This window comes from Solea senegalensis, linkage group LG12 (assembly GCF_019176455.1).
Source record: "Solea senegalensis isolate Sse05_10M linkage group LG12, IFAPA_SoseM_1, whole genome shotgun sequence".
NCBI lineage: Eukaryota > Metazoa > Chordata > Actinopteri > Pleuronectiformes > Soleidae > Solea > Solea senegalensis.
The window spans coordinates 10,870,896-11,015,074 of NC_058032.1; the positions used below are offsets into that span (position 1 = coordinate 10,870,896).

The following is a 144,179-nucleotide window of genomic DNA, read 5'->3' on the forward strand; positions in this document are numbered from 1 at the left end:
CACACGGCTGCACTCCACACCACACCAAGCTGCTCCCCTCCTCATTGTCTGGTTTGGTCTGAGGAGGACCTGCCAGTGACCCCAGAGCCTGCAACACACACACACACACACACACATTCTTGTGCTTTTATATATGCACACTCACACACATGCATATGAACTTGAGCGAAGAGCAGACATATTTCTGTTCGTGCACACAAACACACACAAGTGAGTTGAGAAAACACAGACAGATATGGAGACAGAACACACACACAGAGACAACATGTGGAACAGGCCGTCTAATACCACTAATACTCAAAAATCTGGGGAGACGGACCGGTATGACACTGCAGCCACAACAAACATTGCACACATGCTACTGCACGGTTAAGCTTAAAGTGAGGTTTCACTCTAACACGGTAAGCACCCATATACACGGTCACACAAACGCATGCCCAAAACACCTGATAACCTGGTACATGTCTGCAGTAAAGCCCTCACACACACACACACACGTTTGCACAGAATCTTAACCATTACGATCCTAACCCTAAACCAGGTCTTAACCCTGAAAAAGCCCTTATATGATGTGATGAACTGCCAAAATGTCCTCACAATGCAACAAATACAAGAACCCCACACATGCAGTACACATACACAGACACAGAGAGATGCATGACCGCCACATTTGAACTTACACCTGAACAGAAATATGCATGCAAAGACACAACGGCCCACAGTAGATACAAGTGTGTGCACACAAACACACACCTGTGGTTTCAGGCCAGCACACAGAGAACTCTTTAGTCTCTGAGCTGTCTGTCCCAATTAAATTGAGCACTGCTTGTGAAGAGGAACAGACAGATAGAGAAAACACACACATGCACACATACTGTACTGTGATGCATACACTGCTGGAGCAGAAGAACTGACTAAGCTGAATTCCCCCGGCTCCCCTTTCCTATTTTCCATGTGCCTCAGCTTAGGAGAACCTGCATGGGGAAAAATAATGCCCACCATACACACACCACACTTAACTTTCTCCTGACACTCCTTTGAACACAGACGCCCACATATACACACTGCTAATCCGCTCTGTCAATCGATACTGCTGCCCTCTGCTTTTTATTTACCGGTTGTCTTCTTTCCATGCAGCCTTTCGCTATTGTGGATCCACATGCTTTCCTCAACTTCAGCCTTATCTCTTCTTCACACCCAATGTCATTTAGCTCTCCTCCAGCTTCTCTCCATCCAGTTGTTTTTTATGTGGTGCTGTGTGGTTGACCAACAGCCAGGGAGAGACAAGTGCAGGAGCGTAGGCCAAACATGCCTGCCTCTCCGCCCAAATTACATGGGACAGTCCCAATTACCCTGTGGCCTACCAAAGCATTTCCTGGGTTAGCGCAAGTGACGCGTGCTCCCCCCTTTGCTGTGGTTACAGGGGGTGTCATTAGACGCTTGTTTTACTGCAACCCCAAGAACGTGCCCGCCGGCCGCATCCACGCCACGGGAAGTGCTGCTGCAACATTCCAATAACTTCTCCAGGCCTGATGGATGACAAATGAGAGAAGGTTAGGGGGTAACTGTGGAGCATGTAGTAAATTTCTGCTGGCCAAGTGGGAGATGAAATGGGAACATTGCAGGGAAATTAAGAAATTCTAGACAAGCTGCTGTGTCTTCTGGGAAGTGAATCAGGGTGGACTATAATGTTTTGTGGAATTCAAAGAGACATTCTTGGTTATCCAGTACTATAAGAGGTGTATCATATAGATGTAGGCAATACAATTTACATTTTGTGAGAGGTCTGACCCTGACAGCAATGCTGAACCCTGAAAGATTGGTCTACATAGATTGCAATAAATAGTAATAATAATAATAATAGCCAGTATAAAACTGTAAGAGATACAAGTAATGAAACTGAGGACAGATGACTGTGGAAATGCAGAGGGTTGTGCAACTGGAAGGTCAGTAATTTGATCTCTGCCTCCTCAGGTCTATATGTCAATAGATGTTTTGTAAAGGTAATGTCTGGAGGTTTGGTTCTAAAATCCAATAGTTGCCCTGACATACAAACATTAGTTTACTTGCTCTTTGTCCCTCAATATGTACTTATGACTTGTGTTTATGAAGTGACAGTTACTTGCATGGTGAAAAACCCAAAATACTTAATGTTTAGAGTGAAGATTACTTTATTTAGAGTTAAGTGCACTTGCAATAATATGTTTTTACACAGTCTCACTCCCACTGCGCAGTCGAAGAAGTGCGCATGCGCAGTAACGACATTCATTCAGTCTCTCCCGCTCAGCAACACACAAGTCCACCAGCACACAGGCCGGGGCCACTGAGGCCTGCCTTCTAACTCGAGTCGACGTCTTTTGAAGAATAATAAGGTGAGTTATCGAGCAAGTTTGTCTCTGAATGTGTTTTAATTACTGTTAGCGTTCATCGCTAGCTAGCTAACGTTAGTCTTTGTCGCTAGCTCGCGAACGTTAGCGTTGTGCACTCCCCTTTTGAAGCATGAATATGAATCTATATATCTATAATATAATATACTATAATTGCAGTGCCTTGACTTTAGTGAGGTAAGTACACACAGTCCCAGGAATAACAACAAAATAAGAAACAAAAAACAATAGTACAGAATTGGCATAATAATTTATTTCAGTGTTTCCTGATTTTCCATTTCGGCCAACAATTTTCATTACGGTGCATCCCTAGTGTTTGGCCTTGAAAAACGTGGCTTCCTGATGGAAGTAAGGAGATACTGATATATCTGTCTGATGATCACAGCACAGGTGTCCAACTCGCCTCCACTGATGAACTCAGCTGGATTTGCCCAAGAAATATAAATACAACCCCTGTAGAACTTATGTTGCTACTCGCTGTTACAGCTGTGGATTGTTTCTTAAAAATGAATTCTGCAATCAGTAACTTCTTTCCTGCACTGTCAAATAATGCAGTGACACTTGTTTCGTATAGACTTTCACAGACATTGTTGTACTGTAACTTTTGAATGCTGCATTATCTATAGCTTAATTTGTTCATCATCCACTTCTAGAAAACAGATGAGACGCCAATGCGCACCATTGTACTCCGAGGCCTCCCTGTTCTACTTGGTGATGACCCCAGTGACTTCTACAACACCTTCTTCGTAAGTTCTCATAGGAGCATATTAAATGAGCACACACAGTTATGGGGAAATTTGATTTGTATTTACCAGTGTCTTAATGAGAGTGAAAAAAAATAAATTGTAATACTGAATATATCCATGAGTTCAGTACAAACATTGGAATGGGCTGCTTGCCAACTGACAGTTTGGTGTATGCCAGTAGGGTGAAGTTACCAGCCTAGCTCCTGTGAAGTGAGAGGAATTCATCTTTCATCTCCAAAACTGAGTTATTTAGTACAAGACCATGTGCATATTCTTCTTTGTGGTTTGGGCTTTATTTTGAAACATGCAGTGGAGAGAGACAGTAAATCCAGGGGGGGAGAGAGGGGATGATGACATGCAGCAAATGGTCCAGGACGCATTCAAACCCGGGGTTGTCGTGGTAAGGACACAGCCTCAATATGTGATACATGTCCAACTGGCTACCAGCTGTTAACATCGCAACTAAACCCAAATCATGGCAGTGAATATTTTGTTTACTTTTACAACTGCCACTGACTTCTCTCCATTGCCATTGCTCACACTGAGCTAAGCTGCAATGTTAAGAGCTGAAAGCCAGCTACTGGACGAACAGACACAAAAAAACAATTAAAGACAAAATAACTATTCATATGAGGTACTATGTGTAAATGAATGACGTTTTACACACACATACAGTGTTTCAGTGTCAGTTAATTAAAATATTTTAAATGCATCCTCCATGACCGTAGCACAGACTCCGTGTCTGATCACCCAGCCCTAGAGACAGGGTTAACTCCCAAATCGCCGGAGTATTCCTTTAATGCACAAGGCTGGAAGGCAGCCTCGGCAGGACAGATGAAATGGTGACATTTTCTAATTGACAATTTACAACATTTCTCTGTTGTAATGTAATGTTTTTGTTTGGTTTCATCACAGGATTGTGACACTGATGAGACCTGGGCAGAAGTATCCGTTGGGGTGATGACTGCGACTCACTCCAAATCAGCCCCATCTTCACCCAGTGTCTACTGCCATCATTGTTGAGGGAGGTATTGTAATGGATAATCTCCAGAACCTACCCGAGGCACTTTGCCTCTTGTTTGGACTGTCATATGCGTTACATCATGTTGTATGATCAATATCATAGCGTTAACTCCCTGATATTACAGTATTAAAGTGTTTTTATGTCATTAAAGGCAGTCTTTGAAAAAATAAAAAACAATTAATATAATTGAACATTTAACTGTGTGATGATCTTGGTTTATTATGTTTAATTGTTATTCAGATTATTTTAGGAGATTGGAACCTGTTTTTCATTCTTTTTAGATATTTGAGACACTTAGATTGCTGAAGTAACTTGTTTTTTAAGGGCAATCGGTTTGCATGGTTTTAGCAAGTATGTCAGATTGATATTCAAGTAAATATAACTTAAAAATGCTAAGTTAGTCCAACATGGATAAGTGTGTTATATGGACTAAACACGAGTTAATTTCACATGCAATGATTTAGTAGATTAAAATAGTAATTCTGAGCAGTCTTTACTAAGTCGAAAGTACATCTAAAATAAGTTATCAAGTGCACACTACTTGATTGTTTTAGTTGCTTAAACTCATTAATAAGGGTACTCTATGAAGAAAACGCTAGTTTAACTTAAAATACCTAGTTCTCTTCACTTGTTTTTGTAAGTGCAACCAGTTTGCATGCTTTTCTTAAGTAATGATAACTAATTGGATTTTACAGTGTGGAGTTTGATCTCTCTCTCTCTCTCTCTCTCTCCTCTCTCTCTCTCTCTCTCTCACTCTCTCTCTTGCTCTCTCTCTCTCTCTGAGTGAAAATGTGTTGAATGCAGCAGGATATTTACTGGATGGGCTGTAGTCACAAACAGCAGGAGAAGCTCCCCAGGGTCTAGGTGAGGGGGTGACATCTGGCTTCAGCATCCATTCACTTGCTGTATATCCTCCAGAATTCTCCTGCTGCATTCTCACATAAGCTCATTTGGATATTAACCAGACATGGGGAGCTGGCAAGAAACTCTCTGAAGGATCTGAGGAGCAACTTCTGTGGAGTTCAATGCATGTCAGAAAGCAGCTCTTGACACTGAACCCTAAACTGTGTGCAAGGGAAGGCTGCACACTCACTCAACACTCACTACACACAGGTACACCTGTTCGACTGCCTGTTCATGTGATTATTTAAGCAGCCAATCACCAGAAAACTTGCTGAAGTTGAAACCAAGCATTAGAATGGTAAGGAAAGGTGATTTAATTGATTTTGAATGTGGCGTGATTGTTGTTGCCAGAAGGGCTGGTCTAAATATTTCAGAAATTGCTGATCTACAGGGATTTAGGGTTTACAGAGAATGGTCAGGAAAAGAGAAAATATACAATGGCTTGTGGATGCCAGGGATCAGAGGAGAATGGCCAGACTGGATCAAAATTTCATAGACATAGGCAACAGTAACTCAAATAACCACTGGTTACATTAGAAACTGAAATTTAACAGTATGACTGATGTTAAGTTGTGTTCAAATTAGGGTTTTGCTTTGATACATGGCGTTCATTATTCTGAACATTCTTACATCCAACATATACAGTTCGTATATTTCTAAAAAAAAATGAATCATAAATCAAGACAAATCAATAAAGAAGGAGAGTTACAGGATATGCATGGGAGACAAGAAAGAAATACATCATATGGAGGAAAATAGGTAAGCAGAGGAGGGAAAGTATAAGCGCCTGATGCATGAGTGCAGGTTTTGGTGGTGGTGGTGAGATGGGAGGGGGGGGGCACTTGGCAAAAGGCAAATTACGTAATGGATGAGGGGAGAGAGGGATTCTCTCATGTCACCCGTCCTCGCTCTCATATCGCCCGTCATTCATCAGACACATCACAAGTCCCCAAAGTGTGTGACAGATGTGCACAAGTGTAGGTATTTGTAATCTATTTGTTTGCATAGTTTCAAAGTCTGTTTATGCACATGTGTGTATTGTATGTATTAATATTTCATCTGTCAGTATTAATGTGTAGCATGTGTTGCATATAACACCGTGTGTGTGTGTAGTGTGAATCTACATGCAATGTGTCTACTTCTGGTTGCCCATCTGGTGCTGCTATGCTGTGCTGCTCAGCCAGCTCTCTAATAGCTCCAATAAGCCTGTGGTTTGCTGCCTCATACACACACACACACACACACACACACATACACACATGCAAAAATATGTACACACTTGTGCATAATACACACACATACTAACACACTTAACACAAACCTTTGCACACATGCTCCTCTTGCTGTTATTCTTCTTCCAAGAGAAAGAGGCCGAAAAATTACCATTTATTTACTTTGAGCTCTGAGGCTGCGGTAACATAGTCTACCTGTACCAGAAAACAAAATAAGAGAGTCAGAGAGCAAAAGAAATGGGGGACAACACAGGGGATGGAGGTAAGAGTATCAGACAAGCAAGAGAAGATGAGGGAATGAGACAGAGGGTTTGCTGGTGGATGTCGAGTAGCGAGCTGTGGTTTGGTCCAGTGCAGTGTTTGGTTGTGCTAGAGTCTTGCTGTGGTCTGTGTGGGTTGTGCTGGAACGAGCAAGGAGACAAACCGGGTCTAGTAGCCGAATTCACTCACTGAATGCACTTCAAAACATACATTACAAGTGCTTCATAAACTGATCTCGCACATGACTTTTGTTCATGTAGAGGTTGTGGTAATTGTCTGATGAGATTAATTTAGTTTCACCTGATGCATTTCACATATTTTGGGCCACATTTATGTTTGTCCAGATCTGCTGGAGGGGGGAGCATTCTGCCCTGCCCAGCCTGCTCCTGGCAGGACTGTTGGAGCTCCATTCAGTAGCAGAGTGTCTTTCCAGTGAGCAGGGCCACACTGGGTCCATTTCCAACAAACTAAGAACTTATTAACATTTTTGGGGAAAATACACCTTTTCAAATATGCCTTACAAGTCCTTTCTAGCCAGAGACATATTTCAACACATGTAAACAGGACAAATTGTCAGGTCAACTTTGACGTGATTCCCCTGGATGCGGTGGATTACGCTCACTTTCAAAGCCGAGTTGTTCCAGTTTACACAACAAAACAGGTCTCTCTTCAACTAGATGTTTATTTAAATCCCCTTGGGAAAAGCAAGGTGTTGCCAGTGTACACAAGCCTAATGTGGTTTGGGGAGTTTACCTCTGAGTCCACACTACAGGTGCTTGTAGGAGTGTGCTGCGTTTCTCAGAAGATAAGATGATGAGAGGAGAGTATGTGTCCAATGACCCTCAGGCAATATGGTCCGAGTCAGATGCAGAGAACCAGATTGAATGACGAACCGACAGATGAACACACACACTCACGCACGCACGCACGTGCATGCAGGCGGCGTGTCTACTCTGAAGGCAGAGGTTGCCACAGTTACCTGCTCTCTCTTTCTGTTCCCTCTTCTGCTCTTTTTTATCCTTTTTTCTCCCTCCCTCGTCTTTTGTTAATCTGTTCCAGAGCATTGTGATCACATGGAAAAAAACATAGCAAGTGCACATATTTCCCCCTTAGCCAAGACTGAAAAAAAAAAAAAAACAGGGGTGGGGAAGGATGTGGGGGAGGGAGGGAGGGGGTGCGTGATGGGGAGAAAAAAAGCGAAATAAACTGTTTATTCAAAGGCAGCGCTGAGCCCTTTTGTTGTGGTGGGGACCTGTCTTTTATTAGCAGCCTGAAAAGCCTTCAAAGGCTGGAAAGACAGAGGACATGCCAACAGACGAGTGTATACAAGGCAGAGGAGAGAGGAGAGGAGGGGAGGGGAGTGGGGGGGGGGAGCAGAAGGGAGCTGAAAGGGACAAGGCAAAAAGGTTTAGAGAGTGGCAAAACGAATAAGGTCTGGGGACATGAATGGGTAGAAAGGTCTTGGGGGTGGTGGAGGAGGTGATGGAGGGTTGAGAACTTGAGACGGTGCCACTGGCCATGAGGACACACAGAAAAGGCCGGTGCAGAAGGAAAAGGGGGGTGCTGGGACAAATCCAGATGGACCATAATATGGGGAAACTGTTGAGGCCTGTTCTCATATGTTTGCAGCTTTTTACACTGGCAGGACTTTCACAGAACCTTGTAACTGATTTTGTCAGTGTGTGTGTGCGTGTGTGCATGTGTGTCTGCTGGGAAGGTTAAGAGGAGAATGATGTTTTATATCAGATCTTGATAGTTAAAAAAAAAAAAAGGTCTGGCTAACACAATTTGGTGTGTATGTGTGAGAGAGTGAGTGAGAGAGAGAGAGAGAGAGAGAGAGAGTGTGTTTTTGTCAGCACACTGTGTGGTAAGGGTTTATGCACATAAACTTACATGTGTGATTGTGATGGATGTATTTGGGCAAAGGAGACATTCCCCCATTGCGTAACTTCATCTTTGTTATCTCTGCTCTCAAAGCAAACTGTCAATGCAGTCTTTCTACCTCTCTCTTTCTTTTTCGTTCTCTTTCTCTCACTCTATCTGTATCAAGCCTTTAGTGGCGCAGCCAACTAACTTTCCTCCCCTCTCATCCTGCTTTCCATCTCATCTCCTGAGTATTCAATCTGTCTACTTTGGAAAAGTGCTGTGAAAGTGATGTGACCACTGTGATCCAACCTTATGGCACTTTGTGTGTCTGCCTGTGTGTGTCTGCCTGTGTGTGTGCGTGCATGCACTCAAAATATGCTGATGGTATGAACCATATGTGTGTGTATGTGCATAATGTGTGTAATCTATTTTAGTATGTGTGCGTTGTGTGTATGCCTGTGCACGTCTCCGCTCAGTGACCGTGCTTGAAGCCGAATCAAAGTGCTCTGCTTTCAATAAGAGTCACAATCAGCAAAGTGGCAGTAAGCAATGACATCACTGCAGCTGGGTCCCCAGCTGGAGCACAGAGAGGACTTTGGCAAGTGTGTGTGTGTGTGTGTGTGTGTGTGTGTGTGTGTGTGTGTGTGTGTGTGTAACAGAGTCATAGGCCAGTGTATGCATAGTTTATTTGTAATGTGCATATTTCAAGCAATTCGTTAACTGTGGCAGAACAAAATGCAAGCAGGTTCATGCCAATGTAAAACCTTGCCTCATGACATTAAAGTGTGTGTGTGTGCGCGCGCACGTGTGTGTATTCTTGTATTTGTTACCTCTTTAGGACCTTTTCTGGCATAAACACCGACCTTGTCAGGACCGGCCGTCCTCATGGGGACCAAAACCTGGTCCCTAAATGGCAGAACATAATTTATGAGGAACTGGTTAAGTTTAGGGCTGATTTGATTTGTGGTCATGTTAAGGTTAGGGTTAGGCATTACGTGGTTATGGTTAAGGTTAGGGATAATGCTTTGGTTATGCTATCCAAATAAATGGAAGTCAATAAGAGTCCTTAAAAAGATAGCTGCACAAACCTGTGTGTGTGTGTATGGTGGCTGAGGACGTAAGTGAGATTTCCAACCTCAGCCGTCCCCATCAGTCTCTCTGCACATTCTGTGCCTTGTTTCTATTGGAGCAGACAGTGCTGCGGTGAGAAAAACAACAAGAATTTCATCTGTCATTGATTAAGCCCATTAACGGTGGTGTCTGATGTCTTTTACACTCATTCCACACACACCGACATGCAGCTGCACTCACAAACACACAAAGTTATATACACACCCTGAGTCCCCACACACTGTACCATTACCAAGACTACCATACAGTAATAGACGCACCATGGAACATCATCCAGAGCCGCACCATTAGTGTGTGTGTGTGTGTGTGTGTGTGTGTGTGTGTGTTGGTTATGAATGGATTTTCACACACTAAGTCATGCAATTCGGAGAATAGTGATCATAAACTTCCAACCAGCAAAAGCAACCGACAACCCCACAGAGAGCCAACACACACACAGACAGTGTGCCACTGGATAGACAAGCTAACGACACAGTTTACACAGTTTCGACGCACGCATGCGTGCGCAACACAACCGTGGAGACCACACTGCTACTGAGCATTCCATGCAACCAGACACTCCAAACTCACTAAACAAATGTCTGATGTTGGCACTCTGGTATTTACCACTTCACCGCTGTCATTTCGTAAGCTAGCCTCACTATTTTGAACGTGTAAGCATTGTAAATTTGGCTGAAAGCGCAGCTCACGTAATGTGACAGCTATTGCTTAAAAACAGAGCTGCAATTCCACGTTGTCTACACTGTTTACGTCTCATTTCCACTGCAGAATAAAAAGATAATAATGATAATGTTGTTTTGGTTTTCCTTATGGAAGACACAATACTCCTGAAAATGTTTTTTTACGCAGACTCAAAAAGAAAAAGAAAAAAAACACCTCTACGGATTGTCTCATAGGCCAAACAAACATGTTTTTACCGATCATGATTCAATGGCTTGAATTTTTTTTCTCATGGGCATCTCAGTTTTCCTCCCAGTCTGTGTTTTTCACTCCTCAGAGTTTATTTTTATACTCAAAACTATTTCTAAGTGGAGGAATAAAATGACATGCTGAATCATAAATATTGTCACCTGTTCCTCTAGTTCAGCCTGAAATATGTTTTTTATTAGCTATTGCAAATGTACATTTCAACATTTGTTTGGCATTGTCTTTTTTGTTGTAAAATAGTTTTGTTTTTTTTTTGTTTTTTTTTAAGTTTTAAGATCTCTGGACCCAGAAGACTAACCAGAGACAAGGAAAACATTCACTGACCCAAGTAAACCCAGAAATAAGTCTCAGAGTCTCTGAGCTCTGTGAGCTTGGGTTTGATTATGGTAACACAATACTGAGTAATGTATCAAATCAAAATCCTCCTGCAGGTGTTCAGCTGGGCTGAGATCTGGCATGAAGTCTATAGTAATGCTATAACATCTGCATTTGCTATTTTTAAATGTCTCATTTATACATTTCGCACTGATTTGTTACCCATCTTCAAATAAAAACATGTCAAGAATTGCCTTTGCTGTGCAGCCTTGGATGTGAGTTTATCTGTCCTTTATCTGATAACAGATGCAGTTGTTTGAGTATTTATAGTTTCTAAAGTTCCCCTTCACGTCAGTTCTCACCAGACCATCAAAGTCCAATATAGTTTCTTCTTAATAAAACTCATTTTTCTCCAAGAGAGCAGAATGCAGCATACTGAGCTGAATGATGAAGATAATCTTTTAACCAAATGCTTGTCCACCAGCTGTCACTGCTTGATTCATTCATTTTGTTATAGCAGGAGCAGAGAGTAGTTATGAATCGTGCGGTATAAAAATAGAGCTTTCAAAGCTTGTAAATTTATTGAACGTGTGGAGTACTCGCCCAACAATGCGACTGTGAGTTTTAAACCAGTCAAGCCTAAAAATTATTATCCGTATCATAAAATATACTGCATGTACATTAGCAGATCCCTTTACAACTGCACCGGTTTATCATCCTTTCTACAATAGAAGAGAAAAGGAAAGAGAAAAAAACAAAGCATATAGCAGAACAGGAGAGTTGAAGCCAACAGCAGAGACCTGGGGGAACAGAGCAGTGATGAGGGACGGGTACCAGAGACACCCAGCAACACACATGGGCGTACACAGCAACCCACACATTGCACAAAGGCCATAAAAACACACATGATTACATGGGCCAAGAAAGGGCAAGCATGCAAATACAGCTACACAGGCTGTGCTCGCAAGTACCTACACACTAAGGTAAACACATGTATAACACACCTGTAGTGCACATGTATGCACATCACCGCTGCAGCACATTTACACAGACTGAACACATAAAGTCCTGCTTGTTATAGTGAGTCCTTTCTTATCTGCATGTTTCCTCTCATCTTTCACTCAGCGTGTCTCTCTGCCCTTCTTTGTCTATGAAATCCCAGCGATCCGTCACATTCCATATTTCCATCGCAGGAGACAGCCCCATGGCCCTGACACTCTCCACAAGACCACGGCTCTGTCCAACACAGCCGTCTGACTCCAGAGTCCTGTCATGTGCTATAATTTAGCTCTTTGCAGAATGCTTTACTTTCCCCCGTCTGTCACTTCCCATACATCACTGTCATTCAGCTCATCTGTTGGGGGTCTGGGCAAAAAGGGTTATGGGTGACTGAAGAGGGGTGTCATCGCCTGTTTGAATGTTTCTTGGTTGTTTCCTTTGCTTCTCTCTCTCTCTCTCTCTCTCTCCCTCCCTCTCTCACACACACACATACACACGCACATATTTCACCAAAGGGCAAGGGGTAAAGGCAGGTGGGTTTACACGAAGACAGAGGCTGAAGAGAGAAAGCGATAAAGTGACAGAAGCCAACAGAGCGAGTGGGGTGGGGGGGGGACTTGAGCGAAAGACTGAGAAGAAAAGCGAGAATAAAACAACAGGCAAAGTGGGAGAGGAAAGGAGAGGGAGAAAGCCTTTTACACTCTAGAGGGACAAAAGGTTACAGCATGACGGGGTAGGTGTCAGGTGATGTGTGACAAGTCCAAATTAAAGATGACATAATGGCGGGGGCCAGGATGGGGTCCAAACTGGGGGCTGACTGAGACTGAGGGTGGGGGCCAACCGTGGCAACTAAGTTGAGCTGGGCCATGCTGGGCTGGGCAGCAGGGGGCTACCCTGCAGGCTCCTCCATATGGAACGTGTTAGCCTAGCGATTCCTAATGAAATGCAGGCTGACGTCAGACAGACACCCACCCGTTGTTTGTCTGTTTAATTTGTTATAATATTTGCCTTACAAATGAGGATTTTGCCAGGACAGAGGAGGAGTGAGAGGCTTCATCCCCAGATGAAGCAAGTGTGGCCAAAGGTATTACAGGAAGAGCTGAGTGTGAAGGCAGCAAATGGGGTTTGAACGTTTGAAGTAAAGACAATGGGAAAGCTAAGGACTGTGGTGTAAGTGTTAATACAAGGAGGGTAAGGGGATCAGCTGTCTCAGTGGGAGGTATAGTGACCAGAGGACTAAAATGAGTGGGTGTGGCCAAATACACTGTACACTGTATGAGGCCGAATACAGTGGGGTCCAAAGTTTTGAGACCACACTGAAAAACTCAAATGTTTCATGTGAATGTGGAAATATCATAAAGTTTAAGGATTTAGCAATATTAAAAAAAAAAGTTGAACAAGTTATGTCATGCAAAGTGAAGACGAAAAACCCCCCCAGAGATTCTGCACGATTTAGTCAATGCTCAAATGTAAGAACATTTACAGCATTGACCTGCTTACAAAAGGTCAGATTTTCACAAGCCGTATTCCTTCCTCTGGAGCACGCATTCAAATGGCAAACAGGTGGAATGAATCTACTCATCATTGGATCGTTCAAGAAACTCAACTTTCAGTGCGCACCTGTTATAAATAATTCTGGGTCTCAAGTTTCCAGCACATCATACAATACAAATACAATTGCATCAGAACTGTGTGAATGCGTCACATTGTTGTTCTAAGCAACAAGGAGCTTTGCTCAGCTTTAAATGTACTTTATCTTATACAGTATCTGGCAGGCAGACCAAAAGTCAACACATCAAATCAATACATCAAACTGTGTTCCCTGTGAGATATAAAAGCAACTTTATCACACAGTTACTAAATAAAGAAAGCGAGTCTCCAATCTGCAAAAATACTGTCAGAGGAAAGCTTATATTTCTGAAGGATGTGTAACAGTTTTCGGGACGGGAAACCGCGCCAAAACACTTGGGGTGGGCTAAGAAATACCAGCATTTCACAGCAGATGACTGGAAATGGTCTTGTTTACTGCTGGTTCCAAGTTTGAGATTTATGGCAGTAACAGGAGGGTGTATGTAAGGAGACAAGCAGGAGATGGAATGATACTGCAGTGTATCAAACAAACTGACAGTGAAACATTGGCGGTGGGGTTATCCAAGTCTGGGGATGTTTTCACCCACTCTGGTGTTGGACACCTGCTCTGAATTGACTACACCCTGACCAAGGAGAATTATCGCTTTACTCTTCAGAGGCATGTTGTTATACACTCTGGTTTGCATCTTTGTGGAGAAGAAAAGATACTGCAGCGAGATAATGACCTGCAGTGCACATCAAAACTTTGCATGAATTAATTGAAGGCCAAAGAAGACCAAGAGGTCATTCGCATTTCTTCACTGTCACGTGCCTTCAAGCCCACTTGGAGATGGAACACACACACACCAAACTTTCAGTGATATAACAAAAAGCTCTTCAAACGTCCATATACCTGCCCAGGTTCATGCTAAATTGTTGTTAAATCAAAAAGGGGACCAAGACATAGCAGATACTCTCAAATATGTATGTTCATGTCACTCAATGTGTTATGCTAACATGCTCATTTGCAATTTTTTTTTTTTTAGGGTTCGAGCAACAAGGTTGCAAGAACCCTCTTGAAACTGGAAGGATTATTATTATTATTATTCTTATTATTCCCCCAAATGAATCGCCTTTTTGAGGCCTTTCCCATACCCCAAAACTCACCAATTTTTGTGACCGCATCAATCCTGGTGTAAATTTACGTCTGAAAAAGGTTCGGGGAATGTGCGTCGAAAATTGAATGTGGGAGGGGCCAATAAGTGCGGCGCCACCTGTCCAAATTCACCATGACCAACACAAATATCGCACATGCACGAAATTCGGTACACATGTGTAGTGGGTCAGGATGAAGAAAAAATTACATTATGACCATGATCCAAACCCAACAGGAATTCCGCCATCTTGGGTTGATTGGCGATTTTTTGGCGATTTTGGCGAATTCGCAGCAATGGTATTTGAACTAACTCCTCCTAGAGTTTTCGTGCGATCACCTTCAAACTTGGTGAGGTCCCTGTGGACCAGTTGAGGAGCTCACGGTATCAAAAGTTTTTTCAAATGTCGCACGGCGCGCGAGATAGGGGGCGGCAAAGTCCGTGATGATTCTGATGTTTCGCATCAGAAAAACAAAACTCTTATAACTTTGCGATGGAAGGTCCGATCCGAACCAAACTTGCTACCATTGATGATGGGCCATGGCTGAAGACGTCTATGAAAAAACGGTGAAGTTTGAAAACAGCACCTCCTTGTGGTGAAAGAAAATACACCAAAAAAAAGTTTTTTTACGATTTCGGGAATTACTTTTACACAGATGATCGTACCGCACTCAAAATTGGTGACAATAGTCACAACACATGGTAGATGATGCGTGACCAATATGACGACAAATCGTTTAACGGTGTTGCCATGGCAACGACGCAAAGTCGGATTTTTGGGACAAAAAATCAAACTGCTACAACTTTGCGAATCCTGGTCCGATCTGAACCAAACTTGCTAGGATTGATGACAGTCCGGCCCTAAAGACGTCTATATGAAAATATTCAATTTCGAAAACAGCGCCCCCTGGTGACAGCAGACAGTATGACAGCTTGTATTTCAATTATCTCCTCCTAGAGCTTTTGTGCGATCACCTTCAAACTTGGTGAGATCAATGTGGACGAGTTGAGCATCAAAAGTTATCAAAAGCTTTTTAAAATATTGTATGGCGTACGAGATAGGGGGCGCCAAAGTTGGAGATAATAATAATTTTTCACAACAGACAATGAAACTCTTATAACTTTGCGATGGAAGGTCTGATCCCAACCAAACTTGCTATAGTTGATGATGGTTAGTTCCTGAAGACGACTGTGTTGCTGAAACGGTACATTTTGAAAACAGCGCCTCCTGGTGGTGGTAGAAAATTCAAAAAAAACAAACTGTTACAACTTTGCCAATCCTGGTCCGATCTGAACCAAAGTTGCTGGGATTGATGATAGTCCGGCCCTGAACACGTTTATATGAAAATATTAATTTTCAAATACAGCGCCCCCTGGTGACAGCAGACAGAATTACATTTATAGTTTTTGATGCTGCTCCAACAAGGATTGTTGTATCCACTTGAAACTTAGTATGTGGGACCCCAGACCCTTCCTCAACATGTACGTAAAAGGTCACCTCCCTACAGGAAGTGGAACGCCCGAAACAGGAAGTAAAGTCTTACATTGTCCGATTGACACAAAACTAGATATGTGAGTTACGGGACCTTCCCTGAACATGTTTCCAGAGACGAACAGGAAGTTGGCCATTTTAAACAGGAAGTGCCCGCTAACTTTGCCGTACGTTGTCCAATTTGCACGAAACCTTATATGTCACACCAGGGACCTGTCCTGAGCATGTCTGCAAAAGATGACCTCCCAACAGTAAGTGGAATGCCCGAAACAGGAAGTAAACTCTAAGATTGTCGGATCTGCACAAAACTTGATATGTAAGACAAGGGAACTTCCCTGAACACGTTTACGGACGCGCATTTGACCGAACAGGAAGTCGGCCATTTTAAACAGGAAGTGCCTTATAACTTTGCCATACGTTGCCGATCCCCCCCGAAATTTGGATCGGCATGTGCGGGGACGCCGCTGAAAATAACTAGTACTGAAAATAACTAGTACCGCGCGCGGTGAATGAACGGGTGAGAGCGCGAGGCGCGCGGGGAGCCGTGGCACACGGCGACTCGCGCGGGTCGGCTCGAACCCGTTCAGAACCGCGCGCGGTACTAGTTATTTTCATTTTTTTTTATTATTACATTTACTAAAAAGTGCCAAATGTTCGGAGGATACATCGCACAACAGTTTGTTTTAGGGATGAACCAGTCTTGCCCCCCCATCTGCCCGTCTGTTTTCTGCATTTCTATCTTTATTCTCTCTCTCTCTCTGTTTCCTTCAAGCCCATTCACCTAGTTTCCAACATACAGAGAAGTCTTCCTAAAATAGACTCAGTGAAGCAAGTTTAAGAATGCATCTGTTATTCCAAAAAGAGTTGTGCTGTAATTGACCACCACCTGGGCATCTGGCAGAAGTCACAGAGAGCTGGAGAGAAGGGGATGACAGAGAGAGAAAGGGGCTGTTGATGGAAAGACTGAAAGAAACTACAAAACAGGGATGAATAAATGAAGACTGAGGAAAGACAAAAAGACAAGAAAGGGGGAGAGATTAATGGAGAGGGGGGGGGGGCTGAATGATGGAAACTTTGTGTTATGCCCCCCCACCACTCTCCCTCCCTCTCTCCCTCTCTCTTTCTGTCTTTCACTCTTCTACTCTGACATGTCAATTCAAAGGTGCTTTATTGGCATGAGTAATGATGGGAGTTGTTGCCAGGGTAATTACATAGCACATTAAAGGGTTTCATAAACATTACAGTTCCTCCTCTGCCTGGTGGCAAGGCTAAAGGGACAAGGAGAGGGGGGGAAAAAAACAGGATGAGAGAAAAGGACAGAGTGAGAGGGAACAGAAGCCATACAAAAAAGAGCAGAGAGGAGGATGTAAGTTTAAAGGGCACTTACCGGAGAGGAGGGGGAGGCAGAAGGAGGGGAGGAGTGTGGACGAGATGAACAGAGAAAATGACAGGAGTGAAGGTTACCATGCTCATGGATTCCATCGCTGAACGCCTGAACATGAAACAGGAATAAAAAATAAAAAAAACCAACATGCTGGATCAGTGTCCAACACAAACCACAGCTGCAATTCACATCACTATGCAAGAAGAGCACAGGATAATTCTCTCCATCCATCTCTCTCACACACACACACACATGCACACACACACACTTGTACAACCCTGTGCATATCCTTGTTGACACAATCTGTGCATGTACTTGTAACCATTCACACTAAAGCCACAAACCCCACACACTCAGCTGTGCACAGTCTGTCACTGAGGGTCACAACACTCTCACTCAACCAAAAACACAACCACAAGGAACCATAATTAAACAAACACCCACCCGGTTGCTCGGCACTGCATATTTATGTACAACCTCATAGGTCAAAAGCAATTAAGTTGTACATCTTAACGAAGGAACCCCTGCCAATCAGTGTCAGACAGCATGCGCTGCCACCCCTGTGGTAAATCTCAATCTCATAGAATGTTAATCCCATTGCCGCACTTTATTGAGGGTTTTGTGCATCTACATGTAAAATCAAATATTCATATTCCCCCTGTTGTTGCTGACAGTTATTTCCAGGGCTTAATTTTATTGAGATGGTCAGTTCTTAAATGTTTGGCCCCTGCACCAGGTTCTGTCAAGAGTTCCTGATCAAACTGATATATGATCCAGGTGCATAAATATGGCTCATTCCAAGTCTGATGTCTTTATGTTTTTTTACATACCACCTCATCAATGAAGAGCAGCCAAACTTCAACAAGCATTCTTGCCAGATGGCACAGAGGGGAAGATGAGACAGTCTCGCTGCTGGGTTGCATGTGTTGTTGGATTTAAGGTCAGCATTATGCACTTGGTTAATCTGGAAGATACAGATGTTTTCTATTAGTCGACATTTTAGAAATCTTTATCCACAACATTGACAATAAACTCCTGAAAGCCACTGAATCGGGTCCAAAAAAGGCAGGTGAAGCCTAAAGAATACAATTACCTGTGCAAACTCCCTCTCTGAAGCCAGACTCTGGTCTAACAGTGACGGGGACGATTGCATGAATAATTACCCTGACACGAATCCAAGGATCATCAAACCGTCCGACTTAAAAGTGTCAAAGTAAAGTTATCCCAGGGCTTCGCCTGGGCTATGTATAGGACAACAGCTGCAATGGATTCCAGGATGAGGAGAGCAAACCTTCATATTCACTGGATTAATTTTGCTAAGCGAAAGAAGGGAGCAGGCTGTGCACCACCAACACTGCTGCTAATAAAAACAATATTTTGCTTTTCTCTTCATCTCACTTTTCACTTCAGCGCACTGTTGCACAAATGGCTTCTCCGCTAATTAATTCCTGCACTCACTTAGTTGCAGCTGTTGATTCTCTCATCTTGCAGATGCAGACAAGTGGCAAACAGGTTCCCATTTCAAAGCCCAGCATACTGTACACATTCCTCGACTTTGCATGGGCCCCCCTGTCATCAAAGGGTCTTTATCAAGTGTCTCATACATTTACACATTGGGGAACAGTTTAAACTTGGCCCATGATTAACTGAGTGGGGATATCTATCCCAGAAACCAATGTTAGGCTGACATCTCAACATCTGATGTAAAGTTTAAGGTCCATGTCTGCAGGTATTAATCAAAGCCACAAGTCCTCCTTTCTCTCGCCCTCCAGAAATCCCACAGGCCTGCTTCCTCTCATCCAAACATATACAGCCCATACCTTATGGATGGAGCTAATTGAACACAATCCACTGCACTTGACACATCTGAAAACCCCAAATCTGCACAGTGTGTCACCAGGATGATGGATTGCATTTATACTGTTGAAAGTTTTCAAAGTCTTTTGCACTTTGCAGTGCACAGCATGGGGATGATATCGCCTGGCTGCCAACTTGTCTTATGACTATTAAACCAAAGCATATCTAAACTTGACTCTTCACCCACACCTCTACTCACACACACTATGCTTATAATGAGGCAACAACTGGCCCATGGCTCAGAAAGCACTGCATTAGGTTCCACTCCAGTCACCCATAACATAGAGTCCAGAACACCATGCCTCTCCTCCATGATGACCTTGGGGTCAGGCCAGAATGCCCTCATATAATGAGAGTGCTGTTTGGGGATTTGTTGGACTATGATAGAGAAAGGGCAAGCACGCGCAATGCACCCTGGGTCTTTGTCTGGGTGCTGACCATATTGACAAGCGCTGATCGATGTTAATTGCTAGACAGAATGGCCATATTGACCAGGCTGCCTGGATGAAGAAGCCTGCAGGCCCAGTCAAAGAGAGAAAGAGAGAGCGAGAGATGCACAGTGAAAGCTGCTGGGGCCTGGACCTACAGCAGCTTTAAGGCCCCAAGACACACAAACACACACATGCCTCTCATTCACTTTAATGACTCGAGAGAGGAACACAAAGGCATAACGTCCATCAATGCCAAGTCTATTCAACACAACAGAGGGTATATGCAAAAATATGTTTCCCGGTGTGTGCCTCTCTGTGTGTTTGTCCACGTGTTTTATTTATGAATCATATACGTGTGGCAGTGTTAGTCCACAATAAAGTAACACTGTTTCTAAGTGTGTGTGGAGGAAGGGGACACTCTGTGTGTGTGTGTGTGAAGGATAGAGAGAGAGAGAGAGAGAGAGAGAGAGAGCTCAGGATCAATAGGCAGGAGCTGCAGAGGCAAAGACATAGGCAATCAATATGCTGGCTGCAAACAGAATGAGGGACAGAGCAGATAAAAACAGAGAGATTAAAGAGCACAATAGGGAGGATAGAAAGTGTATGAGAGACAGTGATGTGACAGACAGAAAGGGATGGCATAGTTTTTCTCAACTTTATCTCCTTGTGAGTCAGGTGACATCTAGATGTTTCCGAGAGCACATGCCGGTCATTTCGTCCATTACCAACTCTTAAATAACAGCAAGTTGTTAGAACATTGTTAAAGTAGTGATTCTACTACTATCTGTTCATCTGTTACTGCTGTTTTTTTAAAATGTCAACGGAGTTGGGCTCTTCTCTGCATACTCAAGATGTGCTGTCGTCCCTGTTGTGAACCCTTCCATCTGGTCTTAAAAGTACCAGACAGACCCATACCTTATCACCAGAATGTGGTTCAAATCCCGCTTCACCACATTTACACCCGTTCCCTGGCAGCAGTGCAGTGAGCAGCGAGAGAGAAAAAAAAGCACCCAGACACAGGTGCAAAGAACGAGAGAGCCAGTAGTAGGAAAGGAGGCCAGAGGCTTTTCTATGGAGCATGACTGGAAAGGCATTCAACCACAGTACCCCTACCCAGCCCAGCTCAACCCTGTCCATTCGCAGAAATCTGTTTTAGCGTGCGCGGCGCGCGTGCTACGGCGCGCGGCTGTGCGCGTGCGTGCGGCTGATTTGAAAGTACAATGTTGAAAAGAATAAACCCACATTTGAAAAGCCAAGATAACTGTCCCTGATGTATGAGGCCAACCCCCTCCCACCCCGTTACGCGCGCGCGCGCGCGCACTCACACAAATTAACTCTCATTCCTTTTCGTGTGTGTGCGTGTGTGTGTGTGTGCGCGTGTGTGTGTGTGAATGAAAGGTATGGCAGGAGTGTTGTGTTGGCTTGGCTGACCGTCTGCGGTTGTGCGGCGGTGAGAGGCAGTTTTTGGGAGCGCAGAGCGGGCGTTGCAGCCGAAATCCCTGAGAAATGTTCGTTTTGGATTCGTGTCCGTGCTTACATACCGCCCTCTCGACTGTCTCTTATTCTCCGTTTCATTTTCCCTCTTAAGGTTTAACTCATAAGTTATGAAATGGAGAGTCAGAATACATGACTTGAAAGCGGGGCGACTCCGAAGGCTGCCCTCCACCCTTTGAGTGCGGAGCCATTAAGGCTGGGGTGAGGTTATCTTCAGGGGAGATAAAAGAGGGCAGAAGTTCGCTTGATTTGAGGACAGATGTTCACTTGACTGTGGCAGGTGTCTCATAGTTTTATGAAGAGTGACTTTTTTGCCACTTTCTCGACCAAGGACACTTTTAAAGGAGCTGATTCGTTTGCTGTAAAAAAAATGAAGCAGTTACAAATAGTTCTCTGTGGAAACAAATGAATTCCTCTTGACGACATTACATCACTGTGGCCGACTCCAGTGCATTTCACTTGTTTTAAGAATTTCCATATACAAATATTTGCTGAAACAAGACAGAACAATGCTGATGATAATCCAAAAGAAAACTGGCGGATTTGGAAGAAGAAAAAAAAAATGCTGGTTTGCACTATAAACAAGTGAAAGTCATTCATTACCAGATGTTTTTCACATAAAACGGAACACTTTTTAAATAGATTTTTTTTTAAAGTTTGGTCGGCATCGCATAGCGACTGACTAATCCCATTTTGATCCAATAAGTGTGCATGTGCGTGTGTATGAGTGAGAGAGAGAGAGGGAGGGAGAGAGAGAGAGAGAGAGGGGAGGGGGGTGAGGAGAGGAGGGAGGGAGGGAGGGAGGATTGATCCGCGTCTGTTAAAATCTTGTTCTGGTTTTTCTTGGAGTGAAGTCTGTGCCTGCCGACGCGCCTCTCCTGTGCAGCCCCCCTCAAGAAGAGCTTTTAATGGAAGGAAACCTTGGATTTTTTTTTTAAAACTGAGAAGGATCTGCATAACACAAGTGAAGTGAATAACAGTGTACGACTGGATTCTTCTTGCGTTTTCTCCTCTGGTGTCTAAATGAAACAGAGAGGCAGATATAAGGTGAAGAGAAACGGTGCAGGTTCTGGACTGGGAGTGGATCTGTCAGAGTGGTTTTGAGGTAAACACGTCTTCACAGAGCAGCTCATTTTAACTTTTTTTTTTTTGTATTTCTTCACAAAGTGGCGAGCTCGTCTCCTCTTCTTTTGCACAGCGGACTTCGCTTTTCTCGAAACGGGGAGAGTTTCATGTTCCCCCTTCAGAGAAACTGCCTAAACTTTCTACGTTAAAAAAAATAAATAAAAAGATCAGATTGCATTTCCCCCTTTCAAACATTTTGGAGGTGATGTCATCGTGCTGTGTTTTGGCTGGTATTGTGTCGAGAGGGCGCAGGGAGGACGACTGCAGCCAGGCGGTAACCAGCGGCTGAGGCGAGAGGGGAAGTCCGGAAAATCAGGTGCAAAGTGCGGCTGTCATTTCCTCGCTGTGTCGCGGGTGGCTGAGTCCGCCATCCAGTCACAGCTGTTCGCATCCTCTCCAGCCTCCCCTCCCTCCCTCTTCTTTCTTTCCACTTTATTATCCCCTCCCATTCTCATTCAGCACTCTCCATTTACCCATCTGAGCTGGACCGCTATCACCCTCTCTGCCGGACAGTGTTGGTCGGTGTCACCTGAGCCACAGACCCGTTGAGCCAGCGTGGGGGGAGCAGACATGAGAGAGGGCGCCTTGCATTACCCTGCGCCCGCAGAGCCCCCGTCTCCAGCTCGCCATTTACTCCATCAGTCAGCCAAGGTAGTCCACAACCAACAGCTAGTGAGCCTGTTGTTCTGGGACTAAACCTGTCTGCGTGTGCCGGGACACAACCGCCTTCACTTTTGAGTCATCCTTATGGAGATCGGAAGATTGCTTTTGCTCTGAAACATTACGCATTGGATTACGCAGGAGATTACACTCGCACCGCAGCTGTCCACAGGGCCCAGCGTCACGCTGAGGGTCAACAAGGTCGATTGGAGTTGGTTATCTGTGAGGCGTGAGCGCGCTTTCACCTGTTCCTCTCCTTGTCGGGAACGCGCAGCGTTTAAAGCCATAACCTTCCCCCTTTGCTCCCCCGCCCATCTGTCTTCACCGGTCTGGACAGCTGTTAGAGGTTGCCCGGCGGTCACAGTGGCACACTTACCCTGGCTTTACACCCCAGCTTGCCCGCGCCCGCACATTTACCCACGCCGGGGGAACCTGGGCACACCGCCGCCGATGCCAACGGGAGTGCCTGACTTATTAACTCTGCCCAACATCCAGCGGATTCCAAACACGCAGGGGAACTCTCCGGACTGTCGGACTGGCTCGTACCGAGCGAGGAGACTGTCTCTGGGCCAAGTTCCATAGTGGAGGGGGGAAGCAATGTGGTCCCTTCTTTCCACGCTGACCGTCTTGTAAGTCACTTTTATCACCTCATCATGTAAGAATCCAGTCCCTTTCCTGAGTTGTGTAATCTAGCTTTGCGATAGACTCCTCTAGATGAGGATGATGGAGAGAGGAAGGTGTCTAACGATTACATCACTCCTCATCAGACCTCACAGAAAACATACCACAGAGGGCCCTGTTTTGATTGGCTGACAGTTCAAGGTCACTGGGTCAGAGTCAGGACCATGCTACTCTTAAAAACTTGCCATAAACAAATCCATCACCATCTGTACTTACTTCAGGGATGACCAAGCTGGCCACAAGGAGGGCATTTTCCCATCGCCTATTGAAAATATTTCAGAAGTTGAGTCAAATAACTCTGGCTTTATCTAGTGGGATAGGAAAATGATAAAGTGCCAAGAGCAAATGTGAGGGAGGAGGATACAGACTCAGGGGGTTTGAGTTTGCCTATTCGAGGTGTGTCTTGTTAAAAGCCAAGGGGTTTATTTTTCTTTCTTTGTGTCGGCTGTACTTCTCCCAGATGGCAGTCATCTCCAGATACTTCTCATTCCTCACACAACCTGGACAGGGTGTGTGCTGCTGCTGCTGCTGCTGCCTGCCTGGCTTTTTACTCTGTCTATGTCTCACACTCTCTTCTCTCACTCACCTAACTACGTACATCTGTCTTCTTGTCTTGCTTTTACCCCGTTTTCCACTGATATTTAAATAAATAAGTATGGATTAATAACAGATGAATGACAGCGCCTCTGGCAGTGTCTGAAATTAGCAGTCTCATTGTTTAGTCTGCTGGTTTTAGTTTAGGTCTACAAGAGCAAATCAGCCCTTCATTCATTTCTCCAGTCATTTCCCCTCTTGCTTATCAGTTTTACCACGACTCAATATTGCATTGACAAGCTGACATAAGCCTTTTACTGTAACAACCTGTTTCTGCACTTTTCCTAAAACCACTGTTCCATGTCGAGGTCTTCCTCAACACTAACCATTGCTCTAACATAGGCCCTGTTCCTGCTCGTACCTCTTACATAGCCACTTGCTTAACCACTATCCCTCGCCAAGGCCCACTGCTGAACATCTGAAAGTCTTGCACTGTGCCGAAGCCCACTGCTCCAGTGTTGGCCTACCACGCTAACCACTGCTACACACAGCTGAAACCGCTGCTCTGTGCAGAGTCCCTCCAGGCCGACTGCTCTCTCTCTCTCTCCATGCTAATGCCCAGTCTTCATTGCAGAGGCCTGCTTGTCTAACCACAGCCTACATATGGTAGATCTGCTGGGACGCAGGTTTATGATGTCAGACCCTTGCTTGTTTAGGCAGCTGGCCAAGGCGCACCGGGCTTTCCCTCTCTCCATACCTCCTCCTGTCTTAACTCTCCCCGACTTTTACTCTGCGATCTTTTATTTTACTCATTTTCTCATCCCTCCCCCACTCCCTTCTGATCCTGTCTCCATCTTTCCTTTCTCCTTCTCTTTCGCTCTGTGGCTGGCATAATACGGAGTGTCTGTGGTTTTTGTGGGATCGGGGGAATCCAGTGCCGAGGCACTTTTCCTGCAGTGTCCTCGGCAGCAGTGCAGCCATGGTGTTTTAACAGCTGAGAGTCCTCACAATGCACAGCCGTTCAGATTTTTTCGGCTGTGCAGGCAAAATGTGAGGGCCAACACTGTACTGCAATGCCCAGGATGTCTGCATCTATTACAAGGACTCGGGGGCCAACACACCAGCTATGGGAAAGAAATGTGGAGAAAGGAAAAAAAAATTAAGTATATCGTATGTTTGTGTGTGTCAAACAGTAGTGACATGATGTGTATGAGTTGAGCCCCTTTCCTCCTCTTTCTCATTATTTATCTTTTTGTCTACTTCTCAGGCCAGACCACACTGTGGTTACACGACTGACTCTCACGGCACTTTTTCTTCGTCTTCTTTTGCAATGTAACCTTAGTACTTCTTTTCATCCTCACATCTGTGCATCTACCCATTCTTTCGGATTTTATCTCCCACTACTCACTGTCAAGCCCTCTCTGGCTTCATGCCCCCTCTATTTATTCTCACATCCCCTTCTCCTGTCATGTTTTCTCCCTATCCCTTTGTGTGCCTCTCAAGTCCACCTCTCTCACTATCTGCTTCTCTCAGCAGCGCGTATGTCTTTGCTTTGGCCCAGCTGTCAGCTGCCTGCTCCTCCTGTACACACAGAGAGAGACACACACATGGACACACACATCTGTGTGTATGCCCATGACAGTGTGGAGGAGTCATCCTTTAACCCCAAACATAAAGGAAGATGGGAGGCAGGGAATGATATGAGAAAGGTAGAGTGGACAGACAGAGAGAGAGAGAGAGAGAGAGAATAGGCATGCAGAGAGATAGCAAAAGATGAGGTGGGGAAAGACAAAATTCATAGAATTACATTTCAGCCCACACACTTGGTTTTGAACTTCATCAAGTCTTCAGCCACTTATTCACAGCAGTCCAAGGACTGCCAGAGTAGATTTTTCACAACACAATCCCTTCCTCACTAAAGTTGTAAATAATGTTTGATACATCCTAGGTCAAGGTCTAAACTTCCATTAAAGCAATGTGGAAAGAAGGAAGAATTTTAATTGTAAATGTCCTGACACAGTTAGAGAGGATGTAGCTCATTATTTCCGCCTGCAACATCACCTTGATTACTCCCCACCAACCGATTCTTTTTGGTAGCTCATTTATTCAAAGCATCTCTAAAGGTAACCACAGTTGAACGTGCTCCAAAGCCACATCAGAGCAGAGCAGACTGTACACCTGTAGTCCAGCCCAGCTGTCTACATACAGGGAACAGCCAAATGAGCCAGTCGTTTCCCTCAGATGTCCAAACCAAAACATGTTCTCAGTGTCTCAGCATGTTTGCCATTTCGCCACAGTCCAATCGGGTCATTTGGAGGCCAGATTTTGGCGTGGCGAACGTTACAAACGGCTCAGAAAGTGGGTTTGGACAGAAGGCTGGTAGCATTACTATAAACAGTGCTGTGGGTGTTGTCTGTCTGCTGATCTCTGGACATGTGCCTGTCTTTATGTCAAGTTGCTGTGCCAGCTGCACACCCAGCAGTGTGAGTAATCGCCCAGTAAGGAAAAGAGATGTTGAACAGAGAGAATGGCAAAGAAGAAAGGGATGGAAATGATGGTGTCAAGCCTAAGTCTTCCAACATTCAGTGCTGCTTACATATTTCTAAACCCCGTCTGTTTCTACTTTTTCCAGATGTATCCAGATGTTGCTGGTGATGTGCAATCCATTACAGGTTAGAGTCTACATGCATGACAAAGAGTGACTGCAAGATAAGTTTTAGAGTCGTTGTACGTGTCGTTTTTCAACCCGGTTAATGACTCTCTGCATCTGTCTGTGTGGCAACCGCTCCATGCGTGTCTGCTTCTGTGTCGATTTGTGTGTGTGTGTGTTCACAGCAGGTGCTCGGTGTGGATAGAGTCAACTTCAGTGTGCATGTGGAGAACCAGACACAGGTGCGAGACACCATGAGTCGACGACACCACCGGGTCTACCAGCTCTACAGCCGCACCAGCGGCAAACACGTCCAGGTGCTGGGCCGTAGAATCAGCGCCAAGGGAGAAGATGGAGACAAATATGGTAAGACACACACACACACAGGCACATGCAGACCAAATGCTGTGGTGAATGTGAGTCTAGGCACACAGAGAAAGACAGTGACTTGTACACACACTCACAAAGACACACACACACTCACACAGGTTTGCACAGCTATTCTTTTCAGGACAATACAGTGACTTCCATTCATTTGGAACAGAATCAGCAAAGTGTTTTTACTAATTTTAACCACAACCAGTTAAACCCTAATCTTAAACTAGTCTCCATGGGGACTACTGGCCCTGACAAGGTCAGCATTTATGCCAGAAAAGGTCCTAAAGTAACAAATACACACACACACACACACACACACACACACAATTTAACGGCTGCAGGTACAAAGAGTTAAAGGCTGACCAAGTGCATGCATGAGCGGATACAGAATGCAACTGTGTAGGCACACTCACAAAAGCACACATATGCCTCCCGAGGCTTTGGCAGAGGGGCAGTGGAGCTTGTCTTGGGAGTACAAAGACCTGATCGACTGGCTGCTGACTCAATGATTCACAAGCGAAAGAAAGAGAGAAAGAAAAGGTGTTAGTGGGAAAAAAAAAAAGAAAGTGTGAGTTAGAGGGAGAAGCCCAGCAGGTAGAGTGTCGGACCGAGTGTTAGAAACTCATCTCCGTCATCGATCCTTCCATTGATTTCTCATCCTCCCTGTTGTCTCCTCTGGATTTAAAACAGCAGGCTTCCTCTCCTTCCCTCCCTCCATCTTCTAACACTACCTCTGTCCACCCCCCCACCTTCTCTGTCTGTAATGATGCCTAACCCATTCTTAAACCACACACAGAATCAATGGGCAGAAGAAAGCCAAACCATACATCCATGCAACATCAGCCCCAACGGTGGCTCATGTTGCACATCTTGTTGGTTCTCTTGTCGTGTATTTCTTCACAGCTCATGCCACTGATGTGATCCTACATACATTGAGAGCCTGCTTCATTTTTTGATTTAAAACAAAATAAACAAACATTCACTTTAAGTGGACTAGCCGTGGCCAAGAGGTATTTCAAAGCCAAGAGCAAAAAAGGAAGGAATAAAGAGATGGAGTGTGTGAAGGTACAAACATGAAGCGAAAGAGCAGAAGAGAGGGAGAGTTGGGGGCAAGAGGGAGGGCTATTGATTTCTCTTGACCCCTTTGTTGACTAAGGTCATGTAGGAACCATTTTAGGGATTTATTTTTAAACAGGCACAAGCGCTGCCTGAAGATGTGTAGTAGCATAGCCTGGAAGGATGAAAATGAAACTCACACAGACACACAGCGTAACACGTACAGATGTATGCACCGTGAAGCAGCCGTATCGCGGGCGCACACTCTGCCTGTTCTCCCGCTGCCTGTTCTCTTGGCCCTCTGTGCTCCATCTACTCCTGGCTCTTATCTTGTTTGCAAGGCCAGTTTGTGGTCAGCAACCACATCCATGTGTGTGACTGGGCTTATCTGACAACCATCTGTCCAGCGAGAGACATTTACATCTGCCTGTGATTCATCAACACATTTAACAGCAACTACAAACTGTGATTTAATGTGAAGGCCAAATGGTTTAAGAGCCAAATCGGATTTAATGGTGGGTGGTAATCTGCGCAATTAGTGTCACACGAACCACGTGTTTATGTTGTGTTTGTGTTGTTAATGTGTAAAAGGCTATGCTTCAATGTTGAAACTAACTTATCTTTATATTTGCAGTACCCTAATCTTTCCACCCGTGTGTGGTACAGCCTCATTTAAACCAGTAAAGTTCTGTGTTGTGGATACTGCATTGTCCTCTGCTGGTTTTGGCTCTAATGTCTGTCTGTCTGTCTCGCTGTCTGTCCCTTTACAAGCCCAGCTCGTAGTGGAGGCCGATACCTTTGGTAGCCAGGTGAGAATCAGGGGCAAAGAAACCAACTTTTACTTGTGCATGAACCGCCGTGGCAAGCTGGTAGGAAAGGTGAGACTTCTTTTTTTCTGGAGACATGTTTATCAGAAATTAAAAATACAAATCAATCCTTACAGTTTCCTGACCAGCCTCTCTTTTTTTTTTCTCCCGCTGTGTGTATGTGTGTGTCCTTGTCCGTGATTTCTCTGCTCTCTCAGAAGGCCAGTAATCGAAGTGCTGACTGCGTCTTTGTGGAAAAGGTTCTGGAAAATAATTACACAGCTCTGATGTCAGCACGCTACATGGGCTGGTATGTGGGCTTCACTAAGAGAGGGCGTCCTCGCCGTGGCCCCCACACACTCCCCAACCAGCAGGACGTGCACTTCATGAAGCGCTTCCCACCTGGGGAGCAGCCTGACCTCACGACCCCCTTCCGCTTCACCACAGTCAGCAAGCGGGGCAAGAGGGTGCGCGCTACTGGGCCTCGCTAGTAGTGGCTAACGCTAGCACCCACTGTATTTTCATCGAAAGCCTTGACCTGAGCCTGCCAATGGCTAACCCAGTCATCTCTTCTATCACACATGATTGAACATCTCCCTTTGTTGGAACAAACATTGACCAGAAACTTGATGAATCATTCATGGGGTTTAGCTTTACACCTACTAATTTGCCACTACAGCCTCATAGTTAGTGATCATTCCTCTCAGTTTTAGTTCCCTTACTGGCCCAACAGGACCATTACTGGTCTGTGGCTGGAAATGGACTGCTTCTGTCCAAAATCTGGCCAGAAATACTGACAGGAAACCTGAAGGGCAGCCAGTGTCCCAGGCTCTACAAAGGCCTTCATTCCCCCACCACAAAAACCTTCACGTCTCCTGTTCTGGATCAGCTGGACACTGTCAAGTATGGGATTACAACTGGACCATACAGAGAGAACAAGGGTGGGAAAGACTGACTGAACAAGAGAGTGGGTGTTTAGCCTACGGATAAAGGGAAAGCAAGAAGGTGAAGTCAGGAAGAGTGAACAAAGGGATGAAGTGATCTGCACGGATCATATGGACCAATAACTATAGACTATTGACATGTGACGCACTTATATGTCTCACTGCTAAAGTGGTGGGAACCTGTGGGACTGCTGGACGAATGGAGGGATGGATGACCAGAGGCTGAATGAGGGAATGATCGAGTGAGCGACTTACTGAATAAATGCATGTTTGTAAGTGGAAGATGTGAATATGTGTGTGTGTGTGAGTGAGTGAGTGAGTGAGTGAGTAATTGCACCAACAACCATGAGTGAAGCTGGATCACAGGAGACTCTGGAAAGGGACCATGTAGTCCCTGCATGAACTCGTGACAACTCCACTGCAGGGACTGAAGCTTTACAAACTGGAATGTATAAAAATTAAGCTGCACCAAATACAGTCAACCAATCACAGCGAACCAAACCGACGACCAACCAAAGACAAATGGAGACCATCTTCATGACTCCTCCCTATGTCCCCACCACCACCACCACCACCAACCCAGGACACAACGCCCTCAGCTGATAGCTGCAGAGGGTGACGAGCAAAGGGACAGGGAGGGTGCCTTTGCAATTAGCATTATTGCTATAGAAACGACCCAGGGGATGATGCTCCTGTGCGATACCATGGATACAGAGTGCTGCTACCAGGACATTCAGTGGAACAAACCAAAGTCTCATGCATACACACAGGAAAAAAAAATATTAAAGGGAACAATTTATTGAAAGTGATATATATATGTATATATACATATACATATATACATATATATATATAAGAAGACAGAAATCCTAAATAAGCAATCTTACTATGATGGATACTATAATTATTATGATAAAATTATTTCATTTATTTATTTCAGCTCTATGTGCAGCAGTCTTTCTTGACTCAGTAAACCTTACAGAAACATTTCCTGTGTCTCCTAGCTTCTTTAAAGTGACTCATTCCCCACTGTTTTCTCTCAACACACACACCGGACAAAGAGATTTATATTCACTGTTGCTCCAGACGTGGTCAGCAGGCGTTCGTGGTTCATGAGTTAACCATCAAAACAATTAAGGTATTTTGTTGTTATGTGAAGGATTTATCGGTTTAAACTAATTCAGAACTGAATATATTTAAACAAGCAATCTAAATCTTTGCTACTGGCATAAGGGTTGGGTAATACGATGATGTTGACTGTGAATCAGTGAGCTATATATTCAGAATTTGTGCATTAAGACATATTTCATCCATGAATAACTATATCACAATATCTCGATGTAAAATTATCTCTTCTGTCATACAATTTGTCTGTATTTCCCCCTCCGAATAGACATTTTTTTTATTATTTTATACTCCCTCAAGAATATTAATACATTGCTGGCTTCAAAATAATTACAAAACCACAAATATGATTTGAAAATGTCCTCAAGGCAAATAGCAGGCGTAACTAGTAGACAGTCATGCATCAATGAAATGTATGAGAATTAGTCTGAAACGATGAAATACTGCATTTCCCACAACAATTCAAAGTAGGAGTGGGAAACATTTAAATTCTTCGACAGGCACATTTGAAATGGAGACAAGGTGCAAGCACTAAAAAGCCACAGAAGAATGGATTCTCAAGTCTCTGTTTCTTGTTGGTTTGGCGTGAAGTTGCCATTGAAGCTTGGATCACAGATATTAAATTACATGACAAATACAAGTCTAAGGTGGACCAGCCTCACTCCAGAACCCTGTGAAATTGGCGAGCGAAACTGTGGAGCCGTTGTGTAAAGATCAACAGTCAGCACCGCACTGTAGAGTTTAGACAAGAATATGCAGCGTGAAGGGTCAGACAGAACAGTGGAAGGGAAACATGCAGTTGTGAGATAGAGTTCTGGAGCTGCTTCTCATCTCATCTGTCCTGCTCTTATCCCCCCCCATCCCTCCCCTTCCTTCCCGATCCTAGTAGGAGGTCACTGATGTCGCTGCCAAATGACCCAATCATGTCGGCAGACACAAACAGCTGACTCAGGGGGACAAAGGGTTGTACAAGAGGATTCCCATTGCAGGGCAGTAGGATTCTGTGCAGGGGGTGCGGGGGACAGTGGGTTGGGAGGGAACTGAGGTGTGTGTGGATGTGGGATAAAGAAGACAGGGTAGGGGGTGGTGGCGGCAGCAGGGGGAGTTGTTAGTTTCTGGAACGTTGCTGCAGTTCCACCCGGGAATGATGGAAATATCCCACGTAGCCAAACCCAGAGTGGAAGGTGTATGGTAATCATGTCAGGGAAGGAATGCTAAATATGTGCGTGAGAACGGAGCTGTGACCTGAGAGCTGCAGGAATTATGGGCCAAAATCCCACAGACCCAGAGGAAGCACACACACCCATATCCAACACATACACACATCATATATTAATGGTGCTCCACCAAGCACAAATCCATCCCACATAACTTATTCTCAGAATTTGAAACATTCTACTATACTGAAGGAAACCCAGAAATCTTGAAACCAACCCCCCATCAGCAGGACAACTCCCCACTTCTCCTGGCATTGAGAATATACATTGTACAATAAACAAGCAGGCTGGCAGAGCTCATGTACAACCTGCCATTACATTGTTACAAATGTACCACTTTAAAAAATGTCATGCATACATTTTCCCCTCATGATGGTGTTTACGAGACTGAGAATGTGATCTTCTCTAACAGGTTGTTTAGACTTCAACCAACAAGAGCCCAAGTCTCATAAACAGATTACAGTGTAGAAAATAGCTGAGTTTATACTCCCATCTGGTGGCCACCCTTCATATGTACACAGACATACAGTTACATTTGACATCCACTCTAAAATATATAAATATACATATGTGTATATGTATAGGTATATATATATATATATATATATATATATACACACATATATACATATATATATTTATACATATATGTGTATATATATATATATATATGTATATATATATATATATATATATATATATATATATATATATATATATATATATATATATATATATATATATACGTATATATATACAGACCCAAATTATAAAATCATTTCTGAATCAGGTGGTATAGTTTCTGTTACTTAATTGTGTAACAATTGGGTAAATTAGGATGTAAATATTTTTTTGGACCCAAGGAAAGGCAGAGCTCATGCGATTTTTGTCGCCATCGTTACTCAAAAGGCTGAGTCACAGCACACCATTCCTGATCAATCCACACGTTTTGATATAAGATGTGTGGGGGCTTTCACAAAACTGTGGGAGGAGTTACAAAGCAAAGTTTTGGGTGGAAGAATAACAACTCAATACAGAGAGACTCACAAGCCCCTCCCTAATTCCCCGCCTCCTCCTTCCACGCACAAACACACTGTGCCTAACTGTCCAAAACCTCTGAGAAACAGAGGTATTAACATGTTTTAAGGTTGTCATATTTCAAGAACTATTAATGATAGAGATAAAAAATATTATCTGTGGAAATTATTCGCGTTTTTTTGCAATTTTTTTCACCATTGAGGCTCGAAATGCTTAGAAAAGTAATAGCCTGCCAACCTCGATCAAACCGCACGTTTTGATATAGGTTATAGGTATAGGTTTTCTCAAAACTATATGTCGTCCAAAATTTGACAATAATGTCATAGTTTAGTATGTTGTCCAAAATTGGACAAAAAATCATACTTTAGTATGTCGTCCAAAATTTGACAAAAAAGTCATTGGTTAGTATGTCATCCAAAACATGACAAAAAACTCATAATTTAGTATGTTGTTGACAATTTTACAAAAATGTCAAACCTTAGTATGTCGTCCAAAATGAAACAAAAATGTCATAGTATAGTATATCGTCCAAAATCACTCAAAAAAGTCAAAGTATAGTATATCGTCCAAAATCACTCAAAAAAGTCATAGTATAGTATGTCGTCCAAAATGAGTCATAGTATAGTATGTCATCCAAAATCACTCAAAAAAGTCATAGTATAGTAAGTCGTCCAAAATGAGACAAAAAAGTCATAGTATAATATGTCGTCCAAAATCACTCAAAAAATTAATAATATAGTATGTGGCCCAAAATCGGTCAAAAAAGTCATAGTATAGTATGTCGTCCAGAATCACTAAAAAAAGTCATAGGATAGTAAGTTGTCCAAAATCACTCAAAAAAGTCATAGTATAGTATGTCGTCCAAAATGAGTCAATAAAGTCATAGTATAGAATGTTGTCCAGAATCACTAAAAAAAGTCATAGTACAGTATGTCATCCAAAATCAGTCAAAAAAGTCATAGTATCGTATGTCTCCTAAAATGACACTGAAACGTCATAGTAGAATGTTGTCCGAAATCATTCAAAAAAGCCGTAGTATATCACGCTGGCGTTTAGCTCACTTGGTAGTGCTTCCACCCTATGTAAAGGTAAAACCTTTCACTGGAGGTGGCCCTGGTTCGAATCCTGCATGAGACAGACCTTTCCTGCATGTTATTCTCTGTCTCTCTCTCCACTGTACCTTTGATTAAAGGTGATAAAACACCCAAAAAAAAAAATTTCATTGTTTAGTTTGTCGTCCAAAATGAGACAAAAAAGTCATAGTATAGTAGGTCGTCCAAAATCACTCAAAAAAGTCAAAGGATAGAATGTTGTCCAAAATCACTGACAAAAGTCATAGTATAGTATGTCGTCCAAAATGAGACAAAAAAGTCATAGTATAGTATGTCGTCCAAAATCGGTCAAAAAAAAACATAGTATAGTATTTCGTCCATAATCGGTCAAAAAAGTCATAGTGTGGATGTATCAGTTCCAAAGATTGAGGGTGATATAAAAGGACCCAAAGTTGACATTGAAGGACCAGATGTTGACCTTGATGCTAAAACAGGAGGATTTAAAATGCCTAAATTTAAAATTCCATCCTTTGGATTTAAAGGCACACACGTTGAAGGGCCAGGCGTTGATGTTAGTCTCCCAGAGGCTGATATTGATATCAGAGCTCCAGATGTTGACATCAAAGGACCAGAGGTTGACCTGGAAGGTCCCAGTGGAAAGATCAAGGGATCAAAATTCAAAATTCCAAACATCAAAGGACCACAAATCTCTATGCCTGATGTGGATGTTAATTTGAAAGGTCCAAACTGGAAAAGCAGTGTGGATGTATCAGGTCCAAAGATTAAAGGAGACATAGGAAAACCTGACATTGATTTCAAAGGTCCAGGGATTGATATTGAGGGACCAAATGCTGGATTTGACATGCCTAAAATCAAAATGCCAACTTTCAAAGGTGCTAAAATGGAGGGCCCAGATATTGACGTGAACCTCCCTAAAGCTGACTTTGATGTGAACTTACCGAGTGTTGACGTCAAAGCTTCAGAGATTGACATCGAAGCTCCTGATGCAAAACTCCATGGACCAAATATCAAATTACCATCTATTTCAAGACCCAAGCTCCCAGAGTGGGATCTTAAACTGAAAGGGCCCAAAGTAAAGGGAGATGTTGATGTCTCAGTTCCAAAGATTGAGGGTGATATAAAAGGACCCAAAATTGATATTGAAGGACCAGATGTTGACCTTGATGGTAAAACAGAAGGATTCAAAATGCCTAAATTCAAAATGCCATCCTTTGGATTTAAAGGCTCACATGGTGAAGGGCCAGAGGTTGATGTTAGTCTCCCGGAGGCTGATATTGATATCAGAGCTCCAGATATTGATATCAAAGGACCAGAGGTTGACATGGAAAGTCCCAGTGGAAAGATCAAGGGATCAAAATTCAAAATTCCAACCATCAAAGGACCTCAAATCTCTATGCCTGATGTGGATTTAAATTTGAAAGGTCCAAACTGGAAAGGCGGTGTGGATGTTTCAGGTCCAAAGATTAAAGGAGACATAGGAAAACCTGACATTGATTTCAAAGGTCCAGGGATTGATATTGAAGGACCAAAGGCTGGATTTGAAATGCCTAAAATCAAAATGCCAACTTTCAAAGGTGCTAAAATGGAGGGCCCAGATATTGATTTGAACCTCCCTAAGGCTGACTTTGATGTGAACTTACCGAGTGTTGACGTCAAAGCTCCAGAGATTGACATCAAAGCTCCTGATGCAAAACTCCATGGACCAAATATAAATTTACCATCAATTTCAGGACCCAAGCTCCCAGAGTGGGATCTTAAACTGAAAGGGCCCAAAGTAAAGGGAGATGTTGATGTCTCAGTTCCAAAGATTGAGGGTGATATAAAAGGACCCAAACTTGATATTGAAGGACCAGATGTTGACCTTGATGGTAAAACAGGAGGATTTAAAATGCCTAAATTCAAAATGCCATCCTTTGGATTTAAAGGCTCACATGGTGAAGGGCCAGAGGTTGATGTTAGTCTCCCGGAGGCTGATATTGATATCAGAGCTCCAGATATTGATATCAAAGGACCAGAGGTTAACCTGGAAAGTCCCAGTGGAAAGATCAAGGGATCAAAATTCAAAATTCCAAACATCAAAGGACCTCAAATCTCCATGCCTGATGTGGATTTTAATTTGAAAGGTCCAAACTGGAAAGGCGGTATGGATGTATCAGGTCCAAAGATTAAAGGAGACATAGGAAAACCTGACATTGATTTCAAAGGTCCAGGGATTGATATTGAAGGACCAAAGGCTGGCTTTGAAATGCCTAAAATCAAAATGCCAACTTTCAAAGGTGCTAAAATGGAGGGCCCAGATATTGATGTGAACCTCCCTAAGGCTGACTTTGATGTGAACTTACCGAGTGTGGACGTCAAAGCTCCAGAGATTGACATCAAAGGCTCTGATGCAAAACTCCATGGACCAAATATCAAATTACCATCAATTTCAGGACCCAGAGTCCCAGACTGGGATCTTAAACTGAAAGGACCCAAAGTAAAGGGTGATGTTGATGTCTCAGTTCCAAAGATTAAGGGTGATATAAAAGGACCTAAAATGGATGTTAAAGGACCAGATGTTGACCTTGATGTTAAAAAAGGAGGATTTAAAATGCCTAAATTTAAAATGCCAACCTTTGGATTCAAAGGCCCTCATGTTGAAGTGCCAGAGGTTGATGTTAGTCTTCCAGAGGCTGAAATTGATATCAGAGCTCCAGATATTGATATCAAAAAACCAGAGGTTGACCTGGAAAGTCCCAGTGGTAAGATCAAGGGACCAAAATTCAAAATGTCAACCATCACAGGACCTCATATCTCAATGCCTGATGTGGATTTCAAGTTGAAAGGTCCAAAGCTGAAAGGCAATGTGGATGTATCTGTTCCAAAGATTAAAGGAGACATAGGAAAACCTGACATTGATATCAAAGGTCCACGGATTGATATTGAAGGACAAAAGACTGGATTTGACATGCCTAAAATCAAAATGCCAACTTTTAACCGTAAAGGTCCTAAAATGGAGGGTCCGGATATTGATGTAAACCTCCCCAAAGCTGACATTGATGTGAATGTACCTAGTGTTGACATTAAAGCTCCAGAGATTGACATCGAAGGTCCTGATGCAAAACTCCATGGACCAAATATCAAATTACCATCAATTTCAGGACCCAGAGTCCCAGACTGGGATCTTAAACTGAAGGGACCCAAAGTAAAGGGAGATGTTGATGTCTCAGTTCCAAAGATTGAGGGTGATATAAAAGGACCCAAAATTGATATTGAAGGACCAGATGTTGACCTTGATGGTAAAGCAGGAGGATTTAAAATGCCTAAATTCAAAATGCCATCCTTTGGATTTAAAGGCCCACATGGTGAAGGGCCAGACGTTGATGTTAGTCTCCCAGAGGCTGATATTGATATCAAAGGACCAGAAGTTGACCTGGAAAGTCCCAGTGGTAAGATCAAGGGACCAAAATTCAAAATGCCAACAATTACAGGACCTAATATCTCTATGCCTGATGTGGATTTCAATATGAAAGGTCCAAACCTGAAAGGCGGTGTGGATGTATCAGGTCCAAAGATTAAAGGAGACATAGGAAAAACTGACATTGATTTCAAAGGTCCAGGGTTTGATATTGAAGGACCAAAGGCTGGATTTGACATGCCAAAAATCAAAATGCCAACTTTCAAAGTTCCTAAAATGGAGGGCCCAGATATTGATGTGAACCTCCCCAAAGCTGACATTGATGTAAACGTACCAAGTGTTGACATCAAAGCTCCAGAGATTGACATCAAAGCTCCTGATGCAAAACTCCATGGACCAAATATCAAATTACCATCAATTTCAGCGCCCAAGCTCCCAGACTGGGATCTTAAACTGAAAGGGCCCAAAGTAAAGGGAGATGTTGATGTCTCAGTTCCAAAGATTGAGGGTGATATAAAAGGCCCCAAACTTGATATTGAAGGACCAGATGTTGACCTTGATGGTAAAACAGGAGGATTTAAAATGCCTAAATTCAAAATGCCATCCTTTGGATTTAAAGGCTCACATGGTGAAGGGCCAGAGGTTGATGTTAGTCTCCCGGAGGCTGATATTGATATCAGAGCTCCAGATATTGATATCAAAGGACCAGAGGTTGACATGGAAAGTCCCAGTGGAAAGATCAAGGGATCAAAATTCAAAATTCCAACCATCAAAGGACCTCAAATCTCTATGCCTGATGTGGATTTAAATTTGAAAGGTCCAAACTGGAAAGGCGGTGTGGATGTTTCAGGTCCAAAGATTAAAGGAGACATAGGAAAACCTGACATTGATTTCAAAGGTCCAGGGATTGATATTGAAGGACCAAAGGCTGGATTTGAAATGCCTAAAATCAAAATGCCAACTTTCAAAGGTGCTAAAATGGAGGGCCCAGATATTGATTTGAACCTCCCTAAGGCTGACTTTGATGTGAACTTACCGAGTGTTGACGTCAAAGCTCCAGAGATTGACATCAAAGCTCCTGATGCAAAACTCCATGGACCAAATATCAATTTACCATCAATTTCAGGACCCAAGCTCCCAGAGTGGGATCTTAAACTGAAAGGGCCCAAAGTAAAGGGAGATGTTGATGTCTCAGTTCCAAAGATTGAGGGTGATATAAAAGGACCCAAACTTGATATTGAAGGACCAGATGTTGACCTTGATGGTAAAACAGGAGGATTTAAAATGCCTAAATTCAAAATGCCATCCTTTGGATTTAAAGGCTCACATGGTGAAGGGCCAGAGGTTGATGTTAGTCTCCCGGAGGCTGATATTGATATCAGAGCTCCAGATATTGATATCAAAGGACCAGAGGTTGACCTGGAAAGTCCCAGTGGAAAGATCAAGGGATCAAAATTCAAAATGCCAAACATCAAAGGACCTCAAATCTCTATGCCTGATGTGGATTTTAATTTGAAAGGTCCAAACTGGAAAGGCGGTGTGGATGTTTCAGGTCCAAAGATTAAAGGAGACATAGGAAAACCTGACATTGATTTCAAAGGTCCAGGGATTGATATTGAAGGACCAAATGCTGGATTTGACATGCCTAAAATCAAAATGCCAACTTTCAAAGGTTCTAAAATGGAGGGCCCAGATTTTGATGTGAACCTCCCTAAAGCTGACATTGATGTGAACTTACCAAGTGCTGACGTCAAAGCTCCAGAGATAGACATCGAAGCTCCTGATGCAAAACTCCATGGACCAAATATCAAATTACCATCAATTTCAGGACCCAAGCTCCCAGAGTGGGATCTTAAACTGAAAGGACCCAAAGTAAAGGGAGATGTTGATGTCTCAGTTCCAAAGATCGAGGGTGATATAAAAGGACCCAAAATTGATATTGAAGGACCAGATGTTGACCTTGATGGTAAAACAGGAGGATTTAAAATGCCTAAATTCAAAATGCCATCCTTTGGATTTAAAGGCTCACATGGTGAAGGGCCAGAGGTTGATGTTAGTCTCCCGGAGGCTGATATTGATATCAGAGCTCCAGATATTGATATCAAAGGACCAGAGGTTGACCTGGACAGTCCCAGTGGTAAGATCAAGGGACCAAAATTCAAAATTCCAACCATCACAGGACCTCATATCTCTATGCCTGATGTGGATTTCAATTTGAAAGGTCCAAACTGGAAAGGCGGTGTGGATGTTTCAGGTCCAAAGTTTAAAGGAGACATAGGAAAACCTGACATTGATTTCAAAGGTCCAGGGATTGATATTGAAGGACCAAATGCTGGATTTGACATGCCTAAAATCAAAATGCCAACTTTCAAAGGTTCTAAAATGGAGGGCCCAGATTTTGATGTGAACCTCCCTAAAGCTGACATTGATGTGAACTTACCAAGTGCTGACGTCAAAGCTCCAGAGATAGACATCCAAGCTCCTGATGCAAAACTCCATGGACCAAATATCAAATTACCATCAATTTCAGGACCCAAGCTCCCAGAGTGGGATCTTAAACTGAAAGGACCCAAAGTAAAGGGAGATGTTGATGTCTCAGTTCCAAAGATTGAGGGTGATATAAAAGGACCCAAACTTGATATTGAAGGACCAGATGTTGACCTTGATGGTAAAACAGGAGGATTTAAAATGCCTAAATTCAAAATGCCATCCTTTGGATTTAAAGGCTCACATGGTGAAGGGCCAGAGGTTGATGTTAGTCTCCCGGAGGCTGATATTGATATCAGAGCTCCAGATATTGATATCAAAGGACCAGAGGTTGACCTGGAAAGTCCCAGTGGTAAGATCAAGGGACCAAAATTCAAAATTCCAACCATCACAGGACCTAATATCTCTATGCCTGATGTGGATTTCAATTTGAAAGGTCCAAACCTGAAAGGCGGTGTGGATGTTTCAGTTCCAAAGATTAAAGGAGACATAGGAAAACCTGACATTGATTTCAAAGGTCCAGGGTTTGATATTGAAGGACCAAAGGCTGGATTTGACATGCCTAAAATCAAAATGCCAACTTTCAAAGGTTCCAAAATGGAGGGCCCAGATATTGACGTGAACCTCCCCAGAGCTGACATTGATGTGAACGTACCAAGTGTTGACATCAAAGCTCCAGCGATTGATATTGAAGGCCCTGATGCAAACCTACAAGGACCAAGGATCAAATTTCCATCAATTTCAGGACCCAAGCTTTCAGACTGGGATACTAGTTTTAAAGGGCCCACAGTGAAGGGAGATGTCTCAATTCCAAAGATTGAGTGTGATATAAAGGGACCCAACATTGATAGTGAAGGACCAGATGTTGACATTGATGGTAAAACAGGAGGATTTAAAATGCCTAAATTCAAAATACCATCCTTTGGATTTAAAGGCTCACATGTTGAAGGGCCAGAAATTGATGTTAGTCTCCCAGAGGCTGATATTGATATCAGAGCTCCAGATATTGATATCAAAGGACCAGAGGTTGACCTGGAAGGTCCCAGTGGTAAGATCAAGGGACCAAAATTCCAAATACCAACCATCACAGGACCTCATATCTCTATGCCTGATGTGGATTTCAAAGTGAAAGGTCCAAACCTGAAAGGCGGTGTGGATCTATCGGTTCCAAAGATTAAAGGAGACATAGGGGAACCTGACATTGATATCAAAGGTCCAGGGATTGGTATTGAAGGGACAAAGGCTGGATTTGAAATGCCTAAAGTCAAAGTGTCAAACCTTAAAGGTCCCAAAATGGAGGGCTCAGATGTTCATGTGAACCTTCCCAAAGCTGACATTGGTGTAAAAACACCTGGTATTGACATCAAATCAAAAAAGGATTTCAAAGCACCTGATCTTAATGTAAATCTCAAAGACCCTAAGATAAAAGGTGAGATTGATGCTTCAGTGCCATCCATCACTGTGGAAGGTGGGAAGACAGGCATTACATTTCCAAAATTCAAGGGTCCTAAGTTCGGAGTCAAATCACCAGAAATAGAGGGTCCTGATTCCATGGTTAAGTCACCCAAATTCAGTGTAGGAGCAAAAGGTACCAGAACACTCCCAGTTGCTGAAGCAAGCCTGGATGCTCCTGATATTGACATCAGTGTAAAGGGCAAAAAGGGGAAATTCAAACTTCCTAAAGTAAAAACAAAGACAAAGAAATCCGATCTTGACATAGAAATGCCAGCAGTCAACTTGGACGTAGACACACCCAGTATTCATGTCAAAGGAACAAAGGTAAAGAAGCCTCTTTTTGGTAAGCTTCATTTTCCTGATGTTGAATTAGATATTAAATCACCAAAATTGAAAGGTGAACATGACATTGATTTGCCATCTGGTAGCCTCAATACATCATTTGCGGGTTCAGGCGTGGGTAGTCCAAATGTTAGTTTTGGAGGGTCAATGCCAAATGTGAAAGGTGGTGCAGGTATTGATGCAAGTGTCTCAGGTAGCAGCGGAATTGGTAGACTTCAGTACCCAGAGGGTACGGTAACATTTCCCAAAATCAAAGTACCCAAGTTTGGTTTTGTTTTCCCTCAATTAGAAGGCCAAGAGTGTGGAGGAAATGTTGAAACAGAACTCTTAGCCAGTGGAGGCATGAACCTACAGTCTCCATCTGTCAGTTGCCAAGCCAGTTCACAGCATATTGAGGATCCCAGTTCAGAACTTAAGCATGGTGAAAGCAAAGTAAAGGTAAAGATGCCAAATTTTTTTGGCAAATCAAAAGCAAAGGGTAGTAGTGCAAGTGACATCCGTGGGCCAGAGGTAGAATTCAGTAATAGTGGAAAAGGCAAAAATGTCTCCAAGGACGTAAATGTATTCACTGGCGAGGTGATGGTTGGAAAATTGGAAGTAGAAGGTGATCCGAGATTTGATGTATCAACTAAAGGAAAGTCAGCTTCACTCGATCTGTTCAAGAAATCCAGACATCGGTCTTCTCTGAGTGACGAAGAGGGTCTTGCAGTCAGTTCTCCTTCAGTTCACTTGGCAGAGGGTGGTGACATTTCATTAGACCTTGGAGGAAGCAAGGTCAAAGGAAAGAAAAGCAAGTTGAAGTTTGGCACGTTTGGAGGTTTTGGTTCAAAGTCAAAGGGCTCATATGAAGTGGCACTTGGTGAGGACAGTGAAGCAGGAGCAGAGGGAAGTGCAAGTCTCTCACTACCCTCTAAGAAGTCAAGATTGTCTTCATCATCCAGCAGTGACAGTGGTTCAAGAGGTGCTGTTAGGTTCCCAAGAGTTGAACTATCTGTCTCACCAAAAAAATGATTCTTAATCTTATATACACTTAAACACATTTCCCTGATATGGTAAACCCTTAAATATTAACAAGACTTACAAAGTCATCTTAACACAGTTAACCGTGAGTGCATGAGGCTGTTTTCAATCCCTTGAAACTGTAAATAAGATTAATTTGTATTGTAATAATAAATATTGCTTTTGTACATAGTCCAAATCTATTGAATCATGCCATCTCACAAATTATTCACCAATAGTTTATTACAAGGCTTGTCATTTTGTCCTTTTTCATTTTATTAAATCCTTGTTAAAGAATGGGTGTGGTATATTTTTATCCGGGGGCCTATTGCACAGAACAGATAGTTACGACAGTTATTTTGAAGGAAAATCTTGTTTATACACAACACATTAAACAAGTACCACTTGTATGTATGAAATTATGCAATTTTCAAGCTTTGATATTTTATAGTCAGTGCAGAAGTATATATATATATATATATATATATATATATATATATATATATATATATATATATATATATATACACACAATGAGGGATGGTGTTGTATATATCATAATTACAAAATAATCACTGTTTAGAAACTATCAACTTTCTAAAACACTGCCTGTAGTTTACTTTTCATTGTTAAGAAAATGTATTCAGCCTTACATTGCTGTTTACCAAAATATTGATTTGCTTATTTTGCTTGAAACATCTTTTGCTTCCCAATAGTTTAATTTTCAGTCCTGTTTTACAATCCTCTGTATTTTATTTCCTTTGTCACACTGTAAAAACTTGTTATGGTTATGTTAATGTCTCACATAAACTGTCACATCTTAATGTTTTTTTTTTTTTCAAACCAAATCTGCATTTATAGAGAGTTGCATAGTTTTGATCAGATATGATGTAGATGGAACACTATTTGGGTCTATTCCTTTGTGTGCATTCTGCAAAATAAACAAAATAAAAAAGATTTATAGAATTTATATTTCTTAAACTCGCTTGTTCATTTATGATATGATATGATGGGGTGATACTCAGGTTCATCTATGTATATCTATGTTTATCCAGTTACACGTTATCCAAGTATCCATCATTCGTTAGTATTCATGTTGCTCAACTTCATTACATATCAAGCTCATTGATTAGAATATATCTTTTACAAATCATAAATCAATTTATCTAACTCATTGCTATACTTTGAGATTTGCAGCTAATGCTGTTCAACAGTGATGCAGCACCATAAGAGCTAACTGGATACAGCAATACGTGACATAAATCCTCATTTATGTTAGGGTTAGGGTTAGTGTTTGAAAAAATGAAAAGAAATAGAAACATTTAGATATATTCTACAACATGAACGTGCATGATTAATTTAGGGGCAGCCTGTGGCCAAGTGGAAAGAGAACTTGGCTTGTCGCCGGTTCAAGTCCCCACCAGGTCAAAAGGGCTGGGGTACCCCTGAGCAAGGTACCCAACTCAGTGTGGCAGCCCACTGCTCCTAATTCTAGGATGGGTCAAACATGCTTTATAATTTCCCTAAGGGGATTAATAAAGTATCTAAAATTAATTCACTGTGGCATAGTTGCAATATTCATGGGGAAAAGTGGAAAATAACTGTAATGAGTGGGACAAGGTATTTTACAGGTGTTGTTAGGCCCCATATATACCCACATACTTTTGGATTCTCAAGAAGCAAACTGAACTGAATAAGAAATTAGGGAAAGACTGAAGCAACCAGTATTTTTTTTTCTGATGATGATTGCTCCGAAAGAGTATACTGACTGCAGGCTCAGTTAAATAATAGGATATAAAAAAGGCATCTTTTCATAATGTATATCTATTGTGTGTTGATAAAATCACAACTGAAAAGGTGAAGGAATGCATAGGAATGGTAGGGCTACTATCTTAAAGAACACGGGTGATGTTCATAACTGTAGTAAGTAGTTGCTCAGCCACACCATGAGGATGTGGGAAAGAGTTGGTGAAGTTCGGTTAAGAAGCGAAGATCAGCGAGCAGCAGTATGGTTCATGCCAAGAAAGAATACAAAAAATGTGACTTCTGCTTTGAGAGTGCTGATGGAGAGGTAGGCCAGAAGGAGTTGCACTGTGTCTTTGTGGATGTAGAGAAAGCTTATGATCTTGTCCTATCCCAAAAGAAGGAGAAAAGTAAGAGAGCACAGGGGGCAATAGCTTTGGAAACTTACACTAATATTGTCATTTAAATATAAAATATAACCTGTTTATGAAAAGCACAACTCTAATAAGGGAAATATCACCTTCATGGTTATAAGCCAACATTAGACAAGAAATTGCAGACAGTGATTTTATACTGTTGTTGAATGTTTTTTTTTTACTATCCATGACAATAATACAGTTGATGAATTGAAAGTATGCCATCCAGTGGCCAACTGGCACCAACACATGGTACAAGGATTTGATATAAAACTCTTGGCATTTGGTGGATTTAATAATGATGAAATGAATTGTTACAAATGTAAATGTAACAAATTTACCAGCTACATTTTAATAGTTGTAACAATTTTATTTATTGTACTAAAGGCTTAAATTGTATTTGCAGTGCACATACACTGGCTTGCTTAAACAAGATCTTTTTTTATATATCAAACAGAAACTAGAGATAGGCATACATTTATCATATTACTAAACATGTGTTTAAAGGTTTATTTATTAAGGTTTAAGACTTCACAAATGCAATGTTCTAAATCAAACACTGGGTGTGATCCCACTCCTGGTTGCACAAATGCGTTTGTTGTCATAGTGCAGAGGAAGGAACTTTGTCAGGGGTTTCCTGTAAAAGAGGAAAAGAACTCTTTCCTTTCTGGAGGCAAAGGCTTTTCGGTTGAAAGTGGGGCAGGGCAGAAAGAAAAAAACAGCAGCAGTCCTGTAGAGTTGTGATGTGTAAAATGTTGGATTACGTGCATATCACAGATGATGGCCACCCATTCCAGATGCTAATTCCAGAGTTTGAATGCTGAAGATTAACAGTCCATTTATCCGGTAAGAAGAACTATTAATGATTGACATGTTTACATTATTATGGTGGAGGGTGTTGTCAGAAAGCTATTTTCTTTGTCGCTGTGAATTGTGGCAAAGTCACTTGCTACTCATTTGGAACCAAGCTTGTTTTTAATCAAACTGCCCACATATGTAAATACGAAGGGTTAATTCAGGAATGAATGATTCTTCACAGAAATGTTTAATTATTATACAGTATATTTTAGTCTGGATGTGCATGTGTGTGTGTGTGTGTGAGAGAGACATTGTGTTTTTCATTTAATTGCAGCATTTGCTGTATTATACGCTCTAGTCTCATGATACACAGACAATATATAGTATATCTGAAACGTAACTGTCCAACACAGCACTGATTTTGACATGTGTGACTCTACTTTAACTTAGGAATTTGCCATTGGATCTGGTGCTAAATGGGATTCCCATACGATACAAGTAATTCAGTACAACAGATACATGCAACTAGGCTTGATTGTAAGTGGAGCTAATCGAACTGCCTTTAGCATAAAAAGCCATCTAGCCACATAGGTATATGTTCACTATACAGGCAGATGTTGGATGATAGTGTAGTTTACTGTACCATATGAGTCTGTCATCTCATGTGTCATGTAGAGTGCAGCCAGATGGTGCCCTTGACTTTTGGTAGAATAGGAAAGGTTACCCACTGTGATATGTTTCTGTACATCATTAATAGACCATTACTATGATGATACACCTTTATTGATAGGTAGGCAAGGTTTATGTTATAGCTGCTATTGGCTCCAGCTCACCCTGTGATCCTCAAAGGGATAAAGCGGTTGAAAATGAATGAACAAATTAATATATTTCTAGAAAGTGTCCACAAAATAAGAATTTGCATAAAAATTATAATTGTAATTTGTAAAAATGTTTGGTGGAATAAGAGATTTTTTAAAAATGACTGTTTTTCAAAGTTCGGTTACGGAATGTGTTTTGCATCACCAATCATATGTTGATTTGAAGATAATTTAGTTTGGAGTGGCTGCTATAATATTTTGGAAGTGCAACCTGGAGTACAATTCGAAGTTCAATAGGGATATTAATAGAATTTATGTCCAAGAACGAACATTTTTAAAGTCTCAATAAATTCAGTTTTTATTTTGTGGGCAGGAAGAATAAAAACCTAGATAAAAAAACTCCAATAAAACTACAAAAAAAAAGAAAATTGACCACTTTAATAAAGACAATAAAATATTTCTATACTTTCTGTTCAGTTTAGTAAAGAATATAACTAATATTTGTATTCCTGTATACAATCACCCCCACATAATGGATACTGTTGTAGTATCAGAACACCATATACTCATAACAAAAGGTAAGTCTGATGTCTCAGATGATTGCCATCTCTGCTGGGAAACAGTTGATATCAAAAGGTGAAAGTCTAGGGAATATGTTCCCTAAGATGCTTCTTTTACAGATGAATGAAACCCTAGACCTTTTAGCTATGGCTGCTGTATTAAACAATTAATTTACGGATATCAGATAACAAAATAAGATTTTATAATGTAAAATATGTTCATATCAAGATCGTCCATACTTATTTTATCATTATAAAATAATTTCTGTGTGAATGTCTCTGTGAGATGAATATCTATCTATCTATCCACTGATATGGATAATGCAACAACCTGAACATGTTACCTCTCTTTTGTCTTTTGGCTTGTCCCTCTCTAGCAGTTGCCACAGCAGATGATCTGCATATTTGATTTAGCAGATATTTTTAGACTGGATGCCCTTCTTGACACGACCATTCCATTTATCTGGGCTGGGGACTGGCACTAGGAGTACAGTGGATGTCCCCGGTAGCTGGGGTCAATTTAGAGTGTCCAATTAACAATGAGCAATGGGGATTCGGTTGCTCAGGGGTACCCGAGCCTTTGAACTGGCGGGTATTCAAACTGGCAACCCTTCGGTCACAAGTAAAGTTCTCTTTCCACTTGGCTATGCGCTGCCCCATGTTTCTTTACCTGACATTAATTGTGGGGAAATTCTATGTGGTGATCATTATCTTTGGATAAGATAACTGTTTTTTCTTTTTTTGGTATATGTGGAAACAGTGAGTTAAGTAAAAGAGAGATTCAATAAGATCATCTTATTTTTAGTGGGGAGTACACGTGAACAGTGAATAATTTACAGAAGCTTCAGGCTGGAAATGACATGCAAACTGAAGTGTTCATATATAACTGTAAACATGCAAGGTGCAGCCTGTGAGTGGGAAATATTTAAACATCTTTATAAATCAAATGAATACAAGGATTTGTCCTTTCTGGTAGTTGATGTAGTTGCAAAGTAACCCTGAAATGGTGATGGTAAACAAATCATTTCTAAATTCAACTGAGGAGTGTAGCTAGCTGTGGTGTGTCATTTACATTATATGTAGTCATTTTGGCAGACGATACATCCAAAGTGACTTTCAAGTGCACCACATACGTTGCTGGCACAGCCTTCAGGAGCAACTTGAGGTTAAGTGTCTTGCCCAGGAACTGATCAGCATGGAAACTAACAGAGGCACGGATTGAATCCATGCCCTTCCAATTTAAAGACAACCAGCTGTACCCCTGACCTAACTATCAAGTACTGAGCATTGTGCTTACGCAGCGGCATTTGTCTTAGAAATGTGGGAGACTGTTCTCTGAAACATTGACTGTTGAGGAGGCAGCTTACTGACCTTGAAGGTTCATCAGTATGTAGTTTTTCACTTCTTATCACAGGAGGCTCTCAAGGCAGTGACTGAAGGTGAATATATTCAGCTTGAACCCCCCCCTCGGGCTTCCATTTGATGCAAGAATAGCAGTAGGCACATGTGTGTGTTAGCATGAGGTAAATTTCACCTCCCTTGTGAAAATAGTGTGACTTGATGTGAGTTGGTTATTTATGAGTCGTTTATGTATCCCTGCTGTTGTGAGTGTGTATGGGTATCAGTGTGCACCTCCGTAGCCTGCATTAATGCATTGCCATCTCCTACTAATGGTCCTGATTATACAATATATAATTAGCAGTCTTCCTCTGTCCCTCCTTCAGCAAGCAGTCATTTATTTTGTTAAGGTGTGACCTCATCATCCTGGCCCCATGAAACCCCACCTCCCCCTGCAAGAGCAGGCAGTACTGATATCACACAAATATATAGATGTAGTCACACTGGAACACAGAGAACAACAGCAGAGGTGACTAGGTAGGGCGGAAGAGATTATCTCATTTTATTTCCAAGGTATATATATATCTATACCTCACTGTGTGTGTATACTACATGAGCACAGGGGAGACAAGCAGAGAGAGACAGAGAGAGCGAGAGAAAGAGAGAGACAGAGAGAGAGAGAGAGGAGGCAAAGAGGAGGGTGTGTGGATCATGCATGTGCATTAACTCAGCTCCAGCAGCACAGCGGCAGCAGCAGCACAGCGGCAGCAGCAGCAAACAGAAGCAGCAGCACAGGAGGGAAGAGAGAGAGAGAGAGAGAGACGGAGTGGGAGAGTTAGAGGGAGGGTATAGTCTCAGGCACAGAGACAATAGCTGCAGACGACTGTTTTCCATCTCCAATAAAAGAACAACGGAGGAGAAATAGAAGGAGGAGGGGGCAGTTATGATAGTAGTGAGACAATAACGGAAGAGAGGAGGCACATTCTAGTCAGTGAGGACTGAAATCAAGGCTCTTCTTCTCTGTGCTCTCCATGTTTTTGGGGACTCAGCATATCATTACCTTCATCTCCAAACCCAGAGGAGGATGTCTGTGACGGGGAAGAAGGAATTTGACGTAAAGCAGATCCTCAGGCTCCGCTGGCGCTGGTTCAGCCATTCATCCCAAGGTTCGGCTGGCAATGGAGGTGGTGGTGTTGGTGGAGTGGGAGGCTACATCCAACAGGATGGCCTGGACCACAGAGGGACGCCCTCTCAGGGTCGACTGAAGAGTCACTCTCGGGAAAGAGGTGTTGCAGGACTATGGAAGACAAACAGCCCGGTCCACAGCATCTTGGCACCAACGTCAGGGCCCACACCTGTCTATGTTAGAGTGGGGCATCAGTCATGGCACCATCAACAGAACACCATTCAGGGTCTTCATGTCAATGAGGAGACTTCAAAGAGCAGTTCCTCACCCAGCACCACAAGGAAAGAGGACATTAACAGTGGGCAGGAAGATGTGAAGAGCAGTAGAGAGGAACCTGCAGAGATGGAGGCCAGAGAGAGGTATGTTATTAGGTATTAGATACAGTACTTATAGGACACATATTTAGTATTCTCAATTAATGGAGTGATTGTTATTGGCCTTTCACAGAGAAAGTCAGATGAGGCAGAATGCCAGGATTGAAAAGTAAAATAATGTTTTTGCCATAATTGTGAGATATTAGCACAACCTTGCTTTGAATAAAGGTTGCTGAGTTAGTACTGTAGATGGAGAAAAGACTATGTCCACAACATTTAAAGTCCATTCAATATACGCACCATGAGCAGCTGCAATCATTGCTCATCTAGGGAAAGCTCACTGTCATTGGCCACACCATGTTAGGTAAACCAATAAAGCACCGTTTTAATTATTCAGTGGACCGAAAGCCAAGGCTTTTTCTGCTCTCTTGTTTGTATTGTGGTCCAGATTACATGCCCAGTATGCATTTGTCTGGCTCTTTTGAGAATTCATTTTTTACACAACATGCAGATGCATTCTTTCAGTTGAAGGTGGATATCGGGAAAGAGCAATTACCTCACATACTCGACCTACAAAAAAAAGGAAGTAGTGTGCAATAACATGAACTATCCAGACTGTCATTAACAACCAAACATTATCCTACCTGACAGGATGTTGAGTAGATTGTGAAACATCTTCTTTATGACTCCTGATGCCAGACTGTCAGGTCAATAGTCAGTGTTTTGAACTGTCATTTCCCCACACCTTTCCAGGTGAGAGATGTGTGTGGTGCCTTGAAGAACAATAAAATCACCCCACACAAAGGATGAAAAGACCAACTCTCCTTTCATCTTGTCGGTGACATTATAAGTTGGCTGGTCCTTTAAGGGTTTTCTGTTTGTAAACTGATGCTATTTTTTTTTCCCCTCCATGCATCTGGTGATGAAGTGAACAATGAAAGTGAGACAGTCTTTTTGTTTTAGACAGGGTTCACAGTGATTATACAGATAATTATAAGCAACTACATTATGTGTCAACGCGGGCTTAAAAAATGCCATGGGCAGTGGACAGTTAACACAACATGAATTATTGTGAGTTAAGACACCACTTTTGGAATCAGCTCCATGTTCCGGGGTCCCTATTATGTGAAGAGTGCATGCATAAAAGATTTTCCCCACAGTAAAAATGATTTTGTGGACCTTGAGTTCATGCTGGCCATGTAAAATACAGCACATATTTTGACAGTGATTCTAAATTATTAATAAGGCTCTGCTCTGTTGGATCATAAAATATATCCTTGACTCAGAAGTTCTGGATTGTAGTAGATTCTTGTATTTGAATTTGACTATCAGAGTGGAATATGATGTTAAAATCCTATTGCTATATTTGATTCTTTCCTTCACTCATACAAGGAACACTGAAAATAAACCTTCCATCCATATTCACCCATTAACAGATTTTCATCAGTTTTGTCTATCATCTGAATAAATGTATCAAATAAATAAAGGAAATTGTGCTTTTGGGTAATCACTAACAAAAGAGGCAACAATAATTAGCTGTTAGTACCTAGAGGGGAAATCGATTGCTGCTTGTTGCCTGATACCTCCTTTAGTTTGAGTTTGTGTTAAACGGAAATGCAGTGTCTGGATAACTGTGAACGACAATGATGCTGCTGTTTGGACACGCCGCATCTGTAGATGTAAAGTCATAGAGTGAATTGGGCCAGTGAGTGTGCGACACATTATGGCTTATACGTTCATCTGTGGCTAAGCAGATGTGTGGATGTCACTGAGATATGCTCATTCATTTACTCCAGCAGCTGGGTGGCCCTATTATGTCTCACATCATAAATCCTTGACACATAATTTGTCACAATCCCTCAGGCTGGCTCTAGAAATGAATTCTGCTGGCAGTAAAAAAAAAAAAACAAAAGTTTCAGCCACTCCACTGTTGCTGGAAAATATCTGTCATTTCTTTTTTTTTGGTGCGTTTTCCATTTATTCATGTGATATATACAAGGAAATTCATCCCATTGTTTCTTTTCCTCCAATGGTTCGGTTTCTCACTTCTGTTAATACTAATATTTACGATTGCTGTCATTCTGATTTAATTGGCAGTAGCTCATGCCGTCATGTGGGTGTTCAGTATATAATTTAGTAGAAAATAATGCAGACAAAAATCTGCACAAGTTGAAGATTCTGTGTATTATATGGATATGCTTAAATAGAATACAACAGAACTTGTTAATGATCTTTTGTATCACATGACAAAAACCTGCACGTGTGCTACGACTGAATAAGCTCACTTACATTATGTCTCTAGGTCTATGCTTGTATTGTATAATAATATCAATCACATATTGGGTTACACTACCCTCTTGTTTCCCACCTTTAATCCCAATGCTGTAAGCTGTGTATTTGCACTGTCCTTACAGTTCTCTTCCAAATGACCTCTCCTATTGTTGGCAGAAATTATATGACAGAAGTTAACCCGAAATAAATGGAAACCCTGACCCCTTCGTGTGCGGACTAATAGAGGCTTGAAACAGCGGGCTGTTAGTTTGAATGATATCTCAATTCTCTCTGTACCACCTTGGAAAGGAAATACCACCCACTCTCCCTGAGCTAGCAGCAGTAATTCAGATGTTGGATGCCTCATAACACCAGGCTTAGGGGGAAGTGGTCTGCATGTGACACATCTAATGGAGGTGTCCCTAAGATGCAGTAAAAAGTAAAATATGGTACTTCTGTAATCTCCAAAAGACTTCCTCAGGAGTAAGGAGAGTTTGTGATTACATATAATTGATTCTGAATGCTCTTAAACTTTGCCTAATCAGCATTCTGCACAGAAGAAGGAAGCTGTCTTGAATAGAGGATAATGATACTGTTGTGTATGTTATGAGTTTTGTCTAGGTTTTGATCAGCAATGAGAAAACATACAGCAGCACTACATGCTGGATTTGTTCCCTCATTTTTCTTTCGATTGTAGGTTGGTAGTTTCTAGAGGTAGACCTATTAATTGGTGCTTTTTAAATGATCAATCATCATTGGTTGATAATTATTCATTGAATCGTATTATTACTCATCATTGCAAATATATAAAGGCACTGCATATGAAACACAGAGTGAGCCACCATAATTGTTGTACAAATTAATTTTTATTTAAATGTAGCAATTTTGTGTAAATATAATATATTGTATATATATGTATGTATGTATGCAAAAATTGATAAGATTAAAATATGACTTTTAAGTCATAGTACATATACAGAATGTACACATAAGATTTTTTTCTTGCCCTCTGATTTTTTTTTTTGCCATCAGCAAAGCAGTGGGGAGCGCTCTGCTAAGATATGCACATTTTTCACTCACCGGATGCCCTCAACACACAAGCACACATCCCCCTACCAAACCTGGCACAGTACAGCTTGGCATTTTAAATCAATCTATGCTGAAGGGCCAAATATGAAAAAAATGTGGAATTAAAAAATACTACACCGTTTTCATCTTTTCAGCACAGGTGTTATATCACAGTTTAAAGGGACTACGCCTCTGTTTTAATAGCTTTTTTATATCCTAGCACAGTGTTCCTCAGTGACTTTAAAAAAATATTTTAGTGTAAAAAATAATTTTGCAGAATTTGCTCATTACTGTACAAAACAGATCGTTAGTGACATTTTTTATTCATTTTCGCTGTGTAGGATTTATCTCTGGTTGGTGTATTGTCTTACTGTAATATTCAAAAGCGGCGTTTGTAACCCACCTGAGACCTTCATTATTTCTTTGAAGACATTGTGCTGACATGAGCTTCTCCACCACACGTCTTTACAACATGTGCTATCTCGGTAAAAGCTATATAAAAAGGCAACCTTTCATTTTTGTTATTAGCTGTGACAATCTTCCCACATCTCTCCACTTCACTACACTCTCACAAACGGCCTACAGGACACAGTTCCTGTACGGAGCTACATTTCATTCAGCACAATCAATATTAAGCAGGTATGTCCGGCATAACAATGGCATCATGGAGAAGAATATCTGCTGTAATCCTGAGCAAGATAGGAAGAGTGCAGAGAGGAAAATCTATTTCTGAGCAAGGTTATCATTTCAGTCTCACTGCTGGGATCGAGTTATTACTGTCAGTGAATGAATTTCTCCGCACACAAAGGCGAATGGCAGTAAACCACCTGTCAAAGAACAGACACATAAAGATCTCATAGAATATACTGACTTGGCACTTGCTGCGTGAGGCTTTGTTTGAGTTCTTGTATTCCCAACCCGAGTTACTCTGCAGACCTTAGGGGCAAATGGCTGTTATAATCCATTTTGAGAAAGACATTTCCCATTCGACCAAGACAGGCATAACTTTCATTTTTGTTGAGGGATGGAGTTGACACTAGCTGGAATGAGAATGAGCTTCTTAACACATCGGACTTGTAACTTTTACAGCTTGTCGCTAATCTGGCCTGATGAAAGCACATCTGAAATCGCATAACCATTCATCTAAATGGGCAGTGTCAGCACAATGAGAACTTGATTACGCCAGACGGAACAGAGGGATGCATATTAAACTTGTCAAATAACTTTTTGGTATTTTTGACAAATGTGTTTTTGAAATGTATTACTCATATACACTCAGAGACACCACAATCGTCTTATATAGGTCCTTATAGAGGTCTTTCTCTCCTCCATCCAGGCTAATTTTCAGACACACTGTGCTCACGGGGCATTTTTCATCATGGCGGACCCTTCCCACCCTTCACAGACTGTTTATTCCACTAGCATTGGGCTGTAAGTTCCACAACACTAATTCCTCTCCCATGCTGTCATATTTCTTAATGTGTTGGCGCCACCGAACTGCATATTATCATACTGTATATAAAGCTCTTCACATCCCCTATGCTCCTATCATCACTAGGACCACAGTTGCCTTTACTTCCCACATCTTCTAATGCTCTTTTTCCTTGAAATTGCTGTCACTTGGGATTGCCACTGCCCTCTTCTGCTGTTTATCGATGACCACTATTTGATTAGCCAGAACATCTGAGTGAGGTCCCTTGGGATCTGAGCCCTGTCATTCTCAACCACCTTTGTAGGCGTATTCCATCTTTACTCCTCATGTATTGAACCATGTGGCTACTCATCTTAGCCACCATGATGCCTGATAGGAGCTTCCATGTTGTGCTGAGACTGTCCAGCTTTGTGTCAACCATTCTGGGTGGGTTCAGACAGCAGCTGCTGGTTCATTTGTGCTGCGAGGCGTTCATGGAGGCGTTCATGGAGGCGTTCCCTTCCTGTTGCCTTGACATTAGGCCATAGCCATATTTTTCATGAAGGGGAATGGCACATACATCACACTTATGACTAGCACTTCATAGTTTGGCTTACTTGAAGCTCTTACTTACTTCTAGCTCTTTTTTGTACCCAAATGTTTAAATGCACTTATCGTAAGTCGCTTTGGATACAAGCGTCTGCTAAATGACATGTAATGTAATGTATGCTGTTCATCTTGTAGCCAAGCCTCTTAAGGACTATTGATGCTGCTGTATACATCATATATATGTTATATGTGGACGGAGTGGCTCAGTGGTGAAGACTGGTACCCTGTGTGTGAAAGACATCATGCTCGCAATATGGGGACGGAGTGGCTCAGTGGTTAAGACTGGTACCCTGTGTGTGAAAGACATCATGCTCGCAATGGTCGCAAGTTCGACTCCACCCCTGGCTGATTGTACTTAATTCCATTATAAGGCGCTTTGGATAAAGGCTTCTGCTAAATTACATGTAATGTAATGTAATATCAGCTTGTTGGTGTTAGTGATATCATTAGTAGGGATAGCTAGCAGTGTTCAATTAGCTTTGACAAGTGGGGGTGTTTTGCGCTCCTCCAGAATTTTAACTTGGTTTAAAACTTCAACAACAGCAATTCTCAGCAATGTATGGTGTTTTCAGTCGTTTTCCAGAAGCCCACCATTGGAGCACATTCAGAAAATGGATGCAGTTATTATTTACAGGTTTAAGTGTAAGTATTTAGTGAAAGGTATATCTCTACACACCCTAATTAATATTTTGACAACACAGGAAACAAAAAAAAAGTATATTCTCTGCTTCACCTGCAAAGCATACTTTGTTAAATATGCCGTGTACTTTTCCTCAGATCCAATTTGTCTCATTGCAGTGTTCTGGTTTTGGGAAGGTGCAAAGAGCCTTCAGATCATATGTGCTAGCTGACTGAGTCTTTTATTTATTTGGTTTATTTTATTTTGTTTTGTTTGGTTAAGTTACCTTTGAAATTTAAAATGTTTTTTTTGAAATTGTTTGTAGACAACAACTAGAATCCATGGACAGTGTTATATGCTCAATTCACTGACTCCTTGTGAATTGTTTAGAAGTATGCAATGTACAGGGATGTCCCGACAGCAGTTTCTCTGGAGTAAGGTACTCCTGGGCTTTAATGCTTCAATAAAATTGGGCTATACCTCTGATGATCCAACCTGCTACTGAATGTGAACCATATACCTCAGAGAAATTTACTGCTCCCTAGAATGTGATACCAAAGCAATTAGTGTCGGAGAGATTGGTAGACATGAAAAATCCTTACCCCGTGCCTTGGAGCCAATACAAAGGCAATGCATCTCGGTTTTATGGCCCATTGCTTACTCAGTCTTGTTCGGTGTTCCTCTCCAAGACTCCAGAGTCAATGGGGAATTATCCTGACAAAGCAATAAATTACTCTTGCATTTAGCATAAAGGCTCCCGACAAAGATTGGCCTATACGATACTGCAGTGACCCTAGGGCAAAATAAACAATTCCCAGAGGGAAAATGTTGTTGCTTTTGGTAATCGTAGAAAAGATATCACACACTCAGCTATCAACCCCCGCCACCCCCATTCTTCGTGTATTGCCAACTCCCAAACACAATGATTTCTTTATTTGCATTGGCATATCTGTAATTTAAATTTTTTACTAAATAATCCATCTCTCACTTCAGAACTTCTGAAGAATCTCTTTAAATAGCAGTGACACTTTTCCTGGGCACTATCAGACTTTGCAGCAGACACACCCTGAGATGACAGTAAATTCCCTTGCAGAGAAGGCTTGGGTCTTCTTATGTAGCGTAACAAACAGCTCTAAATGTCAATGAGTGGACTTGGTCTGTGAAGGACACCAAAGTGACTAGGCTGCATTATTTGCGACAAGTCTGAGGGATTACTTGAAAGTCTATGAAACAGCATGTAATCTAGCAGCCTTTGGGGACCCAGCCTCACAACAATGCTGTGAGGAACAGGCCGGTTAAATCTCTGTCTTTGTAAAACACACATGCACACACAGATATGCAGACACACAAACATGAACAAAGGCTGGTTCACACACACAGGGAATTTCTGTCTGAAAAGCTTTTGCATACATTGTGGTGCTTGCTTGTCCCACTGGATTGAAGAGATTAGTTATCCACTTATGTACGGAGTTTAGTTGTAACGGTTTTAATTTTAGCTTAGACTGTCAAGAAAGATGTAGATTGAGGCAGCTTGAGAGACTCCCTCTGCACAAAGCTTCGAGACCTGGCGGGATCAGCCCCAGGATTTTGAGGACATGTGCTGCTCAGCTGTGTGTAGTTCCAGCATGCTCCAGCATCACTTCAATTTGAGTCTGAGCCTGGAGAGTGTGTCAGTGCTGTGGAAGACTTCCTGCCTTGTTGCCTTCAATCTAAGTTGCCCTCACATCTCACGTGATGAAGGCGCCGGGGAGGTTGGTCTTGAGGGCTCAGATGAGATCTTCTCTGACCTCACTACAGTCTGCATACCAGCCATTCCTGGACGCTGTTGCCGACCTGCTGCAACGAGCCCATTCAAACCTGCACTGTGAGAATGACTTTCTTTGATTTCTCCAGTGCATTCTACACCACTCAGCCTCTGCTACTGGGTGAGAAGCCGCGCGTGATGGGTTATTATGCATCCATCATCTCCTGGATCACTGAATCCCTGATTGATTCAAGATTCAATATTCAAAGTGTTTATTGTCATATGCACAGCAAAGAAACACGTTTCCCTGTACAATGAAATGTCCACTCAAAAATACCAGCAAAAAGTAAACAAGAAATAGTATTAAAAAATAGTGTATAGATATACATAAAGAAAAATAATAAATATTAACAAAAAATATATACATACAAATATATGTAAATATATGCATTATATATAAGAGAACACACAGATCAGGGAACCCTAATTTGTGCAAGGTGCTGTGTTCAAGTAACAGATGTAAAGTGGCAGAGATGTAAACAGATGACTTTAGTGTAGTCCTGGTTAGAATATACAACTAATGTAATAAATTGTATTGTTTTCTTATTTAAAAGGGACTGTGTACAAAATTGCAAGAGGCAAATCAGTGCTGGTGCAATTCCAGCACTTTTTAATTATAAAAGAAAGGTATGATGCTGCAATTAAATTGTTTTTTTTTTCTCTTCTTTCCTCCTCCTCATTTGTGTTTTACAGGTTGACTCTAAGCACCTTCTCCAGAATGAATACCACCTCCTCAGATGAGTTCTTCCAAGCCACAAATCACGCAGAGCTGACTTTCCGTAAGATGGAGACATACCTCCAGCACAAGCAGCTGTGTGACGTCCTCTTGATAGCAGGGGATCACAAGATACCCGCTCACAGGTTGGGGTTTGTGCATCTGTCATCCTTTGATTTGAATTATTGTTGTTGCATCTGCTGTTGCATGCATCCAGGCCTTGAGATGGACCTGCAGTTCACATGCTGGAACATATTTTCTCCATGCCATTAATCTTGAGGACTAATCGAATACGTTTTGAAACGATTCTTTCGATTTTCTGGTGACAGTTGACAGGAATTCTTTGCAAACTCCATGCTCACTGGTTTGCATCTAAGTAATGAACAATGCCGTGATCTAATTACACCTAAGCCCTTCCTCATCCCCACAGAGTATTGGATACATGGATGTAGACTGTGATCCACCACAAGGAGTTGTCAATATGTGGGCATCCAGGCCTCGGTTGACTGGCTGAATGGAATAGATAACATGACATACTATGATTGCTGAGAGGCATTGTGTTCACCGAGGGCATGTCTCTACACCGGCATATATTGTTAGTTCATCTAGACAGTCTCATGAAACAGAAACCAGAATACTCCATAGAGAGAGAGGGAAATAAAAGTATCAGTCCCTGACCTAGTTAGTTGATATGCACAGCTTCAGTCAATGCAAATTTACTGCATGGGTGATGTACAGAAATATTATACAAAATCCATTTTTTTGTAGTTGAGATTTAATTTGAAAGTGTAAAATTGATCCACTTAACAACAGAGTGAAGACTTCGTGTTTCTTTCTGGATGTTTGTCGTGTCTCTGTTTTTTTTTTTTTGCTTTAACTATTCTTGTTAAAAGATTGAATGGATTGGACATAATCAGAGACAATTCATTCTGCATGTCAGGAAAAAAACAACAACACAGGAATGTGAAGCTACTGTGTAGACATCCGCAGTAAAATAGTGGTAAGGTAGAGAAAGACCAACTTTATCGGACTCAGTAACTGTGAATTAGAAGTACCAGAAATCCTAGTTGTTCTGTCAAACTGATTAAAGGTCATCTGATAGAAAAGAAACTGCCCCTGAAAAGAGAGAACCTGATGGAAGGATGACCATCTTGGCAGCATTCCATCAAACATCAAAAGTAGAGTGCCCAGATGGAAGTTGCGTTGAGTAGATGGCTGCTTGGAGGTTGTTGAATTACATCAGTAAAAAAAACAAATGTTCTCTGATGATACAATAACTGAAAATTATTTCTGCAGACACTGCTCATCATTTGGCACTTTGACACTGGGTGAAGCATGGTGGTGGCAGCATTATTGGTTTTTTTTTGGCAGAAAGGAAGGAGAATATAGTCAGAAATTAATTGGATTAAATGAAATGGATAAAAGCAAGAAACTATGCTTTGACCCACATCACATCCTGTCTGTAACTGTATGAGTCACATTCTTTTCTCAGCGTTCAATGGCCCAAAACATTCAGCCAATTCAACACTAGAGCACATTTTGGACAAGTTTGTGACTGCCCTTGAGTGACCCAGCCAAAGCCTACACTTAAACCCACAGAGCATCTATTAGAACTTGAGAGGCTCTGCCAGGAAGAGCAGGACTAACAGCCTCAAATCCAGGTGTGCAAAACTTGAAGAAGACTTGAAACTGACATCAAAGGGGCTTCTGCAATTTTTTTTTATTCAAGGGAGAACCTTTGTAAATCAGTGTTACATTTAAATCAGCAAAGTCATGTATTGTATATCACTGCACTAAATATATCTAATTTCACTAATCCTTATATCTAGATATTGCACTGTACCAGAGCATTAATCTATGCTGTTTTCTTTATGGCAGATTGGTCCTGAGTGCTGTGTCAGACTATTTTGCTGCTATGTTCACCAGCGATGTAAGAGAGGCAAAGCAAGAGGAAATCAAGATGGAGGGAGTGGATCCAGATGCTCTTAGATCTCTGGTTCATTTTGCCTACACTGGTAAGTGCTCATAAAGCCATTCACTAGGTTGTTATTAGACTTCTGAAATCCTGTATGATAAAAAAAGGGATCAATAAGGCAATTCATCATGGGGTATCTAAGTGGGCAGCACTTTTTTTTACCAGACAGATTGCCCTATGATATTTTCCCACTAGCTATGTGTTCAAATCACAATATGCACTTGTGCAATATTTTTTAATCCTCTGAAAAGGAATTATTCTTTAAAAGGTGTTTTTACTGTTCATTTAATTTTATTGGAGATTTCCCATTTACTTGATTAAAATGTTCCCCTCAACACCTCTCCCTAAGTCATGACATAAAAATTTACTTTGCTTGTCCTGACATTGCAGGTGTCCTTGAGCTGAAGGAGGAGACTATTGAGAGTTTATTGGCGGCAGCTTGTCTCCTCCAGCTTTCACAAGTCATCGAGGTTTGCTGTAACTTTCTGATGAAACAGCTTCATCCCTCCAATTGCCTTGGAATACGTTCCTTTGCAGATGCCCAGGGCTGCGTGGACCTGTTCAATGTGGCTCACAACTACACCATGGTAGGAGGGCGAACAGAAGCAGACCACATGTTAATGGCTGGGCGGACTAAATTATTTATTTAGCAGTCATTTCACTGCATGAATGCACAAAAGCAGCTGTCGCAACAACAGCCATAGGGTGTTTAGACATTTTGTTTAATAACCTGTATTTTATATGTTCTTATGAAAAGCAGTCTGAACATTAATTAATGCAGGGAAATGACTTTAGACATTCTAAGATCAGGAGATTTTGTGAATTAACTTTTTAAATGATGTTTTATTATATGTATTTTTCCAAAAAGAAAAAAAATTTCTAATTTGGCTGTAAGATGATAGCAGAAGGACATCACTTTCCAGGGTGAAATGCAGCGTACACCCTGGACAGGTCGCCAGTCCATCACAGGGCCAACATATAGAGATGAACAACCATTCACTCTCAAGAACCCAGAGAAAACCCACACACATTTGGAACCAGGTCTTTTCTTTTCTGCTGTGTGGCCCATTGTTTTCTCATTTCAGTCAATAAATACAATATTCACAAATGCTGCCATGGTGGGAGCATAGATTGACTATCGTCTGTTAGGATACAAGACATTTTTAATAACTTCTCATAACCCCTTATGAAAAAAATGGGTTTGTATCTTGGTTATTCATGTCATGTAATTCCACCTGGGAAACGGGTGATGTGCAAATATTAATAGAAAATTGCACTTTGTCTAATTTGGTTATGTGGCTGTCAGTAAAAGATAACACCTTTGCTGCACCATTGATTAGTGCTCTGCCCGTCTTGAGGAAATGTGATTTCTCCATATCTCTGTGAGGGATATTTGTACTGGATTAAGATTCATGCGCATATTTGTCAGATAAGGTCTTGCTGACCATGAAAAAAGTGACAGCACCAGGCCACAGTTATCTCCTAAAGAACATCTGCTCAGTCTGTTTACACAGACCCCATCAAGGACCAGGAGGTTAATCTAATCATCAAACGGCACAAGAGGGCCAACTTCCTGTTCAATCACTTCAGTAATGAGCCGGGAGAGTTGTGGGCTTCCTGGAAGTCCATCCTCTGGGTTCTGAGTGGAATAAGTTGTGTTTTGATAAGCATATTTTTCGTGGTTTTGAGTGGCAGACGAGATCCGTTTCTGACACCCCTTTCCTGTTGTAAAGAGTTGTCTATTTTATGTTGCAGTAGATGAGAATGTTATGTTTCACCGTACATTATATCTACGCAGACCAGCTGCAACATTAAAATCGGTTGCTGATTCAATCATTTTTTATTTTTTTTTCATGTCTTTGTGGCCTGACAAAGACAAAAATGCTGCCGCTACAACACTTAAACCAGTTACCAGTTATTATGTTGTGGCTACATACAACATTCGAAAAATACTACATTTACTAAACAAATCTGAGTTTTAGAAAATAGCAAGACGCAGTAAACTGTTTTCACCGTCCTAGCTTTTTAAATTACACAGTAATCAAAAAACATCTTGAAAGCCAATTCTGCAGCCTCTCTCCGATTACACATCAACATTCGTTCTTTTCAGAAAACACTGGTATTACGCAATTACTCCTTGGCAGTAGTTAAATCAATTAGTATCCTCTCCTGCTGATCTTGTTTCCCAAGCAGTTTGCCCACCAATGTGTATGTGAGCATCTGAAAACATCATTTTAAATGCATATGAAACAAACTCCTTTCAGTTTTGCAAGCAGCTGCTTTGGGGTAGTAATTACAAATAATTGGCCTACAGCAATGTCAAGAAGTTGGAATGAATTTTTCTCCCAGAATTGCCACAACAGATCAATAGATGTCCCTTATTTCTTTAAGGCTATCTGTGCTACGCTCTTAAAACCCGTTGTTCTAAACGATCGCACCCAGTCGCACTGTTATTTGTTGCAAGTTGATGATCAATAGTGTGCTTTTTAGTGTAATTATCCAGCTTCTACTTCACAGTTTATCTGGCAGCTTAAAAAAATAATGTTCAGCTGTCCTGCTACGAAAGAAAGGGGAATGTAATTATGGCCGTCCATGTCTTTTTTTGTTGGACAGGCCATAAAGGCACAGAGGAGGGAGGCTGTTGCATATAGCATCATCTCTAATGAAACTGCCCAGAGACAATGTCCTTAAAGAGGTGGCCATGCAGTGCTGTAATATTGCTCAGGCTTCAGGCCAGTAAATGGAAGATCAATCTTTCAGAAGGCAATAGAAAACGGCTTCCACAGAACTTAGAGCACTGCACCACTCGGTGTAATGGCAAAATTGATGTGCAGTAGTTCTCTGTTTCTCATTAGAAAGCTTATGAAGGCTCGTACCATGTAAGATCAGTGGCAAAAATGGTTTATAATCTCCCAGAGACTTTTTGAAGGCGTTTTATGCCAGATTGATTTGTAGCCTGCTGTGTAGATCATTTGATTTTATGAGCTTAGTGAAAGAAATGACAGTTTCATCTCTACCTTCAATTTCATGGGAAACACATATGGTTATTAATTATGTTAGAAACTGTAGATAGAGACCTGTAGATTGGCATGCACTGTCTGCATGGAGTCATTTTTCTTCTCTTTTCTGTCCTTATTATGTGGCCGTCATTAGCTACTATCTATAGAAACACGTATGCACCCACCTACACACACACACACAAACTTGTTTTTATCTCATTGACATAATGCACTCCCTAGCCCCTTAACACGATTTTTAACCCTCCCTCTAAAACCAGGTCTTAACCCTGAAAGCCCCTTAAAAGTTGCCCAGGCAAAATGTCCTCACAAAGATAGGTTCTCACATTTTCTCGACAAAGATATAAACACAGGGACACGCACACACACGTACTCCTCGATTAATGACTGATGTTTATCTGCCTCCTTTGTGCCTCTGATGTTCCAGGAACACTTCCTGGAGGTTATTCAGAACCAGGAGTTCCTGCTGCTTCCCACAGTCGAGATTGTTAAGCTGCTCTCCAGCGATGACATCAACGTCCCTGACGAGGAAACCATCTTCCAGGCTTTGATGTTGTGGGTGCGGCATGATGTTCAGCATCGGCAGCAGGACCTGGGTGTGCTCCTCGCTTTTATCCGCCTGCCTCTTCTTCCTCCACAGGTGAGATTGTGGCTCAAGAAAACTAACAAAAGACATTACATCTCCTTGATATGTTCTCTCTCTATATACACATTTATAAATATATATAAATATGTGGTTCTGTTTGAATTGTTACCGTTGGATACTTTATTTCTAAGGACTGATTTACAGTTGTGTAATTAGCAAAACATCAAACATAGAAATAGAATATGAAGCTGTCTTTTGTATAATGCTGTTTTATTTTCACTGACTAATCAATTCTAAATATCTGGTCATATTGATTTCTTAATCAGATATTTCAGGTGACGTCAAATGGAGAAAAAAAAAAGGTTTTTGTGGATACAAAATATTTGAAATATATGATCTAACACATGGAAAAATTAGCTGTTATATAATGAATTGCAAGAACTATATTAGGTCAAATTAATGAGCCAAGCAGTGCCACTGACATGTATCTGCAACAAGATCATTATATACATAAAACCTCCTGTCAGGAAACTGAAATGTGCTGTGAAATTTTTAATTATCCAATCAAAATATGCTCCCAGGAAAGCTACTACACAATTTATGTTGATGCTGTGTGGAAAGAAGACAGCTGAGAGCAAAAAGAAGTCAATTTTGAGAAGAGAACATTTATTGCACTTGCTTTTATGAAAGTGGAAGTTAACTGTAATACAATAAAATAGTGATAGCATTTTTGTTTGTAGTGTGTGTAACTGTGCGTTTTATGTTACGATGATCGAGTCACAGAATAATCTTATTTCATATTACAAATAGCAGATTTATTATTCTCGGAGCTTATTGTTCAATAATGAATAATCTTTATCTTTATTATTTCATTCTTCAAAGACAGGAGCTGTACAGTGGCTGTCAACACCTTTGTGTCACTTTACATGTCCTTCATTTTCTTCAAAAGCTTTTCACTTTGCTCTTTGCTCCATTGTGTTCAGTTCATACGAGAATAAACCCTACTGACCTCCTTGTAATGCAGCTCCTGGCAGATCTGGAAAACAACAAAATGTTCTCCGACGATCTGGAATGCCAAAAGCTGCTGATGGAGGCCATGAAGTACCATCTGCTGCCTGAGCGACGACCTATGTTTCAGAGTCCGAGAACCAAACCTCGAAAGTCCACCGTGGGTGCACTTTACGCTGTAGGAGGGATGGACGCCACCAAGGGTATAAGTCCATCTGCAGCGGGCGGTGGTGCAACTCCACAAAGTGGATCTGAAATGTAACATTGTATGTCTTTGTGGTTTTAGGCTCTACCACCATAGAAAAGTACGACCTGCGGACAAACACTTGGGTCCAGGTTGGAGTCATGAATGGACGTAGGCTGCAGTTTGGTGTGGCGGTAATAGACAACAAGCTGTTTGTGGTTGGAGGGAGAGATGGACTCAAGACGTCCAACATGGTAGAGTGCTACAATCCAATCAGTAAAGTGTGGTCCACCATGCCCCCCATGTCAACACACAGACATGGACTGGGTGAGTGAGGCTTACACTTATTTCATATAAAAGAAAAATAAGAAAATATGTAATTAAAAGTTTCAGTTAACCCACTTTCGGCTGTGATGAAAATCCATCTTCTACCACTATATCCATAATTCCAAAAAAATAAAATTAAAGGACTTTGATTAAAGGTTGGTTATTGCCCAAGGAAGAATTAACTTAATTTTGGTGGTGATGTGGGAAAGTGGGCGGCCATGGTGGAGGTTAGTGTTCTCTGAGTGCCTTCTCTAGATTTTCACAACATGTAGCCACATGTCACCTAAGCTTATTTTGTTTTTTTTTAATGTTATAAATTATAAATTGTTTTCTGAAGATGTTGACGTTAATAAACTTTTTTTTTTAATTTGTAAAGGGAGGATCCTTGAGAATGATGATCGCTCATTTGCAAGGATGCAAACCTATATAAAATTTATACCTATATACAAACATACACACACAACATTCTTTCACTTATAGCGGTGTTAGAGGTTTCAGTTCAGTGAGGCGTCATGGTGTTTTTTTTCCTCGGAAATTTCAGGATGCATGCTCAGAGGGGTCATGGTTGGCATGCTGTTAAAATAAAAGACATCACACATTTCCTTTTGAGATAGACCTTTGATATTTTCCCTTTCCCCTATCAAAGCTTGGCAGACTGTGCTGGCCCTGCTCTCTTTCACCCTTCCCTGCCCAATAAATCTCATATCAGAAGCATTTTGATTCACAGTTGAAACAGTCTGGGTAACAGAACAGGAAGATCTTGTCAAAGCATTCAGCTCACTCACCCAGCATGGTTAGAGGTATCGGTGAGCCTGCGAGATTCCACTTTACAGACTACCTGTGTTGCCTTTGGTCTTTCCTGTGGCAAATGCCGCTTTGCTTGTGTTGTGCATATTTTAATAAATATATCGAAGCTTAGTGTCTGCCAACTTTCCCTTTGGCCATTTCCTGCTGTGCGTTATGGCTGAAGAAGAGAGAGAAAAAAAGTAAACATATTCATTTATTATATATTCCAAAACCACAATATGGTGCTTTATACTTCATGATGGGAATTGTTTCTGCCTGACAGTGTTTATGTAATTCTAGGTTCCATGAACTCTCACGAAAGGGAAGTCAGGGTGGTAATATATAAAAACATTGTGTTAAAACATCCTTTCCTCTGTTACTGTTGAAAACCAATTTCCTCTGTGGCTCGAGGATGAGGAAAAACAATGCAGTTTTATAGTCTTCCTGTTTTTTTGACTTGGTCAGCCATGTGACTCACTCAGTTCTCTCTCTAAAAAACACCAAAAAACATGTTGCTCTGCTTCAGCCCTCTCCAAGAACTGTGGAAACAACAAAAAGGTTGATTCATAAATGTTGCTTACGTTACATTTTGTTGCTACAATCAGCCAAGATGAGAATAGGTTAATGAGATATGTGTTAAATATGCAGTATTGTGGCTTTAGATTTTCTAAATTCTCCAATATGTAAATAATTGGACAATTTTCTTCTTCTTTCACAAAACCGCACACTAGTAGTACTTTATTACTAATACTACTTTATTTTTTGCTAGACATGTAATGTCTTCATTCATTTGTATAGGTATTGCTGTGTTGGAGGGCCCCATGTACGCCGTAGGCGGCCATGATGGCTGGAGCTATCTCAACACAGTGGAGCGGTGGGACCCACAGGCCCGGCAGTGGAACTATGTGGCGAGTATGTCCACGCCGCGCAGCACCATGGGAGTCACAGCGCTCAATGGAAAGTAAGTTGAGCAAAAAGAAAAAAAAATGTACAGCTTTCATGCAGAGTGTATTGTTTTCTTTCTACTATGTTGAAATATCATCTTGCCTGAGGTCGAGTTTACTGGCACCAACAGACGCTGAAGAGAGAAAAACAAGTAGAGGCACTTTACTCTCACAAAAGGAATGCTTGTTTCGGTGCATGCATGGTTTTGAAAGGATCATATATGCCAAAAAAAAACTTTTTTGTTATTTAAATTAAAAGGATCTGCCTGTCGCAGTGGTATATTCAACACAGTGTTTTCGCAGTCTGGCATATTCTAGCCAATTTCTGTTACTCAATCACATTTTTCAAAGACCTGCATGCTTGATTGTTGTCGTTTTCTTCCCTTGCACTCAACACAATCTGACTGAAGAAAATGAAAGCAGATCTTCAATTTGCACAATATGAAATGACTTAAAATGCATTACATACAACCTCACAGATGCCCTGCTTTGAGAAACAGCATAAATGTGACACATAACAGAGCAGGGAATTAGTACAAGCATGAATTAGCGACTGCTTAAATGTAGTATATTACGTTCGTAATGGTTTGCCAATGTTATTCCTCTTGAGGTCTGTGCGAGAGTACAGTACTCACCAGCTCAGAGACTGTTCTGATTTGTGTGATGATAACTCACCCACTAATCAAGAGTTTATAAAAGCAAAACACTCTGCTTATTTGTATGAATTAAATGCTTTACAAGACTGTTACGAGTAAATTAAACAGACCAGCCAATTAAAATGTTTGCGTGCTGAAAGGGAGAAAAAGACTGCTGCTCGGCTACATTCACATTCTACACAGAGTTATTTAATCTAGGTCACAAATAGACAAGGAAACTGTTTCCCTGGCCTCCACCTTCTTGCTGTCAGGCTTGTGAGCAACACACTTAAAACCAATGTGATCTTTCAGGGAGAGAACAGAACAGGGCCTTTGAGAAAAATCCTATAATGTGTACATTGACACTGTTCTGTCACCTTGTTTTTTTTTAGTTTTTTTTTTTTTTTATTATAAACACTTGAGAGCTGATTTCATTGTTTTTCCGAGTGCAGCGTTGAACGTGCACGTGTCAGATGCTTAAGATTTGACACGATTTTGTTTGACGTTCTCAGGTTGTTTGCGGTGGGTGGTCGAGACGGCAGTTCGTGCCTGAGGTCAATGGAGTGCTTCGATCCACACACCAACAAGTGGAGCATGTGCGCTCCCATGGCCAAGAGGCGAGGAGGAGTGGGTGTGGCAACATACAACAACTTCCTGTATGCTGTAGGTGGACACGACGCCCCTGCCTCCAACAATTGTTCTCGACTCTCCGATTGTGTTGAGCAGTGAGTACATGCATCTCCACAGGGGGGAGAAGACAAACACAAGCACGAGTCCCAACCTACCTTTCGCTCTATAAGTCAACTGGTTTTGGCACCAGCTGACCCTCGCGACCCTCATTTGCAATCAGTAGAAGACGAATGAATAGAATAGAAAACTAAATCCAAACAATTTAATAATTAGCAACTGACAAAACAAACTCAATAAATTAAATAAAGAGCACAACTACACCTAAAAAAATAATACAAATATTTTACAAATATGGCTAAACCACCACCAGCGACAGGCCAGGAATGTGAGCGAGAGTGAGAAAGAGAGACTTCTGGGTGGAGCCTTCCTAAGGGCTGCCTTCAGGGCTGCTACAATGTCAGGGAGTGTTCCTCACTACAAGAGGTTAACTCCTTTAGATCAACACCCTTTTCCTGCATTTTCTGACTTGTCAGTATACAACACCACATTACATACAAAAGTGAGGAGATCATTGTTTCCACACGTGGCTCCATTTGATGGTGTCTGGCACCATCTGGTGGACGTTCTCAGTGGAAGAACACGGCAGCAGAATGCCTTCATCTGCAGTTTCCCCTGTTTCCCTTTTAAATAATTGTCCAGTTCCCCTTTCTAGATGAGAGATTGTTGCAGCAACGAACTTCAAACACTTATGTTACCACAAGGTGATTTCGCAAGTGGAACTGATTAAATTAAATTAAATTAAATATGTTTCCGGAAGTGCTACCGGCTGACTTGCTGTATCAGTTTCCCACTATATTGTGTCTATTTTAATCATCCATGCCCCTTTTGCCCCGAGTTCTGACTGAACATGAGTCTGTTTCTCTTGAGGTTTTTGTATCTTCAGTTTATTTGTCTCCAGGAAACAGAAAATACTTGTTTTGTTAAGCTTAATGCACAATTTTGATCAATTTTGATTTATTTTTTGAAAATCTAGCATTGGATGCATATTTTTAAAAGCATTTATTGACTCTTCTTTTTACTCTTTGTGGTTGGAGTTACCCCATTATGTTTTGTGTGATGCTGCAAGTATGTAAATGGATGTTGGCAACATAAATGAAATTGGCGCCACTGTGTTACATCCAGAGTGGACATGTGTGTGGTTAACATTAGAGCTTAGTCATTTTGATTAAAAGGCTCCTGTGTGGCTTATGATTGTGAAATTTTATTCAGTTTGCCACAATTTACTGCATCATGTTTATCCTTCTTTTGGTGTCCACTCCACTGAAAATGAATTGGCGCCCTCACTAAGAAGGGCAGCTCTCTGTAGGGCCAACGTCCACCTGCTGCGGAGTTCAGTTGAGTTTTAGTTGAGTTGCCTGTGATGAGAAGACTCTCTTCACATCATTTAAGGGAGAAACTTTGAGCAGATGAACATCCATTTAACTAAATATTGCATAATCATTACAGGTATGACCCAAAGACGGACATGTGGACCACTGTGTCCTCCCTCAGTGTCCCCCGAGACGCGGTGGGCGTGTGCCTGTTGGGTGACAGGCTGTACGCTGTCGGTGGATACGACGGTCAGACGTACCTGAACACTGTCGAGTCCTATGATGCACAGAACAACGAGTGGACTGAGGTGATAACAGCTTATACCATGTAAAATATAAATAAAATATTACCATGCACATGTTTCTGAGAACATTTCACGTTTTTAAATTAAATCCAAATTAAAGTGAAACTTCAATGGTTTCATGTAACATCAAGGGTTCCTTTCATGTCTTTTGGAAAGATTAATTTGCTCAAGCTTGCTTGCTTTTTTTTGTAGTGCCTTTCGACTTTTGCTTCTGCAACCCTCTTATCTGTATGAAGTATAGTATATAGATTTTTCTTTTTTATCAGATGAGAAAATAAGTGTTAACCTCCCTTGTTTTCCTGCAGGAGGTCCCTCTGAAAGTCGGCAGGGCGGGCACCTGTGTGGTGGTGGTGAAATTGCCTTGAGCAGTTTTGTCTCATGGCTCCACGGGAAACAAATGAGCGGGCGAGAGCTACAAAGAAGAGTGGACAAACAAAGCAACAGAACACGGACACATATTTTGAGACTTATGCTTTTATGGTTATTATTATTTCTTCTTCTTTTTTTTTCAATCTGCCCTCCAGATTCTTACGGGGGAGACAGAGAGAGAGCCTTGACCACAAACCATTGTCTCTCTCATTAGTGGACATGATGTCTCCCTGCTGAGCGCTTGTTCACAAACTGGAATGCTCTGCGCATTCTTCACATTCTCACCCGATCAAGAATTTTCATAGACTTGGCTCAGCTGTAGCAATTCAGTGCCAACCCTTTGTTGTATGGGTTTGTTACGCTACATTGTATGAAAAGTTCTATTTGTGTCTGTAACAAAAAAGAAGACAAAAAACAACCACAAAAAAAGAGTCCAATTTAGTTTTACATTTATACACAAGCATTTCCTATCAGTGCCATCACATACAGTATATTTTTGGGTTTATACTCCTCTTTATAGCCATTCAGAAACAAACATGTGATATATATAAATGTTATATCAGTGTCTTTTCTTGGTCTGTGATCTGATTAGACTCTTACTCTTTAGTAAAGGGATCCATGCAAACTCTGAGAGTGATGAGTTCATTCAGGCCTGTTTAGAGTTGAAGGGATTTTTTTTGCTGAATAATACGTTTGAACATTGTTCTTTCACTCTTGTAAATTGAGTCTGTAGCTGCAGAACACCAAAGTAATTTGATTGTCTTAGATGAAGTCCTGTTGAGCATTCAACGACGGTTTACAAAATTGTGAATTACAGAGAATATATCATATTGATATTTCACATTGATGTACAAACTTTTGTGAACTTTTGGAAACAGCACTTGTGTCATGCCTCAGCCAGCACCATTGACGTCATTCTTTTCATTTGTGGGCATACCGAGGTGACCTAGTGTTTTATTAGATTTACACCATGCCACACATCAAGGTCATTGTCTCTTCTGTTTAGAGATTTACTGCCTTCTTGATCACACACACACACATCACGGCCACTGCATTTACAGTAAACCTGAAGAAACAGCAAACCATGGCTACATGGTCCAAGGTACAGTAGATCCAAACCACCCACATTTCTGACCTGACACTTTTTTAATTGACTCTGATCAGAATTTTTGGATTTATAGTTTAGCAGACATCATAAAAAGTGCACATCACTAACTTACTCACAATAAGATCTATTAGGAACTGAAATTGCAACATGATTTTTAGGGGCCAAATGTTTATGTTTTTATTATAATTTTGTACAGCATGGAAACCTATAAATAAAGCAAGTTCAGTCTTTTCTGCATGATCACATCCATGTTTAGAGCTGAATGTGGACCCTCAATGGGCAAATTTTGATTTATCTTGCTCTGCTTTAAGTAAACTAAACTCATTCTTTCACAAAACAGACTCTGGAACTTTTTTGATGTCAGAATGAACTGCAGTTTTGCTGTCTGCGCAGCATCCACGTCTTAAGTCGAGCGACCATGCTTATTGATGCTGCTCTTGTGTTTTCACAGATTGAGCACCAACTGCCACTGCTTGTCTTTGTTTACCCTCCAAATAGTTTCAAAGGCCCTCCATTCTCTTTTTTGGTGAGATTTCAGTGGTTTTGCATACAAAGTGCTGGCATTTGTATCCACAAACATACAGTTTTTTTTTCCTTCAGAAACCAGTAGGCGTTTTTAGGAAACACAAACATAGCACAGAGTACAACTACATTTGCACAATACAAACATGTTCAATAAATACAAGTTGAGCTGACATACAAATTTGTCTCCTCCTTCAAAGGATAAATAAAGGATAAATAAAGGGTAATAGCTTTCATTTGCATCCACCTCCTCAGAGTATAAAGTCACCGCTATCTGGTAAAACAAGGATTAGAACAAAACATCTTTTTCCAATTATTCAAGGGGACGTAATGGCAATATAGACATGATAACATAATGGCTATCAGTGGGGAACCTTCACGCCCTTCTATGCCAACATTAATTCTGGACCAAAAAATTTAATTTTTAATACATTTTCTCTCATTTATGTTGTAAAGTTAAATTTACTGTCAAGTTCCCATCAGCAATGAAAGGGTTACTGTCCTGAAACATGTTATCCAATCAGAATCGACTTCTCGAATCGCGGAAAAAACAAGCTCTGTGTTTTGGTTTGGAGAGTGATGGGCAAACTGACCAATCACGGTTTGATTTTAAGTGGGCGGGTCAAAAACAAAAGATCGTAGGCCTTCGCGAAGTCCGAATAGCGCAGGTCTAACTGCAGACCACGCCCCCCAGAGTGCTGAGAGAGGTTTAGAGCGCGGTGTTGTGGCTAGCTTGATTTGCTTCAAGTATATTAGTTGTACTTATTAGTTGTGCGCACAGCGTACCGGAAGTTGCACAGTGAAAACTACGGGCTGCACTTTGACTTCCCCAGGCTCAAGATTGAACTGACAGTCATATACAAACTTTGGCAAAGTTTGAGGCAAGGAGCCCATCAGACCTGCTGCACTTTCTGACACTTAACCACTTAAACAGTACTGGACATGATCGCGTGGGAGCTTTGGTACTGATGTCCATAGAGAAAGGACTTCTTTTGGAGCTCAAGTCAACGGACAAACGTTACTACGCTGCCATCGCCCACTTCACAAGGAAAGACCGACGAACGGATTTCGTTTTCGTGTAAGGTAGGCCTATGTCACTTTGTTTATAAAAGTGCTGGGGACAATAACCATAGCTGAAGTGTGGTTTGAAAAGTGCTGGGTACTTCATTCGTTTGACATTTCATTACAATATGCACTGTATTACACTCAATACACTGTATTATATACATATATACATAAATATATATATTGTAATTGGGAAAAGGAAAAAATAATACATACACATACAACACACTGAGAATGTGCGGAAGGATCCCCTCGCGGGTCCTCTCCCCGGCCGCTGGTGGACTGTGCCGCTCGGCGAAAGTGAGGGCCGACACACGCACCGCACTTCATAGTCTTTGTATTACCAGCTTGTGAATTTGAAACTTTATTGTAGTTTGAGGATGCTCATAAATGTATTTCGCAATGTGTGTATGGTTTGTTGTGCGCCGTGATTTCATGGCGCTGTCCATGGTGATGAAATGTCAGCAGCGTCACGGGGTGACCTCAATTTATATTTCCAGATTTTGGCTGTGTTTGCACTGAGTGTGTTTATTTAATTTCACCTATGCAAACATAATGGTCTTCAGTTCTATGAAGTTAGTGTTGAGAATGTATCTTATAATTGATGTTATGGTCTATTTGTTTACATCCTTGCCATCGTTGTTTAACACTTTCAATTCATCGTAGTGTTTATTTTCTCGGCAATGATGGCTGAGGTGAAGGCCTAACTGTAGTGCTCACGGTTCACCACTGATGGCTATATATCCTGTTTTAATTTGTTCACACATCAGATAAGACTGTTTCCAACAAGCTTGATGACTTTATGTTTACTGCTCTGTCAACTTGGTGTAGGTGGCACATATAGTCATGCAACCATAGCTAAAAACTCATCATGATTAACAAAGAGGCTGTACCTTGTGACATAAGAAATGCACCTTATCTTACAATATTACAGCTCAACTTATAACTAAAGTTACACATGACAAATTTGACTGTAGAAGCATGTTTTCTTTTTAGAAACCCTAGGAAATTATACAGTAATTCAGAAATATAATGTCAACATGGACTTAACAACACTGAGAGTCTGAATATCTTTACCATCTTCTCTTTATTGTCACTATTAAATATGCCGGCATACTCCCAAAATAATAAGAACTACTTAATAATTGATGTTTGGTGTGACTGAGCCAAAAAAAAAGTAAAATATGCGTCTGATGATTCTGACACCACTTGGATTTTTTTCTCTCTCACATTTCAAAGGCTGAATACATTTGAATACAATTAATAAAATCAATCTCCAGCAAAACATAGTAAAGGAGGAAATATAAATGAGAAGTCAGAGAAAGAGTATCATGCTCTGAGACAAATAAAGTCCTTTTAGTGCAGATAACCCAGTATAAATCCACAATGTCACATACAAATTTATTTATTTTAAGAAAAACAGTCATAAAAATATGCAAATATGTATTTAAATATGCCCCTCCCCTCGTGTTTTTTAGCGAGTGTTCGGCTCAATTATTTATCTTAGCAGTATTTATCAAACACACACACATACACACAGTATGCTCAATCACGGTGATGTAATCATATCACAGATTATCAAGAGAGGGTGCTGTTGCACTGCAGACGCTGTGTCCTCAACACTGTAATCGGCAGATCTCACACACCTCCAACACATAACTGCTCATAGTAAATGTCAACTTGTGTTAAGATTCCTAGGACACGACGTTGAGCTAATAACCCCGCATAATTATTGAGACATGATGATGAAACATTGGGAAACTGGTTGTTAAGGTGCTCCTAACTTCGAAGTGAACATCTCTAAGGGAAGCACAGCTAGCCTGCAAACAAGATACATTCTGATTTGAGAAATGATTTATCAGGATTTAAAAGGATTTTGGCATCAAAACAATTTGAACAACCTCTCACAAATGTGTGACAAATGTAGACATATTTTTTATTTCATATTACACATATTATTATTTTTTTCATATTATTTATTTTTGAGTTCTGCTCCTTGCCTCCTTTCGATATTTCTTTTCTTTTTTCAAGTGAGTGAGCAGCGCTCCTTTTGGTTTTTACTCTTCTGGTGACAGTGATGAGATGATAGAAAGTGATGAGAGAAAGATGCAACAGCACAACATAAGTTGCAAACAATGTACCATATTGATCACTGGATGTGAAAAAAATCTGTAAAGAATAAATAAATCACTGCATTACAAAATAATGTTGTGAATTTGGAAGTTATCTGAACACATTTCTTCATAATGCTCAATAACTGAGTGCAATCAAAACGGACTCTCAGAACCTGTTGCCGTCATGTTAAATTAAACATTGATTTTAATAGTCTTTCTTGGAAAAAGAGACATGAGGACTCATCTTAACCACCTTAGATAAGAGAAAAGATGGATTCTGCAGGCTCCTACAATGCTCAAATAAACCTTTCAACATGGTACTCTCAATATTGAAATGCAAATTGAACCCATTCTACAAGCAGCGGGGAAGTATTGAACTGCAGATGTGTGTTCCCGCTCTCATGGCAACAAAACAGGTGAACTTGAGAAATCACCTGCAGGAGAAACAACACCTCAAACATGGTCTTTTATTGACACCGCTGGTGATGAAGTAGTTAGCTGAGCTATCATTAGTCCACCACTAATACAATGAATGACAGATGCTTTTCTCATCTGATCAAAGGCAGCGGACAAGTGCTGCAGAATGTTACTCCCCTCCATCCTCCCCCCAAACCCTGTCTCTATCTAATGACAGTTGAATACATTGTCATCTCATTATCTTTGAAGAGGGGAAAGATCTCTGCTATATGAGTGGGCACTGTGTCTCTTGCCATCCAACAGGCCCTAAGATTGGTGAAGCGCATTCCCATCTCATTATGTTGAGTGAGAGATATCAGACACATCCCATCTGCCGAACGCCTTTGACTCACACACACACGCGCCCCATGTTTCAGTCATGCAGGCTCGTACTGAGAGAAAGCAAATAGCAATTCAACAACTCAGCTCCATGACTGGTATTCTGAGAAGGCTCAGAAATTGATTTCAACTACATCACTGCAGTCAGCATTAAGAAAATATGCACACTTGTGGTTGAATCAGTGAAATCAAGACTAGTTATTGCGGTGTTAACCATCAAAGGGGCTCTAGACGTCTGTCTAGCCTGCATCTCACGTCGCCATTAATAATGCAGCATATCATGTAGTTTATTTCTTGATGGTTTTAAACTAGAACACAAATCTAATTTACCCCGCGACAACTGGCTGCAAAAGGCTTTTACTGGTAGCTTTTTATAGCCCCTCCCCATTTTCCAACATGGCAAAACCTCTATCGGATAAAAAAAAAAAAAAATCTCAGAAAGAAAAGAATTGGTTCACATATAATTAATATTTTAAATTGAAGTCCAGGTACATGATCATTTTGTTTCCTGTGTGTCTAATATGCATAAATAGATAAGATAATCCCTTTTTTAGTCCCACAATGGTGAAATTTTACTTACTGAAAAGCTAAAAAAGCCAAAAGCTGACAATATGCCAAAAATGCTAAACTGGTCCCAGTTTCTCTTGACTGGTTCAACAGATGTCATGGGCTGATTGCCAAAACATCTTATCGTGGACACAGTACAGTGACAGCACAACACTGATCTACATGATGGATGTCAGATCAAAATGAATCCAGCCATAGTTTTACCAGCTTTGAATTCATGCATGGGGAAGCCTGTCAGGGGCGAGAGATGATGTGGACACTGGCTCTCGCTGTTTGTCAAGATTTTACATCCCTCCCCCGCACTACTGGTTTGAAGCAAGTCATCTGCTGTCTATAGCAGCTTGCTGCAAGTATGCCTGTGAATCTAGATTCAACATTTTCACAGGAATGAATGCAATTAGACTGTTTTGTGGGTGTAAAGCATCTCTTTGCACTGCAACGTGCAATTTATCATTTTAATGGGCCTCGGCTTTCTCGGGGAACATGCCTTAACTTGGTAACTACACATGTCTATTCCTTAGTTCACGTGTCCTACTTAGACAGTAAATCAGCGACCCATCAATGGTGGGGTTTTTTTTTCATAGCATTTTCTCTCATTAGAAGGCAAGACACAGAACTAAAAGTAGACTTTCAAAAGTTGAACATCAAATGCTATTTTTTGACACCAAATGGAATAATAAGGAAATATCAAACTGAGGGAAAAAAAAAAAAAATCACATTTGCAAAACAGCCCAATTCTTTAAAGGAATTGTGCTGTTTGTTTTCTGACGGTGACAACTGTGACGATAAAGTTGTCCGATTCAGTTTTGTATTGCCATTGCAGCCTCCATGATTCAGAGAACATAATGTCCCCTTCAGGAGCACGAGCCTGTAGCTTCTTGAAGGACACACACAATATACATTTAACTGCTTCCTCTTTTCTGATAAATCTTGTGTTGCTTGTGTGCCACTATTGTGTCAGCTACGCCTCTCACCCCATATGATCTTTCTCTCGGCACATTACTGCTGCCCCTGCAACACCCACTTACGAATTACCTCCAGAACTAAATCACTTCCTTTGTCAGACACGACTGCCTTTCTTTCCCAGACCCATTGCTTACTGCTATTGTTAGTGAAGATGAACAGCCCATGACAATTAAAGGTGTGGACCATTACTTTTGCTGTAAGGACGGTTAGGCCTCATGCTTTACAGCCGGGGGGCGAGCACTGCCATATCTACATTTGTCATCCAGAGCCATAATGGATGGTTTTCAAATGGATGAAGAGCCAACAAATGTCCACTGCTTGGCACGCTCTGGGTCCAGTTTATGCAGCCATGTCGGATGCTGTAAGGATGTACACTGAATAAATAATATAACCATGCAGATGCTACAGGCACAGTAAAGTGGCATAAAATAATTAGAACGTTCTTATCTTGTTCTTAATGCAGTGCCGTAGTATAAATCCTCATATGTATCAGAGGTGGAAAGAGTAGTGAAATATTCTTCTCAAGTAAAAGTACCACTATTTTGACAACATTTTACTTAAGTACAAGTAAAAGTACTGACCTTAAAATGTACTCAAGTTAAAGTAAAAAAGTAGCTTATATGCTAAATATCCAATGACAAAGTACCACAAATGAAAATGAATTTGGTGAATACACTGATGGCACCATTGTTACAATGTGAAGGCAGTGTTTCACTGTAACATGTTTCCTATCTCTGATGACACAGATCATTGATCGTTTTATGTCATAATTCCTCTCTTGTTTCACCTTTAACTGTCAAAAATGAACAATTTACCCTGTGCTGCTGCCTTGTTTTGCAGCCTCATTAGCCAAAACTGCATTTGCACTACCATATCCTCATTTATAAAGAGTTTTGCTATAAAAATATTAATTTTTTTAAAGGAAAGCCCTGCCAGACACAGGTGACAATGTCAAAAAGTAACTTAGTTTATGTAGAAAAATGAATAAATATGTAAAGTTAACTAAATTAAAACCTCTTAATAGGTTAGGAGATATTTCAAATCTATATGTTGTTTCTTGCTTAATCCCTGCAGCTATCAGCATCACACGGGCAAAGCCCACACAGAAGTCCTACTGCCAGGAGGATTGCCCACGGTGGACAAAAGCCAAACAGCTCTTACCCTCCTATAGCCTGCTGTCTGAATCTGATCAATCAAAAGATTAATTCATATCGTTCTATACAGTTTTTTTTTTGTTTTTTTTTCTTTTTCAGGGAAATCTCTTGTTAACAGGATAAGTTTTTTGTTACATAGCCTTTAGCTTGGTACAAATACTTTCCCTTCAAATTCAACCTGAAGCTCGTGCCTGATACACCAGTTTGACGTGCCGAAGTGTTCAATTATTTAGAGTGAATCTGTATTTTGTTGTAGAATGGAGCTGCAAGGAATACTAAAATGTCAAGTTAGCAGCTATGGAGACTGAGCAAATTAAACGCAAGACATTAACCTTGTAAAGAGTGGATCTGTACACTAGATCATTACATAATGTTTTCCATGATTGTCCCTAAACACCAAATCAGTAGAATGAAAGAAAAACAATACCCACAGAGTAGTGAGTAAATATCCAATGCATATAAATCAATAAACATTAATCTTTAACTGAAAATTGTGTATTTGGCCTTTGAAAAGTAAAAGATGACCTAGAAGCAAAAATAAAAAAACCTCTCTTGCCCAGTTACCATGTGCTTTATGTCCTTCACAGCACAGGAAACTATGCATAAGGACCAGGCTTCCCAGCATGCCTCAGGGTTTCCGACATAGTTGCCAGCAGGATGCAACACTGCGCGAGGTACTGCCTCTTTAAATCTCCTGTGTGGCATGTTAAGCAATGGTAATCTGCCGCAGTGCAGACAATAAATTCCACTGCATAACTAAGCGTCGCCATGACATCGTACCTGGATGGAATGTCATATGGGCAGATAGAGGGAAGGATAGATGGAGGGCATATCTCTCGCAGAGCAAATACACTGTATGTCCTCACACTGACATGAGCAGGACACAATGTGACCACTATGTGTTTGCAGTGTCACCTTGTGTCTATTTGCCACGGGGAGGAAAAAACAGCCTTGCTTTGATTATTCCTCCGTACTTAAAGAAGGTTCGGTTCACATGTATTTCATCTGTTCAGAGCAACAATGGAGCTTAATGCTAAGACAAATCTGGAAGCCTGGGCCGTCGTGCCAGTTCCTGAAAGCTTAATAGTGTGCCATGTGGAATGATGTAATGCTAACACACTGCAAAACTTGAGTGCTCACCAGCTTTAGTGAGGGCAAGGAAAAGAGGGAGAGACAAGCTGGAGAGAGAGAGAGAGAGAGGGAGAGAGAAAGAGTGGGAGGGGGAGGTGGAGAAGAGACAAAGAGAGAAAGAGAGACAGAAGGAGACTCAAAGGGCCTGATTACTGCATATCATCTCGAACACAACTTGTCCTGCACAAATCTCCAGTGAGATCCGCATACTGTTGGAGTATGATAACAGAAATGAAAAGCTAGTTTGTGCTGGGACTCTCTTAACATAGCCGCCTCGCAAGTGGCGTATAGAAAAAAAGTGATCTTTGAATGTTCACGGCATGACTTAGACAGCGACTCTGCCGTTATTTGACAGACCGAAAGCTATTTCAGACTGTCAAAAGCAAAAATTATTTGGAACATCCTGGAGCAAGGACCTATAATCCCCAACAAAGAAATGTTATTATTCATAACCATGTGAAAAGAGACACACTAAAGCTGCCCTGCTCTAAGTGTGGGTTTTGTTATGGGGTTTGATCATTTCTTTTCTGAAAATGTTCATGGAAAATATTAGACTGACTTCTTTTTTTTATTCTTTTCACTTCTTTCAAGTACAGAAGATTAAAGGGTGGTGCAAGCACAGTAACACTTGATAAAACACGCTGTTGCATAGACATCACTTCTCTGCATAAAGGAAACCAGTCACTCCTTTTAACATGTGCCGGTGTTCTGTCAGATATAACAAGAAATGTTAAATCCGATGCAGTGAAATATTAACATTATTGCTTAAATACATTTGTGCATATTCCAGTATTGTGTCTGCAAAGCTTGATCATTCAAAACATAAGAATTAAGCTAAAGAATAATGCCACTCCAAAACCAAAAATCAGTATTATTACTTTTTTTATTTCTAACTCTAGGCACACTTCAGTCTCATCTAACATTAGATGAGTAAAATATGCAAGGAATACATATATGTATATATATATATATACACACACACACATATATATATATATATATATATATATATATATACACATTTGATCAGTGAATTCCAGAAACCAATTGTCTTAAGCTCCAGTTTTTACTACATTAACAAATAACATTGTATTTTTATTCATGATTTAGATCATGAGGAAAAAGGCCTAGATTCTTAAAGTGTTTCATAAGAGTAGTTTCTGCATGGTAGGTCTTTATTGTTGCATGTGACAGAAATCAATTACAGTTTAATAGAGAATCTGATCCCTTAGGGGGAATTCAGCAAGGAGCATTTAGCATTTTACAGGTCTTCAGGTTTTAGTCTACACTCACAAATATTCATAGGTAACATGTCCGAGGTGTTTGAAGCCAAATTAATCCCGGGACAAGCCTCGTTACAATAATCAATGGCACAGTTGGGACACAACATTGACGGTCAGTTTGCTATATCTATTCTTATCCCAGACCAATTTGTAGCGACCCACAGTAATTCTTCTAAAACCGTTTTTGGACAAAAGGCTGGGCAAAGAACCAGGGGCATTTCATTTCATGCTCTGCCTCCTCAACCCCAGATGTTCACCTCCAACATCTCCGCCGAAACAGGTAGGGGCTTAATGGCCCACAAATTGCCCCCAGCACAGGTAATGAAATGCAACCTCTGTATAATTTTAATTGAGAACTCTGGATGGAAATCAAATGATAATGTGCGCCATGCATGGGAAGTTTTCAAGTAACAGTGAAATGTGTGTCTGGTGTGTAAGTGCAGCTCGGGCTATGGTAAATGGCTTTTCTCCCAGAGAGCTTCTCTCTTCATTTTAATTGCGGATTGTGAGGTGTAATAAACAGGTTAGTCATGACTAAGCATCGGGTAAATGAAGCAAAGGATGTACACACCTCTCAACGTACGACCATATTTACAATTCACTCCGACAGGGCGGCCATTAGAAGCTATAAAGCTGTTCAACTGTTAGATAGGATACTGTCTATAAACCCCGCTGCACTTAATAGACACGGATGGTTAATACGTCTTAATTTATATTACATGTTTTCCTGATTTGTTTATTGCAAGTATTTGTTGTAGCTGATTAAATCTAGTACAGATGATTGTCCTTTAATTTAATCACTTATTATTGTTTCAAAAGGGTTAGAGTTTCTATGGCAGTTATGTACCTATTTATACCGGCTGACCGAAGTCAGCCAGTAGTCTTTGCAATATACTCACTTGTTTGTATCTGTTGTGGTCTCCAAGAGGTCATGACGGGATATATTAGGTTTTTGGACCTTAAAATAATCACATGTTCATAGGCTCTCAGGAGTTGGACTTTTACACCAAAACAATTTAATGAGAGGGTTGGGAATGGGAATCGACCCCATATATTCATGAACACAGTTTATGTAATCTGAGGCCATCCTTGATCATAGACGGTAGGGGTAGAGTGTATATTTGATGTTTTATTTATAAATCTCTACCAGAAAGAGGATTAGCAAAGGGGTAATATAAACTGTTAGGAAATTGCTGTTTCTGGTTGTGCTGCATGTGTTTGTGCTGTTCAGGTTCTAGAGCTGTCTCTGTTTGTCAAACACAGAGCCACCGCTGTGTATAAATCCAGTGCACACAGAGCGGACCATTGGTGAACCCCAAGGAGATACAGTATTAGCAGGATTTGTCCAAAGTGCATTGAATTACAAACAGGTGTCATAGTGTCATGTAACAACATTGCTTGCAAAATGTTGATTAGCTTGATCAACCGCATCAGTCCCAGCTTTTATTCACCGGACACGTTGCTTTTTCATCTTTCACAGAGCTCCAGTAAAAGTAGATTTACCTCACGAGCATGTTGATCGTAAGGAGGTCACAGTCAACAGATGTCATTGATGCCGAGGCGTTACGAGTGCGCGGCTCTGCGGGACAGGCTTGGCGGACTTGGGCTAAACCAGATGTTGCGAAACTGTCAAATGACGCCGCGTCACTGTGACAAGTATATCGTTTGAACCTTAAAACTTAAGGTGACAATCACGTGAAAACAGATGCTGTTATACAGCTCAGATGTTTGAATATGCAACCAGGAGCCATGTCAGTACGCTGTTCAGCAGAAATAATCTTGGTCGTCATTTGATATACGGAGCAGGAATGCAGAGGAATTGACATGCTGGTATCATCTCCGGACACCGTTGCTTATGTGTCACCTGTTGCACCTCTACCAGATGTTTATAAGACTCCTAATAACTCAGATCTCGCTCGTTCCAGTTTTATCATGGACAAGTGTGAAATCTATGCTCTGCATGATGCTGACTCTTAACTACGTTGGAAATGCACACAGATACACACATATACAGATATATACACTTAGGGCATGGACGGATAATATTTGAAAGTCCTCTGACAGTCAGCAGGTGACGGCGCCATGGCCAGCTGCTCCTGCCCCACCTCTGCTCAGCTGTCCATGCCCAGACCAGCCTTTGAAAGCAATCAGCTCCAGAGGTGCACCGTTCCCACACCATCTGGTGTGGGAGATGAATCGAGCCATTATATTAGTGCTGGATAATTCCTCAGAGGAAGGTAATTAACAAGAAAAATATGCTATCCTATCTCTCCCCTCATTTTCAATCAGAATGGAAACTCCGGTGATCCTGACAGAAACAGGCATTTTTGAGATTCCTCATTTTAACTTTCTAGCAAAATTAATGTCAAAAGACATAAAAAAAAATCTTGACTGGAATTGATTGACAGCGCCAGCAGATTTTTTGACGGACAAGAGAGAATGCGGCTGACAGTGAGAGTGGGTGTGCTTCACAGTCTGAAACCTGTGTCTTTTAATTAAACCGTATTAAAATCTGACGAGATCACCATCTTACAGTTGTTGTTTTTTTCATTCCAGTATTTTATTTCACTGAGAGGTTTAGCACCTCAGGTGCGCAAACAATTAGATTACATAAAGATGAAACAGGGAAGCTGTCCACAGTCTTTTAATAATAATAATGATAATTAAAAAAAAAAAAAAAAATGCCACATGATTCATTCACACTTAAATGTGGGAGGCACTCGTTTAATTGCATCACAGAGGCACGGCAGTTTTTTTTTGTCTTGTCTTTTTAACAACTCTGGACATCGTTCTAATTTGCACGGAAAGCTGTGAAATGAATGTTGTGCCTGCTTTTGTGTGTAGTCATACCTTGAGAAAAATATGTCAGAGAGTTCGCTAAATATGGTACCTGCATTGGCTTAAACCCATGCCGACAGAGACAGACAACACCTGATTGTGAATCTCACTTAGCTTTAAAGGATTTAGGCAAACTCCGAAACAGTGCCTATTGCTCTCTTATCCACTTTTGTGTTAATGAAAAGCATGTCCTGAATCTGTCGAGGGAGATTATAGTTGAATATCATTACTATTGTCCTTTTGCCAATGTAGATTCACTGTATCCACAGGGATTATACTCCAACCACATTTCAAAATGTATTACCTTTCTCCGCGGAGGAAACTTTAGAGAGGCTGAGCTGATGATAGGGACCAGAAATGTGTCACAGGAAATTCAGACTCCATCAAATTCTGAGAGGTCCCTGCTATTTTTGACTTCACTAATGCAATCTAGTGGCCGCAAATCACAGTTCTGAATTTGGGATGGAAGATGGGAGAAGAGAACGTCAAATGTCTGCGCACTGAGTTTGGTTATTGCCAACTAATTTCAAGGTAATTTTTTTCTCATAAAACAACTGAGACAGGTTTCTAAATTGTATTGTCAGGAAAATAAATGCACAAAAACTAATTGGCCTGTAATAGTAAAGCAAACGGATACATATTCAACAGAAAACAAGTAATACTTTCTGGTCATAATTTATTTTTATTTTCTAATTTAGTGTATATTATTTCCCTTAAGCTCTGAGTCCACAATTGTCACTTTATTAGGCACACCCCATCAGATTGAGTTCCTTCCCTGGCATGGGAAATTAGCTCTATAATTCTTAGAGCTGAACTTTTTGTGTTTGGTGTTAAAAAAAAAAAAGTTTTCAAAGACTGTGCCACAAAAAAATTGGACACAATTTCCTAATTCAGTCTTTCAGCAGCTCTGGGTTTTCTCTTTTGGCTCACAGTGGCTCACCACCACAAAACTGTGTTAATATTAAGACTAAATTATTCATTTGTGGATTTTACCAGTGACCTTGGGATTAAATTACTCATCTCAAACTCCATCAACATAGCTTTGAAAATAATGGGCAGGTTCACCTGCCAATGCTTGGACATTCCTTTAGGGATTTACCACGAAAAATTGCAACAACTTTATTATGTTTTTGAATTAACTAGATAAATTCCACTATAATTGAAATGCATTCATAGTTGAATATAGGAAAGTTATTCTAAGTGTGATAAAATTGTGTTTCATATTGTTTGAAACTAGTTTAGGACAAATCCTTCTTAAGCACGCACATTATACAAAGACTGAATGATTGCAGTAGGATTAAGGACATCATAAGTCTCGTCTCTTGGGGAATTTTTCAGAACTGAAGGTACATCCGTTCACAGCAGGAATAAATAATAGCACATCATTTCAGAGGAGTCAATTATAAAAGTTGAACACTTGCCACTGCAGCCGAGGCAGTGTGTAGAGTTGAGAGTGACACTCTCTGCACATGTTCTGCGCAGCATTTTAAAAATATCCACAAAAAAGAAACTGATAGAAATGTCAGGTCAAAAATAGAGAACAAGTTAAACACATCGGGAAAGAAGAGAAGACAACTCTGTGTAAGTTGGTGTTGCAATTACATCAGCGTATAATAAAAGTAGTCTGTGAACTGTTTACTTAAAGGCACACGAACAGAAGAGTTCATTTTTGAAACCTTTTTAAATTTTAATTCTCTGGAACTGGAAGAAGAAAAAATGGAATCAAACCTTCTGCTCCACCATTTTTCTATTATTGTCAACAAAAAAAAAACCCTAACCACTGCAGTATTAGTCTGAACACAGCGTGGATGATCTATACGCAGAATGTCCCTTTAACTTCCAAACATTATGACCTCAACAAATCCAGGTTAATAATTATAATAATAACATAATATAATAACATAATAATTCTAATATTACATGGGCATCACCTGCCTATGTCTTGTCAAGATAAGTTTGCCACTTCAAACTTAGTGCTGAGCTCTGTGGAGGACTGAAGGCACAAATGAGATTGTCAGTGCTACGGGTTACAGGCTATACCCAAAGCTTAGATGCGCTTAAAAATTCATAGAGTATTGATCTTTACACTGCAGCAAAGTAAAATACCACATATGAAGGCAATATTGATGTATATAGTTCCTGAAGTATGATGTTTAAGCTATAAGTTCTGGAGAGCACATATTGTTAGCCCAAGTGGACGTTTGCCAAGGTCTCTATTACTCATATGATGATGTCCAGTACTCCAAACTTAAAGTGCAACTTTGTTGGTCGGCATGTGGGGAGGAATGAATTAAAAGAAAAGGTAAAAAAAAAAAGTGGGGCTGGGTGCATGCCTGCATATATTTCTGTTTCTTTTACTTGCACGAAAGCAAATAAACCACAGATTGACCAACATTTGAGTGAAAACAAAAAAAACAAACAAAAAAAAACACACCAAAAACACTAACTAACCTTCTCTAAATAGACACAGAAACAGATGCTGTGATAGTCGGATGTTTTTCCTTGGGTGCAACAAAAATAATCAACCAAGCTGGACATTTGCTCCTCCTGTCTGTGCGAATGTAATTCCAGGCCAGTTAGCCTGTTAGCAATAACAGCTAATCATGCAAATTGCATCAAGAGTGGCACTTTTGTTTCTGCCCTGGACGCCCACACAACACAACACAACACAACACAACACAGGCAACGTGTGCGCACGTCTACACAAAAGCGACACAAGAATACACAGAAAAATACGCAGCGTGTAGACAAACATCACAACAAAATGTCCATACAGTTTTCATTAACAGCCACTCCATCATGCAGAAGACGCCAGACTACATGAGTGATATACAATCAGTGGCATAAGTAATCCATAAAATAGCCATGCTCTTGTCCGGGGTGTAATTTCCATTTTAAGATGTGATTGCATGCCGTTGCTGAGTGAGGTGAATTGGAATTCTGTTTGTATTTCTTTTTAAGTTTGACTTTCTTATCTTTCCAGCTAGATACTGCACGTTTTTTTTTTTTCCCTTTGGTGTTGTGGAAAATGTGCTCGTTGTCATGGACTGTTTCCAGCTAACGTTTACGTTTAAAAAAGAACATAAATCTGCTCTGAAAACTGATGTTATTGCTATTTAATAACCGAGTAATTCCCTGCCTCAACGCTTATGGCGATATGAGCTACCGTATATCTAAATTACAAACGCGCCAAAATAGTATATGCAAAATAGACATGAGCATTGTGTAAATGCAACCTTGAAATGCTAATATTTTGCAAATCTCAAGAGTTGCTCTGACAGATACTCAGAAGAATAGTTTGATGTTTATGTAAATCATATCTTGCTGACAGATGTAATGCTGTCTTTGGAAGTGCAAACAAAGAAAAAACGGGAAAGGGGAGAATACGCACTGAGGAGCATGTCTATTGTTTCGACAGCTTGTGTCCCAAGCATCTGGCATCAAGCAGAAGCAGCGTGTCAAGATTAATGAAATGTTACTTTTATTGATCCATAGCTTGCAGTATATAAATACATGCTTCTTTAGAATATGCAGGCGCGCGTGTTGCACCCAACAGTAATTGCAAGCTCAGTTTGTGAAGTTTTAAGAGTTTTAACTCAAACTGCGAGGTTTCAGCCGTACTGTACCACCATTTAAAAACAAACGTGCAGCATGCGGTTTAGGGAATAGATAATCGTAATGTCTTCCTTGCTATTTTCCGAGGCTTTAAATTCCAATCAATGAGGTGAAATTAAAGACTGTGTGAATGACTTTCAGTGCGAGCCGACTGAGTGGACTTGTTAGTGGGAGCAGGGGAACGGTGACAAGAGCGTGGCAGAGACTGCTCCCTCACTCTCCTCTCCCCATTTAATTTTCCAATCCACTTCCTCCGCATAGTTAGGAGAAGTGAGTTTTGTTCTGGTTTGATACACCATCTAATGAGAGCTACTAAGAGCCTGTTGAAATCATTCCCTAATAACACATTTGGAAGGCTGCGAATGAGAAATATTTTACCTCCCTCATCCTCTTTCCATTCAAGCTTTATTATATTCTTTCACTCACCTCTGTTCCATTTTCATCCCTTCACTGTGTTTCTTCACTTTCGTCAACTATATTTCCGATGCAAACTTTATTTTCAACACTCGTGTGATGCAAACCGGTTGTACAGATTGTTTTTAGCTGTGTTGGTGTAAGCACAACTTCTTATCTTACAAAGACCATACGCTTTGCCAAGTAACCTTCATTTGATCCGAAGTTAGTCACACATCAACCATAGAAATCTGTTAAGATCCTATTTACCAGACATATACTGCACAGGCGCCAGACACTTTTCTACAAATAATTCAACACAATGCACCCACTGACCTAAATGGTGCATGACAATATAGTTCATCTGCCCTTAATTCATTCTACTTGCTTTGACGCATTCTAGCTGTAATAAGAACAAGTGACCTGACCTGCCCTGTGCTGTTATGTGCCGCCTGCCTCAAACTCCTCTGTGGTTTAAATGTTATCTGTCCCAAAGATAAAACACCCTCCCTTCCATTTCCGTGGGCTGTGGGCTTTAGTTACAGCTGAGACACTGGTTTCTTTTCCACTTTGAATTCTGGAATTGTGTCGGCACCTTGACATTTGATTGGATCTGTGCAAATACCTGCATATGCAAATTTGCCAGGTATCCGTTTTGGCTCGGGGTAAAATGGGAAACAGTGGCTGCATTCTGACGAGCCTCCTGAATGGACTTTTCCCTCCCTTTTACCTTAGAGAGCAACATTTTGGTAATCTATAAATTCCCAGTAAATCTCAGAGCCTGGGTGCGTTCCCTGACATTTCTGCACTCCCACGTAGCATATTTTTAAGCAGGTAAAATCCATAATCTGTGTCAATCGTATCACATGGTGTATTCACAGGGGGGCCTGTATGCACTAAACTGGCCAAGGATGCAGTGCAGAAGCTCAGAGGAGGGGAACATGTTTGTTCTTACCTCTGTTGTCATACTTGTGCCTCAGGGCCTACACTGCAGTTACTCATACCCCAACAAAGACTTCCCAGTACTCTCCATCCATTACTGCAAAGCTGTTCATGCAACGCGACTAAATATGACCTCATTTATAGGAATGATGCCAGTGTTGGTGTTTGAAATAGAAACAGTACAATAAGTAATGCTCTATTTTTTTCAGAACACAAAGGCTAAGGTGTGTTAAACGTGGCGTAAATTTTATACATTTATATTTGGAGTGTACAAAACAAGTGGTAGGTTGTATTGAGTTTAATGATAACATTTTTTGTCCTTTAAAGAACAAAGAGTACAGGATAATGTACTGTATGAAATACGCATGAAATATAAAACTACTTAGCCTGTGAGTAACTAGTTCCCCTCCTCTTAGATGTCAGCCATGTATATCTGTTACCTTTATCTTTGCAGAAACTCTTTACTCGGTGGAATGCTCTATGCTCAAAAAGAAGGGAAAATTAGTATAAATAATGGACTATCAAATCATTTGAGGTGTCTGGATTGTGATGCATTGCTACTTTGACATTCATTTGTGTAGAGGAGAATGGGTACTTCTATTTAATGCCCGCTGAAAAGCGTTTGTACTGCTGTGTCTGTGTGTCTATGCATTGTGACAGTGGTAATCATGAGTCTTTCACCGATCATTGCAATTAATCTGTCTTGACATGATCATTTGTGTGTGTGTGTTCTGTTTAAAGTGTTTTGAGGATCTTTGCTCAGCAGAGTGGTGTGGTGGTGTGCATCCACAGAAGAAACAAGAGACAGATGCATCCAGTGTTTCACTACACAGACTGTTAACAGCCAAGAACAGAACAGTGCAGGTTTCCTTCACTGTGTCACCAAATTACACTTGACAAGTGGAGGGGAAAATCCCATGATTGATGAACAGAGTAATTCTCTACATGTAATTAATACCCTACTAATGGCTACCCATTTGTCTTCCATACTGCGCAGTAAAACCCAGAGGAAGGTAGAGCAACATATTGTGATGAAGGCTCCAATCTGACCGTCCTGCGATGTGAAAGATTGTGTTTCCTTTGCAAGATTTTGTTTCCTAATGGCTTGTTTGGAGGCCGTGGGGACAATGTAATGGACTATGTAATGGATAAAGGATTGTACTGATGGGCATGTGTTGACTTACCAACATTGATCTGAGGGAATTCATTTTGATAAAGACAAAAGAGAGAAAGAAAAATAGAAAAAAAATGCAGTGAAACACTAATGCATTTTTCTTTTGTAATTTATAGACGACTGCTTTAATACGAGCTATCGCTACATGATATTTGACAGCATGAAAGGCTTTATATTCTGCCCTAAGCACCAAAATGAAAAATACACACACAAAAAAGTGATCCTTTGCCTTTTATCCAGTGGTTACATATGTTGGAGATAAAAAAAAAAGAAAGAAAAATATACATGAGAGCAACTAACTTGCTATAATAAGCAGCGATGCCCACAAAGGTCGAGCCAACAAAGAGAAAAAGACTCTCCGATTTCATAAAATCAGAATCAAAGTAAAAAGAACACAACGAAACTCACTCGATTGAGAAGATATCTCCATGGAATTTGGTTCAGAAACACCACAACAATAAGAACTCAAGTCCAAAGACAAAACAGCAGAAACACTTTTGGCAAAGTCTTTAATTTAAGACTCAACAGGAATGGCATGGCTATGTCACTTAAAGTAGACAGCAGTGACAGACAGACAGACAGGAAAACAGATAGCCGAGCACCTAATCAAACAATGTTAGCATAGTGTCATCGCAGAGACGGAGAGAAAGAGAGAGAAAAAAAGAAAGAAAAGGGAGAGATTGTGAAGGATGACACAAGATTCAGCATAGCATCATATCTCTGTGGATTAAATGTCTGAGAGGCTGGCCCTGGAGTGTGCTTGTGCATAACATTAAGCTCCATGAAGACGAGGTGGAGGGAACATTGGAGCTACTGCCTGACCAAGTGCACAGATAGGCCACATCTCACAGCTGCCAACTGTTTTTTTTTTTTTTAAGAAGGATTGGGTTCCAGAATGTGTATGCTTTTTTTACAGACTATTTGAGGTGATAAACATTTCATCTGGACAGGGGGAGAGGAATCAAAGTAGCCCTGAAGGAACAGCTGGTGAGAGAAAGAGTTGTTTGTGAGAGTGTAAGGTTTAGTACATGCATGCACATCCGTGTGTACTATCCAGGCTCTTTCCTGTCCAACGTGTGTTTACCTGTTTGTGAGTGTGTGTGTGTGTTTGTGGGTGTGTCATTCTTCCTGAAGGCAGTTTTTAAAACACACTATGTCAGATATTGGATGGCTACTGTATAATTTGATGGGTCTGTACACAGAGGCCGACTGTGGTATGAGTCATTGATTACACATCAGCTTAGTATGCTGCAGTGCAGACCCTTACACTGGTGGAGAGGCAACCTGAAGCCCCCAAATCAATACTTGCAGGCCTGTGAAGCTTTCCACAAGGTCTGGCGTGAGGGACTCTCTATCTCTCCTGTGGGTCCACGCCTAACCTTTTCCAAAGAGAGGTGATGAAGAAGCTCATCATTTCTAATGAGGAATTAGTGATTGGGCCAGAGGAAATGACTGTCAGCACCTTACTGAAGAGTCAAAAAGGACTTAAAGAGTGGGAGGTGCCAAACACTATTCATTAGGGACCATGAGATTTTCTTGATTTGCTTTGATTGGCAGACAGCGGGGATTAACAGCTGGGCTGGGAAGCCTGACGATTAAATAGCTCTGTATTCCCGCCCGTAAGTGATATTTTTATATTGCAAATTGGGAGAGAATAAACATATCTTTAGGATAAGCCAGTTATCAGCTAATCCAGTATGGAGAACGAGGCAATATAAATAATTATTAAAGATCTTCTTTTCTGTACTCTCATGAATGACAGAAGTTTTAACCCACAAGACAAACTCTTCTTCCATACACAAACGCAGCCTCTCCGAAACCACAAGATTAATTTTGTATGTTAAAGACATGTTACAGAGACGAATCGCTCCGTTTGACGGAAACATATTCACAGCTAATTAAAAACGTAATTGTGTGCACTTTAGCCATTTAGAGGAAGACAAATGTGAAATCATTAGGCATCCTCTGAAAACCAGATGTTCATTAAATTATGTCTACACAAATGCCATTGTTCAATAGATTGCCAGAATATATGATTATAGTAAAATGCTGGGCAATTCATTTCTTAAAGCACTTTAATTTATTTAGACCTGCAAAATAGCCCATCATTGAAGCAACATTAAAATGGCAGTTATTTTCTGTTTTTCCCTGTATTGTTCTGTAGCTCATCAATTATTAAGACACATATTAGAATCTGAAATGATTTCTGAATGAATTAGAAGTCTGATTAATCTTAAGAGAGTAATCCAGTTGCCAGGCAATGTTGCATTTTAATAAATAATACCTGTAACCTAGTCATACTTATGAGTGTAATCTGCTTTTGACACACATGGTAATCACAGCAGAGATAAGGTGACATTCCTCTTTGCCTGGTCTCAGACAAAACCATCTCTAGAGAATCCAACAATCATGTCTCAGTCTCTCTCTCTCTCTCTCTCTCTCTCAATTAGCTCCTGCTGTGCAATTCATTGGTTCTGCTGTAACAGTCCCTTAACAATACTTACCCAGACTACTTATTACTCAGTTCTATGAAATGGGGACCATCTGCATATTTGGGAGACATATTATACTGTCTGATACAAAAAGAAATCAAAATCTGATGCCTGACAATGACGAAGAGACATAAAAGAAGAGACATTAAATGATCTACTAACTGAAAAAAGGTTTTCTTTCTTGTTCAAGCCACCTACATATTATTTCTCTCTGACAGTTCTGTCAAGTTAAACTCAAACATAATTGGCCACAAATCAAAAAATCTATGTTTGGACTGTGACAGTGACAGGCTGGAAACAAAATGGTCACGTCTTGGTGATATTTTATTGTCGTCGTTGTTGTTGTTGTTGTTGTTTTCTTAATTTCTGTTTTTTTGGGAGCAGAAAAAGTTGTGACAGAATATTCTTGTTTGTACAAGTTTTCTTTCAAATAAAAAACCCCTGTTTAGAGGAGGGATAATAGCTGTTTTTAGGCAAAGGGTCACTGACCTTTCTGGTGTTATTCCTCTGTCCCACTCCACTTCATTTCCATCTTTTATATATACCCACTGAATCCCTCTTTTTTGTGTTATGACAATTATTATGAGTCTCTGTCTGACACACCAAGAAGCCAACTCACCAGTCACTTTATGTACCTAATAAAAGCTATGCTGAGTAATTTCAATTTCACTGAAGGCTTAACCACAGCCACTGCCTCTGCTTTTTACATTAGACAGCTCTGCCACTGGCTGTGGATTGGACTAATGGAAAGTGTGCTTTTTTGCCTTTTCCTTGCAAGAATGGAGAAAAGAAAAGAGTGAAAAATAGTCGCGAGAAATGGAAATGGCAGATTGCTTGAATGCAGTTGTGACTGATGAGGATACAGCAGCTGCATATTAATTTTGTTTTGAATCCTGAGCATATATTTTAATTAAAATCTGCAAAATATCCCACTGTATGTCAAAAGAGTTCTTTCATAAAATTTGAAAATGATGTCATTTACACCACGGTCCTTTGTGTTACTGCTACAATAAGAGTAACGTTGCTATTAAAAGGTTCTGTGTAAGACAAGCTCTCACACCTTAGTCAAAGCAGCTGCTTCTCATGTAGCCTAAATCAGATGAGGTCCGCTTTGGAAAGTTCACTAGATGGCAGTAAAGTAGCATAAAACCAGTCAGCTGATGCAAGCCTGCATGCATACATAAAGATAAAAAGAGATGAGCTGATAATATGGATTGACGTGATTTGTTTTATTTTTATTTTTGCAACTGTATCAGAAATGCAATGAGATTTTGGGCTTCAAAGTAAACCTCAAACAGAAGTTTAATACAAGTTGGGGCCAACTTATTGGAATCACTTTTTTGTTCTTGTGTCAGTGAATCGCTGTTTTTGTCCGTGCGACTGTATCCAGTACAGCCTGGTCTCTGGTGGTTCTTTGAGGTGGTCTTTTTTATTTTAAAGATCTGTAATTTGTCCACACTGTGTTCTCTACTCTGATACCCACCCACCTGAAACTGCTGTTCCTACACTCCACTGAAGCAATTATAGAGAGGGACATTGGCAGATCAATAAAATCTCCTTTAAGTGAGAGAGCTATTTGGGCGTTTTGATCAATTCCAGATCAATTCCACTGTTTTGCCCAAACCTGGCCAAATAAAAGTGAAACTTCTGCTTGAGGAGCAAAGCACTCACCAATAATGACAATGCATCTGTCGAGGGGTTCTGGCTTGAGTCTGGCTACAGTATATTCTCTACACTGCTAGGCTTAGCACACACCTGCTGGTCTCCCTCTCTTCTTCTGTGTGTGTGTGTCTCCACATTTACAGTTTTCCGAATGCGGAAAAGTGGCAGAATGCAATCTGAACTGGCAACGTGCATCAAAGCTCCCAGTGAATTCCAATGATGAGCTGAACGTTGTCATAAAAGCAACTCTGCATGGCTAAATCTGACAACAAGACAAAGTACTGCATGTAATTGAGAAGGCAGGAAACTGAGGGAGAGAATAGCTGTAATTTCTTCCGAAATTCGCTGTCACTGTACAGTATGTTCATTGTCAAAAATACTGCCACTATCATTTTTATGGATTGCAGTGATGCGTCCCATTGGTCCTGATTTATGGTCACACGTCTCCATTTTAAGAAGACAGTCTATGCTGTGATTCCAGCTGTGGCTCTTTCTTGTAACAAGACACACTTGTTTAAATTATAACTTCATTTACAAAAATGTGAGCTGACACCACACACCACAAACAAGATATTTACCACTTCACTAGCCTTATTGAAAAAGACAGAAAATAAAAGAAATAAAATATCCTTTGCTGGTCGGCCCATCTCTCTGTGGACAGAGGAATACTTGCTGAGTTTCATTTCGGCAATCATAGGCCAAAACATGTTTTTTTTACAGTTACAGTTAGTCTGATGGGACTGTCTTCTCTAATGCAGCCAAACTTGTGATGAGACTGGGTATCTTTTTAAACAACAAAAATATCTCATGCATAAAATAACATTTCCTGCCATTTAGAAACTGATTTTAGATTTTTAGCTGTTAGCCGAACTGTATCTGAAACCAATGACGAGCTTCTTTCGCTGCACCAGTTACATGCATGTAGGCCCACTTTCCCTGACTTTTAATTCTCTGTTAATAGTTCTGCACTGTTAGAGTTATTATAAAACAAAAGACGAGAATGATGATTTCATACACTTGAAATATAAACTCTGCTCTTATCACCGTGCGGACACACAAGCTTTGCCTCCTTCCCTGCATACACCGGGAGCTCAGGCAATATTTGTAGAGTCAAGCATACTCATCCTGTACTTTGCACCAGAGCACATTGGGAGCTGTTAATACATTTCTGCAGCTACATCTCCCCACAGCTTCATGATAATATATTTCCATCAGCTGAAGACAAGAAAAACACATCTGAGGCCTTTAATAATGTAGACATGAGAGCCACTTTGCCCCACCCGCACAATGGATCAAAAATTAGTGTCAAATGCATGCATCTTCTGAAATAGCTTAGCCACCAAAGCAGACTGAAAAATAAATATGTCAAATGTATTGGCATTTTGTATGAATAATGGATATTTTAATATATCAGTGGGTTGTATTGTATTGCAGGAAAAGCCATATGAAATATACATCATCTAATTAGATGTCATTCTCGGACGTGGCACAGCCCGTTTTTGATCGATATGTAATAAGATCTAGTATCAATTAGTGATGGTTGGGGGTGGAGATTTGAGCCCAGAAAATGGCAACTTTAAAGTAAGCAAAATCACTGCAGCATGAGAAATAACCATATTAAAGATTCAAAAGCACCATTTTGAATGCAAAATATTCAGAACAGTAGAATTACTGCATCGTTGTGCCGTGGCTCACGTATAACCATTGTATTGGTGAAATGAATTATTGTCTGCTTGGTTTTGTTTGAACTTCCCCAGCACATGAAGTCTTCCACCCCTGACTCATGAAATGGTGGCACAAGAGTTGTTGCCAGGATAGCAATAAATCCAGTAATTAAAAATAACTATATTTAATCACAGTTATAGGTGCTCTGTATGCAGAATGGCTATTCTCTATTTTATGGTACAAGGGCAGCCCAAACCCTCAATTGAGAGATTTCCGAAAACAACGCAGTAACACTGGATGATAAATGGAACGATCAGCTTGTCATGTGGAATTTGCACACTGTTATCATATGGGCTATAAACAAAATCTGTATATGGAAGTCAATATTCTGCCTTGTTACTCAAACTGGGAGATTAATCCTGAGTTATATACACATCCATCAGCCCACTCATAACTTGAAGTCAGCCGGGCACAAGGATCTCAAACGGAGAAGGACAGTAAAGGAAGATTGTACTCTGACCTGTTCTGCCACTGGTGGTGGTATAGGCAGCACATCTGTAACACAGAGGCAGTGTGTATGTGCGTGCGAATGTGTGTTGAGGGAAGTCACTGAAGCAAAGACATTGCATGCGCTTGAATGATTGAGGTTACCCGGGTGACCTCATAAACCAAAAACCGTGGCAGTCTCCCAAGGTGAATGCTGAATTATGCCGTCATTACAGGACAGGCCCAGTTGCCAAGGTTAGTATGTAAAGTATAATCATCTTCCTCCCCCTTCTACCAGTCACTCATTAGTCCCCCTCATGGGCCAACAGAGATTATACCTTGAACTTGCTTGACTATAGCTATCTGCCCGCCGGGAATGGTTCTGCTACGGGCCATTTATATCCCCTCCCACTAGTTTCACAAAGCTAGGCCTACAATTCTGCAGGTGTAGAGACTGTATGTGCCTGTGAGAGTCTGAGTGTACTGTGTGTGTGTGTGTGCGCGTGTGTGTGTGCCTTCTAACTCGCACTCAGCACACAGATCATCGAGTTTGTCCCATAAAAAAATGAGGGATGCTTTGATGTACCGCTGCATTATGTCCCAATTTATAAAGAACTATTGGGAAGAAGCCCACTGGCACTGCAACAATTTGTTAGAATTAGGTCCATTTGTTTTCTTTCCCTGGGCACTGTGTGCTGATTCAACGGCTTTCTTTCCACAATGGTCTCACAACCAGCACAAATACACTACCAAACATCAGACATATGTCAAATAAGTAATTTCAACCTTCATGGAAATCAAAAGGGTTTCAGGACACTTCATCACATTAGTATGCATGCAGGCCAGTACGGTTTAATCAAGCCCTTTAAGGCAACAAAGGGTTTTATTTTTTGAGCAATTAATGTGTTGCTAAATTCAACCTGACCATTAATCACCATATTTCAGTTTTGTTTACCCGACATTGACCACAAAGAAACAAATGGAAGTCAAAGTCACAGTAATAGGTGAAATTAACGCTTTTTATTTAAATGATTAAATGCCATTTATTTAGAGGTGTCTTTGTTGAATATTCAATGTATAGTCAGCTGTGATCTTGTTCAAAATTACAACAGTAATGGGAACAGACTGTTTATGTTTGCATAAAATGACGGATAATGTTTATCCTGATTCTCATTCGCTTGAGCCAATTGCCTGCTTGTGCTGGTATTGGACGTTACGAGGGGGTATTCATTTCAAAATTGGCAGCAACACCAAGCACACTTAGCTACGAGTGCTTCTGGATGGATGTACAGCTGCTAAAAAGTAACACATTCTGACTCCATTGATGTGTCTCCATTGAGTTGGGTGTGCACTGCCATTTAGCGAGCGCCGTTTCTTCAACAAGCTGGTGCATCAGGTAAGTGTTATATTGTAGATTGTAGAGAGCACATCTCCAAAAAACACTGAGTGTCTGGCATATCCTAACAGAACAAATGTTTACTTACCACCCACAGACACACACACACACACACACACACACACAGGCATGCACAGGTGGCACCATCATATGGGGAGCACTGGAGGTCAGTGAATGCGTCTTGACAGTCCTTGATGCTAGAGGCCTGTCAATCATCTGAAGGCAATTTGACTGACAGGAAACTAAGGCCTGACCCACATGGAAATAGAACTTTCCCTATATAGTCTTTTTTTTGAAGTTTCCCATACACACAGCATCATTTCAAGAAATACAAATCAAATCCCTCAAAATAAATAAATGCTGTATATTCCAGACCTGTATGTGTCGCTGCCACACAATTGAAAAGAAAAATGTTAAGTATCTGCTTGTACACTAGCTGTGTCTCAATCTAAGGCCTGGATACTCAGAAGTGTGCATTCATTGACCAGATGTTGTTAAAATGCTGTTCCATTTCAATTTGATACTCCTTTGAATGCAGCCAACGAATACGGCTGATGCGTGGTCAACATTAGATATTTGTTTCTTTTTATACCTTATAAAGAGCAATAACACTTGATGGAATGTAGTTAATCACATTGGAAAAGTGTTGTGGTGTGTTGGCCATGTTGGATGGATAGTAGACTTACAAATATGATGTTGTTAACCCATTGCTGTAGAGGAGTGTCAATTTATGCTCATATTCCAGGTTATAACATTTTCAAGTAAAGCACCTTCAGAAACGTGCCATATGTGCCTCAATAACTGAACACAATTTTCACAGAGGGTCAAGGAAACTGATCAGTGGGCAGTTCTGTAATGCCCCATATGAAAGGTTTTAATGCAGACTACCCTAGAAACCGAGGCAGACACTTTGACTGATTCATCTACAGAAGCAGTGCAGCAACATAGATGAGTGACTCCAGTTTAATGTGATTCAATTCACTGCAGGAAAGACAAGTGCAAGTGTAGAAAAAACAACAACTTCATATTCATTATGATCTCTACAAACAAAGCCTTTGTAATTTTAATTATGTGTTATTCAAGGCTAGCCAGCAACACTTTTCTGAGATTATTAATAAAAACATCAACAATACTTACACCCTGTTTGCCATGGTTGATAAGCTTACAAACCCTCCTGATCAGATAGTTCCAACATTTCTTTTCCACAAAAACATGCAATGAATTTGATTGCTTTTCAATGAAAAAAAAATCAAATCCATAAGATTACATTTTAACAAAACTCAGCAAAACAATAACATTATGCCTAAAATCACCCAAGGATAACCCATACAGTTGACCAAAAAACTACAGCGGAAACAGTTCAGCAACTTAAACCATCAACATGCTGTCTTGACACAATGCCATCCAACTCTTTTAAGACTATTGTGAAGTCTGTTCAGACTGATTTGCAGTAAATAACATAATAGCTCATCAGGCACCCTTCATAAACCCTGAGAGTAGCTGCCAGTGTTTTAAAAAAACCCACTGGCTTAACTTGTATACTGCCAAATCTCAACATACAATTGAGCAAGCACTTGGTGTCAATGGAGAGAAAAGAAAAAAAAAACAACAACAACAAACTGTGCAGTTGTCCCAATAACACAGTATAACTAAACTAACAGGCCCCATGCACCAGAGGCTGTGGTCTACCACCCAAGGCAGGACCCATGGTGTAGGCTGTGCTCAGCTGCCCCCAAGACAGTGCAGCAAATCACAGCAGGGTGTAAGATGCTGGCTGGGCTGACATGGAATTCTAAGAGGCTGGAACAGTGTACAAAAACACCTGTGCCGAGTGTAGGCTGAAGGTCCCAGGGTCAAGACGGAAGACTCCTACAAAGTGGATGAGAATTACAGAGCTAGGATCCTACGGGACTTCCAACTCCAGAAAGACAATCTGGTGGTGGCTAATCAATCAGACATAGTAGCCGTTAATAAGCAGCAGAAGAGGACAGTGGTGATAGATGTGGCAATCCCAACTGACGTCAACATCAAGAAGATGGAACACAAAAAGCTTGAAAAATACCAAGGGCTGAAAGAGGAGCTGGTGAAGATGTGGCAAGTAAAGACAACTGTGGTCCCAGTGGTGATATGAGCACTAGGGGCTGTGAAGCCCAAATTGGGAGAGTGGCTTCAGCAGATTGTAGCAACAACATCTGAAATCTCTGCCCAGAATAGTGCAGCCCTTGGAACAGCTTACTCATACTGTGCAGAACCCTCAGGATCCCTAGAGGGCCCGAGCATGGGGTTTAGGGGATTGTATACAAGTATGATACCAACACACCCATACTTCCTCTGTGTCTGTGTTTAAAGTGATTAGCCTGCATTTCTCTCCTATTTAGGTCATATAAATACACAATTAACATCTTAATAACTCCCAACATACTGGCTAATACATAACAATTCACTTGACACATATACTACCCATATTGTGAATATCTAATCAATTTGTGCAACATCAAACAACAGATGGAAATCAACTAACGGCACACATTCATCAATTTATTTTAAGTTAAGTAAAATTTAGATATAATTTTTGCCTCAATAATAATAATAATAATAATAGTAATAATCATCATCATTATAAATATGTCCATTAATGTGGATTTGCTGGGGAAGAAACCTTGCATGTCAGGCCATTTAGTAGCCCCCAGAAAACATGGTTTTTGGACAAGGACACAACACTGCAGAACAATGGAGAGAGAGCACAGAAGGGCAGTTAAAAAATTGCTTGTAATTGGGCACAATAAAAAATGTAAGATATTTGCAACCTTGGACATGTCTTGTATCTGGAAATTTGATTGTCTTCACATCAGTTGGCACTGGCATTCACCGTTCTGCCATAGCTCAATTTGTATTATGCTGCTTTTCCTCTTTTTTGGGGGATTGAATGCTCCCTTAAGGATACGGTTTGGATGCAAAGACCTAACTGTTGCATGTGCCAAGAACAGGAAACATGAATAAAGGGCAACGTCAGTTCTGCCCATTAACAGGGAGCAGCCCGTATATGTCCCCCCTGACTCACTTTGCCCTCATGAAAATTTAAGCATGTAGAGATGAGTGTGTATCTACCAAAGCCTTCTAAGGAGGTGAAGACAGAGCATATTTTACATTAATTAGGCACCCCACAAAGTCCAAAATGATTTAAAAAGGTTGGCACACCTTACGATAACACTTACTACAAAGCTAAACATGTGTGAAAATGACACAAAGGGGGAATAGGTGAAGAAAAAGCAAGCTTTCTAATTTTAAAACATGATAGCTTTGTTCCCATTAGACTAGATTGCGTTCAGTTTCCCTAGGAAAAAAAATGCTTGAAAAACATACTGCTTAGTGATTAAGGTTTATGTAGTGACTTTAACTGTATCTTATTTTTATTGATCATTGGCAAATCGTTGATGGATTTAGACATGGAATTTTATCGGTGCATATATTAGTTGGATGACCACAGAGAAGGATCATAGATGTAAAGGAGGACATGAGGACAGTTGGTGTAACAGAAGAGGACACAAGCAGTGGTGAAGTCTATGTGATATACCATATACCAACTACAAGAGCAAGAATTTCCATATATCCACTTAAAAATGCACAATGATAATTACCAATACCATTGTTTGACAGAACTTGGACTCAATCGATTTGTTGTTGCAAATAAAAGGTGAAGACATTGGTCATTTTCATTAGAAAAGTAGTTATATACCCCCAAAAAAATCATCACCCATTAGTTGTGGTCTGGCAACCCATGCTGCTTTAAGTGTCTAGCTTTTTGTGACAAGGTTAGAGTGGGCTGATCTTGACATGCTCGAGCACAGCACGCTAGGCATCACAGAACCAGGGTGGACTGAAGCAGAAGAAAACATCTCCTTTGAGTGCATTCAACAGACTGGCCCTGAATCTACGAGTTTAGAGGACAATGTGTCCACAGAAAAACAACAACAACAACACGCCACATCTCACAAAATGAGAGTCTGATGCTAGCATTACTCCCACTGTTAAGTGAAGTGGTGGTGGTGCTTGCCAGTAGCCTATACTCACTACAGTACTGGACACAAGAGATAGGGCAAGATGGAGGCAGATGATATGCTATGTCAACCCCTAAAGAAAGAAGCAGAAAGAAGATGTATTAGTTTTATTAGGGAATTTTTTGTTTTATTTGATTTGCTTATGAAGCTTTTAATGACAGTAGATTTGTTTGTAATTATCTGTGGCATTGTGCTGCTGGGCTAGTGTTATTTATCTGGTTCACATGTAATTGAAAACAATCACTGCAGGAGATCACCTGATCCAAAGATTAGTAGTCTTTTACATACTTGACGTGATACTTGACAGAATATCATCTTTGATTGTTACGGTTTTGATTACTTGAGATGGGAGGCATTTGCTTCTCATTATTTAGCATAGAAATGTATCATTAATCATTTTTAAATTGTGTACATATTGTTTTGTGTATCATCACATTAGGTAACAGAGTTGACACTTTCTCTCTCGAATGTGCTGTGTGCCAGAGTTCAAGTACTGACCAGATAAGGTACGAGAATTCAACATTTTTGCCTAGACTGTTGGGTGACTGATGGTATTATTTTATTAATGATTTAGCATTGAACTTTGCATTGTGCTGACACCGGCAATGGGGTAGCTAAGCTGTGAATTAAGCCCTAAATCCCTCCATTCCCCCTGGCTGGCAGTCTGCTCATCACCATTACTTATGGGACTTCCAGTGTGGTAGTGCCTCTCTACATATACTGTATCCTCCAAGTTCTGCCTACCTTATAATCCTGCACAATGGAAAAGTGGAATGTCACCTTGTGTGTGAGACAGCTGATATCTCTCAGCAAGGAGGGAAAAAAAGCAATTTAGCACAAGTGCAGATCACATTTAATTAGATGAGAGGATTTAAATTGCCAGGCATCAAACATTGCAGATGACCAAAATGGATAGAACTTGGGCCATGGGCCAGATTCCTTGAGCTCTTCCATAACCCATCAAAATCCCTTGAGCTGCAGGGGTCAATAAGTGAGAACACAGCTGCCTTAATTAACAATGACCATAACTGGGAGGTGTCCAGAATTTCAATGCCTCCCACCAGCATTCCAATTAAACATGAACCAAATTTTACAAATTAACAGTTAAGTTACAAAACTGCAATGGTTGTTTTACATAGTTTGGGGTTTAATTTGTGAAGTTTGCAAGGCCATCAGTAGATTATGCACCAGTAACTCATTACATGCCCTTATGATTACAATGAGTTTGATGTTTCTTGTTCAGTAATGACTGAAGTCTAGGTACGGTGGGATAATTATTTGTGATACATGACAACATGTAAAAATATTTTCAACATTAAGCTGCAACCTATTGCTGAGGAGTGACTTCACTTTCATTATGCTGTGCAGAGACATCAGTAATAGCCACATAGCTGTCAGAGTCCATTAAGACACAGCTACATAGGGATGGGGGAAAAATATTCATAGACATATCAGTTTCCTGGGAAGTGTTTGGTGAGATGGATGAGAATGACACAGAGATGAACCCACCTTTGAATCTATTGTGAGACGGGAACTGCCACATTGACTTATGGTAAAATATCTCCAATACATATTGCACCACATACAGGTCCACACATAACATGTATACAGCACACAAATATATAAAAAAATATTATTTATATAATTATAAGTCATACGGCACCTGTTCTTATGCAATTGCTGACAAAATAGGGGCAGTGTCAGCTAGATGGAAAAAGATTGTCTGGATAAAAGCCCAACAAGGGACTGGGACTGAGTTGCAAATTAGCAACTGATATAAACTGCCCTTTGTGCAGCACATCAGCTTCCTTCCCTGTCTTATGGTTTAGACTCCACCTTGCCTGAGCAGTATCTCCTACATGTCTCTATCATCCCTAAAGAGTACAAGTGCAACAAATTGAGACTGGGTATGATACTGTCTGAATCTCAGGATGATACAATACAAACAGCTGATCCTAAAATAGCAAATAGGAGAGAGTGGACCCCACCTGAAGTTGTACATTATTATTATTACATTATGGGACAGTTTCAGCAGGGAAGGGGCGATCTTGGACTTGGGACAAGGCAACCAACATGGCTTTATTTTAACACCCACTTCTGGACCAACTGGGAAATCTGGAGCATCATAAACTCACATGGAGAGACATTTGGGACATGGAAGTAAGCCAGGTCAATTTCGTCATCAGAGCCATCAGAGCCACCTGTGATGCTATTCTGCGTCTGCTAAATGACATGTAATGTAATGTATTAACACTGCATTGTGTACAACAGCTATCTGGTTAATGTAAATTGTCTTTGACATTGGTTGTTTGGAGAGTTAGCAATACATTATAGAAAGAGATGTAATATAACATATAACATTTAAGAAAGAGATATAATATAACTTTGTCATGAGGAACAAATCAAATAAAATTAATCAAAATAATCTGACTGTTATTTAAGTGTACCTCAAGCAAAGCTTTGTTTTTTTGTTAGAAACATAATGCCGTATAAAGAAACCGAACTGCGTAAGCATACACATAGCCTCAATACCTAAGTAGCCCCAGCAGTCCCTGCATAATGAGAACAATGTGTGCTTGATAGTCTCATGATTGCTGCATATTGCTTTGCACACATATGGCCTCATTGGTATGTGTTGCCTTCATTGTCTTAACTCAGCAAAACATAAAAACATAAATTAAGAGAGGGAGAGAGAGAGAGAGAGAGGGAGAGAAGGAGAGAGAGAGAGATGGAGACGGGTGCTCATGGATTGCACTGGATCAAATCCCAGATGGAGGGGTATCATTACAATGACTGAATATCTCAGCTCACATCCAGGTGTCTCTGGAAACATCGGTATTGACCATCACATGGAGAACAAGCTTCCCTGTGGGGCCCGGATGAGTAAGGAGCTGTCATGCTAGGCTCCCCTATGTGTTAATAGACCCCCTGCTTGAAACTAACTCCACGTCTGCATCTAGCCTCCAGCTGAGTTTCCCAAAGCTCTACCTGTAGAACCCTGCTTCTACATTCACCTTTTTCTCATTTATTTTTAAAGTTATATCTGCGCAAAATACCACCTGAGTTAGCAACCTGGTCGGAACAAGGGCCTTTATGCATGGAGTCTGCATCCCCATGTGTGCATGTTGTTTGTCTCTATATGGCCCTATGATGGACTGGCGACCTGTCCAGGGTGTACCCGCCTTTTGACCTATGTCAGCTGGGATTTGCACCATCACAAATCATGTGGGGGATAAAGTAGAAGAAGATGAGTGAATGAGTGAAGAGGTGCACAAGGTTTCTGCATTGGCAGCTCAATTGTTAGTAGATGGCTATTAACTCCAAAGTGCCTTTATGTGATATCATGTTATGCAACAGCATAATATATTACTATTATCCACAACAGTGAATTGTGTTGATTTCTATTGACAGCCTAAGTACCTTCCAATAACAAATTCCTTAAATTCAGTATTTTGCTCAGATAGATAATGAAAATACAAGTCTGGTCAGTGTTCCTTACTCCACCACTACATTTAAGCATCTAGCTATACTCTGGAGCCTACTACACAGCTGGCTTTTTGGTTAATTAATTTAGTTTGTGTCACCCACCAAAAGTCAGCTTCATCAACAATCAGTATTATTCTATTTCAATTTCCTCTCCCCAAATGAACTAGCTTTGTCTCTTTCTTCTGACAATATTTTATTGTTCAAATTCGAAGGCAGGTTATTTTTTCCCAGATCACTTTACAAAATCTATTAGTACTCTGAACACCTCCCATTCGTCATCTGTACACCCAACTGTGGAGTCATGGTGTTAGTGAGAGCCATATGAGGTGTGCAAAGTAAATGGGGATGGAGACACCTGATTTAATTCATTCTACACCAGGGAGACAATCCTTCACTATAGAACCAGGCAAACAAGAAATGCTTGGTGGTGTGATGGCAAGTCCATGGTTTAAGGAACCAGAAAGACCCATAGGAGTGTTGTTAAAGGTGACTCAGTGGAGCAGAGGATTGTCTGGCACACGTCCTCCAAACCGCATGGGCTACCTTGATGAGTCACTCTAGTTTACTCCGAAACTGAGTGGCTGTTATAGTCAGGCAGGGGAGGGAGCTCAATGGTGATAGGGTTTTGTGCCCAAAGAGGGAGGGGGTCAACACATTCAGTGAAGTGGATGTGAAGCTGCCTCAAAGTATGATGAAGGAGACACGTGAAGCTGTGAATCTAGATGAGAGCCCTCTTCAAGTTGCCCATGTGTTGTTCTGCTTCCTGCTTCTTTCTGTATGAGTCCTTGGACTCTTTCAGCTTCACCTTAAAGATGTGCTAAACCCTTGTCTCTCTGCCTGTTACATGCCTGCTTTTGTGGCCCCAAACTGACTATAACTTAATGTGGAGGTGGACCTGCTACACATAATAATCTGCATAATCTTTCACATGGCATTATAAAGTAACTTGGTTTTAACTTTGTTAACTTCAAAAGCCTTTTCAATTGAGGCCAACATTTCTTGGCCCACAGAATGGCATAATAAAACAACGATTTGTTCAGAAACTAGTCTGAATTGCGAATGGCTGATTACAAAGCGTCTGTCAGAGGTCATGGCCCTGTGGTTACACGGGAAAAAACTTTATGTTGCTGTGTTTAAAATGAATTGTTTTCTAGAGATGCAAAGGTGCAAGGTCAGACAGCACTCAAAATGCCTTCTCAAATTCCATTTTACTATGTAATACTTAATGGAATCAAAAGCATCGCACAAATAGTATTTAGTGTACATGACTGTTTTCGGAAAGGCCTTTAGCTGATGCATTCATTCTGTTGGGGAGCTTTGTTTTTGCAGGCATTTCCAACCTTTGTAAGATAATAGGACATGTATTTTTCTTTTACTGTGAATATTTAAGTGTGTAAAATTTAGCAACATGTATTGGTGAAGTTGTATGTTGTAGTTGAATATCCCTCACCTCTCCCTTCCCTTTCAAGTGTGCTGGGGAACCAGCTTCTGTAGCCTTCAGCTAGTATCAAAACTCAAAAGATGTTTGGTTTGTCAATTGTGAATTAAGGTTGTTGTATTTATTATATTTATTACAAAACAAAGCAATCGGAGATGGGAGACTTCACCCCAATCACGCAGCAAGCCTCTTTCAGCCTAGATGTGTAACAGACTCTGGGGCGCAACGGTAGAGTGTCTGACTCCAGATCAGAAGATTGTGTGTTAAAAATCCACGTCAGGGTCACATATCTTGGGTCTCTGTTGCTCATATTGCATGCAAGTGTGGAAACACAGACACACAAAGCTACCAAAAACAATACTGATTAAAGTAATTATACATGTTGTGATGAAAAACAGCATACCTACTGTCTCTCTGCTCAAACACCAATCACTGCATCACAAATTTGCATTTGGCTTTCTTTCTTAGTCCACGCTTGCTTCACTGATACAGGGTTTAATCACCCTTTTGTCCAACCAGGACGAGACTCATTGTTCCAGACCAACCCCTAAAAATGCCAGAGATGTCACTTTGTTGACTTCCTGTCTCCACCGCTGAAAGGGTGGTGTGAGTGATTGAGAGGCTGCCTCACTGATCACCTCACACAGCTGCAAATCTGTGTCAGATTTCACTCCCAGACCACGCCTCCTGCTCCTCCTGCTTGTTGAAGTTGATCAAGAGGTGGCAACAAAGGTTTTGTATGGGTCAGTGACAGTGACCAAAAACCTCAGAGCAAATTCACAGGTTGTGTATCTGAGGCTTCAACCTTTCAAGCTGTTGCAGGGATCTCACTGGAATTCTCTCAGGCTATCTGTGTTTCTGGTCACTTGTCTCATCTTTATCTCGCTATATTCTTCTTACATTAAATTAAATATGTTTGGCTTTACTACGACACGGTATTTTTTTAAGCCTGTAAGCTGAAGCTGAACGCTCCCACTTCCACTGCAGGTGCTGGGCCTTCGTAGCAGTTGCAGTTCTTTCATGTTAGTCATTCATTTGATGCAGTGACTTAATTTGGTCTTAACTTTGGAGTGATAGATGTGATTAGTCCAACCACTTTGCAAAAGAATTCATGAGAAGCAAGTGTGCAGATATTGATGAGATGTTGCAGATCTTTGCCAACTGTGCATTTCAGGATTATTCTGCTGTTCCTTGTTTAATTTGTCTCTTAAATTCTACAAGATTGGTGATCACAGTTTGTTCATTTGACAGTTTTTGACACAAGTACTTGTTTAATTTATGGTTGACAAAACAAGAACCATCCAACTGCCTCAGCAACAAGCAAAACAATTTGAGATCATTGCCTTGATGGCCAATTTTCAACAAAATGTTCTCCTAATAATACACGTTACCATGTTATCTTCACATTGTTATATTTACACATACTCTTCTTTAATTGCTAGAAAAAAGATAGATGTACATTTCTTAACATTATTGTGTTCCCCGACTTTCTCATTAAATTTCCCTTTTGACTCAACGTTTAATTCTCAAGGCAAGGCCCCACGATGACTTATTTGAAATATGTCTCAGAGTTCAACAGCTCTTAAAACCCTGTTGTAGGTGTCTTATGAATACCATCAGAACTCTGTGTCATTGAGATAGCACAAAAACATGGGTGAAAATAGGATATGTAGTGGGTGAAAAATTTTCCATGGCAACAAAGAGAAAGGCTTTGATACCTCTGGGTATAGAATAGTGAAGAAAGAGAGACTGCATGGATTTGTGTCACAGTCCTGCACTGCATGAATAGTGCTGCCATTAGAATATATGCAGTCTATGATAAAACCTTTGCACATATTGAATCAAAACTTAAACATTATTTATTTCTGCTACAGAGTGGAATGACACTGAGGTATAATCACATTTCACAAGAGTCGCATACTTACTGCAAAAAAAAGAAAAAGAAAAATCAATGCCATGCAAAGGCCTTCACCATCGGCTTTATCTGTCAAATCTGAAATTCATTACTGGACCCATTGACATTTAATACCACAGCAAATAACCATGAGTTATTCAAAAAGCTTTATATTGTGTGATTTGAGTATGTGGCAACATTTTCTTATATTCTATACACTCTTTGTGTCAAAACTAATCACAATACCCAAGTTAACTGAAAAGTTTGTATTTAAAATGTCTTCAGCAACTCATGTTAGTTGAAATGATGTCAACTGCCAGTTGTTTCTTTTTGAAAAAAAACAACAACAACTTTGGTGCACCATGTTGAGACATAAGAGTGCCTGCCTTCTTTTATAGCCAGGCTGTCAGAGTGTATTATTACAAGCCTTATTGGTTCCCTGATTTTCATTTAATCTACCTCCGAGATGCATTTTTTGCTCACCTTTATGATCTCATATTGTTTTATTGAACATGCATTGTGCTTCTCTAGTAATGCCTGCTTTTATGGCAATGTAGTAAATGTAGTAAATTCCACTCCTTTAAGACATAATCATGAATTAGTTTGAGGAGTTGGTGCTGAGCTCCAGCGGGAGGAACAGGCTAAATTTGGAAGATGTGGTGAGGTGTGGTTTAATGTTGAGTTCACACAATGTAACAGCCAAATCTGGTGGAGTGGAATATATTTTACTGATATCTGCTCAGGCAAAGTTGAGCTGAACAAGATTCAGGAGCGTTCACCATGGTTACTCACTTATGACACAAATAAAACTCATTGGTCGTCTTCCTTTAGCTTGGACATATAAAATATGTATATATGTCTTTAATGTGCCCTGGGATCTAAATGACTGATAAAGGCTGATGGCATTTCATCTAATGTCATTAACAACCCATTCCAAATGGCAGCAGTTAATTGGGGCTGCACCTCATGCCGATAGCATCTACCTTTACTGTTAGTTTCATACTATACCTCTCTCTCGTTACAAATCCTGGTTCAGCTGTGGCCTCATGTGTGTGGAGTTTGAATGGTTGTTTATGTCTGTGTGTTGGCCCTGTCCCTGTACACGCCAGTGTACACCCCCTCTAACCCAATGCCAGCTGAGATTGGCTCCAGTTTCCCCAACAATCCTCAAAGGATAAGCCCTATAGACAATGGATGGATGAAGTTTCAACTCTGATCAGAGTTCACTGATTGTGTGCACTGCAAAACTTAATTGTTGTTGACCAGGATTGTTGTGAGGTTTTCTAACAACAGAAACAGCGATTCTGTGGCGTAACAGAACAATGACCATTATTTCATTTAAAGCTTGTCCGATATTTCTACAGTTTTATTCTGGTAATATTGCATAGCAGTTAGCTCTAATTGTCCCTGTAGATGCCAGCCAACTAAGTATTGTGCATCTAAAATGCATGTTATTATGCAAGGTCCTACAAACTAACAATTGCCTGTTAGGTCCAGATATCAAATTTAACAAGATAGAGGCTTAATCATATGTAGTCAAATTAATTCCTCAATTGTGCACTGGGTCCCCAAAAACCCATGACAATTTATACCATAGCCTGCTGTTGTGCAACCATTACTGCTTTATTATAGAAATGGTTTTATTGATGTTTTTTTACCTCTCTGAATACACTGTGTATACATAATCTTGCCTAACATGAATAAATGACAGCAAATGTACACTCAAACTTCATGGACAAGGACATTTCTAATTATACAGATAATTTTTTATTGCTATGTACTAGACCACAATGACACAGCTTGAGTTGAAATTCATAGGCATGTTATCAAACCTGCTTTTATATTCCAGCTTGAGAAGGTGCATCTTTTTCACTGGCAATGATCCATACTGAACCTAATCCCAAATGATACATGTTCAGAAAATAGTGCCCTTCTTTTCAAATAACGCTCTGAATTTTTGTATTTGTATGTTTTTACAACGTTGTACTTCTTAATTTATTACATACATCCTATATTTAGATGAGTGCCATTGCAATTGTGTCGTGTTGCAGTTGTTGCAATACGGTGACAATAAATGGTTTTGAATCTTGAAGCCTTTCTTACTGTGTAGGGTTAGAAAGTCATTGCAGACATTTAAATGCCCTGGTTTCCACAAGAACTGGTGCAGCAACCAATAAAGTATGGTTAGTTTGCTTTATGGGAATTATCGGCACATTTAAAGCACATCCCTGACCAAATTGCTTGGCTGAAACTGCACATTATATAACACTGTATTAACCACACACTTTGAGTCAGCAGAATTTGAGATGCATTAATATCCCCTTTATTATTTTCGGTGGGGGAAAGTATTGCTTTATTTAAATGAGTGTGCAGTGAAATGAGTAAAGATGTCTTGGTGCAATGAGGTGAGAAAGATATTCACCAGATTTGGAGGAGTAAAACTAAGATTCATATAATCTAAACATCCTAGAGTGCATCCACGTTACACCTACAAACACTTTGTGGTTTTTGAAATTCATTTACAAGAAGCACTGTCTACATTTATGGTCCTATACTCAAATTCTCTGCTGACCTTGAAATAGTATCTTGTCTAAATGCAAATCTAAGTAATATGCATATGTTTCCATTTCAGAGCATCTAAAATACTATTTTTTTTTCCTCAGGATACAATCAACTAGTTTTTAATCACTTGATGCTATTTACATCTTCTTCTTTTTTTGCAGAGACCTCCTGTTGATATTTACTGGATGTCAGTAAAGACATGTTTATTGCAACACATCCTCAAGCTCAGGTGCTGTAGCCACAGTGTGAATTCTTCAGAGTGAGAACAATCATATGGACATATTAATCAAAAAGTGCATTCTCACCTGATAAAGAGAAAGATAAATAGGCCAAATCCAATAGTGCCCCTGGAAGAAGCTGTGGGCCTCAGGCTTTCAAAAGCATGTCAACCTCTTCAATAGGCCATGAGGGGATGAATGGACTGGTCTTCCATTTCAGGCTGATTGGTGCTGACAAACTATAGATCACTTGTGAGGGAGCAGCACATTATTTCACCAAATCTTGTCTCACTCTATTCTTCAACCGCTGGAATAAGTCCATCCAAGACGAAACAGAATTATGTCTGAATGTTATGACTTTTCTGGGCATGTGGTTACATTTTTCTTTGAAATATAACAATGCCATGATTTTGTGTTCAAATGTTGTCATTTCGTAAAATTCATATGCACTCTGCTGCTGGACTGCTGGACACTTGGACTGCTTGTACCATGTCGATGTTTCCTTGTTGATAGCGTTTGCTAATTAGACTGAAGACTAGTTTCAAAAGTGAGGAATCCTCCATCGATCGCAACGATTATATCATCACCTTTTGGCTGCGTGGGTGATGTAAGCCCTCAGATCCCTCAACAATCACCACATGCAGAGACTGTAGTCAAATCATGCAATAGCATCTCTATGAATCGTACATGCACCAAATCGGTTGAGAACACATGATGTGACTTTACTTTGAAAAACAGCTCATTATAGACAGAAACAAGTGAGTATTCCTACCCAGAATGAAGGACAGTTAGTTTTTGTATAGTTATGGCGGCAGTTTTTATTTGTGAATGATGAAAATAGCCCATCATCTACAGGCAATGCTGAACTTATTAATTGAATAAATTACATGATTTTCATCCTGTTAATACATCCTTCAAGCTCATTTTATCTTTTATTGCTTGAGGCAAAACTATGTTTCTTTGATCCTTTCCAAGGCTTTGCATAAAGGATCATAAGGAATTGTGCCATTACGATCAGGGGAGAGGCTTCTTTTATCAATGACATCGACGTTTCAGCTGGTGCCCGTTCAATTAAAAAACATGTTTACGCGGGCACACAAACATACAGTACAGAACCATGCACGTGATTTGTTCCACTAGACATTCAAAAGAGGGTCGGTGAAAATAAGGAGCACATTTTTGTACTCGACTTGATTCAGTGTCTGCATAGCAATCAGCTTGTAAATTTGGGTTGAATCACAAGTCAATCCTCAAAGCATCATGCTTGTTAGACCCATAGGCTGTAGGCTAGGAGCTTGATAGAATGCCAGGGGCATTTAAAAACAGTCTTCTGTCCAAAGAAGGGATGAAAGCTTACTTTTAACTTTTGCTATGCTGCCAATGTTGAAAGTGCCCTGCTGACACTGTTACTGTGCAAACATGCTGACACGTACATCACAGTAGGTGACGCTAATGATAATAAGCAGAGGGGGATATTTTGTTATCAACAAACAGCATTGACACTCTCTTATTAGCAACATAGCATACAATTACTGTTCACTGTAAGAAAAGCATGACTGATTTTCTAAACAAGACATAAAATATAAAATGTTATTTAAAGTAATGACTGGAAAGAAACCCCGCAAATTAACATTGTGGCAAGGAAAAAAAAGGAAAACCTCTATGCCCTTGTGTGATGGTAAAATGTTATGATGGAGCCCTATGTGTTGGGTGTTCATTGAATACAATCCCTCATGACTTGTTATATGGGAGCTAAGACGACATGGATCACCCGCTCAAAGCACATGTTGCCGCCACACAGGGCCCTCTGACAAAACAATGTGATCCTCCAGGACCAACTAAAGCACCCATACACAGACACAAACACAAACACAGACTAACTCACACTGATCTTAACATATTACATGGGCATACCCCTTGCTTGTAGGCTGTACAGACACATCGACATGAATATACTCCTTTTATGTACTGTTTCAGTGCACAGACACACGCATACAGCCACATATACACAAAGGGAATTTGCTGGCACACAAAATACACATCACCCAAGCTTTGTTTGTTTGTGCTTTATTCTCAGACCCACTATAGCAGAAAGGACATCACACAGCAAAGAGCTGTCGATAAAACCCACTGTGCGTGCCCTGTAGTGTTTATTTTAGTATTAAAGGTAAGGTCACATCATGGTTATGAGAGCAAGCTCCCACTGAGGAAAATCCTAAACACTCGTATATCATATCTTACATGAGATTTCCTGAACTTTGATTCCAGAAACATTTGGTGTATGATGCGCTGCACGCCACTTCTGTCTGTGGTGTTGTTTTTAAGGTGGATACACAGAGAACATTTAAATCGATCGTTCTCAAAAAAAAAGTCAATCTCAGAGCTTATCCCTATTAAAGGAGCATCTTCATTTATTTGTTCATGTCCATTTCCAGATTAGAAATTCAGAGGCTTGCATGTTTTTTTAAAGTCACCATTGTCATGGGAATAGAAGTGGGGCACATGCACACACACTGCTAAATGTCAACCTACTTCCCCTGGGTAAATGAGTCATATGATGTTTGGAGAGGTGTGTAACAGGCCCCATGTTAAAAGTTGGTGCTAGCTGGCCTATTAAAAAAATCACACCGACCGTAAATACCAAGTGTTTTTAATATTTCATACATTGCAAAAATCTTGTCCATGTTACATGGGTGATAGTGGAGACTTTTACAATGAGATATGGTAAATGTATTTTCTAGTCTTGTTGACCAGTCAAAGATGCTTTACACTTCAGTTTTTGCCATTCACCCATTCACACCCATTCACTCACACTTTAATGGGCGGCACATTTTTCTATCACACGTCTTTCATACTAATTCACACACTGGCGGCACAGCTGTCAGGAGCAACATGAGGTTAAGTGTTTTGCCCAAGGACATGTGAACTAGTGGAGCTGGGAATAAACCCACAACCTTCCTGTTGAAAGACATCTCGCACTATACCGTCAAGATCAAATGGGAAGTATCCATTCAGTAGAAAGGAAGGTGCAACATGAGCACATGTAATACACTTACAGACACCTTAATATCTTGCAATCTTGGGTTAAAGTCCAGCTCTCCTTCACGGGAAGGACAGAGGCACATGAGTGCTAACTTACCCATGTGTCTCTTTTGTGTGATCTGTAAATGAGAGACAATTTGCATTATGTGGCACTGGTAAAGAGATTAGGTTTGATTTATGCTCAAAAGACATTTATCATTCAAAGCAAATTAGTTTCTTTTCTCAGAGGAACAATGGTGGACTGCCTGACTCCGCCCCAAAGCTTTGTGAACAAAAAAGGCTCACTAAACTGGAACTGAGTCCATGTAATTCAGACCCTGATATGGCCACTTCTTCTAATTTTACATTAGCCCGGCTTTCTTTTCTCCCAGTTATGAGCATTAATCACAGTCACACAAGCCAATTAGAGGTCAAAACAAGGGTTGCTTTTTCATCGGTTATTCTTGAGACAAGGAACCAAAGGTTTAAATCAAAGGTTTTCCCAACCTTTGAAATAGGTAGAACACTCTGAGAAGCCAAAGTAAAGAGAAAATGGCTTTGTTTCTTTTGTTCTTTTGTTTTCCTTTTTGTCCAGACAGCCATTTGCGGATGATGAGCTGACGGTGCCTTTCATTTCTCTGAAATAGGCAGTTGCAAAACAACCTCCACTGTTTACTACTGTCCCTTTTGAAAATGATTTGTTGGAATTGGTCCCTGACACAGCTCCAGGATATTTTGTCGTTAACATCCCAGATCTGAAAGTGCTTTTGACCCCCTCCTCTTCCTCCTCCTCTTCGTCCATCTGTCCCTTCTCCAGCACAGCACACCTGAACCACGTATCTGCAAACACACACTGAAACTCCCGTTTGAACCTGAGTCCAGAAAAAACTAAAAACTGTAGTCTGACAGAGTTTAATGTTGTTTTTTCGATACACTGTATGTATTGTCTAGAGTCACAATAAGCCCAGGAGGACATCAGAGTCAAAGGAGTCATTCTGACTGGCATGACTTTCAACCTTGGCGGAGGTTTGATGGTTAAGTGTTGAGGGGGTTGGGGGTTATTGGCTGCTAATACATAGCATAGCACTCAGCCAGGAAGATTAATGGTCCTGACTGCATCAACCCCAACCCCTGCATCCACATAAATACTGAGCCATGAGACAACAACCCATGTCAGTACATATCACCAGCTGTCATGTTAAATAATCTCACTATTAAATATCTCACCACCCCCAATCAGCCATCTAACATGTATCATAGCTGTGTGTGTGCATGTGTGTGAAAGCTGCTTGTTTTCTTCTGTCAATAAATAGCATGTGATTAAGGATATAACATAAGGCAGATAACAATAATAACAATAATTATTAATATAAATGTTGTTTTGAACATTGACACTTTGGAATTTAAACGTTTTACAAATAAAACTGCGTTTTAAAGTGGCAGAAGTTAAAATATTATAGAATGTTTTCGGGTTCATAATGTAACGTTTGTGGTTTTCACATAATCATGTCCTCTATCTGTAAAAAAATAATACAGAATGCCTTAAGAGCTGAACTGAAATGCCGGAAGAAAATACATATAGATCTATGTTGTTCTTATGTCGACACATTGGTGATGGTTGGATTTTTAAGTGGGAGGACAAAATCTTTATCTCAGTGGTAGCCAACTTGAAAGAGCTGGTCTTGCTCTTTTGACATTGTCACACTCTCCTAATTTCCCGCAAAGTCCCCACTCTGATCCCAGCTGTAGCACAAGAGAAATCATGTAAATTTATTGGTGACATTGAGATGGTTCTTTGCTATTCAAATGAGGCCTGCCTCGTCAGACGCTAAATGATAGCGCGTATTGGCTTGTAGCGGTAACCTCCCTGCAAACAGCTGTGACCCCATGCAGGAAGTCAGACATCCCACTTCCTGTGGCAAGCTGTGCTGCTAGCTCTTCTGGCCAAGGATGGCTTTCTAATTGGTGTCCTCTCACCTCTCTATTCTGAGATGCTCCTGCCTGACAGGTCTTGGCAGGGAGAGAAGATGCCCTTGGAGAAGGGGTAGTCTGATCAAGAAAATGCCGGTGTGCAAGACTGCAGAAAACGTCCCTCAAAGAAAGGTAAGTTTTATAAGAATTGAAGAACAACAAAGGAACTATTTCATAGATCCCTTTCATTCCTGCAACAGTCAATCAAAATGTATTTTTGTAAGTGACAGGCTGAGCAGCCGCGTATGGTGCGACGCGCTCCTCGAACTTTTGTTTTTCCAAAGTGCATTGTATGTTTATGAGAGCTGATTGCAATGAAGGTGGTGATTTTTGTTTTCCCTTTTTCTGATTTTCTGATTTGATCTGAAATTTGAGCATTCAGTTGTGTTTTACCAAGTTGAATGCTGAACAAATGGTGTATTAAATAAGATCAGTTTTTATGTTGAGTTAAAAAGAGTGGAAGTAAACTAACAAGTCAGTCAAATCAAAATGTGCCCATTACATTGCTCAGTTATGGCCAAAAAGGTGTGGCATGAGGATACAATGACCTTGACCTTTGACCACCATTCTTTATTTTAATGTTCCTCTCATGATACATTTTGTTCAGTCTTGACAAATCACATTTAAGAGGCATTACATTGACCTTTGATCATCAGTGTCTAATCAGTTCATCTCTGTTAATCTGTTAAAAGTGGAGGATTATTATTATTTTTTTGTCAACAAATGATGGGTGACACAATTCCGCACACAGGTGACAATGGAGCTGCGTTGGGCTGCTGAAGGGTGTGTCTGTGAGCAACGGAGAGAAGCAAACAGAGAGTGATTTATGTTGGTAATTAACCAACAAATGTCTGCCTATTTTTCCAGGACCTCTGCATTGAGAATTCAGGGGCCTGGATGTCGAGGTGGAGGACTTGGCCCGTCTCTCAGCTGGTGACCACCTGGCTCTGTGGAGATGTCTCCTGGCTCCCGACTCTTCTTCTGATTTCAAAGAAATATCTATATTCTATGCAGAGGTGGGTAGAAACGCGCTGCGTTTACTCAGTGGCGGTCGTTACTTTATTTTATTTATTTATTTTTCTATTACATGTGTGATCTATTTCTCTCCCTGTTGGCCATGGCTGACAAAATCAAATGCTGCCAGTTGAGTCACATGACAAGTGTTGTCATGTGACTCTGTGGCACCAGCTGTTAGCCGCAGATTTCGGCTCCAAGTGGACTTAAAACACACGAGCGGCTCGTTGTTTACTGTGTCCGACACCGAGGCTCTGGTCTCTGGGTTTTGGTGTCCTGCCTCCGGGTTTTGGTCTCTTGTCTCCGGGTTTCTGTTTTACACTCCAGACGCCGGGTTTCAGCTCTTAGTTGTTTCAGCTGTCAGCTGAGTGGCCAACCAATACTTTTACCGTGCCGATGTATCTGAATTGGATAATCCGAATTAATTGTACTTTTAGTTAAACGGTGATGTATTTAATTTCCCAAAGAATTAATATATTATTGTTTTAGTTCAAATGTTATTTATTTTATTATAAAGACTGTATTTATTGTTTCATTTCAAATATTATTATTTAACATATCTTAATTTGAACATTGCTGTTTTGTATTACATTGCGTCTATTTTGTACCATTTGTGTTGCTCTGAATATTTCAAAAATAAATCTGGAAAAACTCAGTACTTGTACTCTTGAGTACTTGAGTAGTCTTTTCACTGCATACTTTTTTACTCTTACTCAAGTAAAGATTTTCATGAGTACTTTTACTTCTACTTGAGTAATTTTTTTGGCTACTCTACCCACCTCTGACTCTATATAATAATACATTCTAGATATTGAAACTCGGCAGATGTATATTTCTTTTTTTACCATTATCGTACATGCATCTGTGCTGTGTCTCGTCTGTCATTGATGCCTGACCCTGAAGGAGACACCCTCGGCGCCACCTCAGGTCCGACCATTTTTTCTTCACCTTCACCACTATAGAGAACTGCGATCAAGCAATAAGCTTTACTATACGATAACTTGTGCAATAGCACAAATGGATAAATTAAATATTAAAAGCTCAGCTGGACTTCTCTTGTCAACACCATCGCAGTAGACTGCAGCAGTGATTTCTCTCAACACTGTTGCTGTCTGACTTCCTTTGATCTCACTATTCAGGCTGACAAACAGAATCACCTTGATCTTTTGAAAGTCCGACGTGATGATGCTTATTTCCAGCTTCTGAAGCTTCTCTTCCTGGTCATATTCTGCATCTCAGTGGCAAAGACTCAACGGGCGAGTCAACGTCTCGAAACCTTGAATATATGGGGGGCGTGGCATTCAAATTGGAATCACTTGAATCACTCCCCATTTCTGGGCAAGTCTGATACATTTTTGACCAAAAAAAATACACCGTAAAGAAGAAAATTTCAAGAATTTCCACTGATGTGAAATTGAGATAGGAACAGAGGGATGGATGGACATATGTATACAGGTGTGGAGGCATATTTGCCTAAAAATAATATTTATTTTACAGAATTGTTAATTACAGATGTGTACTGCTATACTATAGCTCCACTGACAGTGTTGCTTGCTGTGTAATTTGGCTGCTATCTGTATGCATTATCAAAAAACAACAAACAAACAAAACAACTACACACTTAAATGCACAAAGGTTACTTGCCTTCATGATTTCCTCATTCCACCTCTTGACTTTCAGTTCACTTCTGGTTCATGCACCCTCTAGCAGTTCTTTGATGATTTTGTTATAGTGGGTGTCTGGTGTAGTACCAAGAACCATCTGCAGCTAAATGTCAGTGAGATCAAGGGGCTGATAGAGGATTTTCGACAGAGCAAGCAGCTACTGACACCTGTCATCATTCAGGGTGAAGAGGTGGAGATGTGCAGACCTACAAGAACCTGAGCATCAACAAATCAGACCGATCTGACAAAAGAAAGGCAACGTACCCCGAGAGACCTGCATTCATCTGAGATTTAGTTTTAAGCAATAGGCTATTTTCAAGTTAAATTCAGCAGCTGAGCCCACAGCGTTGAGAAATGTGTCTGGATTTCATTGTTTGAATACAGTCTGGTCCAATATGGAGTTCAGCTTTCTTTCCGATGTTCTTATTTCTTTGGTGACTATTAGATTAATCACCCTATTAACAGAACAGAATATTTTCAACTCAAATGTCTGTAAGCACTCTCCAATTGTATGAGTTAATAGAGTAGAGAAATCCAGTGTGTGGAACATATATCATGGTTTTGATACTGAGTGCACTAGCTGCCTTCAGACTTTATCTGATAATGCACAAAGGGAAGGAGCCACAATCTGTATTGTTAAAGCCAAAGCCTGTGCGCATCAAACATCGAAATGTCAAGTTTGGGCTAAATTCAAATGATAAATTATTCATATAGCCCCAGTAAAGACAGTGCACGAGGTCACTAGCAGGCCTCACAAGCAAAGGAGAACTTGACAGGGAGCAGCACAAGAGTAGTCTTTCGACCCCTGTTAGGAAGGGGTAAGGGGTGGGGGCATCTCGGAGGCAGCTATTCGAGCAAGCAGGGTAAGTGACCTGCTCAGTAAACCATAAACTAGTGTGAAGACTATGCAAAAAAGGTCTTCGGCACTGTACACCAAGTTCTTTTTGGCGAGACAGCATGCTCACCTTGGGGAGGTGATAAAGTGAGGCGAGACATGTCAAGTCAAACACACTGATGTCAAAGCAGATTCAAGAAAGTGCTTGATCCCAGTGATGTACTTTAACACCATGACAGGAATCGGAGGAATTGCCTCCGCCCATGACACAATGGGACAACAATATTTGTGTCAAATACGACATGATGCTGTTGATTGGATGGCACTGTGAGCATTAATGAGCTAAAGAAAACTTCAAAATGTTATTCTTTTCTTTCGACGTAATTTAGATAGCAAGAAGGCGTTACAGGATTACAGGCACACTGGGACAAAAGACTTAGACAGCTAACAAACATTTGATCCTACAGTCTACTGGGGGATTACTTATTTGCGGGCAGAATGTTATTGTTCCTCCTATAGAGAGGAGAGAGAGAAGCTTCCAATCTGCGCATTCATGCTATGATAGTTTGAAATTGATCATCGTAAATGTATTCGGATTCATAATTTTACAAATACGGCGGCCTCCTTCATAAGAAAATGCACTTCTATCATTTCACATTATTTACCCTTTTCTTTTCATCTTAAGAAAGATTGTGTCACAAAAAATGGAAGCAACATTTCGCTATTGACCTTTTTCTTGATAGAAAACAATTTGGTTTTCTCTAAATTTGTGCATTATATTCCCGTGGGCACACCTAGCTCACCCTGAAGACTATGTTGCTTTAAAGAGAAACTTTTTATTGAGCCAATTAATCCCCGTAGACAAAAGTAACTGTTTCCCATCTTACAAGACCCTTTCTTTCAAAAACACAGAACACTATATTTCTACTCTGAATCTCCGTGGCAGTGACAAGGAAACCAATGCTGACCTTCATTTAGACTATGGAATGACAATACCTGGGGGGGGTAAGAAAATGTGAGGGTGGGGAGAAAAAAGGGAAATCAATAGCTCATTTTCTGCTTTTTTGTATAGGGATTCTGATGTTTGCCGAGATAAAGGTCGACAAGCCTGAGAGATATCTTGCACCATCTTAACTTGAATAAGCCTGAAATTGCCATTGTGTTCACAGCAATTTAAAACTTAGAAATCAGATTTTTTTCCTTTATTCTAATGTCTCGTAAAATAAGGTGTGGATTTGTTTTAATGTACCTGTCTTGAATGGAAAAAACAAACAAAAAAAATTTATTACTTGTTATATCAAGTATCTAATCAGTAATTCACATTGCAGCAACTGCATTTAGGCATGTAGACATGGTCAAGACAACCTGATTTTCAAACCGAGCATCGGGATGTGGAAAGACGAAGGTTGATGGTGCCAGACAAGCAGGTCTGAGTGTTTTAGAAACTGCTGATTTTCTGGATTTTTTTTATGCACAGCCCTTTCTCAGGTTTGAAGAGAATGGTCAGAAAAAAATAGAAAATATATCCAGTGAGCAGCAAGTTCTCTGAATGAAAATGCCCAGAGGTCAGACAAGAATAGGCAGACTGGTTTGGAATGACAGAAATGAACTGCAACACACATAATCACTCATTACAACCATGAGAAACCAGGAACAGCAGAAGACCAAATTGTAGTACCAGTAATGCCACTTTATTAGGTGTCCTCTATACCCAATGGGTGTATGTAATCTCTTCACATGTATGAGAACAGAGAATTACAATATCCAGAAGAACTCCAATTTAAACAATATAGGTGCATTTTCTATATAAGAATACTTGTTATGGGAGGTGCTACCATGATTAAACTGTAATTTGTTCAAGACCCTGGTCACAGTAAAATGTCTGGAATCCCAGAAAGGCATCGACACAGCTGCTAAGGTGTGTCTAAGCTCTATATTGACATACATGATCCAAACATCAAAACCACTGTAAACAGCTTGGATGAAACGACCAACCAGATGTTGATTTCATACCCTACATGTTTGCAATTGACGGCGATGATGGAAGACTTTGCTCATGGACTGACATGGCAGTTAGCGATATAATCACATGCAAATCTGGCGTGTGATCACAGATGAAAAGACAACCAAAATTGCACAAGAAGAAGAAGGAGTGCATCAGAGCTCTGATGATTAAAGACGCAAAGACTGTTGAAACTAAACACATTTGTTAATACACTGAAGAGAATATTTCAAAACAAAATAAATCCTCCTTTCACCTGCCACTCTATGCAGCAGTGCTGTCCATCCCTTGCTGTTGCTCCCTGATGTGTGACCTCACAATAATTTGTAGGTTTGTAGGTTTTGGACGTGATGGATGTGAAAGTCTCCTGTGGACATAATCACACCATCTCCACATCCATCATTTCTCCCATTCAAAGAAGTGTCAAGTTCTGGTAATTATGATGTCTTCTCTCAGCAGGGTGGATGTGCCGAGATGGGTCAGAACCCTCCTACTTGTGTCAGGACTACTTTAGAAAGGGAAGAATGTGGACAGCGTCTTTGCCAGGATGACACAGGAGCAAATAAACTTTTAGCAGACACAAGGCGTGACACAAATTTGAAATCTGTTCATGTGCCGGAAAACAAAACCCAGTGCTTGTGTGACCATAATCCTTAGTAAATTTGTAATAAATATATAACACTATAAAATCCAAGCTTAAGTGTGTATTTCCAATCATAGATATTATTATTTGTTACTCCATGGTCATGCTTTTTAAGACCATATTGTACAGTATATTGACTGGAGCTAAATGTGTTCACGGTAAAGTGCCACCAATAGCCTGAATCAAGTAGCCTATGCATATTCCACAATTCATAAGATAGTCCAACCTCCTCATTAAATTTACCATATGATATCATATATGGGTTGTTACTTTAACATTGTATTCATTTCTGTAAAAACTACATCTGTTTAAGTTGTGCCCTTAAGATCTATGTATCAAAACTGTGCCTGTCAAGTACAGCTGTAGTTAGTTACAAGGCATTTAAATAGAACATACATTAGTCACCAATGCACATGGAAAAGGACTCATTCTTAGTGGTATCAAAAAAATATATAGATGACAGTAAATGTACTGTTACAGGTAACGGGGGAAGGTGAATGTTACCAGTAGCTGTAAAAGCACCTGTTGTATGTAATTATTTGTGACATTGATGACATAAGGACTGCAACCAGGAAACAGATGCTTGCATCTCACCAGTCTGCCGGGCTACTAATGAATCATGAAGCCCTTGAATGCTAAGTGGCATTTGAGAAGTCCCAGGGTATGCTTGTTTTTTTTCTCCTCATCCCCAATGGCTTTCCCAGTGCACCTACACTGTGACAGCTATATGCCTCACTCCCAGTGCCTCATATGGGCAGCCTGTCAAGTCTGTGGCGAGGCATTACTGTATGGAAAACATTCAACAGGACAATACTACAGCAATCAGATGTTTGCATGGTAGTAGCTCAGCAAAATATCAGCACATTTGCTCTGAGAAAACATCCCTGCAGTTTCGATTTCCAGTTGATCGTGATGCCATGATATCAATGGAAGCGACTGGTTGCATGCTGAAGGTCTTTTATCTGAATAAGCAGCACCCTTTGATTGACTTGCAGACAAAAGCTGTTGTCGGCTGTGATCAATTATCTCAGATGAAAGTGACAAGGCTGCTGCACCTTTACACTGTTGCATTTCCCTTCGTGAGCCTCAGCGCAGGGACTGAGGGGATGTCTCTGTCAGCAGATCTACCTCTTGGAATTTGGGCTTCTCAGCTGTGTCACTTGCTCAAACAGCCACAGTAGAGAAGTGGCTACAATATGGAAGAGAGGTGTCAGTTATTGAATGACCCCTCCCCCACCCCCACATATTGGTGGAAAAGAATGAGGTGTCAGAAGAACACTGGTAATAGACTGGAATACAAATAAAAAATGACGCGGATTGTCCATCAAATTGGAACAAATCTGTCAATATTTTAAAGCTTAGTTGCCTGAGAATCAACTGTGGAAAAAAAAAAAGTATTTGATTTGACAAATTTACAATAAATCATTATAGACTTAGTTAATTTCAACAATACAGTCAAGAACATTTATGTGGTTATCTACCTTTTGCCTGTGTAATTTACAACTCTTTACGCCTGTAAAAATAAATACAATTGTCTTAGTTTCACTACCTCACACATGTGTTAGGCATGTTGACACAATGCATACGCTTGACATTTCAAAAGATTTCAAATACACCTATGCCCCTCCTTCCCCCCGTCCCTCTCTCTCACCCGCACGCTTCCATTCCTTCCTTTCTCATCTTGTAAATCTCATGGCATCAGTTGTGAAAGCTGCTGGGATCTGCTATTTTGTTCTCTTTGGGATGGCTGCCTCTTCCCACTTGATCCAAACAGTCAGCTTAGGGAGCTTATGGCACACATGCGCACATGTTGCCAAGGAGCTGTCACAAAGATGCCCGCACAAAGGATTTCTCCTGCACACTAGTGGAGTTTGATATCCAGAACAGCACTTTCCCTCGGTATTTGAATGTACATAGCGGGGTGTGTGTGTGTGTGTTTGTGCTTGTGTGTGTGAAAAGCAGAATTCACTACACCACAAGCCCACTTTAGTAACAAAATATCAGCTTGAAGAATAAATGGGTGTCAACGAGGTGCGTGATGCAGCTTGACAACAGTGACAATGGGGTTTATTTGTCAGACAACATTCAATAACTGATGCCATGCAAAAGAAGATCGAGCAGAACAGGGAAGAGGCAATCGGGGATGATAATGTGATTATGCAGTTCTCTTCTACACATTACTCGGGACGGGGCGAGAGAAAATATGGAAAAAGCAGACAACGGCACGTGAAGAAAGGTTTTTAAAATACACAGACACAGAATGTTGTTGGGAATCATGAACTCTTAGGTTGTGTAATCACAACTCAAACGTTAGCCTTTCCCCTCTTTGATTATAATGAAAACACAGCCCTGACAGTTGAGGTTTATATTTTCTTTTCGTCAATATACCCTGATGATTACTGGCACACCAATGTCATTCACCCTGGGCAGGTTTGGTTTAAGTGTTTGGAAAAACTCCAGAGTGAATCTTCAGCCGGTGTCCATCTAATGGCATCAGAGACTCGTGTGAGCCCCCGACCACAGACAGCACTCAATCAGTCTGGGCCCTCAAACTGACCTTGCTCTGCAATCATCTAGCTACAGGGGATTAGGCAATCACTCAAACCACCTGGAAAGGACTGTTTGTTCACATCCAAAAGCCTCCACCATATCAGAGATATACTGTATGTCATTTTTTTTTTCTTCTATACCTTAAGCCCAGGGATTCATCAATAACTCTCTGATTTGGGAGTAATCCCAGTGTTTCAAACAAACTAATTTACAGGGTCAATTGTTCATTTATACCTTTGCTTTTCTTCAGCTGGAGGCATGCTCATGCACTGCTAATTGGACATTGTTCCATGATTGTATCTATTATACAATCAGGATAATGAGGAACTTCGCAAGTTAAATTCAGCCTTGTCTGCTTTAAGCTATAACACATACAGAATATCACATTTTGTGATTGCAGTACATCATTTTTTTTTTTTCTTTTGCTAACCGTAATTGTTTGTGTTTATAATTGCTACAGTCTTTAAAAGCAGACCTGGTTATTTTACACATACTCCCACCAGAAGTGCCTTCTACATCCTCAACAACATCCTACAGCAGTCCGCCCCCTTTTGACAGTTACATTAGCAAATGCAAATGAGACAATCAAAGACAAATCGGAACTGAAGATGACTGATATTTTTGTATTGTTTTCTTTTGCCATCGTACATGTATGTATGTGATGTCATGTCTTAATAAGAACAATTAAATAGTTATAAAATGATACCAGCAAATTTGGACATTTCCCTTTCTGCTCATTTTGAAAAAGCCTCCATCGCATAAAAAATATACCTGGTTGAAAATGTTCTGAATAGGATCTGATGTACTTTAACATATGCCTGATCTGTGGTTTGTCTTAAAGTAAATATTTGCAAAGAAAAACAATGTTAAGAAATCAGTATTTAATATAAAATAGCTGTCATTTAATTTAGTCAGTATTTGCTGAATGGAACGCACACACTTTAGGCAAATGGCAAGAGTGAAAAATAATATACAACAACTTTAAGTCATTTATTAGCCTCGATGGATGGTGCAAATGTATTTGCACTTCTAATGAAACAAAAACATTTGCTTTTTGGTTTGTGAATATGCATGCTAAGCTGAAGAAGACAACTGCATTACAACTAAGTGCCCTTGAGAAGCTAAAGTGAACTTACAGTTCCAGTCAAAACCCTCTGTGACAAATGTCAGTGCATGATATCCGTTATGCATATTCATTCCAATCTGCACCTAGAGCACTCACTCAATGTGTGGCCTAATAAATTCAGCATTCGCGTCTTAATGTTGTACAAGTAACGTTAATTCTACTGACATGGCTTCTTTTCTGTGGTACAATGCGAGGTAGAGATGCTTCTGGACTAACTCAATAATTTGTCATCAAATAGTGGAAGAAAAAAACGATCATGGCACGAAGGGAAGAACTGACATTTCAACTCGTGACACCGAACAGCGGCGTTGCTTATACCTGGACCTTCTGCAATATGTCAGTGTGTTAGTACAAATGAGAGGGATTTGCTGCCAGGAATTTCCAATAACGGCGCTGCACCTCGCTCATCAGCGTGGTACTGTTTTCTCACAACAAAGTCTGATTTCAAAAGCCCCATCGCATTCTCGCTATCTGTAATACTTCCTGCTCCCAATTACGCTCCCCTCATTAGGGTAATTTTCTGACAGTGCGCCATTTGCATTCCGTCTGCGACAGGCGACAGCGATGTCAGTCATTAATCATGGCCCAATGAGGGCTGTCAGAGCATTGTCATGCTTGTCAAAAGTCTGCTCTCTAAACTCCCTCCAGTTATCAAATCCAGATCTCTGACCCACATGTGAAGCTTGACAGAGCTGGAGGTGACCTCTTTTGAGCAGGTAAAAGTGTGTAACTGTGCATGTGTGTGTGTGTAAGTGCGGGTGGGTGGTCGTGGTGTAAAAGATTTCAATTTTTATACATACGTATATATATAAACATATATATATATATGTATATATATATATATATGTATACATATATATATACATACATACATACATAAACACATACAAGTGAACATAATTCACAGAATGGTGACTGTGTGCTAACAAAAGAGCAATGATTAGATGGTGCTGAAAAGAATATACACACAAAAATCACTGTTGGTTTTCTAGAGCCCAGTGACACTTAATCCATGCCAGAATGCCCGACGTGAGACAATGAAATGTTTGCACTATTTGGATTGGCTTTATGTTAGCTCTTCTTTTTCGGTCACTCCAAATAACACCTTGATGTCCATTATCTGTACACATAATTGCCATATTGATTTCCCCTGTTGCTTCTTTCTTTTCATCCCACGTGCTTTCACTTGCCATTGTTTGATAAATGTTCTTGAAAGTAAAGGTTGATTGCTTACAATAATACTTTAGACGGGGTCTGTGGTACAGTACAGTACAGCATATTTGACACATGTTGTTGTTACTCTTCATATTCTTCAAAGCACACGGTGATATTCAAGAAAATATTCTGGGTAGATAGATAGATAGATAGATGGATATCTATAGAGCTCTATAGAAAAAAACAAAAACAAAAACAGGAAAACAACTGCTCACCATGGAACTTGATTTCATATTCAAACAACAAACACAACAAACTTGGCATCTACTCTGTTGTTTTATTTGATCATCCAGATTTCAAAGAGGAGGGAGCGGCATCCTACCATTGGAGAGACTCTGACAATAAACTACATGGAGGAAGAGCTTCAGGGACTCGCTGCCTTACTGCAGGGATGCTGTGTGTGTGTGTGTGCTGAACATGAACAGGCTTGTCAGGCACAGTGGCTGCCCTGTGATACTGTCTTTAGATTTGCACAAAGGACTCACAGTAAAAGCAGTTTCTCTGATCTACTTCCTTACTGCGAAAGGGGCATGATATGAACTGAGTATCGCTTTATTACCTGTTGGGCAAGCAAAGCTATGTATATATATATATTTCATCATATTTTATTTAGACAGATACACCCTGAAAGTATAGAGAACCTATGAAGTAGAGCAGTACATTATGCTGCTTACCACCGCTTTGGTGTAGCTCAACAACTGTACACTGGCTTAATGTTGAATTTTATACCGTCACTCATGGTCCCCAGAAGATGAATCCTAGAGATATTAGGGATTTTTGACATTTAAAACCACCATGGTGTCAATGTCATTGGTTTTGTATGAAATATCGCAACAGTCGTTTGAATTTTACAGCTATTTAAGTTCCCTTGAGGTTGAGTTTAATGACCTTTCATCAATGGGTAAAAATATCACAATATATCTGTGCCAACGTAAAAGCTCATAGCTGCTAGATGTGGTAGGAAAATCCACATACAGTCCAAGGAAGTTTAATTATATATATATATATATATATATATATGTATATATATATATATATATATATATATATATATATATATATATATATATATATATATATATATATATATATACATATATATAAAGAAAAGTCTAGATCAAGTTTCCTGTGTGCATTTAATCAGATTTTTTGACATTCATGTGCATATTACATGAATGAGATTTAACTCTTTGGACATTGGTCAATACTGACACATGTGTATGCTTTATTGTTGTGCACACTCTGCTATCAGTAATGATACAGGGACATTTGACATGGCTTTGGTCCTCCAATGTCCATGATGTTAATTTCAAGCAATTATCCCAAATTTTGTCAAATCATCTGGGTCCATTGGCTGTTCAGGACATTGTCTCAGACTCTCTTTAAAACCCCTCCATGCTGAGATCACACTTAATGTGATTATCCAGAGGGTCTGGCCATATGGTTATCATCTTTGTAAGGACATATAAGGGGATTTAAGTAAGTATAAGTCGTATAAGTAAGTATAAGTATAAGTCGTATAAGTAAGTATAAGTATGTCAGTATAAGTAGTTTTAGGTCAGCATAAGTCAGTATAAGTCTGCGTAAGTAATTATAAGTAAATATACGTCAGTATAAGTAATCATTTGTCGACTACTTGTACCTCAGCAATAGAGAACCTTTCAACCTGCGTGCACGCTTTTTCATGCTTTTCTCTCTGTTTATGTATTTGTGTTGTACAGAGATTCGATGAACAGTTTTGTGAAAGGTCCCACGGGTAATTTCTTTATTATGTCTCTAAAGAATGCACAGAGATGGAGGAAAGAAACTCCTCAGGACCTCTGCTCTTTTGTCCACAGAAACACTAAATACATGAGGGACCACCAAGTGCTGGAGGACACAAGAGGACAGACAGATATTGAATTTGTCTTTGTTCTCATGTTGCCTCATTTTGTGCATCATTTTCTCTTCTCAGAAACTTTGCTGGGTTAATGAAAACAGATTTCAAATCAAAAAAATGATAGACTTTTCAGTGTTTTAGTGTTTGAATTCATGCTGTGGGTTACCTTCCTGCTCATAATTTTGGAAATTTGATTTTCTGGGTTTCAGCATGCACCGCATGATAATATTGGTTCTTAAGCTACCCAGACAGGATCTCTTCATTCTCCAAAATCCTTTACATACGTGCACATGAGTCAGTCTGTTTTCTGGTCGGCATTATTCTTTTTTGGAGGATAAAAGTGAAGCTTGTCTTATCACAACCGTCTCATTTTCTTGCGCGGTTTCACTCATCCGCTGACCTTATTTTCATGGCCAGCCTAAACATCTATGAGTGGAACTTTGTGTACATTCAGCCATCCCTTGGATGTCGTTGGCATGTCTCTGAAGCAATTTCCCAACTATGAATAATTCACCAGATATTATTCCAAAGGTCATCTTATAGTAATTAGTACCCTGCTGTTGACTAAACAGCCTCAAGGTACCTGATGGCCAGTTTAATTACAATTTGAAATTAGTGTACTGTTTGACAATCTCGATATGTTCTCCTGACACTTCAACAGATGACACCTTGAGAACTAAGTAGGCTAACAATAAGTTGGCTTGTGAGCAGATGGTGTTTGTGTGTGTGTGTGTGTGTGTGTGTGTGTTTGGGGTGGAGGTGGGAGGGCACTAAGTGCGCTGTTAAATCACAAAATCCTTACTGTTCAAATATGCAGCAATTACTGGAAAGGAAGACTGGTGTGGTTGAGCGTGCATGTGTTTTGACAGTGCGGACATCCTCGCCACAGACAGTGACTCATTATTATCCAATTACCATAGAAAACTAATGGGACACGTCGCAGCCAGTTCTCTTGAGGAGGCTTGGGACTGAACATATGCTGAAGATGCAGCACAATGACACCGTCCAGTTAGATGTTTAGCATGTTATGAGGTGCAGGACATGGCTCTTTGTGTTGCACAAGTTAGGAGTCAGGGCTGAGAGAGCCTGTCATGTCTTGTTGTTGTGAACATCAACCCTTGCACCACAGTGTATGCCTTAGTTGTCCTCACTGAGGGATTGTATGTATTCATAAGAGAACAGGGGGAAGAGCATTAAGTCAAAAGGCCCTCAGGTAGGATACATAGCTCAGGGGGATTGTTGTAGCTGTGGCAGACTTTACCTTTGAGATGTCTCATCCTCTCATGGATGGATGGATAAAGGTACACATACCAGATTTATTACAAGCTATTGCTATGATAAAACAAAAAATAAAATAAAATAAAAAGACATATTTGCTTTCTTCTTCATGAGGCCAACTAGCCAAGGGTGTAGTGGAGAGCCTGAGGGTATCACCGGAGAGCTGTTTATAACTGATGATGCAAAGTGAGTCTAAACTCAACCAAAGGTGTCGTTTTGAGCGGCACAAAATACATTGATCTGTATTTTTGGACAAGATCAAAACTGTGGGAGTCGATCCTGACGTGCTTTGCCCTTCTTAAGCAGATCTTCAGAGTGCCCCTTACTCTGTCAACATGCCACACTCTAAATTTTAAATGCCCAATCAGTAATTTAACTGACTGCATAAACTTCACAGCTACCCACACATAAATAGTTTGAGGGTTTGATTTATGAAAAATATGCATTTATAGCACAGTGTTTAAATTGTGGTATTAAATTTGAGTTAATGCCATGTTCACTATAATCCAGTGCTTACTTTTAATATCTGCGTGAGATGGAGGGCAGAAATGGGAACATATACTGCCAATCATGAATCAAATGACTAATAGCATATGAGCTGATGTAGGTGAGCCCACAGGAAATTATCACCCCTGGACTCTCAACCGAATTAATTCAAACTAGCTCATTAGTTATTAGTTTTAGTCCTTTCTTATTCATCAGGGACTTGGACAGCATTGTGTTTGGTTTCAGCGGGTGTTTCCTGTGCTCTGTTGACTCTGACAAATTTGCCATTGCTTATGATCATTTAGCATTTGGCAGCTAAATATTCTATCCTTTGCCATTTCTATTAGTTTGTGGGGATGAAAAACAAAGTTAGACAGATTCTAAATAGTGGACTTGTGTGAGGTTTTGAAATACCAGCAACTAGCAAATTCCTGGTATTGCAGTGTGAGCACGTAGATTACTTTGCATTACTGACACTTCTTTGTGTGTTTGTATGTGCACAATTAAACATTTCACTGTACAGTTACAGTAATTTACTAGCAGCAGAAAACAAGTATTGCTATTGTTATCTCGCTGATAAGAATCAGAAAACATCCTTAATCAAGTTACTTTTGAAGAGACTTTGTCTTTGTGAATGTACATCCTGGTACTTTATGTGTATGTCATACTGATGGTATGCCCTAGACTTTAAGAAAACAATGAAATTGAACCAAAACATTAATGAGAAGAACAAGCATACATTGAGGACTCAATATTTAATGACTCAAGTAAAATTCAATGACAAGAAAAAATATTTTCACGACATGGAAGTTATTTTTTCATAGATCCAAATGGAATATCTTACAAAGGCATGACAACACAGACAGTATAGCTTTAACTGACTGGCAAGCACTGAAGCCTTCTCAAAGCAAACTCGACCTGACACACTGATGACTAATGTACAAGCATATACTTAAGTCTTATATCATATTTTGAAATTGTTTTGTTTTTTTTTCTGTACAAGATACATCTGTGTAGATAAAAGTTTCTGGCAAGGTGCATGCCAGTATACACATATGTGCACGCATACACACACACACACACACACACACACACACACATGCAAGGAGACACAAACTCCCCCTGACACATACACACACCAACACCATTTAAACACATTCAAATCCACTCGCATCAATATTATGCATATGTATCATTTACATTACAACGGAGATTGTCATCTCGTCACTTTTTTATATGCTTTCCCATTTTCCTTTTTTTTTTTTATCAGCATAATGATTTCCAATAATTAACCAGTTGCCCTTCATCTTTACTGTTTGACTTTCCAGTTTTTAACCATTATTACTCGGGGTACAGATACATACAATTTTGAATCCAGTTTTCGTGCCAGTATATATACTGCTTTTGTGTGTACGTGGATGCAAAAGTGGTATGCACAGTTCACAAAGATTGAAGTGTTTACATCGTGTAACATTTGATTTGCTCCATAAGACAGACAAACAGGTAGAGTAGTAAACATCAATATTGACACTGAATTGAATGATGGACGCATGGGCTACATAGGCAAGTGTCAAAAAGGCCTTGTGCTAGTCCAAACAGTTCATGCAGCCATAACATGGGTTAGCATGACACACATCTGAATAGAAAGGTTCAGCAAATAAAACAATTCATTCTTAGTGTTAGGTATAGTGTGTTTTCTATTCATCATCAGGGGAGAGGGAATTGAGAGAAAACAATAGCATTGCCACCCGAATCATATCAAGGGAAAACCAGTGAGCACTCATACAATTTTCACTTTTATGTTTTGTGAATGATTAAAAACAAAAACAAAACAAACAAACAAAAAAAAACCCCAAAACTTAACAAAAGCAGAATAAGGAACATTTGAAATGTTAATTGTTTAACACATATATTTAATAATTTAAACACCACTGCACTTACAATTCAAAGGGCATGTGATAAAAAAAAACATGTTAACAATCAACAAAATTATCAAAAGACATACATTCATGCCGTTACTGTGTTATTCCCTCAAGGACTTTTTTTTCTAATTGATGTAGCCGAGCTGTAACGTCACAGTACATATGGATTATTGTAGGCAGAGTACATTAAAACACAGTGAGTTACATATATGTCATTTGTGCTTATTGTACACGTGATTGGATAAATTATTTCAAATAACCATAATTTAGAGGAGTGTGACACTGTGTTTATCCCCTTCTTATTTCACAGGGGTTCTCTCTCTGTGTGTGGTATAAGGAAGGACACCATTTCCTGTGTCATATTTACATACACTCCATCAGTATATGATGTACGTGTTTCTCTTGGTAAATTAGTTTCTATAACATTTTTACGTTTATTAAAACCAGAAATTAAAGGACTTCAAGGATGTTGGCTTTTTGATAAAATGCCAGTTTTCTGTGACATCATGACGCGTGTTCCCTTTGATATGTGCTTCTTTTGATTAAATATGCATTATTTGTTCCATTCCATGATACATACTGTATTTATCCTATAAAGTGACACAGAGAACAACAGAAAAAAAAGAGCTGAAATTGGATTCCCAAACAGGGATAATTTCTTAAATTTATAGGATGAGTTGTTTAAATGATTTGCCCCTTCCTTTGTCCTTGAGACACTGCTCCTGTGATCATTTTAGACGGGAGTCCTGACCCTACAGTATCAGAGAGAATAGGTGTAGTAGCTAAGAGCATGCAGACACAATTTACCTCGCACCTTCCCTTGAGAACGCCACGTTGCATTATAGATTCAGTCCTGTCCCGAATTTGCAAGACGGTACACGAAAATAAATCACTTGAATCATATACCTGATGATGTAGACACCTGGCTTGGATGTTACTGGAGAGACAAATGTATCAGTCACTTATTGCTGTAGCAATAGATTATACTACACCCAATCTGTTACAGCAGTTATTCTGAAGTAGTTATCATCATCAGCACAACTTACGCACGCAGACAGAGATGGAGTGTGTATATAAAAACATTGGGTGGGAGCAGCCTGCAGAAAAGTCCTTTCAAATAATGCCAGTATTGTTTTTCTAACTGCAAGAATCTTTTTAACATCAATAATTCAGTTAGGACCTTGCAAAAAAAAGAAAGAAATCATGCATTTCTATTATACTGGTGTCAACACGGGCATAAAAACTGATAATCGAAGCTTTGAGCTTTGTGAAAACACAAAATATTAATTAATAGCAAGAGCATAGGTGTTGTTATGATGGGAAGAAGGGGACTGTAATAAGCTGCTATGAAGCTGTGATGAAGTGCTTGTCACCTTTTCATTACCTCTACACGTGTTTCTGGCTAGCCAAGAGAATCATTCCACACTGCATAACCACAACGAGGGTCGCTACTGAGATCACACATCAAAGTAATTAGACTGAGAATTTCATAATTGGCTCCATGGCTGTTACTGTGCATGAGTTTCTGAGCATAAAAATCTGAGAAATAGAAACAAAGGGAAGAAAACAAAAGGATACATTTCCAAAGCACATCTGTCTGTGCTTAAGGCTAAGCTACTGGGATAACACTCGGAGTGAACATTTTCTTTTAAAAAAACAGCAGAGATGAAGCAACCACCATATGGAAAACATTCTGCCATGTATGTATGTGAGTATGTTGTGGGATCTGTGTTTTATTTACTGCTATATTGTGTGTACTTGTCCGTGGTGAAAATGTAGAATACACAAGTCTACCGGTGCTGTTTAACGTTGGCCTAGTTATGCTTTGTAGACTTTTTTTTTTTTTTTTGTTATCCTTCTGCAGTCCCCTGACCAAAATAGACTTCTGAAACATGTTGAGCGGAGAAAAAAGAAACATCTCTTACCACCAAAGGAGGTTTTGCTGTGTCTTTTACAGAGCAATACTTCACTAGAACTTGAACAGAAGCACCATCCATAGCTCATAATTAACATTTAGCTCAGTTTAGCACACTCATCATAAAATACTTTTTATTTGTTTCTGCGAGAAAATAGTTTTTAGGGCACATTTCCACTAAGCTCGGCCCAAGGAATTTAAAGCATACATCTTTCTTTCTTTGTCACTAAGCAAACATAGGCAAACTGAAAGCAACAAGGATCTTTTATTTTCCGTGACAGAACTACTTTGGTATAGAACTACCTTTTTATCTATGTTACATAGGTCAGCTAAGACTTACATTTCCTGTCAAGTGCTAAAGCTTTCAGACTGATCCCAGACAGTATGACATCGTGATCAAAGCCATTCTCAGATGCCTTCATTAGTGAAACTGAGCCGGTACTTTACAGACTGATCATAAGTCACTGACAAAAAAAAAATGCCTCCAGGAGGGTGGAGTCGCGTAAGACAGACCCGTGAATATCTGATGCTTACAACTGGTGCTCATGTAAGAAAGAGCTGCTGCCCCCAGTGGTCGTATGCTGACCAGGGCAGGAAAAGCTCGCAAGGGGGATGACCTTGACAGGATCTTCCTTCTTACTGTGTCTGTCCAGGGTGTTGTAGAACTGTGGTCGGTTGATCCCTTTGTCCATTTCATCTTTTCTAGGCACTGACCTGCCCAGGGTATGGCGGCCATCCATGACCCCCATGCTGCCCATGTAAGCTTTGGCTCCCTGGTCACAACTCTGGTGGAAGCCAAAAGAGGAATGGGTGCCTGTGATGGAGGTGGCAGTAGGGATAGAGGTGGGGTTGTTACTGCCAGGACCCTGGAACTGGGCCAAAGCTGGAGGCATCCAGCAGCTGTCTGAGTGGCCCAGTATCAGACACTCCTGGGTGCAGGTCTCAGAGGCCTCAGCCAAGGCTTTCTGCAGGTTCACCTCAATGGCTATAAATAAAAAGTAGAAAAAGAAGAAAACAACATAGTCAATCTAGCAGGTCAGAACATATAGATCGCAGCTGAAATGATTTTACTGGCGTGTTGTGAATGCACCAAATTAACTCATGAATCATTATTTAGACAGGAGATAGTTGTCGTCTTATTAGTTTTTGACCCGCAAAATGTCAGCCTTTTAGAGAAATGAAAGTCAGTGATAAATGTTTCATTTCATCTTGTAATGAGAAAAACACCAGCAGAGCATTTAATTTCCATTGGTATTCCCGTGACTCTGTCTGTTTACCTACAATATGTGATGAACTCCCCGTAGCTTAATTAGAGGAAGAAAAAAAAAATGTCTCGCTGTTTGTGTCTCAGATTGACTTAAGTGCATTAAATATTTAATGAACATCTTAAGAAAGCATTGTTTATTTTAATCACGGTCAGTGTGGCACACCTTAAATCCCTTTGATCTTCTGCAATCCAGTAAAAGAAAACTTGAATACTGGGAACAGGGCAAAAAAAAAAAAAAAACATCACAGGATCCTGTGAGCATCTTTAGCATATTTAGAAATAATGAATATGCATAATTAATTGTGCCAGCATTGAAACTGCACGCATGGAGCAGATGGAAATACTGAGAACTGAACGGAAGATGCGACTGTGCAAGGCTAAACACTCCAACTATCTTATCTCATTATCAAGGCACTGACATCACATGTGGAATGACTCTGGGTTGAGGCCTCCGCATTGAGTTTCAGCAATATGCTTGTCAAGCCAGATAATTAGAATGTAAAACGGTATGCACCAAGGCAACCAGGAGCCTGCGGTGTTATGTTTCCTTGGTCATGCAAAGAAAAGAGCGGCGCCTGACTCAAACATCACTCCTCTAGGCCTCAGCTCCAAGCTGTCATGGAGAAATTATTTAGTATATTTGCATAAGTAAGAATGCTATCAATAATTAAGCTGCCATAGACGCAGTACACTGGGATGACTTTCCTTACCACATTTATTTCTATTCCACAGACGTCACATCTTCTTGCCATTGTGTTAATTGTTCTATGGCATTCTGAAAAATGAAAATGGATATACCCTTTTTTTACTCCATGTACCAGTGAAGCCTCTCCAAAACTTTCCCCAGATTGTCGTGTAACGGCCCAGAGCACTCATTTATGTTTGTATTTCTGTGCATCAACTTCAATTAGGAGAGCAGTGTCTGTGAAGCCATTGCCTGGTATAAATTGTAAGGATATATTTGGAGTGCCCACCTTGAGTCAAATCTGCGCTCTCCATATTGAACTGGAGCCTTGGTGCGGGAGTGTATAAATCCCCTGGGTGGTAAATGTGTCACCTTTCAGAGGGTCACTAACTTCATTATGGGAAAAAATTGATGCTACGCTCTCCTCTGAGCTAGCACAATAGGGCCAAACCTAGTCTCAGCTGCTCCCTGACTCAATCTCTCTGTGAGTGTTTTCTGCTGTTGGTGGTGCTTTTCAGACTATTGACATTGATGCAATGATGCTATTAACGTAAAGATTTTGTTCACCAAGCACGCACAAACCAGTGCTCCCAACGCAAACAGACGCACACGCAGACTCCTTATCGTCTCCTCAACTTTACACATCCTATATCTTACAAATGAAACGCCCATGGCTCTGTACACAACTTGAAGTAACAGCAGTTCTCTGTGTCAACAAGCCTCCGTTCCTCTCAATTTTGCATGCGATATTTCACATCCCAAAAAATGATATTCCAGTGGGGTAGTTTGCGAAGGTGGTGTCAGGTTTAGCAGGGTGGATGCACAGCGTGAGTGATGTCGCAGACAGCTCCGGCTGCTTTCGTCAGCTGGAGATATGCTGCAGCCTGCTTGTGATGCCACTTTTCTTTTGTTTTCAGGGGAAATAATAGTATCCTGCAGAGCTTTTGGGAGGAATTGCATATAACTGATGCCACAGATCTCCAAACATTCTTTTCTACATTCGCTTCTTGACATGACATGAGGGGATAATGGCAAACAATCGGGCGTCGTTTGAAATGATTCATCTCCATTGAGCAGTGACGAAGCCTTTCACATGGAAGCCGTGATACCTGTTTAGTTGCTCTGTATAAATGTCTGACAATCTACAACAAGATCAGCTGGAGTCATCCCAAATGACGGACTCATGTCGTCTCCAAATATTTGACTGATTATTATCGTATTATCCGTGGTCTTGTTGTGTGTTTCGAGACAGCCTGCTGTGTCTCATTTCTAAAAATTCCAGTCGAACCCACGGTCAAACACAAGGTCAGCAACAGTGGTAGCCTACAGCGGTCCTGTTCTGCAACATCAACACATCCTTTGGCCAGCCACTGATCGAACGCCACAGCATCCACCTACAGCTGACCTTCCATTTATGCAGTCAAACATTACAGCTTGCATATTCACTGAACACCTGAATATGCACGGCAATCCTCACCAATTTTCCATTTAGATAAGAAGGAGTGGGTCAAACAGAACTCCGATGCTTGTGATATTTTCCAATTCAATTCAATAACCCTGGCGAGTTTAGACGTCGAAGAGTTTTAGTTTCACTTTTTGTTGCTGCAAGCGAGAGCATACAATGGGAGTTGTGTATAGTTGCCCGACTCATTTTTAAACTCCTTTTAAAATATTCCAATAAGTAAAGGGTTGCAGCAGTTCATCAATAATGATGTCCTTTTCAGTGCCGAACAGAGAAAACTAATTCATGTTCTATTTTAAAACAATCACCCCCGTGTGCAATGCACCTGCATTTCCAGAGGTGAATATCGCTTTAGTGTATATGCGGTTATTATTATTTTGCTTCTTATTATACTGCTCCGCTTGCGATCTTTATTATTTTCCTTTTCTGATGGGCATGAAATCAGCTAATGCAAATTCAGTGTCTGACACACACACACACACAGCACGTTAGATGGCCGATTGGGGGTGGGGTGGCGGTGGGGGTTCAGTGCGATCGTGAGATATTTAACATGACAGTGGATGATATTTACTGACAGAGCTAGTTTCATCTTGATGAGCCTCACATTAATTTCAGCACACATATCACGATTCAGCTCATTATTTCAGCATGCACAACTCATTATTGCCAATTAAAAGGATAATTGCATGCATCCAGGACAATAAATTCCTCAAACAGCCACCAGGAAGGTGGACTAGGCTCCGGACTCATTATACAGTGTTAATCACTACAATATTTACCATCTTTTAATTTTTTTGAGCCAAAAATCCTGGTATTTGCAATTTCCAGCTGAAGCCTATATGACAGCACCACTGTTGAAATCAGTTGTTAAACATTTACTTTGACACTGTGATCCTATAGACTATATATACTATTTATACTCTCTTTTTTTTTTTGTCGCTTTACTTTCTGAGGTCTGTCTGTCACCCTGCAACACTTTGTTTCCCCGTAGTCACACATCATTCCATGTTGCCAAGAAAAAAATATTCACATGTTTGAGAAGCTTAAAATAAAGACTTTGCCTTTCATCAAGAGTTGAAAAAAACAAGTTAGTAAAAATAGCTACGTCTGTGATGCGTTCAAACATGTTATTATTGTTATTATAATAATTTACATGTTTTTGTATGATAGTAGATGAGAGCACTCTGAGAGAGGGATACAAAAAGTCATGCATTAACATATGCCTCTGGGTCTGTATATATATATATATAAATAAAAGATAACAATATTTTAAACCAATCAAATCTCATTTGAAATAAATGGGTTGATAATTACCAAGATTTTACGACTTCATTCAGACTTTACGTGCACCATGTGTACAATCTGAGTAAGCAGAACAATGGCCATTAATAATAATAGCACTATTATAGCTGCTATAGCTATAACTGGCAACTCCTTGGTTGTTGCACTGGAAGGAGAAATGCTGTTGCTTTCATCCATGATACATTTCACCGTTCTTCTATCATATTCATGTGACGTGCACTTGGACGGTTTAATGTTCTGTTTGAGATATTGCCACGGTGAAGAAAGAGAGGCTGAGGAGATGAATATTAGACGCCACCATAATAAGTCCTGCATATACATTCACTGAACAAGCCAACGAGTAACTGATGGCTCGGCGATAACATCTGTGACCTCGCTCTGAAAACCAACTTTTCTCTGCCCATCAGACTTAAATGCTGTTTGGTTTTCTTTACTTTTATGAGAGGCAGATATACTCTACTATAATCCTCTGCGAACGCAATAAGAGCTGTTACTGTCACTGCTGACAAGGGTGCGGAGGATGAAGTAAATGTTCAATTTTAGCAATAAAAACCTCAGCGGGCCTTTCAGAGGTATAAGAGATCAGCTATGCCACAGAGGTCAGCTGTGCCATGAAGGAGGTTGACATGCATTAAAACCTACAAGGAGTTCTTCCATGGTTGACAGTCTGTCAACACCTGTTGCAGAATTTATTAAAAAAAAACAAAAAACATTTGATCGTACCTTTAGCACTATATCTACGCAGCTTGTGTTGATCCTGTGAGCATTCGCGTGAGTGCCCACATCTCCTGAGAACAGTCAGTGAATGGTCATTAATTACACTAATGATCATTGTTTGATTGGGTCACCAAACATAAATTTCAAAGCAGCAATAAAAAGTGAGATGTAAGAAATGGCAGCGCCCTTTCTCCTCTTTCTTACTTTTTTAAACAAACAGTGCCAGATGTAATATATGGCCCTGCTTTAAAAGAGACAATGTGATGCAGATAAGAGGGGAGTGAGGTTGTCCATATATACTCTAGACTAATTACTTTTGATGCATTTACTGAGACACTGCTGACAACTGTGAGTCTCTGAGCCACATACGTATTTATCAGCACTTGTGGGACCTATACAGTTCATCGCCTGTAATCCATCTAGCCTTGACTGCTCTTGCCCCCCTTTGCTTTCCTACTGTTTGACCCATTGTAACTGAAAGTAATTGCAGGCAGAAAACAACATCTAATGATTACTTTATCTGGGAGTCTGAGAGCGAGTGAAAAGTCACAGACAGGTACTTTCAACAAAAGGAGAAGACCTTTTTGTTCTCAACACACAATTTCAGACAACAAAGAATATTATTGACTTGGCTGAGATTAGAACACCAAAACAAATAACAAAGCACAGAGAGAGGACAAAGTGTACAAAGAGAGAAAGGGTCTCTTGAACAGCCCGGTGCCAAGCGCTGGCCTCTGTCTTTTTGTTGCCATTGATTAAAAGTATGTTGTAGTTTGAAGTACCAATTTCTCCACAGAGAATGTACAACAGCAACATAATGTACCAAGTTAATTTGATGTAAATTCCTTTATTTCCAACTAACTCTTCCTCCCTGGAAAGGAAAGCGCCTCAAATGTTATCCTCTGCATAAAATGTTCTAGCCACAACATCAACAACAACAAATATGGGATTTTCTATACACAGAAGGCAGGTGGGACGGCAGAACACAGAAACAGCTTTCTTCCCGACACTTGACTTTTTTTTCTCGTGTGTGACATTGGTTGATTACATCTCCTTCATTATATCTGGACTACTATTGAGCCTCCCTACCCGAGGACAAGTTGCGGGTGTCACCATCAACACAATCAGGCCTGGCCAAATACCCAGCATGGGCCACAGAGACGAGTGGTGAAAACACATAACAATCTGCAATCAGTGCTCATCACCATGATGACATACAGAGGGGGAGGCACAGGGTTTCTATGGGGGGTAGAAACACAAGGCACGTACAGTAGATGTGCAATCACAACACACACACAACGACTACACACTCCCTGCCCCGTGAGTCTGTGCTTGCGCCGTATGACGCTATAGAAGTGCTGTAGGTGTGTGCTGTGACTGACAATGAAGCACACGTGAATGCATACTTATGACATTACTTTCAAAAGTCTTTGCACGTGGACAAATTAAAATGTCCATACAGAATGTGGAATGAAGTCAAAGTGGAAATATTTTAAAAAAAAGGGTTTAAACAGTGGAGAAGACAAGGTTTGTTCCAGAAGACATTTCATGTCTCATCCAAAAGGCTTCTTCAGTGTGAACTAACGATGCCCTGGATTAATGAGAATCTACACAGACATGTTCCAGCAATACCATTTGAACATTTGGGGGAAGTGACTTTGATTTAGCAATGCTAATGACACTCCTAACGCTCACAAAGTCGCTTTTATAGTGACTTTAAACGCCAGTGCGGAGCATGAGGAAGTCATCAACTATTTCAAAAAGGTTGCTGTCTGGAGCGGTTTTAGAAAATAGCTAATAAGAAATGAGGCCACATGATGGAGAAAAAAAAAAACAAAAAACACAGAGGCGAACTGTACACCAGGCACCATGTTGTTGCATCATGTGTCGTGTAACAAGCAAATTCATCACATTGACCCATTGCACCCAGTTATAATGGAAAACAAGGATGAATTGCATTAACACTGAAGAAGATCTCAGATCTGGCAGCCTGTCTGTACCGCCGATGGATTGAGCAGGAGGAGAGGAGGGGGTAATAAACAAGGTGCCACTGCATATGCTATATATCTTGCAGGCATTGATGATTAGCTCTGTTTTCCCTTAGCCATACATTATGGTTATTGCCTCCACGGACCGGTAGATAGGAAGTGGATACAAAAGCGTCACGAAGCCCATCTTTTAGATAACTGGCAGGCTGAAAACCACTCAGCACCAGCAGCAGCGTAGTTTTTAGAGCATGAGTGACCTGGGCATGGTGGAAATTGAACGATCTAATGTGAATGAGCTGAGAAGAGGACATGCTCATACACGTTTTGTTACTTCTCTAAATGTTTACTGTGCAGTGAGAACTCCCTTTTGACATATGTACAGCTCAAGTCCCGGCGTTAAGTCCCACTTGATAGTCCTCAAAAAATAAAAAAAGTATTTTATGACTTATGTCCTCTTTTCTTTTCCTTCTTCACTTTCCAAGATTTTGAGGACATGAACAGATATTATACAGTCACAACTGCAAAGAAATATTTTCATATATAATTGAAATAGCAGTGTGTAGAATAGCAGGGTGAGGTGTTTAATATGAGGGACAGCCTCCCCCTGATCCCCCTGTGCATGTGCACTTTAAAGGTTTTCCTTTTCCGAAGCAACACAGACACTCCTCCAGGGACAACTATTAATTTTTTTCCTGAAACCTCCCCTGAATAATGAATTCTGTCCTATTTATATGCCGTGATAAGTCGACTGAATGTCTAAAAAGGGGTTATGATGAAAAGGGTAAGGCTTTCAGAGAAAGACCTGTTCCTGCTTAACACATTTAATTCACCCGCGTCACCGTGTTCTTTAAAGCAAAGGAATAATGGCTGAAATAAAAGCAGACACAAATGGCACATTCAATAAATCACAGTTTTACTTTTACTATTCGATGACTGTCACACTCCTCCACGCAAACACCTATATCACTGAGAGTTCAGATGTATCCCTTTTACTCCTCCAGGCCCCTGGTTGACAGATATGTTCTCACTAAAATCACCATGGTACTCAGTGGTTTGTGTTCATGTTTCTGTCACAATGCACTTTATTCGGGGTGTATGTTGAGTGCCAGCATTGTCAGCTAACATTTGCCAGAGAGAGAGCGACAGATAGCGGCACACAGAGAGGCAGAGTACGTCTGAAACATAAAATAAAACTGTGTAAAAATCGGTAAAGAAAAACATCGTGTAATATTCCAACTCATGGTCAAATGTGAAGCTGTATTGATTTC

At 40.5% G+C, this 144,179-nt stretch overlaps 4 protein-coding genes and 1 long non-coding RNA gene across 9 annotated transcripts in view; 4 read left to right on the top strand and 1 right to left on the bottom strand.

Annotated features, from left to right (window-relative positions):
* Positions 1-616: 616 nt before the first annotated feature.
* On the top strand, positions 617-4,899 carry LOC122778082. 2 transcript variants are annotated; one of them, XR_006361392.1, is made up of 3 exons: positions 617-2,372; positions 3,041-3,533; positions 4,049-4,899. It is a non-coding gene; the product is annotated as an uncharacterized LOC122778082 (long non-coding RNA). The 2 variants fall into 2 exon arrangements; XR_006361393.1 differs by having other exon boundaries at positions 3,041-3,133; positions 3,444-4,899.
* Positions 4,900-4,913: 14 nt separating this feature from the next.
* Positions 4,914-30,819, top strand: fgf18a (fibroblast growth factor 18a). 3 transcript variants are annotated; one of them, XM_044039651.1, is made up of 6 exons: positions 4,914-5,021; positions 5,123-5,270; positions 26,805-26,844; positions 27,008-27,188; positions 29,028-29,134; positions 29,281-30,819. In XM_044039651.1, exons 3-6 carry the CDS (start codon positions 26,815-26,817, stop codon positions 29,551-29,553), a joined length of 591 nt encoding a protein of 196 aa, XP_043895586.1. In that variant the 5' UTR covers positions 4,914-5,021; positions 5,123-5,270; positions 26,805-26,814; the 3' UTR covers positions 29,554-30,819. The 3 variants fall into 3 exon arrangements, with proteins under 3 accessions (XP_043895586.1, XP_043895585.1, XP_043895584.1); XM_044039650.1 differs by having other exon boundaries at positions 4,914-5,270; XM_044039649.1 differs by lacking the exons at positions 4,914-5,021; positions 5,123-5,270 and adding an exon at positions 22,004-23,586.
* Positions 30,820-32,278: 1,459 nt separating this feature from the next.
* LOC122778775 (neuroblast differentiation-associated protein AHNAK-like) lies at positions 32,279-44,109 on the top strand. Its single transcript, XM_044040874.1, has 2 exons — positions 32,279-32,322; positions 34,835-44,109. Exons 1-2 carry the CDS (start codon positions 32,279-32,281, stop codon positions 43,149-43,151), a joined length of 8,361 nt encoding a protein of 2,786 aa, XP_043896809.1. The 3' UTR covers positions 43,152-44,109.
* Positions 44,110-45,975: 1,866 nt separating this feature from the next.
* Positions 45,976-72,390, top strand: LOC122778073 (kelch-like protein 4). Of its 2 annotated transcripts, none has more exons than XM_044039639.1 (11): positions 45,976-46,144; positions 58,788-58,955; positions 60,688-60,824; positions 61,175-61,371; positions 64,229-64,441; positions 65,412-65,598; positions 65,682-65,906; positions 67,491-67,653; positions 68,784-68,996; positions 70,408-70,579; positions 70,882-72,390. In XM_044039639.1, exons 1-11 carry the CDS (start codon positions 46,116-46,118, stop codon positions 70,939-70,941), a joined length of 1,764 nt encoding a protein of 587 aa, XP_043895574.1. In that variant the 5' UTR covers positions 45,976-46,115; the 3' UTR covers positions 70,942-72,390. The 2 variants fall into 2 exon arrangements, with proteins under 2 accessions (XP_043895574.1, XP_043895573.1); XM_044039638.1 differs by lacking the exon at positions 45,976-46,144 and adding an exon at positions 49,593-50,357.
* Positions 72,391-132,764: 60,374 nt separating this feature from the next.
* Positions 132,765-144,179, bottom strand: part of LOC122778777 (protocadherin-9-like) — a 44,006-nt gene continuing 32,591 nt past the window's right edge. Inside the window, exon 3 of the mRNA XM_044040876.1 lies at positions 132,765-136,475. Coding sequence (XP_043896811.1) covers positions 136,021-136,475 — 455 coding nt within the window. The 3' untranslated portion in view covers positions 132,765-136,020. The remainder of the gene's footprint in view (positions 136,476-144,179) is intronic.

Coding starts and splice junctions, on each gene's coding strand:
- fgf18a (XM_044039649.1), top strand. CDS start 23,555: ATGTGGTCCCTTCTTTCCACGCTGACCGTCTT. Junction 26,845..27,007: donor TGATGTGCAATCCATTACAG/GTTAGAGTCTAC, acceptor GTGTGTTCACAG/CAGGTGCTCGGTGTGGATAG. Junction 29,135..29,280: donor GTGGCAAGCTGGTAGGAAAG/GTGAGACTTCTT, acceptor CTGCTCTCTCAG/AAGGCCAGTAATCGAAGTGC.
- LOC122778073 (XM_044039638.1), top strand. CDS start 49,897: ATGTCTGTGACGGGGAAGAAGGAATTTGACGTAAAGCAGATCCTCAGG. Junction 65,599..65,681: donor AGGGATGGACGCCACCAAGG/GTATAAGTCCAT, acceptor TTGTGGTTTTAG/GCTCTACCACCATAGAAAAG. Junction 68,997..70,407: donor CTCTCCGATTGTGTTGAGCA/GTGAGTACATGC, acceptor TAATCATTACAG/GTATGACCCAAAGACGGACA.
- LOC122778775 (XM_044040874.1), top strand. CDS start 32,279: ATGGAAATATCCCACGTAGCCAAACCCAGAGTGGAAGGTGTATG. Junction 32,323..34,834: donor CCCAGAGTGGAAGGTGTATG/GTAATCATGTCA, acceptor CGGTCAAAAAAG/TCATAGTGTGGATGTATCAG.